The following is a 140,222-nucleotide window of genomic DNA, read 5'->3' as shown; positions in this document are numbered from 1 at the left end:
GTGGCTTCACAGAGTAGCTGTTTACCTGTTTATCTATCATGGGAAAAGTCCTGAGTTTGAGACTAGGAGGAGAAACAAATCCTCTTGGGGTTCCTTCAGTAAAGGCATCTGACATAAAAATCAAAGCATACATTAGTCTGTTTTACCTGGCAGGCTTTTTGTTTATTTGTTTATTCCATAAGTTACCAGATTTCGAATTTGCATCAATTTAAACTACATGGATGCAACAAACAGACACTTCCGAATTAGTGTCAAATAAATCTAGATTAATGAATAATAATAATAATAATAATGATAATACTACTAATAATAATAATTGATAATAATTGTTGTTGTTGTTATTGTCATTATTATTAGTATTATTATTATTATTATTATTATTAATCTTCAAAACTGTTTTATGTTCCAGGCTATGAACATTTAATGCTTTTTTTAGTCTGGCATTTTGAGTTGTGGGGATCACTGATGATTTCTCAGTGACTGCAGCTTGATCTAAATACACTCTTTACATTTCTCTGTTTTAGGTGACACCTGTGGCCTTAACAGCTAAGCTGCTGGAGAGGATGAAGAATAATATGATGGTCATAGAAGTGTGGCAGAAGACTAGAAGCTCAGGGCAGGATCGACTCCTTGGCCTAGTTAAATTACCTCTTCATCAGTTCTACATGTCATTCAGGTATGATAGGTAAACAGTAATACAGGATAATTATGAAATATTACAGTTGCTAGCTGGTCAGTTGGCCATTTATTTGTTTGCAAGAAGTATCTCTGAGTTTTGACTGAAGAAATTAGTTAAATGTAAATCCTACACTGTTTGTGCCTGGGAATTATATTTTGATATTTTGTCCAGTTTTTTTGAGTGTTTAAGTACCAGTGTTTTGAGAACATTATCCACTGATTAACAGTTGTAATTATTATTTAGCTGACAGTCCTATAAATTGGAATCACAATAATAATATCTGAGAGGGAAGAGCAGGGAAAACTTTTAGTATCTCCGGTTTACATACACCAAGAATGTATTGTAAAAGGCAGTGCCCCTACATTATACTCACTAAGTGAATTCCTAAAATATATGACAAAGTATAGTACATACTAACAAGTTTACTAAAATATGTCTGCCCCCTTCAGGGATCCAAAGATCACTCGCCTCCTCCTGCAGGCGCAGTACCCCGTTTTAGGGGTGGACTGCTACATGCCTGTCATTGATGTGTTCTCAGGGAGCTGTAAAGGAAACCTCAGGGTTGTTTTGGCTATGGGCCGATCAGAGCAGATAGTTTCCCTCCAGCGCACGAGAGATGAAGAATATGACTCGTTGCCTCATCTTGTGAGACCAGTTCATCTGCTTGATCACCATCCACATTCACAAACAAAGGTTGGTGTTACCATTGGCTGCATAATACTTGTCAAATAGGTTAGTGCTGGCAGTTTTTTTTTTAATAGAAAGTGTAGAGAAAATTCCACTTTAAATATGTGCTGGCACACAATATAGACCAAAATTTAAAAATAAATAAATCTGCATAATTTACATTTGTCAGTATTGAGTTTTTATGGAAACTCGCTGCAATGCTGTTTTTTTAATTTATTTAGATTCTTAAAACCTCACAACTCATGAATGTGATTTGGTAGAATAAATATTAATGAAAACATTATCACCAAGCTTCAACACAACTTGTTTGTTCCCTTTCTTTCTCTAATGTGTTGGTATGAACACAAACAAATATTAACTGCCCTGCTCCCTCAGGTGACTGCAGCACATGTAGAATCTATGAGAGAGCATGTTTTTGTGGTAAGGGTGGAGAGGGTCAGTGGGATGACTCCTCTGCAGTCCACAGTGTGGGGCGAGGCAGACTGCTACATCCAGTACAGCTTCCCCTGTCAGGAGGGCAACTCTGCTGCAGACATGGACCAAAACCTCATAGAGAGCAGTAAGGCCACCTAATCATTTCAAATCTTCATCATAATATGTTTCTATTCCCTCTTAATCATTCCAAGCTTAATCACATCCCAACAGCTGTGAACCTGAAACCATTTCGAACCACCACGACGCTCTGTGTTCCTGACCCGGTGTTTGGTCACACAGAGACTCATGTGCTCCTGGCTCCTGAAGGAACTCCTGTCCAGAGGCTGCTTCTCAGCTCTCTCTCAAGTCATGGTCTCAGCAGCGGTGGAGGCATCCAGTTTGAAGTGTGGTGCAGGTTTGTGGATGCTATTTTGTCATCATATTTAAACTTGAAATAAAATAATGAAATGATATGTACCACAGTTAAAATGCTGATTATAAGCCTAGTATTTTTACCCCAGGAATGGTAATGTCTTGGCTTCCTGTTTGAGCTGAAGGTGCACTCTGTAAAAATATGTTTTAAACTTTACTTAAAGTTTCATTAGGTACAAGGAGCACAGAAAACTTTATTTCCTTGGCAGCTTTTGTAAGTTTTGTTTCATTACATAAATCTAGTGCATTTTGTAAGTTTTTAATCAGTGAGTTTCACACTGTATCCTGTTAAGGAAAATACTTTATTCCTAAACGCTCAGTTGTGCATAATGATATACAGGTCTGCAGCATTACTCTTTAGTGTCTTTAGTGAAGTGATTCTCAAGCTGCAGGTATGTGTACAGACAACCAGGTGTAGTGGGGGCATGCCAGACAGAATTTTGAGATCCACTAACTTAAATCACCATTTATGTGAAAGTAATCAGTCTTGATTGCAACTGGCTCAACTTTTTTTCTTTTTGTGATCAATATAATGTCTCTCTGTAGATATTACTATCCAAATGTGAGAGATCAGCTCGTGGCCAGAGGAATGCTTCCGCTGTCCAAGCTGTGTGCCATGGTCACCATGCAGAGACAACATCCTGACGAGGCTCAGATGTTCTCTCTGCCCCTGATTCCCAGGACAGAGAGTCCCACAGTACACCAACCTCAGCCCTCAGGTATACACACATAATCATGCACGAATGCTAATAGGAATATATAGATACAGGCAATATCTGACTGTTATTGCTTTTGTTTTTGTAGGACTGTTAGATGTTTGCATTCGATACAAGCACAGGCCTGTGAGACCTGAAGGACACACTGGAAGAGGAGCTGCCTCTCGGGTTGTGACACTCATGGTTCAAGTGCACAGAGCATGTGGTCTGAAGGCTGCCGCAAGGTACATCACTAACACTGACCTCCAGAAAATTTGATGTTTTTTTATTTCATCCATCTATGATAAAGCTCATTAATTAGAACAGATTTTCTGGACACCTGCTCGCTCTGATAAAAACATTTGGGTTAGGATGTAGGATTAAGAGCTGATGATGTGCACCAAATCTACAGTTGTTGAGACTCTGCTGTTTTATTTTTGTTCATCCTGAGATTGGTGGCAAATTTCATCTGATCAAAATAAAAGTATTCGCTCATTTCTTCTTTATGTGTATTGAAATCATAATTCCCAAATTAGTACTTAGAAATACTGTCTCTGCTATTTCAGGATATTATCAGAACAAGATGAAAGGTTCAGCTACTTCGTCGGCGTTGGTTTGAACACTTTCATCACAGTCCAGCTTTCTTTCTTGCCCGAGAGTGAAAGGAGGTGCACCCGCACAGCAGCCAGGACTTTTTGCCCTGAGTTCGACCACCACATGGAGGTGTCCTGTGATCTGCTTGCTCAGACCAGTGGTGGAGAAACCTTCAGCCTTGCTGAGCAGCTGGAACAGGCTTCTGCTGTCTTCACTGTCTGGAACCGAGACAATCGTAAAAGTTTAAGTGAGCTCAGTGCACTCTTTGTGTAATTAAGTCACTCTTACACTTAACTTGCCTAAAGTATATTATGTTACAGTTTTCTGATTATGTTTAACTTGAGACCATTAATCATTTATTTTACTTTTCATTTATCTTTTCTTTACCCATCGATGCAGCCTTATAGAAATTGGCGTAGCCTTTTTTAAAAAATATTATATCGTATACACCTGTGTAATAACTGACTGATCTAGATATTAAAAATCGTCATGAATATTAGCCCTAGTTTATAAAGACTTTTCGTTATACACCATTTAACAGTGAGATAAACATTAATGCGTTGGAAAAGTCTGTAAAAGAGCTGATCCAGGACATTGAAGGATACCTTTGCTTTTTGGCAGCATAATGTCAAGTTTTTTTTTTAAAAAAACATGTATTTGAAATTTTTGAAACATTATTGTGTAAAAATGTTATTTGCAGTATTTGTTTCTAATATTTATTTTTTCCTTTTTTTTTTCTTTTGTAGGTGTGAACATTTCCAAACCTAAAGATTTAATGTTGGGGACTGTGAAAATACCTCTGTCTGAGCTCATCAACAAAAGAACAGGTATGTTGGGCTTAAAATAGTTAAAGCAGTTTTTTTTGTGAAGACTTTTGTCAGAGTGTTTCTTTTTCCACATGTAGGGATTTCTGGCTGGTTTGGAGTTTATGTAAGTCGGGAAACAAGTTCTTCTCAGCACCAGCACATCTTGGTCGGAGGCCTCGAGGTTTCCATCAGCTTTGCTCACCACTCTGATAGAGAAAGGGTCATTAAAGCTGCTCAGGGTTTAGGCTGGGAAAATACCCTGACTGACAGTTCCATGATGCAGGATGAAGAAGAACTGTTTGAAGAGAGCATGAAAAAACTCTCTCTGACCTTTACCATGCCTAGAGTGTGGCTACCCCTCCACTGTTTGCTGCTACCTGGCTACAGTGAGCTGCAGCGCTCCACCTACTGCTACATCAGGTACAAGTTCTATGACAGAGATGCCTTCTGTTCTCACCTAAAACACCCATCTGCTGATGAAGGCGCAGAGGAAGACCAGGCCACAGTGAGTTTTGAAGGAAGTAGGACTGTTGAACTGAGACGTACGCAGCCTTTAATGTGGTATCTACGGGAGGAGAAGCTGGAGGTGCAGGTGTGGGTTGCCTTTAAGAAAAATAAAACCAGAAGGCCCAGTGACACAGACCGACTGGTGGGCTCAGCATTCGTTGATCTGTCCTCGCTTGCAAAGACTTCCAAGCAGAAGCTGACACTAAGTGGTATGATAAACTACTCAGCATTGCTTTAGTAAAATCGTCTCTATATTTCAGAGTGTAATAAGTTTTGTATTTTCACAGGAGTGTACCCTCTGTTCAGGCGCTCAGCAGCAGATCTAGAAGGAGCAGCTCTCAGGGTACACATCACCCTGACAGGCGGTTCAGATCCAGGAGAAATACCTGCAGGAGCTGAGACTCAGGTGGACTCTGACAGTCAGGAAGAACTGTTATCAGAGGACATGGAAGAAAGAGATCAAGTCCCTTCTCCATCTACACTCAGAAAATCATCAGCACAGAGCAAACACAAGTATAAATCTTCCAGAGCCACTCCAGACATCTCATCTGTGCAGCACACTGAACAGAGTACAGATGAATCTTTCCCTGTGACAGTCACAGTGGATCGGGCCATGCACCTGAACCTGAAAGGTGTGACCTGATGTCTTGTGCCTTTTTTGTCTAAAAAAAAAATGCACAGTTCACTAACAACAACATGTTTGTCTTTTCCATCAGGCTGTCCTCTCGCAGAACGCAGTGAAGGGATGCCATGTTGCTGCGTTTCATACGCCACTGCTGACTCTGCTGAACCAGTGTCCACGGCTGTGATAGCTAACACCGACTCCCCCGTGTGGGACCATCAGCACGAGTGCAGGTTGAATAACTTCACAGACCTCAACTTAAATAACCTACTGATCAAACATCAGGCTAATGTGTTTGTTTCAAATTTCCAGGCTATCAAAGCAGCTCCTGGTTAATCCACAACAATCCCTTGTTTTTAAAGTCTGGCATAAAGGAGGTAAAGGAGCTGTTTCACCCCGTTATTTGTGTTGCTTTAATGTCTTTGATGGATTAATTTATTCATGGTTCATTTTGCTTCCATAGAGCTGGACAGGGTGATTGGATTTGCCTCTGTAGACCTGTCCCCTTTAGTCTGTGGCTTCCCATCAGTGTGCGGTTGGTACAACATCACAGACTTTGGTGGCCAGTGTCACGGCCAGCTTAAAGTGTCCATCACTCCACTGAAGGGGGTCCAAGATTTACGCTGGCAGAGACTATCTGTGAGTGAAGAAGCTGCCAAAAACTCATTGGTGAGAGAACTCAGACTGCTTGAACAGATTTTTTTTATACTTGATGGCTTTCTCAAAATTTGAAACAAACCAGATGGTGTTTGTCTGGCAGGGTTTGTTCCAGGCCTTTCCTCTCAGCTACCAGACTACAGCCACATACAGCAGCTTTCCCTCTCACATCAGCAGGTTCCCTGAGCAGAAGATCTCATCACCCGACCACACGGACAGGCTGTTCTCTGAGAGGTTTTTATTCACACCATGGTTGTGCCGATCATCTGTTAGAATATTTGCAGCCAGTAAGGCAATGGAAGATGTTCATCAGCTGTGTTTCATCATTTTTGTGGTCCTTATTCCTGAGATCCAGTCTCATAAATGTGTATCACTTAGTTTAGACACATTGAGGACTGAAAAACGTTAGGGCAGGTTTTTGTATATCTACAGTAAGTAAGTAAGCCTTAAGCCTCCCCTCATTTCTTTGTATTTTGCTATGAAAATCAGAAATATGTGCAGCAATTTGTTGAAACGTATAAACCTGGAAACAAACAATTAAGCATGTAGGCAAAAAAACAGTTTTAACATTGGTGACACAGTTTAGGGTGCTTTTGCATTAGTTTTGTCAAGATCCCCAACACCACTGAGTCCAAACCATGACAGAGCCTCCACCGCTGCAGATGTAGCTATTACCTGACCGCCTCTCTACTTATTGACAATCATTTGAAAACCAGAAACTTCAAATTTAGATTTTTTTATTCCGCTTCTTGTGTAATTTGGCATTAAGAATAGCAGAGGCAGATGATCCATTTTGATAACCCTTAAAAATAGCAGCAAAAAGAAGAAAACAATTAATAGGTCAGTGTTAAGTGGCTGGACAAATTTTAAAAAAAACCCCATTTCTCTGAAAATGAGTTTAAAGCAGCCAATGTCCTCCAAAAACCTTCAGAAAACCTGGAGAACTATTGCACAAGACCACTTCAAAATATTACAAGCCTGACCCCTTTGGAAACAAAATATAAATAAATGAGTGTGGCGTAAGTACCGTGTATAATACTGTGTTTGTGCAATGGGGATTAATTCGTTTTCCTGTCACAAAAAGTCAACAAACCAAAAGAACACAAGCATCTGCTATCAGATTATTTTAAACACTGGTATTGGCACAGAACTGGTGCTTTGCAGAACCGGTCCTTCATTTGCACAATTTTATTCATTCCCACATGCTACAATATAAAGTCTGCAACTGTATTCATCTGTTATTGTAATGACTGCTGCAGGTCCAGTGAGAGTGACCGTCATTCTGAGCACATGGACAATGTACGCCTGTACCATCAAAGTCTGCAGGAGCAAACAGCGTCTCAGTCCTTTCACAGCAGCAGTGCAGGTGACATCAATCCTTCCAGCTCGATCCTGTTCTCAGCACTCAGGTACCAGTTTATAAACACTGCGTTGTTTAACCATTTATATGACTGATGCAGAGCCTGAGCTTTGTTTCTTTTCTTACAGGAAAAAACTGAGTGAGCTCGACAACATTCAGAAATATTTCAGCCGCAAACTTTCAACTCCCACATTCCCACCTATGCCAGAGCAGGAAAGTCACAATAAACGTGAGAAACGGAGGGACTCGGAGTACAGCTCATCTCAGCTTCTACTAAAGTCAAACCAGTTAGTCGGAGAAGTCCACAACATCATCAGTGGTGAGTTCATCCATTTACTGCTAAGATCCTAGAGGAAGTTGTGGTCAAATAGTTAACTGCTGCTCTGGATCAGCACAGCATTCTTGACCACTTTCAGTCAGGTTTTCGTAGATTTCATTCAACTGAAATGGATCTTCTGAGAGTATCACATGACATTTTGAGGCCGAGCTCTTATCTCTGCTCTGCAGATGATAATTGGTTCTACACCCTGTTTCGCCCAAATGAAATGTCTAAACTTCGCAGTTTATTTAAGTGCCTAGACACTGTTAAACAGTGGATGGCAGGCAGTTCTCTTCAGGTAAATCAAGAGAAAAATGAAATAATTAGATAAATGCATGTCTGGGATAAAGGAGACACTTGGACCTCTTGGTTCTTTGGCAAACTTGGAGAGCTTTTCACAGACAGGCACCAGGTTATACCGGAGGGCTTCTACTAACATATGTCTATGGCAGGCCCCTGAGGTTCTGTGACCAGGGCCTGCTGATGGTGCCCAATACTAAGCTGAAAACAAAAGGAGACAGATCCTTTTGTTTAGTGGCCCACAGACTCTGGAACTCTCTTGCTTTGGACTTAAGATTGGTGGATTCTTTTTAAAAGCCAGTTAAAAACAAATCTTTTTAAATCTGCTTTTTATTCATTTCTCTTGTTTTGCTTTTTTATGCATAGTTGGCAGAGTTGGTAGAGCAGGTCACCTCCTAACCAGAAGGTTGGTGGTTTGATCCTAGTCTGCTCCAGTCTGCATGCCAAATATCCTTTTGCAAGATACTAACCCCAGGTTGCTCTCCAATGCATCCATCGGAGTGTGAATGTGTTTATGAATGTTAGTTAGACAGAACTAAAAAACTTAGAAAAGTGCTTGTGTGATTGGGTGAATGAACGAGTTGTGTAAAGCGCTTTGAGTGCTCAGAGTAGAAAAGCGCTATATAAGAACCACCCCATTTACCATTTACTTAGTTACTCATAAGCTACTTTTGCACCACATTAACTTTTCCCAGGGACTGCAGGGTTTCATTTAAGTCTCTGCTCAGAGAGGTACTGAATGTTTACCTTACATTTTAAACAATAAAAGAAATGTATATTTTGATGGTCCGGAGGACGACCCATGGTGCTGTAGTCTCCACAGTCTGAGTCTTCTGCTGCTTGTTATTTAAATGAGCTCATTGTACAGTTCTTCTCATATCCCATTATATTTATTTTATATCCAAATTACATTTATGTTAATAACTTCTTCTGTGTGAGCCACACAAAACTAAAAAGATTCAGCTCCGGGTTTAGACACATGTTGCATGCATGTGCATTTCTCAAACCCTTCAAACTTTGTCTGTCTCTTTACACAGGTCTACAACGACACCGCCTGGAAACAATTCCTTCAAACCCACAGAGTAGCTCAACAGTGTCACCTGTTGGAGACAGCAATACGCAAGCCATCACTGACAGATCGCCCAGTCCTCACAGAGTTTCACATTGTTCCCCAGAAGTCACGTCTCCTCTGCCATTTGCACCAGCAGAAGTGTCTGAGGACCTCACAGACTCTGAGCCTGAGGAAGAAAAGGACAGACGAAGTGGCAAGGCTAATATGACTGAGAGTGATGAAGAAGAAACAGGTTGCAGAGAGGAAGAGGACAATGATGTGGATGAGCAGACAGATGAGGATTATGAGGAGGTTGTAGTGAAGCTGAGGCCTTTAAATGAGGTGACCTCATTAACAGACAAAACCAGTCCCTGGACCAGCATCTTGTCAGATCCTGAATTGGCCTCTCTGGAGAGCCTGGAGGGACCAGAGCACCTGGACCTGAGTGAAGATGAGGGCAAAAAGAAACTGTTGGTAGATATGGAATCAGGTCACCCCAGCGGGAAGCACAGGGAAGAGGAAAGTGAAGACCACTGCAGCTTAAATGGTTCCACAGGAGATGCCTCAGACCTGGAGAGAGGTGATGAAACGTTGCAACATGCTGGAGATGAAAGACAACAACAAGAACTAAACAGCCCTAACAAGAGGTCACATGACACAGATTCATCACCAGCCAAACGGCACACCACAGACACCCACAGTGTTTCCGCCTCCTCAGACGAGCCACACCTCCAATGGTATCCTTAAACGTGTTTCATAATTCATTTGTGCCCGTTAGGTTATACTGTTTGTATTTGCTTTTCAGGGCCAGTTCAAATTAGTGATTCATTATAAAACTTGTTCTAGGTGTGTAAATGCTATATCTTGTGTGGAGTCTTTAGGGTTTTATTTCAACATTCATCTCAACAATCTAGAGATGAAGGAGACTGACAGGTGGAAGTGCGAAAACGTTCCTGCTGAGCAGGCTGAACATACACTCACACACACTAAATCCCATGTGGTTGCTCACAGTCTGTGTAGTTAGTTGGAATGTTGGCTAACTCGGACATATTCATAGGCCTAGCAGTCATTTTCACATGTCCACAAAAGTCAGTCATTCCCAATAAATACCTTAAAATTACTATTATGTACTTGAATTCATCTTTCAAAATGCTTTTAAAATGTCAACAAATGAGAGTTGTTTCATTTTAGAGTCACAGATTTGATTTGATTTTGTTTTGTTTTGCTTTTTATTTATTGTTTGGAGAGCGTATGTCAGAAGCAAGATTTAGGAAAAACGGTATGGGTATAAGAATAAAAACCCACCTTTTTGAAAGCAGTTAACTCACAGTCTTATAGACATCCAGAGTCTCAGTAAACACATCCATCAGTGTCTCATCGGGAAAGTTACCAAACTAACAAATACTAAAACTATGGATTTTTCCTCTATTCAGTATTTGTATTTTATGTTGTTTTATTTTCCAAATTCATGAGATCATTTAAATTTTTATCTTTGTTTTAGTTAACAATTTTTTTAAATTGTTAATTTAATTTATTGTTATTTTAGTTTTAGTTCACTATAAGAATCTTAACTCTTAATATAGTTTTCCTGTGGAGGTCAAACAGATATTGTTTTGTTTTTGTTTTTCTGAATATTTACTTTCATGTTTTTGGGGACTGTTTAAACACAGTTCCCCTCCTCTTCAGTTGTAACTGCCTCATAAAACACACTGAGAACATGTTTTCTTTAACTTTATCCATTAAGCTCTGTTCCTGCAGAGGTTCTAAACTTCTTCCTCCCCTCCCACCAACTGGAGGCATCGATGAGAGCTATACGTTTAGCACCCACGTTCTCCCAGGTGTCCAGCAACCCGGTGAGTGTTTGTCCACGGGCAGTGCTTTTGGCCATCACGCCTGCTTATATGTTCACTCTCTCCACTCCTGTTACTTTTACATTGGTGTTAGAGTGTCTGTGAAGGTTCTCAGTCATCCAGGTCATCGTAGTCAAAGGAGTTTGCAAAGAAAAGCGTCTGGACTTCGTTAAGTTGCTTGAAGACGTGTCTGCCATCTATAATCCAGTTTTGAGTTCCCTCCCCAGACGCCTTAACGCCCACTCACATCCTGGGCCATCTGACCTCAGGAATTCACATGACAAGGTGGGGCCAGGTTTCACAATGAGCTCACCCGAAACCTTGGCTGATTAGGTCCCACACCCGCTTTCACACCTTGGCTCATGTGATTAGAGGATCACCAGGGGGTCCTTTGTCCCTCTTTGGGGGGATACTCCCACTGGGTTTAAATCTGGGACTCTCGGCCATTTGACCTTAGAACTGAAGAAGCTTCTCGGATGAGAGGTGAAATGTCTTCAAGCAACTTAAAGAAGTCCAGACCCTTTTCTTTGCAAACTCCTTTGACCATTGGTGTTAGAGATTAACCTTTACCTTTGATGTATCTATTCATGTTTGCATAATTTAATGGTTTTGCAAATATACTTGCCCAACCTTCCTGTAAACACAGTGTTATGAATAATCTTTCACATGATGTGTGACGTATGTGACGCCAGACTGACATTCGGTGTAATTTAACACTCAGTTCTGCAGCACTAACAGGTTGACTTCCATTCTTATGTAATCTCATTTACAGTGTTTGCCCAGGATTTAAATGTTGGGGTTTTTTTTGTTGTTGTTTTTTAAACCAACAACACATTTTTGTATTTTTGCAAACTTTGGATGTGATTAAGTAAAAAGTATGAATTCTACAACCACTGATGGATCTCTCTTCTAATGTAATTGATCATTTTAATGCAATTTAAAACAAACAAAAATTATAAATCAAATGCAGCTTTATAGTCAAAACCCATATGTACATTCCATACACAGGAATTTGAAATTGAAACGGTCCCATGGCCCTCAGTGTACACTAAAACAATATAAAGATAAAAATAAAATAAAAGTCTTATGTACAATATAATATAATACGGCAGTACAATACAATAAGATGCTGTCACATGCAAAAAAAAAAAAAAGAATCAATGGAGATGACTGTCACTCCTGTTTATTAATTTTACAACTTTTTGAAGAGCACAATAAAACAGAAGTTGAGAGTTAGAACTTCTTTGGAGAGGTGGTGTGACTGTTGGCACCACCTCTCCTCCCTGCATGATGACGAGACCTTTCAAAGAACCTGTTCAGGCATGCCATTTGTTGCTGATACATGTAGCTGACAGTCTCACAACATGAAGGTTAACCAAACAAAGGTTTGTTGTGTATGAATTGTGAGTCATGTAACCACAAAGATTTCAGATTAATTAACTTGTTTGTCTTCAGCCTCGTATCGCAACTAAGCTGTCTTGGTACACTGTGTACTTGCAGTTCAGAACTTGTGGGGTTTTTTGGGTTTTTTTTTTTTTTACTTTAATGTTTTATGTTTTCAGGACCAGAACTCATCGGTTCACAGCGCCCCACCTCCCAGAGGCCCTCGGCAGCGTCCCAACATGTCACCGTCATCCATGAAGAAAGAGACGGAGAGAATAGCAAAAATTTTTGCAGCTCACTTTGATGAGACTAATTAGAGACGTTTGGTTTCAGCCTGCAACAATAATCATGTATATTAAATGTAACATTTTGTATTTTTATAAATAAATATTAACCATTTTCACTACTGAAGTTTTTTTTGTTGTTTTTTTTTTAATGTTTTATTGAAGCTGAATGTCTGCACGGCTGGTGGCCACAGGTTTTGGTGATGTAACTGTTTCAGGTTCTCTCCTGAGTAAGACAGCTGTGTATGTTAATTTCATGTTTTTGGGTTTCCCATCATGTTGATTTGTAAAGAAATAAAACATTGAAGTTCAGTTTAAAAATGCCATTGCTAGTCCACATCACCTCTTCAACTCATTATAGTAGCTGACATAACAGAAGGGCACCTGTACATATGTGTGGGTATTTATATGAGAAATGCGATACACATAATTGGCATCAAATAAAAAATATGCAAAAATGAGACACATAATAAGTCAGGATAACTGGGAATATTTATGGAAAATGTGGTGGCAGTTAAAGTTGAACATTTGAGTGTTATCAGAAGGGAAAAAACAACTGTGGTTTAGTTGATAATAACAACAACTATATAAAAGATAAACATATGGAAGAGTGGGGAGGTGTGATCTCCAGACTTTAAACTTTTCAGATAGTGGTCCTACTGAAATATTAACACACCTACAATTCCTGTAAATAGAGGGTTTAAATACATAATCCTAAAGATGTATGATAGCAGAAACATGAAACCTGAATTGATCTAAAAAAACAAACAAAAAAACAACAACAACCACATATCCATGATACAACACCCAAATGACACTGCGGGGTAGTTTTGGGGATGTAACATAACTCGGTTAAAGTTACTCCTGTACTGAGGATGTTGTGAGGCTCTGTTATACTTTGGGGGGCATTTTGTTGCCATGGGTTGAGTCTTCTTGTAACTCTTAGAGGAAAATGTCACTGCCAATCAAGAGAAAGTGCAATTTCTATAATAAAAGACTATCCTCATACCTGTGGTGTAGAAGAAAGGTGGTATATAAATTATTTCATATTATTTCCCATGGCCTTCACAGTTACCAGATATACACCCAAGTGAACTCCTGTGAGTCGGTGGTCGCCATTGCCATCATCAAAACACCAAAAGCAGGATTATTTCCCATAAGAATGGGAGGACATTATCCGTACTAAGATACATAAAACTTTACTGATGACGCCTCAGCTCTTCTCCGCTGACATTGAAATAGTTTTTTATTTGAAAGCAGGTGGATCATGACAGAGAACACCGATAAAGAACAATCTGGGTTATTCCGCGCATGTGTGTGATGAGTATCTGGAGTTCAGGCAGGGCGGTGCAGCAGGTCCGTTTAAAGTCAGTAAATGTGGGCCTGGCTTCACTCACCAGCTGCGCAGTCAGGTGTTTGTTGACATGCGAAGATACCGGCTTTATTCAGTTTGCTTTCGACTTCTTGTCGTGAGCGTTTCTGTGTAATGGCACGACGACGCTGTTCCCTTCAAACTCCAAACTTTCTTTTGCATGGAGCTTGACCTACATCGCTTTTATTCGTTTCCGGACACGAAGGATGAAATGATGATTAGTCCAGCCAAACGGCGGTGTGGGTTATAATCCTTCAAAGCGCACTTTGTTATTTAAGTTGTTTAAGTTTAAGTTGTTGGTGAGGCTTGCTGTTGAGCTCAGGCACTGATCATGGTTGAAGGGAGAGCGGCTGATTTGGCGCCCACAGCTGCTGTTAAAATCTTCTCAGCTGGAACAGCAGGCTGCGTAGCGGACCTGGTCACCTTCCCACTGGACACCGCCAAAGTCCGGCTGCAGGTGAGGCATCAGGAAGCCCCACCCGCCTCATGCTATTTGCAACTATAGCCACCTCAAAATATTATCGATAATTAAGAGCTTTATATTTTATAACAAAAATTGTAACAAAATTCAGAATGTAAAAAAAAAAAAAGTGAAAAATTGGTGCACAGTGGGACACCCCCTCCTCCCAACCCGGCCCAACTTATCGTGTAAGTGTTGTTTCCTGATTTCTTTCTTTTTTCTTTTTAAACATATTTGTCACACTCAAATGTTTCAGATCACCAAATTACCGAAACCCCAAAGTCCGTTTTTAACTGATGATTTGAGTTATTAAAGAAACAAGTGTAACGTGATGGTTTGGCATCTCCCTGAATAATTAGGACCAGCACGATGGAAACAGATAACTGTCTTAGCAGCCTCTTTACTCTCAGCACACAGCAACAACAAAAACCAACACTTCCTGTGTGTCGCGGTCATGAATACTTCACTGGGCTCTCAGAAGCCAGGAAATCTTATACTCAGATCAATGCAGCGAAAAACAGCTAGGTAGATAACATATTGTAACGGACTGGGTTACAAGTTAGTTGACTTTTGTGTTATCAGTGTTTTGTGTTCAGAATTGCCAGTTACTTATGGCATAGTTGGACCACACCCACAGCATGGTGATTTACTGAGTGTCCTTGAATGTGCAGTAGTCTAGAGGCGGTTGGCCTGTCAATCAGATCAGCTACCAATGACAGAGAGTCTGGAGGAGAGCATGTGTGTGGTTGGCTGAGAGTGTTCGGGGGGCGGGGGTCAGAGAATGGGGGTGTGTGTGGCGGAAGAAAGGAGGAGAGAGCGGGATTGTTTTTGTTGTTGGAGAGCGCGCTTTTTCCCTGTTGTTTTGGCGTTGGCTACGGCCCACAGTAGCCCGTGTTACTATTCTGAATAAACACCAGTAACCGGAACGCCAATCGTCTGTGTCTTCTGTCGGAGGGACGCTACACTGGTGTCAGAAGTGAAAGTGAAGCTTCGCCTCCGGAGTTATCTGTGCTCGTGCCGCCCCGACTCACGGCATCGGCTGTGGACACTGGAGATTTTTGCGGGACTTTGCGGAATGCTTCCGATGGATTACTCCAAGATCAAGCGTGAACCTACAGCAGAAGCTCACGGACACGACTACTCCACCGGGGACCGGAGGTTCGCGGAACACAGAGAGCGGGTGAGACAAACGACCGCGGATATGGCGAGAGAAGCCGGCTTTGCATCCTCTCACCGTTCGGGTGGCCAACGGAGCTCTTTGGGGACTTCTGCAGCGGCTGAGAGTGTGGAGAGAGACACGCCGACGCATAGAGGCACTTTCCACGCTTCCATGAAGACCCCCATATGATGGCAAGGCTGACTGGGAAGCTTTTCATGCACAATTTGAACTGTTGGCCAGGGCTGGTGGGTGGTCTGCTGAAGAGAAATCCCTGCAGCTAGCTATGTGCCTTACTGGCGATGCCCTGTCTAGCTTGCTGCTTTTGAGCCCAGAGGGCAGGGGGGATTATGATGCTTTGGTCGGGGGTCTGAAGAGGCGGTTTGGCTCTTGCTCTGCTCCGAGCCTGCTGCGCTCCGAACTGTGCAGCCGCCGCCGCTGACCAGGAGAATCCATTAGGGACCTAGCTAATGACATTGAGGGGCTGGTCCACCGCATCTATGCCCACATGCCCCCCACCATCCAGGGCGAATTAGCTTGTGACCACTTCCTCCAGGCCCTGCTTCCTGATGAGCTGCGGATCCAGACACTGTTAGCTCACCCTAAATCCCTTCAGGAGGCCCTGGAGCTGGCTACAGAGAGAGAGTTACTGTGCGCTGGGGCTGCTAAACCCCTGACTGAGCTGACCAGGCCACCGCAGATGGGGGCTACAGGAGGGACTGCACCGGGTGCCGCAGAACCCGCATGGGCGGAGGGATTGACCCACTTGGTGAGAGCTGTCACGCTACGTGGGGAACAAAGGCCGAGAAGAGGGCCGAGGGTCTGCTGGGGATGTGGACGGCCGGGTCACCTAGCCCAAGACTGTCCCCACGCCACCCGGATCAGGGAAACGACATGGGGTCTGCATAACCGGGACGATGCAGGACCCTGGGGCTGTGTCCCGACCTCCTGTTCCGGGAGGAACAACCCAGCTCAGGGCCCACGGGGGTGCACAGCGCCCCTGCGGAGCTGTGGATGGACCGATGGAGCGGCTTGTTCTGTTGGGCAGGACTTGGGTTGGCAGCTGCTGGTATGCCCCATTAGTTGTGAATGGACTATGCTGCTCAGCCCTGGTGGATACCGGGTCTTCAGCGACAGTTTTAAGACCTGATGTGGTGGGAAGGGGGGATCGCATCCTCCCTACCATGGTGAAGCTGCAGACTGTGACGGGAGAGCGGGCCCCCATGCTAGGGGAAGCACTGCTCACCCTGAGTGTGGGGAGGAAGTCAGTCCGCTGCTCTGTATGGGTTGCAGACCTGGAAGACTGTATACTGGGGCTGGATGTACTCAGGGCACTGAACGGCGTTATTGACACGAGGGGGGGGGACGCTCTCGTTCCCTGACGGTGGTGTTGTTCGGATGTTGAGGCTGCCACCCCAACCTGATCACCCTGCAGCCCATGCCCTTTCTGAGCGGGCAGCCGACTCCTCCCCAGACCTGACTGGTGGTCCGGCCGCCCCCAAGGACCCACTTACACTGACCTCAACTGCACCCCATGCTGCTTCATGCCCTCCCCTTCTCCCTAAGGAACCGCCGGACAAGGATGGGAGAGTTTCAGCTGTGAGGAGGGTGTGGGAGGAGAACTGCGATGGACTGACTGCTAGCGAGCAGGGCCTGCTCTGGCAGCTGCTGCTGGACTTCAAGGACTGCTTCTCCTTCTCAGAGGATGATATGGGCCGCACTGACCTCATTCAACATGACATCGATACTGGAGATGCACAGCCCATTCGGATGAGGCCTAGACGCCTCCCCCTGGCCAGACAGGCTGCAGCGGAGAGGGCTCTGCGAGAGATGCACCGTGCTGGACTCATTGAACCATCCACCAGCCCCTGGGCCTCCCCGGTTGTTATGGTTCCAAAGAAGGTGAAGGATGAATGGCGGTTCTGCGTAGATTTCCGGCCTTTGAATAAGGTGACAAAGAAGGACCCATATCCTTTACCGCGTATAGATGAGACCCTTGACACTGTGGCGGGATCCTCATGGTTCTCCTCCCTAGACCTACGCAGCGGGTACTGGCAGGTACCCCTTGCACCAGATGCCAGACCAAAGACTGCATTTATTACCAGCGGAGGTTTATGGCAATTTAAAGTTCTTCCTTTCGGCCTCTGCAATGCCCCTGCCACATTTGAGAGACTCGTGGATAAGGTGCTCACTGGAATTCCCCACGGAGAATGCGTGGTGTACCTGGACGACATCTTGGTCCATGGTGCTTCTTTCCACGCTGCCCTTGGGGCCCTCAGACGGGTCCTGGAGAGGGTATTGGCAGCAGGGTTAAAACTCAACCCAAGGAAATGCTGCTTAATGCGATGTGAGGTTGCGTTCCTGGGCCACCGACTGGGGGCCAAGGGGGTCGGAACCATGGATGATAAGATCCAAGCTGTGAAGGACTGGCCCACCCCAAGATCTGTGCAGGAGTTAAAGAGCTTCCTGGGCTTGGCGTCGTACTACAGACGGTTTGTAAGGGGTTTCTCCTGAATAGCCGCGCCACTGTTCCACCTGCTCCAAAAGGGTGTGACCTTCCAGTGGACAGCAGGCTGCCAGGTAGCTTTCACCTCACTGCAGGAAGCCCTAGTTGGGGCCCCAGTGCTCTCTCCGCCTGACCCCACTCTGCCCTTTGTCCTTGACACAGATGCCAGCAGTGTCGGATCTGGTGCAGTGCTAGCCCAGGTGACACCCGGCGGGGAGAAAGTGGTGGCATACCATAGTCGGGCCTTCAACAAAGCTGAACCCCGCTATTGTGTCACAAGGCGGGAGCTGCTCGCAGTGGTATGTGCCATACGCCACTTTAAGTACTACCTCGGGGGCCTCCACTTTACTGTCAGAACGGACCATGCTGCCTTGCAATGGCACATGTCTTTTAAGGAGCCAGAGGGGCAGCTAGCACGCTGGATTGAGGAGCTGCAGGCTTATGATTTCGAGGTTGTGCACAGACCTGGGGCCCAGCACAGGAACGCAGATGCGCTTTCCCACAGACCCTGTGCCCAGGACGGATGCCACTACTGTGAGAGGAAGGAAGCTCAGGAGGAGGACCAATTGGTGCCCGATGTAAAGTGTGCTGTGACAGGGGTGGAGGAACGGCCATCCTGTCAGAGGCTGGTTTCTGTGGATGCAACGGAGTGGAGACATCAACAGGAGGAGGATGCTGACATCAAGCCAGTGCTTGGGTGGATTGAGGAACAGCAACAACCCCAATGGGAGGAAATCCCCATGTTGTCACGGGCCACAAAGGGACTCTGGTCCATGTTTAATGCCTTGCGGCGGCACGATGGAGTGCTGCAAAGGGGCTGGAAGGAACCGGCTACGGGCGAGATGAGGTGGCAGTTGGTTGTCCCGCGGGCCCTGCAGGAGATGGTGCTTCACGCAGTGCATGGGGCCCCAGGGTCTGGCCACTTTGGTGTCACCAAAACACTCCGCCGCCTCCGACAGGGGTTCTATTGGGCCCGACATAGACGGGACGTAGAGGACTTTTGCCGCCGCTGTGACAGCTGTAAAGCACGGAAGGGACCCACAGCCAAATCCCATGCCCAACTGCAACAGTTTCCGGCAGGGTACCCTATGGAGAGGGTGGGGATGGACATCCTGGGTCCTTTTCCCCGCACAGAAAGGGGAAACCGCTATATCCTCACAGCTATGGATTATTTCACAAAGTAGCCAGAGGCATACAGTTTACCTGACCAAGATGCTGAGACAATTGTGGATGCTCTGGTGGAGGGGATGCTCAGCAGATTTGGGGTGCCTGAAGTAATCCACACGGACCAGGGCAGGAACTTTGAGTCTCGTGTGTTCGCGGCCATGTGCGAGAAACTAGGCTCCCATAAGACCCGTACAACACCCCTCCACCCACAGAGTGATGGACTCGTTGAGAGATTTAACCGTACACTGGCAGAGCAACTGGCACTAGTGACGGCTAAACACCAATGTGACGGGGATAGTCATGTTCCCCTGGTCCTCATGGCATATCGTTCGGCGGTCCAAGACTCCACTTCGTGCTCCCCTGCCCTCTTGATGTTGGCCAGGGAGATCAGGACTCCAGCGGAGATGATGATGGGCCGACCCCCCGATGCTGATGGGGATCAACCAGGTCCGGACTATGCGAGGAAGCTCCAGGATCGCATGGAGTCTGCTCATGACTTTGCTAGGAGGAAACTGATAAGTGCGGGGGCGCGGCAGAAGAGGAACTACGACGTCCATTCCAGAGGCCGACATTTTAACGTGGGGGAAGGGTCTGGGTGTACAACCCCCAGAGGAAAAAGGGCAGATGCCCTAAGCTGAGCAGTGACTGGGTTGGACCCTGTAAGGTTCTGGAACGTCTGGGGGAAGTGGTGTATAGGGTACAACTGCCCCCAAGGGGACGGAGGGTCGCCCTGCACCGGGACAGACTGTCCCCCTATCGGGGTGCGGCCACTGCACTGACACAACAGGGTGGGCCGCAGACAGACCTGGACTCCACCCCTGCAGATGCTCCCACCACCATTGTGACAGCCCCTACTATGAGCCCTGTGAGCCCTGGGCCCACAGCCACTTCGGACGTGGCCCCTCCCCCACCTCCATCCGGGCGCCTTCGCCCAAGGAGGCACCATAGACCACCAGGCCATCTGAGAGACTTTATCCGCCCTCGTTGGCGAGGGACTTTGAGGGGTTGGGGTAGTGTAACGGACTGGGTTACAAGTTAGTTGACTTTTGTGTTATCAGTGTTTTGTGTTCAGAATTGCCAGTTACTTATGGCATAGTTGGACCACACCCGCAGCATGGTGATTTACTGAGTGTCCTTGAATGTGCAGTAGTCTAGAGGCCGGTTGGCCTGTCAATCAGATCAGCTACCAATGACAGAGAGTCTGGAGGAGGGCATGTGTGTGGTTGGCTGAGAGTGTTTGGGGTGCGGGGGTTAGAGAATGGGTGTGTGTGGCGGAAGAAAGGAGGAGAGAGGGGGATTGTTTTTGTTGCTGGAGAGCGCACTTTTTCCCTGTTGTTTTGGCGTTGGCTACGGCCCACAGTAGCCCGTGTTACTATTCTGAATAAACACCAGTAACCGGAACACCGATCGTCTGTGTCTTCTGTCGGAGGGACGCTACACTGGTGTCAGAAGTGAAAGTGAAGCTTCGCCTCCGGAGTTAACTGCGCTCGTGCCGCCCCGACTCACGGCATCGGCTGTGGACGCTGGAGATTTTTGCGGGACTTTGCGGAATGCTTCCGATGGATTACTCCAAGATCAAGCGTGAACCTACAGCAGAAGCTCACGGACACGACTACTCCCCCAGGGACCGGAGGTTCGCGGAACACAGAGAGCGGGTGAGACAAACGACCGCGGATATGGCAAGAGAAGCCGGCTTTGCATCCTCTCACCATTCGGGTGGCCGACAGAGGTCTTTGGGGACTTCTGCAGCGGCTGAGAGTGTGGAGAGAGACACTCCGACGCATAGAGGCACTTTCCACGAGGGGCTGGTCCACCGCACCTATGCCCACATGCCCCCCACCATCCAGGGCGAATTAGCTTGTGACCACTTCCTCCAGGCCCTGCTTCCTGATGAGCTGCGGATCCAGACACTGTTAGCTCACCCTAAATCCCTTCAGGAGGCCCTGGAGCTGGCTACAGAGAGAGGGAGTTACTGTGCGCTGGGGCTGCTAAACCCCTGACTGAGCTGACCAGGCCACTGCAGATGGGGGCTACAGGAGGGACTGCACCGGGCGCCGCAGAACCCGCATGGGCGGAGGGATTGACCCACTTGGTGAGAGCTGTCACGCTACGTGGGGAACAAAGGCCGAGAAGAGGGCCGAGGGTCTGCTGGGGATGTGGACGGCCGGGTCACCTAGCCCGAGACTGTCCCCACGCCCACCCGGATCAGGGAAACGACATGGGGTCTGCATAACCGGGACGATGCAGGACCCTGGGGCTGTGTCCCGACCTCCTGTTCCGGGAGGAACAACCCAGCTCAGGGCCCACGGGGGTGCACAGCGCCCCTGCGGAGCTGTGGATGGACCGATGGAGCGGCTTGTTCTGTTGGGCAGGACTTGGGTTGGCAGCTGCTGGTATGCCCCATTAGTTGTGAATGGACTATGCTGCTCAGCCCTGGTGGATACCGGGTCTTCAGCGACAGTTTTAAGACCTGATGTGGTGGGAAGGGGGGATCGCATCCTCCCTACCATGGTGAAGCTGCAGACTGTGACGGGAGAGCGGGCCCCCATGCTAGGGGAAGCACTGCTCACCCTGAGTGTGGGGAGGAAGTCAGTCCGCTGCTCTGTATGGGTTGCAGACCTGGAAGACTGTATACTGGGGCTGGATGTACTCAGGGCACTGGACTGCGTTATTGACACGAGTGTCCTTGAATGTGCAGTAGTCTAGAGGCCGGTTGGCCTGTCAATCAGATCAGCTACCAATGACAGAGAGTCTGGAGGAGAGCATGTGTGTGGTTGGCTGAGAGTGTTCGGGGGCGGGGTTAGAGAATGGGGGTGTGTGTGGCGGAAGAAAGGAGGAGAGAGCGGGATTGTTTTTGTTGTTGGAGAGCGCGCTTTTTCCCTGTTGTTTTGGCGTTGGCTACGGCCCACAGTAGCCCGTGTTACTATTCTGAATAAACACCAGTAACCGGAACGCCGATTGTCTGTGTCTTCTGTCGGAGGGACGCTACAATATACTTATTACTTATTATATACTTATTACTGCTTTGAACATGCATGTGTAAACATTCAAATGTGTAAACATGTAAATACCAAAACACGTAACCACCAAATAGCTACATAATTAGCTCTATAACCCTTGTAAACACCTCTTTGTATATCAAATTACCTTTAAATTTACTTCCACACTTTAGACACGATATCCAAACCTACCTTGCCTTATGTGAAAATGTAAAATTTACTGTGACCACTCACATTTTTAAGAAAGCAAAGTTCAATTTCACTAGCCACACCCAGGTGTGATTACTGCCAGTCTAAAAAGTGAAGTAGGCTAAAATATGACACAATTCAAAGAAACAACAAAACAAAACAAAACATGTAAAACAAAAAGTCACTGAAAGCTATCAGTCTGAAAAGGGTTACAAAGTCTTTGGGACTCCAGTGAACCACAGAAAAGAACCCAGAACAACATCTGAAGAACTGCAGGCCTCACTTCAGCTAAGGTCAGAGGTATAGAGGTGATGGGAATGTGATGGTCTCGAGCTGCTTTGATGCTTCTGAACGACTTGCTGTAGTTAATGGAACCATGAATTCTGCTCTCTACCAGAACATCCTGAAGGAGAATGTCACCCAGTATGCCACCCAAGAAAGGCCCAACACCAGAGGAGGTCGAGGACATAAAAACCTCCCTCGGAGCGCTGTGCGGAGATGTGGCCGCAGTCAGGGCGCAGCAGGAGCTGCTTCTGGGGCTTCTGAAGGAGGTAAAACAGCTACGCCTCCAAAATGCCCAGAAGGACAGACGAATCATGGATCTCGAGCGGCGGGTGGATGAGCTGGAGCAGTACACCCGTACGAACGACGTGGTCATCAGCGGTATTAAAATCAAGCCGCGCTCGTATGCGCGCGCAGTGGCCGGGAACGTCGGGGAGCCAAGCGATGAGGAGAACCGCTCGGTGGAGCAACAGGTGGCGTCCTTCCTCCAAAGCAAAGGGATAGAGATGGACTTGGAGCACGTAGAAGCATGTCACCCACTGCCCAGGAGGAGCGACAGACCGCCGGCCGTCATTATGAGATTCGTCAATCGGAAAAACAAGGTCGCACTGCTGAAACAAGGACGCAAACTGAAAGGCACGGACGTTTTCATTAATGAGCATCTGACACGAAAAAACGCAGACATCGCGAGGAAGGCAAGGCAACTGAAGAAGAACGGTAAAATACAACATACATGGGTAACAAACTGCAAGATTTTCATCAAGCTAAACGGGACACCAGAAGAGGCAAAAGTACTGATAGTGAGGAACATGGAGGATCTGGACAAGTACAACTGACACTAATGTATCGAGGTAATATATAACTCTAATGACAATCAAAAATGATAAATACACCAACATCTCTAATTACACCAGGAAATGACATGGACACGTTGAAATCAATTCTCCAACAGAAAGTAATTGATCTAGATTGTGAATATAAGGAGCATAATATAATAGACCCAGAAATAGATTCTGAAAGTAATTTTCTCTCTTCTTTTGTTAAAAATTGTAATTATTTCACACAGGAACAATATGAAAAAAAAATCAACCTAGACGGGAAGCTCTCATTAATTCACTTTAACAGTAGAAGTATGTACTCTAATTTTGATTTCATTAAGGATTACTTGCAACAATTTTCTCGCCCCTTTAGTGTTATAGCCATGGTTCAATGTTGATAAAGGAATAGATTTTTGTTTGAATGGATATGATTTAAAATACATGAATAGATTAAATAAGGCGGGCGGTGGGGTTGCTATATATGTTCATAACTCTATAAAATATAATGTTGTAACAACTATGTCTATGGCTATTGATGGAATTTTGGAATGTTTGACTATTGAGATCATGAATGAAAAAAAGAGAAATGTTATAATAAGTTGTATATATCGGACACCCAGTTCAAGTATTGACATTTTTAATGAATGGATAGAAAAAGTGTTTTCTTCGGTGTACCAAAAATTACTATTCATCTGTGGTGATTTTAATATTGACTTGCTGAACCCAACAAGGTTAAAAGCCATTGATGACTTTTCTGACACGATGTACAGCTTATCACTATATCCAACAATAACAAAGCCAAGCAGAATAACATCACATAGCGCCACTATTATTGACAACATTTTTACTAATGTCATGGATTTCCAAATTAATAGTGGTCTGCTTGTCTGTGACATAACTGACCACTTACCAGTTTTTACTTTGTATGACTGTGATTTAAAAAAAATAATAGATACCAAGATTACGATAGCAAAGCGAACAATAAATGAAGAAGCAATTCATGCCTTCAATTTCGATTTAGCGCAACAAGATTGGAGTTCGGTGTATGAAGAGTCAGAGGTGGACAAGGCTTATGAAAATTTCCTAGATATTTACACTATGTTGTACAATAAACATTGTCCTGTAAAAGAATACAGGACAAAGAAAAAAAAGATAAAAAGTCCTTGGCTCACAAAAGGAATTATCAATGCATGCAAAAAGAAAAACAATCTGTATAAACGGTTCATCAAAGTAAAAACAAAAGAAGTGGAACAAAGATATAAAGCATATAGAAATAAATTGACTGATATTATAAGAACGAGTAAACAACTTTATTATAGAAGAAGATTATATGAAAATAAAAACAATATAAAAGGAACTTGGGATGTGTTAAATAACTTAATTAAACAAGGATCTTCTGGAACATCATATCCTGAATATTTCATTGATGCAAATGGTGTAAATTACAACATGAGTAACATTGTTGATGGGTTCAATAAATTTTTTATAAATGTTGGCCCTGAACTAGCAGCGGACATCCCATGTCAAAAAAATGAAAACATCAGTAATATAAAATCAAATCCCTTTTCACTGTTCCTTTCAGCTACAAATGAGCAAGAAGTAATAAATATCACATTAAAATGTAAAAGTAAGTCTTCAATGGATTATCATGACATAAATATGTCTGTAGTTAAACAGGTTATTCTGAACATTGCTAGTCCCTTAACATATATCTGTAATTTATCATTTCAGTCCGGTTGTTTTCCGAAAAAAATGAAAATTGCAAAAGTAATACCACTATACAAAAGTAATGACAAACACAGTTTTACCAATTATAGGCCTATTTCTCTACTGCCTCAATTCTCAAAAATTTTAGAAAAACTTTTTAATTCAAGATTAGAAAAATTCCTTGAAAAACATAAAATAATAAATGTTGGTCAGTATGGTTTCAGAACGCAAAGAACCACTTCTATGGCGATAATTGAGGCAGTAGAAGAAATTACCAATGCACTGGATAAAAATAAATATGCAGTTGGTATTTTTGTTGATCTCAAAAAGGCCTTCGACACAATCAATCACTCAATTTTATTGGACAAATTGGAAAGATATGGTGTTCGAGGGAAAGCTGGAAACTGGTTAAAAAGTTACCTAACGGGTCGGGAACAATATGTTAGCATAGGGCATTACCACTCAGAGAAACTTGGTATTACATGTGGTGTTCCCCAAGGGTCAGTGTTGGGACCAAAACTTTTCAATGTTTACATAAATGATATTTTTGATGTTTCTCAAGTACTTAAACTCATACTGTTCGCAGATGATACTAACATATTTTTCAGTAGCGATGATTATACTGATCTTGTAATGACCGTAAACAGGGAGTTAAAATTAATAAAAAAATGGATGGATATAAATAAATTATCATTAAATATAAATAAAACTAAAGCAATGTTTTTTGGTAATTTAAAATATAATATAGAATTACCAATTACTATAGAAGGTGTACCCATTGATAATGTGAGTGAAAACAAATTTTTGGGAGTCATAATTGATAACAAAATTTCATGGAAACCCCACGTCAGACACATAAAAACCAAAATTTCCAGAAGCCTCGCAGTTTTGAACAAAGTGAAACCATACCTTGATAAAGATGCACTTCGTACTCTGTACTGTACTCTGGTTCTTCCATATTTTACATATTGTGTGGAAGTGTGGGGAAACACATATAAAAACACAACTAATCCATTAGTCACAGTACAGAAACGAGCACTGCGTATTATTCACAAGGCTGGTTATCTAGATCATACTCACAAACTCTTTCTTCAGGCAAAGTTACTTAAATTCCAGGATCTGGTTAATTACAATACATCCATAATCTTATACAAAGCCTTTAATAAACTTCTACCTGCAAATTTACAATCTATATTTGAAATTCGAGAAAGGGCTTATAATGTGAGAGGCTTTGGACAATTCAAATTACCCAGAACTCGAACAACCCGTAAAGGTTTTTGTGTGTCTGTATGTGGTGTGAAAATCTGGAACAGTCTGAGTTTACAACTGAAACAATGCAAAAATATTCATAGATTTAAATTTCTCTACAAACAGTTGGTCTGGTCACAGTATAATCAATGATGGTTTTAGTGTGCTCTGAAATGTCTGTTCTCTTACCATTGCTGGTATGGATTCAAAAAAAAAAAAAAAAAAAAAAAAAAAAAAAAAAAGTTTGTGTATATGTATGTATATATATGTACATGTGTGTGTAGATATATAGGTATGTATGTATATGTATGTGTGTTTGTTACTTGTAATTATTATTGCCTGTTACCTGTGGTAACGCAATTTATAATTAATATATTCTGTATTCAGTTATGAAGGTTCTATTTGTTTTGCTTGGGCGTAGCTGCGGGAAGTTTATTGTTTTTGTTGATAAGTGAATATAGGGGTGGGATTTAATAAGTTTTCTTCATCCCACTCCTTTTCAGGTACATTTTGTTGTTTGTTTTTGTTTTTGTGCACTTTATGTTCAACTTTATTGTTGTGCCTGAAATGAACAAATTAAAAAAAAAAAAAAAAAAAAATGTCCAGCAATAGGTTTGTCCCTTCAAACCCAAAAACACTTGAGTTATGCAACAAACACACTAGTGTTTTGGATCCTTGTCCTGCTCCTAAATGGTAAACTGACTGGTTCTTATATAGTGCTTTTTTACTCTGAGCACTCAAAATGCTTTACACAACCTCATTCACCCATTCAAGCAAGCAATTTTTGCTATGCTTTTTCTATCTACAATTCACACACATTCATACTCCGATGGATGCATCGGAGAGCAACTTGGGGTTAGTATCTTGCTCAAGGATATTTGGCATGCAGACTAAAGCAGCGAGGGATAGAACCACCAATCTTCTGATTAGCAGATGACCTGCTCTAGCACCTGAGCTATAGCCACACCAAATGGCCTTGTCAAAGTAGGAACTGGCCTTATCAAACTCCAGGCTGAAACTCTATTGAGATGCTTGGGAGTTATTTGAAACGGGCTGTTAACGCCTGTTAAAAATAATGTGGGTTTTGTTTTTTTTTGTTTTTTTTACAGGCATAGCTAACAAAATTGCCAGTGAGTGTCAGTTTTCCCAAAATCATTGAAGTTGCCATATCCGTCTAAGAGCATAAAAAAATAACATTTATTCATAATGTTACCACATGAGCATTTTTAGGATACTGTAGATATAGATTGTTGTCAGCCAATACAAAGTTACCTGTGTTTTGGCTGACTAGAAGATAAACTGCTTTTCATGTTGTCTAAGCATATGTTCAAGCATATGCTCAGAAATATCTCAACACTGGTGCATGTTACACAAATGTAACCTAACAATTAAGAAAGCAGCCTGATCACAGACATATGTGCACATTTTCCCTCTAAGTGAGGCAGTGAGGCTGATGGCACATCTTGAACCTGTTATTATGTTTCTTCAGGTGCAAGGTGAATCCAAACCCTTACTGAAAGGCCAGAGGGCGGAATACCGAGGTGTGTTTGGCACCATCTTCACCATGGTGAAGACAGAGGGGCCGAGGAGTCTGTACAGCGGGCTGGTGGCAGGACTGCACAGACAGATGAGCTTCGCCTCGGTCCGCATCGGCATGTATGACACCATGAAGGAGCTCTACACCCAAGGCTCAGAAAGTACGTCTGCATCAAAACAGCCAGTGTACTCCACCTCAGGAGTTTCACAACCACCAAACAAATTTAGCCTGTTAAACCTATTGCTGTTCTTGAGCTGGACTTTGTATTATTGCCTTGTTTGGATGGATTTATTGTTTCTGTCCGATGTCTCTTTATGTTATAATTTAGTTTTTTTTTAATAAAAAAAAACCTTATAATGGTGAACTTTTAAAGCCAGGTTTCCATTGGTAAAAGAGATCTTAATTTACGGGACTTCCTGGTTAAAGTAAAAATAAACATAAAACCCCCCCAAAATGAGCTTCAAATACAATTATTTTATGAAGGACTCACTGTCTCATTGTTTTGATTAATAAAATTCTAGTTTAGACGGAGTCCATGTTTACATTTTAATATTAATACACAGTTTTCTCTTTGTTTATGTTTCTGCCTGGTGAGTCAACTGCACAAGTTTTCAGTCTTATCACAGCTAAAGATGGTGCAGATGGAAAACAGAAAAAATCCTTGCAGGTGATCCAGATGTGCAAAAATTCCTTTACTGTGAGTTTGATGTCAGTGTTTCACAGCTTTTAGGAAATACATGCCAGTCGACAGGTATAAACATGTAAGAAGTTATGTTCAAAAAGAGACGTTTAACTGATGTTTAGAGCAACTGGTTAGTTTAGATTTTTTTAAGATTTCTTAAGGGGCTAATGAGCTCATACACCCCCTTCCTAATATCTGAAAATAAACTTCAGAAATTGATAAGTCCTGATCATCTAACCGGAAATCAGACTCAGACTAAAATGAGTATAAGTCTAAACCTTAATCGCCTGAACTTGTTTTGCAGAAAACGCCTCCATGATGTAAGCCGTGGAGAAAAAATTTCCTCTTTCAAGGAATGTGTTTATGCTGGAGGCCTCACCTATTCTCACTATGTCGCTGTGGCATTATTAAGCAATCCAGATTTCCTCCCAGATCAACAAAACTTCAGAAGTTAGAGATACAACAACACACCCGCTTGTTCTCATTTCCATGTCCCACCCTCTCTTTCACTTTTTCTCTGGTTTTTAAACTCTCCCAAAGGCATAAGGACATGTGCCTGACCTTGATGAGGACATCTCCAAACTATAATTTCTGGCCTAGCTTGTTGCTTTATTTAGTGAAATTATCAATTAAACCAGTTTGAATGAATAATGTTCTACCAAAGAAAACAGTGTACGTCTACCCCAGTAGGAAATGATGCTTGAAACCTGAGAGAAGAGGATCTACCAAATAGAAAGTAAAATATTAACTCGCTTTATATTAAAAGCATAACTGAAAAATTTTGTGCATCCAGGTTTCACTATGATTATCCAAACTGCACCAAGTTTGATCTCTAATTGCTGTGTGTGTCTTTGTTTGAGGCACCAACATGTCATAAATCAATTGCTTGCATAACAGATGCTGGACTCGGGACTCGACTGCTGGCAGGTTCCACCACAGGAGCGATGGCCGTGGCTTTTGCTCAGCCCACTGACGTGGTGAAAGTCAGGTTCCAGGCTCAGGCCCAGCGGCCTGAGAGCGGCTCTGTCAAGAGATACAGCAGCACGATTGATGCCTACAGGACCATTGCCAGGGACGAAGGTTTTAAAGGCCTCTGGAAAGGTATATTGAAATACGTCTGTGAAGGTTCTCAGTCATCCAGGTCATCGTAGTCTAAGGAGCTTGGAAAGAAAAGCGTCTGGACTTCTTTAAGTTGCTTGAAGACGTTTCACCTCTCATCCGAGAAGCTTTTGACCCACCATTTGACCCTTGGGTTCCAGATTTAAACCCAGTGGGAGTTTCCCCCCAAAGAGGGACAAAGGACCCCCTGATGATCCTCTACCTAATCACATGAGCCAAGGTGTGAAAACGGATGTGGGTCACAATCAGCCAGGGTTTCGGGTGTGCTCATTGTGAAACCTGGCCCCACCCTATCATGTGATTTCCTGAGGTCAGATGGCCCAGGGTGTGAGTGGGCGTTAAGGCATCTGGGAAGGGTTCTCAAAACTAGATTATAGATGGCAGACAGTTGGTGTCGTAAACCACCACCTCTGTTCAAAGATGGTCGCTCACAGTGGACATAAATGGCTTCTTTCACTCCTCTTTCAAACCATCTGTCCTCTCTGTCCAAAATGTGAACACTGGCAGGTCAGTCTTTCGAGGATGCCAATGTTCACACATGTTCACACGTCTTCAAGCAACTTAAAGAAGTCCAGACGCTTTTCTTTGCAAGCTCCTTAGACTATATTAAAATACATTCCACAGGGTTTAGGTGTTATTATTGCACAACATGACATCCCTAACACCACTGAGCAGCGGTCATCTTGTAGCAGTTATGACTTATACCATTATATTTGTTATAGATTGCCACAGGGATGATTCATGTCAGCGTCTGAGCTGTAACATCATGGTCAACAAAAAGGAAAAAGCAAAGGTTTAGGGTCATGTTAAAAATATAAGCTCTGAGGGAAACAAAAGTAAAAATCATACTGACACATGTTAGTGGAGCTTTTATGGTTTCTGCAGCCTAACACTTATGTTAGGTCACAAATTAAACCACAGTTGACTGACTTCAACTGACTTGTCCCCAGAATTTTACGGAGTCTTCTGTTGGCCGAGCACCTTCTCAGAGAAACCTGCTGCCTTATGTGCAGATTTTATGTTGCAAAACAAAGATGTGAAGCTTGCGTTACTTCAGGCATTTGACAGAGAGCCCACAATGACCTCGGGATAAACCAGCACATTTTCAGATTAGTCTTCCTAAAGGGGAACTGCAGTGATTTTACATGTCAGTCTTTTTCAGGTGTTCATGAAACTACTGTATGTTTGGAAAAAATACTGTGTGGCTCCAGAAAAAAAGTGCTTCCTCTATTGACTGACAAAACCACAACAAGTGATTTGAATTTGTTTTGGTAAAGAAAATTAAGAATAAAAAAAAAATGGGCTTAAAACTACGTTAGCTGCTTGCAACACAACAGAACTGAACAAACTCCCTGGAATTGTTGGTAATCAAAGCACAAGGTTTTTCCCAAGGAAGACAAATCTGTAAAATTCCACAAATGACAATTATTTTTCCCATTTCTATTAGTGAATAAGACATACAGTAGAGTCTAGAAATCTTTGGACAGTGACGCATTTTTCATAACTCTGCATGCTTGAGTGCAGACTCTCAGCCTTAACTTTTAACCCTAAACCTTATTTGGTGGTGAAGTCATTGCATTTCTATGTGCTTTTTTTAATCAGTGTGGATTAATAGTTCATTATATGCATTTTTGTGTCCTTTAACCATTAAAACTAGAATTAATTTAGACAATGCTTCAAAACAACTGTCCAAATACAGCAAGTACCCAGAGATGTTACTACGATGGCTGTTGAATGGCAAGACTTGCTTCTAGAGGGACTTGTGGATATTTTTTTAAGTTAGCAGCCAGTGAGACTTCTGCATGATCATTGTTTTCTCCCCCTGAAAGCCATAAATAAATTCCACAATACATTTTTAAGGAATAAGCAAATATGCCACAAATTTAAACTTATATATCCAAAGTATTTCCTTTTATTTTTTATCTTCTCACTCCATTTTTCCAAATTTTTTTTTGCAAATTTCTGCTGATAATGACACGAGTGTGCTGCTGAAACTGATACAGGATTTAAAATGAGATGCTGTTAACTGTTGATATCTGAGGCCGGTATAAGAATTTCTTCTTTATAGCAAAGTGAAAATCATGACTGATTTTCATGACTGTTTGATGACAGCGCAGGATGTTTTTTAAGACTGAATTCACCAGAGAAAGAAAGGTGTTCCTATATTTTTGCTGTTCTTACAGGTTGTCTTCCAAATATAGCTCGTAACGCCATCGTAAACTGCTCTGAGCTTGTGACCTATGACATAATGAAAGAGCGCATCTTGAAGTATAACCTGATGACAGGTACAAATCTTTCTAACTCTCTCTCCAGCGTCATGTTTGTTTATTAGTTTAAATAACAAATCAGTTTTTCCTGCAGACAACATGCCGTGCCACTTCACCGCAGCATTTGCAGCCGGTTTCTGCACCACGATTGTAGCATCCCCTGTGGATGTGATAAAGACACGCTTCATGAACTCAGTGCCTGGGCAGTACAGCGGTGCTGTTAACTGTGCTATAACCATGCTGATTAAAGAAGGACCAACAGCTTTCTACAAGGGGTAAGGAATGCATTTTTGAAAATCAAGCATGACAGAGTGACTCCTACATGCATTCTTGTCTCATCTGATTTCTTTCACAGCTTTGTGCCCTCATTCCTTCGCTTGGGTTCCTGGAACATTGTGATGTTTGTGAGCTACGAGCAGATAAAGAGAGCCGTGATGAGGTTTCAGCAGTCCTGAAAGTCTTTGCTCAGACCTGTTTGCCTGTTGGTTTGATACTGAAGCTATGCAGCCATTGTAGCACAGTTATTGTTGTTGGTTTAGACCTTTTCATCCTCAGGAATAAAAGTGCACATCTAACAAGGTCAAACCCCCAAAAGAACCTGCAGTGATGATTGATTTTAAAAAACAAACAAACATTTATTTAAATATTTAATAATTCTTTTCTTATATCTCCACAAGCCCTCTTTTCACACGAGGCATGTTAATGTTTACTGGCACACTTGAACAGACGCACAAGACAAAATGCCCACAGTATATTCTTTAAGTTGTATCTTTCTTAGGCAAGTTTATGCATTCAGTGCATTTGCTTCCAAGTGTAGTAATACACACATGAATGGAGAAGCACAAAACTGAATTTAGATGTGTAAAGTAACAAATGACTGTTGGATATATACTGACAGAACAGGTCGAACATGTTTCTGAGGCTGTAAAAAAGAATACAGGAAGTGCAAATGTATGTAAATATGTAGCCCAGAGTAATTATCCCATTTCATACTGAATTTTTCCAAAACATACAAATAACCAGGTCATATGTCACCTTTTGGAATGAGCAGCTCCTATTTTTTATTTTATTTCATGGATAAAGTAGAAATGTTTGTTTTATGTTAGGCCATGATTGAAACTACTGAGATAACATGTATACTCTACTCACACTCTTCAGAAAGGCCTGTTCCTGGATACTAGAGAAAAGGGCAAATTGTTTATTATAACCGCAGATTCAGGAGGAACAACAGCTTTTATTCTGGTTGTGTAATGGTGGGCCAGCTCTTTATCATCCTGAGGTGCATGGACATTTGCCCAACCAGTCTACCTGTGTTTTGTAGGAGGTAAATCAGGAGTAAGGGTGTTGAGGAAACTGTTGTGGTTTGCTGCTTCACAATTCTAGCAATAAGTCGCTCATTCTCAGTGGGTGCTGGATAATGATGACCAAAACAAATAGGCCTCTTTTTAGTTACCATGTTCAATAACGTTTTGCTTGGTGGCTTTGAACCCACCATCTTCTCTGGTCATATGACAAGTTATGCTAAAGTGTTATTATTTCAATATCTGCTCAAAATGCATAGATATATAATTCTGACACATTTTTAGACCTTTATATAACTCAGATCAGTATTGTGACAGATGAGATTAAATGGGTTACATTAAATCCGGCATAATATTTGTTTTCTAACATTTCTCAGTCTTCATTGAAAACTTGAACACAGCACTCATAGCATATGTTTGCTCACTGGGTTTAAGCTACTGTGGGAAAACTCCCTGTAAGCCTCATATATTTTCTGTATTTTGGGTAAAATTATTGTTTTGTGACTTTTGTTGTTGTTGTTTTTTTTTAAGTGAATGTATTTCTGGGTCAGGGCATTTTTATCTCTTAACCTCTCTAACCTCATATACGAGGTTGACTGTGTGTGAGTTAGACTTTATGTATAAGTATACTGGTTCACTTGGTCTGTTGCACTTGTATGCCTTTCAGTTATGTCTAATGTATGGCTTATGCTTTGACCAACTGGACTGTCCTGTTTAAAGTTTTAAAAATATGCATAAAATGTAGATGAAATAAGAAGGCAGTAAAAAAAGGACAACATTTTCTATAGGGGGCCAAATGTTGACCCACACACATACACAGTGAACCTCATCATGTGTTACTATATACCTGCTGTACTACTGGATGCTGTTACAGATACTCTTCTGTATAATCCCCCATGAGACCTTTCAGGGAAACAATACAGAGATAAAACACCACCTAAGTGTGTGATTCAAGCCAGTAAAAGACTTTTGAAGCTAGAGGATGCAAGCTCCAACAAATATTTTATGATAGTTCATCTTTCTTATGCCATTTGTATCATTCTTGGTGTGTATACAAGCTTATTAACAAAAGTATCCACATATTCAAACATAATCGAGTTTCCTGCCAAACAATGCAGAGACACGCAGGTGAACAGCACAAAACAACCAGCTGACAGACAAGAAAATTGCCCAGTTTGAGTCTTGCAGGACAAAAGACGCTGCTGACAAAGATGAAACTGAAGTCTGTGCTGGAACAAAAGCCCGTATACATGGTCCACCTTGCTAATCATCTCCATGGCTGAACTGGTATGGCAAAGTGTGGTGGACCACATGGCACCCTGGCTAACCCTAATGTGTGTTCAGGCGAGTCCATGTTGAGCCAAAGCAGGACATGGACTCATTGGACTTTTATCAAAAGACTTTGAGCGTGGACATCATCATGAAGGAAGCGTTGCTTGTGCTCCTTCTCTGACCTTGGCAGGAGTCTCTGGGCATAAATGGCTGCAGGTATCGAGTGTCAGTGAGCAGTTCAAGTTCACCGCAGAGAAAACATTACTGTGTTCTAACCAGCTTATAATTACTGACGGCATTTACAGTAAAATCACCTTAAGTTAAAAATCCAAATGATCAAAGTTTGTTACCTGGAAACAAAAAAACAAACTTGCTGATGTGCTTTGCATTGATTTGGTTACATGCCGACATCCACCGCCTTCTTACTGAAACAGGCTAAAAGCTCAGAAGCATTTAGTTAAGGTATTTGCTCCTAGAGAGAAAATGAAACTGTGTTTGTGTATTATCTGCTATTGTAAATTACCATTTTTCCTCCTGTCATTGTTGGTGTGGTTTACTATGTTAAAATAGTATATCTGCAGTGTATGGCTCTATGGAAACTTGTTTCCAGCACTGAATGAATAAAACTTGAAATTTTTAATTATGAATGGCATTTTTTTTCAGCTGTGGAAACAACCTCCATATCGATCACCTGAAATCATGTATCATGTGCAAGAAAAGCAAAACTTTAGAAAAAAGTAAACGGGGCATGGTTCATATGCCTTTCTAATGACTTCAGATGCACACAGCCCCCTTTAAATGAGGAGAAAAGAAGTCAGCTAGATGAGTTGAATTTTGCCCACCAGACTTAGTCCTATACATCAATAACGACCTCAGGTGTATTTAGAAAACTAGGGAAATCAAGTTAGTTTCACCTTGTAATTTCATGCAGTGAAACTCCTGCAGCTACTATACTCAAGACACAGAACTGTCATCAACATCAGTTAAAAAGTGCTTCAATAGATACCTTTGCGTAAGGTCAGCAAGAGTGTTATCTCATAATATTCCACTAATGGCACTAGCATTGAAAGCTGAGAGGTATCCATTATATGCTGGCTGTGAGTTAAAGACACACAGATCTGGTGTGCAAAAGATTTTTTTTAAAAAAAGAAACACTACCTTTCGGGATTTCAAGGTCTCCATAGAGTTGTGAGGCTTCAAAAAATGTGTAACTCAGAGTACAGCAGCAGATTAAATACATTAGGAACTGTTTCTGTGGGGAGTTGGATGATCTAACATGGCTTCTTTAAAATGTCCATGTTAAGTTTGTTGAGGGTGATTTAAGTGGCTGGTCAGTCATCAGTCCAAACAAACTGAAAATTAACTAACTCTGGTTTATTGTTTATTCTGGAGAATAAACAATAAACCTGCTGAGTTTTTTCTGATATAACTGAATATATTCTTCTACCCATGCTTTACTGCTTTTCAATATTTATTTTATTTATTTATTACAACAAACACATTAATCCAGACTAAATTTGATTAAAAATCCATGACTTCAATGTGGTGCTTGTTGGTGCCTCCTCGGCTGCATGCTTAGTGGCTGAAGACGGGTGGGTTTGCGGCCTCGGCGGTGCATTTCCATTTGAAGGAGCTCATCCTCATCAGAGCAAAACACCGAAGGCTGGATACAGGGGACAGTGTTTATGTGGGCGCCAAGTGCCAGTAGGAACGGAGGTAAGACAACAGCTGTGGTCAAACTGACCTGCTCAGGAAGGCCCAGAGACAAATAGTGAGCCTCACTGAGCCTTTGTGCTGTTGTTGTTTCATTTCTGATTATCTCCTGCAGTTTCCTCACCAGGACCAACCTGATGTGGTGCAGTTTCTGGGAGCTGACAAAAAGCTCCAAAAAATCTTGTATTGCTGTCTTTCCATCTGTAAACCTCTGAAACAGTAGCTGTCAGACAGAAACACACACAGAAGGCGTTTTGCAGCACATTAGAGCATAACTTGGCTCCAGCATCATTCTGAAATGTTTGTGGGTATTAAAGTGGGAAAAATTTAGCTTGCTGTTCATATATATTTGGAAACTGACACAAGTTTTTTTTTTTTTTTTACCTGTTTAATGAAACATATTCCAATGGCAGTTATATAATGGACATGGGCATACTGTGTAGACTCTTAGGTTTCATTTGAGGGTATAGACATTCAAATTGGATGAAGGGTTTAGGAGTTTCAGCTCCTTAACATGTGCCACCCTCTTTTTAAAAGAACCAAAAGTAATTGGACAATTGACTCAAAGTCTATTTCAAGGGCAGGTGTGGGCAATTCCTTCATTATGTCATTATCAGTTAAGCAGATAAAAGGCCTGAAGTTGATTTGAGGTGTGGTGCTTGCATTTGGAAGATTTAGCTGTGGACAGACAAAATGGGTCAATGCAGCTCTCCATGCAGGTGAAACAAGCCATCCTTAAGTTGCAAAAATAGAAAAATTGTGGTATTGTACAAAACTTAAATTAGAAAAACATTGTCTCTGTCCAAATACTTTTGGACCTAACTCTATATATTTATTGTGTTTTTGGGATTGTTTTTATAACGGGATAATAGTTTGCCACAGCTTTGCCAGACAGAGTGAACATATTGAGCCAATGCAGGGATATTACTCCTGATTTAATATAAATGTGAAAAAAACAAAAGAATCCTAGGTTTTGTTCATTTTTTTTATTTACTTGGCAAACCTTTTATTCCTACAGATCTTGATCCTGCAGATCTTTCTGATGTAATCCAGTGAGATTTATTTACTATCGTCTTATTATCAACAAGGTATTTGAGTGTGTGACATACTGTGACAGAGTTGATTAAAGAAAATACTTCATTGATCACAGATCAACACAGTGGCTCTGCAAATTATAAAAAAAAACATTGTTTCCTCACCTCAGACTCCTCCTCTGCATGTCTGATCTTGTTCAGGAGACACCAGTGAGCATAATGAACACTGTATTTTTCTGCTATAGTGAGAAATGAAAGTGTTTCAGCATGTTGTCTAAATAGTTTTTGGACAGGCAAAAAAAATCAGACCAGAAGGGATTTCACTTACCGAGTTGATCTTGTTTGGCCTGAATGATGCTTCTGAGTTTCTTCAGCTCCTTGTACTTCACTGCAAGCAGCAGCTTTGCATCTCTAAATTTGGGTTTCTGGGTAAGATTGACTTTGGCCAGCTTTTGATTTGAAATCCGTATCTTTTGTGCAGCCTGCTGGAGCCTCTGAAACTAAAAAAGCACCACAACTTGTTTTAGAAACAAGAAATGAATTAGTGCTGTGCTTTTCCCCTATATGTGCAAAAGTAAACAACAGCAGACCCGAGATGTTTAATTGATTAATCAACTGGGAGGAATGTATTAGTCGCTATTATAATGTTTGTTTAAATCTTTCTTTGAACCAATAAATATTAAATACTTGATGGTCAGAGATTTTAAAATGGAAGAGGTTTTGCTGTGAATTTATAATGAAAACTATCATTAGTTCCAGCCCTGCATTAATGATTTTATAACACTGAGGAATAGCAGGACATTGACAGGGAACATTTTTATGTAACAAATATGAACACTTTTAATATTTCTTAGATTACTGTGTGTCATTAGTACTTCACAGAAGCAGAGTAACCCACTTAACACATTTACCACCCAATGCCCTCAATTAACGGTGTTGGTAATTACGAGAATAATTTTCTGTTTCTTTAATGGTTTAATCACATGTGTGCACATTATATTTGTAATGTTAACATATAATTATTTTTGCTATCCATTAAGTTTGGAATAAATTTGGAGTAACAAATTATAAAGCATATTAAAAAATTTAATTAAGATGCCAAATTACAGTTATTTACTTATTTACTTCTCAGAGAAATCCAGGGTGCAGGCTCAAATTTGGGAAACGTGAATGTAGTTCAGTGAATTCTATAATTCTTTTTAGTTTTAAAGATGATTTGACAGATTTATAAAATCTTTGTGTTTTCCTGTTTTTATGACAGGTGGTCTAATGAATTTGTTAAGCACTGCACTTTTAAAAGAATCCGAATATTTCTTATTTGTATTAGTTTAAACATCTTTTTCACTCACCTTTTCACTGCTCCTGGCCATGTGAGTTATTTTGTCCTCGTCTTCCAGCAGCTCTCGCAGCTCTCTGGTTCTTCGGACCCCGAAGTGAAACTGGACCGGCAGAGACATGCTGACCGTCCGTGCTCTGGATGCTCTCTGTCTCCTCAGTATAACGCCTGCTGGCTCCTGAAGCGTCCTTCCGGAGCTGTTGATGCTGCATTCAAAGACCGTCAGAGGTTATACTACTGCAGAGTTTGTGGAAAAACATGACTCTTCCTTTCAAAGTTTGACATCCTGGAGAAAGAGATGTTTTGTAAAAATGCTTCTCTAAGCTTGTTTGACCTCTTTAGGAGTGTCTTAAAACTGAGTTTGAATGTGTAAAAATACCTGAAACACATCATGTATTAATGAATCAAGGACTTGGGGAAAAGCCCTTGAAGATAATGCTGGAAGTTATTTATTCTTGTCAATAAATTACATAAATAGTTTCCTTGCCATGTTTAATATTTATTCAAGATGAGTTCTAGAGAATTTCAAAATAATTTAAAAGAATTTGTTTATTTTTGTAATGATTAAAGACCTTAGTATTTATATACTGCATACTTTTTATATAAATATGCCGTATTTATCACAGTAAAGGATGAAAAGAAAACGTCAGTGCGCAGCATATTGTGTGAGTGTGTGTTGTTGACATATTGTCGCTACCACTGTGGGATTATTCGTGGTTTTGTGTGTCTCTGTTGTCCAGCCTTGTCCTGTCTTGATCACCCTGTCAACATGACCACTGCTGCCCTCAGAATAACTGAGGCTATATGTAGCCTCAGTTAATCCTTAAGTCCAGCGCTGCCGTCCGTCAGTGAAAGTCCTGCACTGAGACTGAGAGGAGCTTCATGTCCAGACAACATTCAGATTTACCACCACAGCCCTGAACACAGGACATGTCCACTGGGTGAGGAAACGATTCTTCCTGTACTTAATTTTTTAAAATATTGCGTAGTGATGTATTTTAGTGTGTGTGTGGTATGCTGAAGACAGTTCTAATGAGGTTATAGGGTGTTATTTTAGGGTTTTTTGCATTTCATAGGTCTTTTTCTCCTTTTAAAAAATTTATTACAACATTACTTTTTAAATGTGCAAATTGTGTTGTCTTGAAATATTACAGATCTTCATAAAAAGCTTTGCAGTTCTCAGTACTGCATTATGGGCAACAGAAGTCTTGCTCATAAAGAGTTAATGGTTATCTGCACCTTCTGATTGTTAGGATTTCTCCTTTTCTGTGTCTTTGCCTTTGTTTCTGTTCACATCAGTTCTTATCTTATCTATGCTTGTGCTGGAGTTTGCAGAAGTCATTGTTTATATATCTCCAAACTCCTCAAAGGATTATTTCAACTTACAAAACACAAAAAGACCTTTCTCTTAACCAGATCTTCTATTTGCACAAAAAGCACAACACATTTTATTGTTTGAATAAGTGTGTAAAGAGTCCTGTGAGTCTGTGATTGCTGCATGTTGTGAGTAATTAGGGCATGGAGGGGATGAACAACAACTAACAAACAAGGTTAGGTTGATATTTCCAGTTACTTGGTACGTAAGTTTAAAAGTTAGTCCTCTGAAGTATGGCTTCAGAGCAATCAATTTAATTTTAATTTTGCTAGTTATTAAAACAAAATCACTGATGTGAAACTCTTATTTTGACACGATGTGCTAAATGCTGTCATTTCACTTTTCAGCACATCTCTTTTCATTTTTCTGCTCCTCCATGAAATTGTGATTTTTCTTTCTCAGTAGAGGAGCTGTAGTTTATTGTGATTATTCACTGTCTCATTAGTTATCACTGCACCGACCTCAAGTGAAAAGTCACTTGTTTTGATCCCGGGCAGTTTTTTGCTAAGACTGCAAAGACTCCTGAGAGAGTTAATGTTCATGTTAATGGTGCAGTCATGTTGTGCTTAGTGTTTGGCGTGATGTGGCTTTCAGTGTTACAGGGTGCAGGAAAAACATCATTTTCTGTTTCTGGGTTCTGGTTCCTGGTTGGATTTTATTCTTATTCCTTCTTGTGTTTGCAGTGTCCCAGTGTTTCTGTGTCTTTTCCTCTGTCTTACCTTATGTTGGTAGTTTCTCCTCCCTGTGTGTCATCTTCACTTTATCTCATCGTCTGATATTTTCCACGTGTGACTTGTCTTCTCCTGTCTGAGTGTCCTTGTTTGTGATTGCCCGCCCTGTCTTAGTTGTCTTGTTGTGTAATCAGTCCTCTGTATACAATTAGTCACGTCTTTCCTTTTGTCCTTTGTCAACAAGTCTGTTTTGGCTCCTGCTGACTCTTATGATCTGAAAACGTCACCCAGATCATAAGAGCCCATTTTAGTTTTACACCTTTGGACTTTTGAAACTTCCTTTTTTTCCTTTTGCTATTAAAGGCCATATTCACCACATTTTCATGTGACACTTTAACATCAAATTGCTTATGTTATCATCTTATGCAGAAACAGCATTGCCGGGCTTCTTCTTTATTCCACAAATTTGTCTTTAAAAAACTGGTGCCTACATTACCCACAATGCAACTCTAGCTCAGGCCTTGGTGCAGAAATTAAATCTAAAAATATCAAGGCATCCTGCTCTTTTAATAAAAGTAAGGAGAATTTGGGATCAATTCAAATGTATGTTTGTATATGTAATTTTTTTGTCAAAAAAGGTGAGAAATCTTGTGGTGACCTGGCTGCATTATGGTGTACTATATGATTAAATGTTTGCATATAAATAAAGACATATCCAAAGAAGGTACACAGGAAGGATTAAAACTGATAACATAATCTTCTTGTACTTTTGTCATCTTCAGATTTACTTTTAATAGCAAAAACCAGTCATTATTTCAGTTTATCTATCTTGGATTTAAAGCGAAAATATAACCAGATGCTCGGACACACCACATCATTATAGTTTTATCTAAACAAATACAAAGAAAGTCAGAAGGTCAGAGTTACAGCTACAGTGACAGTGTCACCCCGAGGCTTCAGCCAAAATCCCACAATCTGTCTGTACAGACTCTAACAAGGCTGGAAAACCTGCTCCTTTAATTTCTGTCTTAATGAGCAACATTGTACCGCATTGCCACAGCTGTTGATGCACTGACTCTTGTTGTGGTCACAACCAGCAATACTGTGTATTAACATGTAAATATTGCATTAAGATGCAGTGGAACCTTTTTGCACGAATCAGAGATAATGCAAGTGTAAACACAGAAGCATTGTTCAAAAAACAGAAGCAGCATATTTTGATAGAGGCTATGCAGTAGTACTTTCTTCCAAACTTCCAGCCAGCCAGGGTCTGGTGTAAAGACTGGTAACATTAGAGGCAGCATTTAAAAAGCACTACTTTGGAAGATCTCAATATCAAAATCTTGCCATGCCTCTGTTTCTGCTTCAACCTGTCAGCAGGATGATGCGTCCTCTAGCCCTTCAGCAAAACATCTCTGGGATGCTGAGCTGTGAGTGAGTCAGAGTTAACTACCATGAGCGCTGACACCATGAGCGCTGACACCATGAGCAGGCCAGAGCTGGAATCGGAGAACAACGGCGAGCTTGCCGAATTGGTGGCAGCCATGAACGTGGCCGCCAACCGTTTAACCCCTCCTAATGGCTACAGGTCGGGTGGTCCAAGGACCACCAACACCAACCGAGTTCGCCTCTCAGACAGGAAACTGTCTCTGCAGGAGAGAGGGAGCCGCATGGCCCGACAGCCAACCGTTGAGACCAAACGCGTGTCAATCACTGGCGTTGATGTGAGGAATTTTTAGATAATTTTCACATAAATTTTAAATAATTTGATATTTTACTTATCAGATAATGGAATTCTATCCTTCATTTATGTAGGACTGTATCCACCTCAACCAGTATAAACTAAAGGAAGAGATTGGAAAGGTAAATTAAAAATATGATACAACATATAGATATACAGAAGTGAGGAAATGCGATTTATGAACCCGTTTGCCTTTGGTGTTTCACTCCAGGGTTCATATGGAGTAGTGAAATTGGCTTATAATGAAGATTCAGAAGAGCACTATGTAAGTCAAAAGATTAAACTACACTTCAGTATTTACATGTCAGTTTGCCTTTATTACCACAATTTGCTTTATTTAATTCGTTTAGGCAATGAAAGTAGTTTCAAAGAAGAAGCTGATGAGGCAGTGTGGATTTTTGCGTGAGTGCAAAAGTATTCATAGTTATCAATCATTAATTTCCTCTTGGCATTTTTGCTGTGGTTGTAGTGGTGATGTGTATGTATGTGTACGCATTCCAGGCCGCCTGCCGACCTCAGGGTCAAAGTCACAGCAGGATCCGTTCCCTAAAGCCGTGTTGCCTCTGGAGAGCGTGTACAAGGAGATCGCCATCCTGAAGAAACTGGACCATCATAATATTGTCAAACTGGTCGAGGTTGGTACAAGGACTCAGTCTTACAATCTCATTGGAAGCTTAGAACAACAGAAATAAACACGACAAACATTTCAACTTTGAATGAAAGTTGTTTTTTAGTTTTACACCTTTGGACTTTTGAAACTTGCTTTTTTTCCTTTTGCTATTAAAGGCCATATTCACCACATTCACCACAAAATGTGATGAAGTGCACGCGGTATTGAATGCAATAAACACTTTATAACAGAAAAGTCTTTTTCTGCTTTTAATAAAGAGCAGAATGCAACTCGGAGGCCAGACAATGTTATGGTGATTGGATAATATGTTGGATTAAGGTTCAAGCAGAGGTACACGGAAATGGTGGCTTACACAGAGGAGTCACAGAGTGATTCCCCACAGAAGTGACGTCTTCAACATGCTTTGTATCATGAGCTGTTATTTGACCCAGGAAAAAGGCAGATATTAGATAGTATTGGTGGGTGGCTTAAGCCCCTTTGCAATGGAAAACATACACACTAATGTATGTTAATATCTGGCTTTTGTCTTGAATTCTCCCATGGATTCACTCTGTAGTAATCACTGATATTTATTCTTTCTAGCAGTGATGATAACATGACAAGCAACTTCTAAAGTTGTCCCTGCTGTTGACAGCTTCAAACTTCCAGCAATGGACTAAAACAATCTGCTCACATCTGTTTTTTGTCTTCAGTTGGGTACCATAAACATTAATTGCTGGGTGAAATGATTCTGCATTATCCACTGGTGTAAGGTCCAACTCCAGTATGCAGTGATGGAAACATCTCACGGCTGATTTAGACTTCGGCAATGAATCTTTGTAGAGCTTATGACGTAACCTATGTATGTGGTTGACACGGTTGCCAGCATTCATCCCTGTGTGTAGTGTTAATTACATTGTGGTCATGGCCCAGTATTTTATGTGGTGCCAGCCACAATAGAAACAAATAAAAAAACCTCTGATGTATTTCCCTGGTGGGTCCTTAATCTTTGCTGTGGTCAGGTTTTTGTTTTTTTTTTCTCTGGAGGAAAACATATCTATCGCTCAGGTTTTTCCACATTTTTGAACATTCCCTCACATTCACTTCAGTCGTTTTTCAAAATCTCCCTTCAAGAATTTGTGGAGATATTATGCTGAGGCAATGTTGTTATTTTCTTACTGATACACACAAAAAAATGAGGCTGGAAATGCACAGGAGGAGTAGAAAATAGGCCAATCACAATAGTTGCAGCCTGAATCAATGAGAGGTGTGGGTACATTTTCAGAGAGCTGCATGTCAGGTTACATCTTAAGATATCAGAGGGGTTTGGGGTTAAAATGTACCTACAGTGTAGATTTAACAGAGGTTAGCCACCATGTGAGGGCAGCACTGTTGCCTCACAGCAGTGGGTTCAAACCCGAGCACTGACTGCTCTTCTGTGTGGAGTTTGCATGTTCACCCTGTGCCTGAGCCCTGGTTGCTCTTGCCAGTGAAAAACATGCCAGATTAACTGTGCCTGTGTCATCCCATAATTAATCTCATAATTTACACTTCCTGGTTATATTAATGTAGAAAACCAAAAGCATCTATTTCTTATATCCCTGTTTGAATCAGTCTTTGTAAAAGATATTTAAAAACAAACAACCTCTGTAACTGTGTCACTGGCCTTTGTGCTGCTTAAAATGTGCTTGTGGTGTGCAGAATGATAGACTAGAAAAAGACTAAACTTTCTCCACTAGCAATGGGAAAGGAGCCAAAGACTTATTTAATAATAATAATAATAATTATAATTATAATTATAATTATAATTATAATTATAATTATAATTATAATTATAAACATCAGTTACTGTGTCTTCCAGGTGCTGGATGATCCTGATGAAGATGGACTTCACATGGGTTGGCAATAATTTATTTATTATTTATTATAATTCATTAATCTATTTTGCATCAATATTGTGTTTTCAATAAGAAGGCAAGAAGTCATTAAAATCTGATTTTAATCTGTCTTCAAGCCTTCGAATTGGTGACAAAAGGGTACGTTGCTGTGCTTTCATGTATTCTATTGAGCTCTGAATTGGGATTTTTTAAGTTGGGGATGCCACCATGATGATTAGATACAGCACGACTATTTAATGTACGTTTCTGCTTTTGTACACCTCTCATGTTGGTCAGACCGGTGATGGAGGTGCCTACTGATAACCCTTTAACGGAGGAGCAGGCTCGCTTTTACTTCAGAGACGTCGTCCTTGGAATAGAGTACTGTAAGTACACAGACTTTATGACACATTTTTGTTATCTGATTTCACATATCTTTTCAGTTGCATTCACTTCACTCATACGCCTCAAGGCAGGAATGGGTGAACACGTGTGTCTACAATTTGTTTCCATATGAAATTAAGCCCAAATGATCTTTCCCTGTCACAGCTACACATTTCAAAATGATTAGCAGCTTAACTAAGTTGACCTTACTAACTGCAAATATGTTCATCATGAGCTTTTACAATATCAAGCTGAGGTGTGTGTGGAGACCAAAAGCAGTCAGGATCTGTCTCATATCCAGGAAGACACCCTGGAGAGGAGGAGGTCCTCAATTATGTCTCTTCAGTAGCTTGGGAATGATTTGGTATCCTCCTGGAAAAGCTGGAGGATGTCTTTGGGGAAGTGAGGTCTGGCGTTTCTGCTTTGACAGCTGCCCCTGTGATCTGGGTCAGATAAGCTGTTGGATAACATTTTAATAGGTTTACTTTAAAAGAAAAATATTTGAGAAATGGTCTCTATTCAAAGAAAATTCACCTTTCAGTGACCAATGTCTTTATAGAGCCGATGTCTTCTTTACGTTAACCTTTAGCCATTAGTTGTGATTCTGTGATATTGACAGACGAGGTGTTAAATGGTTTAAGATTTCCATAATCAGAGAGAAAAAGTTCAAAGGTTATTTTTTTTTAAACTTTAGAATATAAAACTGTACATAAATAATAAACTTAACAGGAAAAATGTAAATGCAACATTTCATCATAATAACATTTTTTTCCATTCTAAAATATACCAGAGCTGATGCTTTTTGGCCGATTAATATTAAATCTATATATTTTTTTGTGCAGTACACTACCAAAGGATTATTCACAGGGACATTAAACCATCTAATCTGTTGCTGGGAGATGATGGCCACGTCAAAATAGCAGACTTTGGTGTGAGCAAAGAGTTTGAGGGGACAGACGCCCTTCTGTCAAGCACAGCGGGGACGCCGGCCTTCATGGCTCCGGAGACGATGACCGAACACGAGCAGAGCTTCAGTGGAAAAGTGAGAGGATCTTTTTCCCTACTGGTCATCAGTGATTTAACTATGCTTTGATTTTACATATCAGGCTCTGTTAATTGAGAGAAAGTATCAAGAAGTGATGCTCAGCGAACCTGCTGAGAGCCTTTCAGTGGTGTCACTGTGATTATTTGTGTTTATTTGCCAGGCATTAGACGTGTGGGCAATGGGAGTCACACTGTACTGCTTCGTCTTTGGGATGGTAAGCATGTTTGCAGCATGATGCTTGTAGATTAATATGCTTTTACATCAATCTTTTAGCATTTGAATCCTTTTCTTCTATTTTTCTTGCTTTAGTGTCCTTTTTATGATGAATACATAGTTTCTCTACACAACAAGATAAAGAACAAACCTGTGGAGTTTCCAGAGACGTAAGCAAACTGTAGGACTGTTCTGTAGACAAGCTCAGATTTTAACTTTCAAGGTTTGTGTAGATGTTCTATGTAGATACATAAGACTAAAATATAGTAGGACCAGTATGGGTTAAAATCGTAGTTTCTTATAGGTTCAATGAATAGATTTCTCCTGAGATCAGGCAAGAAATAGGAACAAATCAATTTGCTTTTGGTTTCTGATCATTTATTTGATTTTAATTTGTTGTTTTCTTCATTCATAAGTGTTTTATCAAATCTAGTTAAAGGTAGGGAAGTCAGTAATTTGTATTTTTACTTTAATTCATTTCTCTTCTGTCAGCTAGCTGTTTTTTCACTGGCGTTTTAAATCTTTTATAAACTTGTGATCACTTGTTTAGCATTTTGGAACTTACTAACATTCAGTCTATAATGATTTGATATTTAATATTATTATATAATACAATATTATTCATCAGTAGCTTCATGTCACATGTTAACATAACTAAATGTGTTTAATTCCTATCCACTTATTTTTCTGACTCTTTTATTTTGACAGGCCATTAATAAGTAATGAACTGAAGGAGCTCATTGAAAGGATGCTGGATAAAAACCCTGAAACAAGAATCACCATCCCAGAAATTAAGGTGAGAAGCAAAATCTATCACATCTACATCCTAGAATCACAGAAACAACATCAGTTATAATGAACATATGTGGTCCGGATGCAGCTCCATCCGTGGGTGACAGAGAACGGTGCAAATCCTCTCCCTCTGGAGGAGGAGCACTGCACGGTGGTGGAGGTCACTGAGGAGGAGGTGCAGAACAGCATTAAACTCATCCCCAGCCTCTCCACTGTGGTGAGTCGCACACATCTGATTGATCATGCAAAGATCACAGTACCTGCAGCTGGCTGCTGATTTAAAAAAAAAAAAAAAAAGTACTGTATTGCGTGGCTTTAATTTGAACATGTAAAAATAATACAACAACAACATTGAAAAGAAACAGAAACATCTCATCTGCATGTTTTAAATGTTCATCTGGTAGTACAGTTGAATGACTTCAGTCCTTTCTGCTTCAAAACCACTATTTTTGAATTGGGGTGGAATATGAGGGTCCAAGAACTACTCAGGAGGTGGGAAAAATCAGAGAGAAAGCACACAAAAGTAACTGAAAAATGGTTAAAAATCAGTGGGTTATTATAATTTTGAAGTGCTCAGACTTCCTGCCTCCAGAAACATGCATTAGAAGACATATTGCATGTTTAACAATAAGAATTGCAGTAATTGGGATAATTTTTTAAATTAATTTTTCATTATATAATAGAATTAAAAACTAAGATTTGCAGCTCAATAGTTTACCAAAAATGTAAACCAAATGGGAATTCACTGATACTCTCTCTGATGTCCCTCAGATTCTTGTGAAGTCCATGCTGAGGAAGCGGTCTTTCAGTAATCCCTTTGAGTGTCAGGGCAGACGGGCGGAGAGGTCCATGTCTGCCCCTGGAGGTCTTCTTACGTAAGTAGCCTACTCTGCAAATCCTGCCTGCGCCGCTCTGCCAGACTGCCAGCTCTGCGATTAGGCCGCTAACAAAGCAAAGCAGCGAGCAGATGCTTGGATAAAAATAGAGCAGTTCATATGTAGAGTCTCTTTCACATATTACACACAGGAGATCTACAGCTCCAGCATATCAAGAGCATTAATCTTCAAATACCGAGTAGCTCTTACACTGTATTTGTTGTGTCCTTAAACGAGCAGGAGGCAGATAAAAGCATTTGTCCTCTCCTGATAAGCTAAGTGGGAGCCCCTGTGGCAGCGGTAGTGGCTGCGCTGCTTTTGTTTTCCATTAACGGTCTGTGGGGGGCACAGCTAATTACACCTCCATGAGAAGAGATGAGAAGCTACATCCTCCTCCACACTTACCCAGCCACCAGCAGTACTACAGCACAGAGCTGCAGTCTCCCACTCAGCAAAATATGTGGAGCCCATCTGACACATGTGATGAGTAAATGCTGAAATCTTCTGATAATTTGAGCTAATAATGGCAATGCTGAATCGCTTTTTAAATTCAAATTAAAGGCAGAAATATTCCACACTCTTAAAGGTATTAATTAGCGCTCCAGCCAGCTTAAAGAAGATCAAAACTTTTTAGATTGATCTTCTTGGAGGGATGACGTAGTGCGGCACTGTGATCCAGGTCAGAATTAACTTCATGTTTAGCCTGAGCCAGGTTCATCTTCCAACTCATTATCATAGTATAATACTAACAAATGGGTTTTTTAAACATTTTTTTAAAATCCTGCACAAATGACAATTTATTATTAATATATTATTAATGGAAAATCACAGAAGTAGATTTATTCTGTTTCTTAGTCTATTGCTTGTATTTTATTTTGACTGCTTGTACGCTCAAGAGTTTTTCAGTCACTGGAAAAAAAATTGGTGGGAAAAAATAGCTAAAAAATCATCTTATTTTCTTTTGCACAGATTGAAAGAATTAAGATCAGCAGTTCCCCTACTTCTCTTGTATTTATGCTAAGCCAGTATCAGGCTGTAGCTTCATATTAAAAAATATAAACAGATATATAGCTATCATCAAATTTTTAATCTAACTCTCAAGCAAAAAAGCAATTTTCCCCCAAATTTCTGTCCACAACCAACTCCAGTGTTTCTAAAGTAAAATTTGTGTTTGTCATAAACTGCATTACAAACTTTAAATCCTGGCCTCTTACGTCACATCTCCTTCTTACAGTGGTTCTTGGGGCTTACTGGGGTCTTCGTCTCACCTTCATCCTTCCTTGAGGTAAATTTTAAGCATTTAGGCTGAGCTCAGATGCTTCATACTTAGTGCAGCTCATCAGTTGTTTGTTCAACCTTAAGAGGATTTAGGAGGAACAAGACAACACAAATCTCTCAGCAACGAGCTGTACCAAAAATAAAAGGACACATGACGTTGTTGACAACTGCTTTGTGTTGGCTTTTCCTCCCTCTTGCCTCCTATTGAGGTCGACGTTGGGGGGCAAGTGATGAGCTGTGCTGTGAAGGACGAGTACGCCATAACATTTCTAGTCTAGTGTGGCCCCTCCTCCCTCCTCTTCCTCACATGCAATCTCACATAGTGCTGCACCTTCAACGACATGACTGAGCATTTATCGCCTGCAGGAAAGTCAGCAGAGAGGGAAGCAGAGAAGGAGAGTTGGAGGACTTGTATGAAGATGAAGCTTTTACAGAGAGTGCTGATTAATCTGGCTCATGTGGATTTAAAACACAGAAAGTATGTTTTTGTACATTTCTTTGTGTCTTTTTCTCTTAATTCTTTTGTTTGTTGTTGCTTCTGACATTAGAGGAGAAGATTGTGGTCATTTTGTGATTTACTGAATATTCACGTAAAGATTTGTAGTGCATGAAAATACAGAAAAACATGATATTATCTTCCATCCAGGCTTAAAAAAGTAAATATACTCCATGAAGATGAAGATATTTTTACATTTTCCTACAGCTGTTGAAGATAACAAAATATATACTATTGAAACAATGACTGAATCACGTTTCTTCTGTCACATAGTTTTGTTGTGTTGAATATTAAACACTAGATGGCAGCCTTGAGAAAACCTATTACCTCATAATGACTTTTATTTGAATGTTTCTAGGAGGTTGACGCCATTTAACTATCAGTGGCTGCTACAGCTGTGCACGCGTAAATGCACACTTCTTCATTACCACCATTTCTAATGATTCTGAATATCGGCTGTTCTTCATGCTTTTGACCAGTAGAGGGAAGCATTATGCAGCAATTATACAGGCTCAAACTCAATAACCCGCCCTGCTGAAGGACCCTTAAGCTATAGACGATTTAGCACCATGGACACTGCTCTAACAATCAGCTACAGATCCACCTCACCATTACAGTAGTTCAAAAACAGCTTTCTAAAATTTTATACGGTTATATGAGCGTTGACACACAAACGTGAATACAGTAATTTCTTTGAGATCTATTTTATAAATTTGCTGTAAATTGATCATTTTTCTCTTTCAGGAGTAAGAAAAAATGATTCTCTCTATATTTTTCAGCTTAAGGATATTTTATATATTCTTAATTAAATTTACATCAATAAAGACAGTCCTTAGACTCATAACAGTACTGATCCTTGTGCATGTGATTGTAATGAAATTTGTAAAGACCTGGTTTGCCACTGTTAAGATGTTCTATCTGGAGTGTATTATATCACAACCCTCCTCTCTTCTTGTGCAGCAAAAATAGATGTTTCAGTAGTGAGGACGAGGCGTGATGCTGCAAAATTTAAAATCCCTGAGCAAGAGTGCCACTGCCCATCACCATCACAGCTTCACAGTAACAGCACAACGCCCTGATCAGCACAGATTTCAAGTTTATCGCACTGAGCTGGATTTAGAGAGGTAGGCTTCACTGTAGTACAGGTGGGCTGAAGGTTTTTCTGGGGTGCGTGTAGTAGGTGGAACAATATCTCTGATAGTCTGAACAGCAGAATATGGAAAAGATACAAAGGCAACAAGTAGAGAGTTTAAAAAAAAAAGGAAAAGGTAAAGACCAATAAAAGAGATTTAAGCTGGCACCATGTGACTGCGATGGAGAAGCTCGAACACAGAGCTCACATTGTTAAAGGAGCTCCAGATAAAGGTGTAGAGCTCGGGTTTGATGAGTTGTTTCTTGCTTCTAAGGTGACATAACTACATGATGAGATGTTAGACTGGCTCTATCAATAGATCATGAAGTCATCTGTCTCTCTCATCTTCATCTTCATCTATCTGACCATCTTAATCAGACAAAACATACTCTTCACATCTCTCTTCTCCCTCTACGCTGCTGTGGTAGCATACCTGATTTAGCACCCATGTTTCACAGGATGAGCTATTGAGCTATTGGTAATCTTTCAACATATTTTTTTTTTCAAATAAAAAAGATGTTCCTGCACATGTTTCTCAATAAAACCCCATTCATGTCCACCGATCAGCCAGAGGGCTTTTATTTTGAGTCAGACAAAGGAAATGTTAAATCAGACAGTGATATAATGCGATGACTTTAACACAGAGTGTCAAATCTAATTAACAGTTACACTTTCAAAACAGGAATAATTACATTAAATATCAGGATGAGTTTGTCATTGTCCATTAAAGAGGTTTGATTTCAACTGGATTAGGCTTAATCTAAATATTCTATTTCCTGGCTTGCAGAAAAAAAGTGGCACAGTTTAAAGTACAACATTATAAATATGAGTTAAATCTGAAAGAATAATGGAGAGAAATTATCACCAGAGCGTAACAGCTAAAGCTAATTAACCCCCTTTTCTTTCAATTAATAAATCTACTTTAATGCTCCAGAATCTTAGTAACTCTGTTTTAATATTACATAACAAAAAACAGCTTAATCTCAGTTTGTAACCAAAAGAAAGACTGGCCCGATTAATCATGTTAATCTTTTTGCTTACTTGTCGACAATTTATACTCCTTGTTATCACCTGTTACTCATAAAAATGTATGGTAGTCTTTATTTATTTATTTTTAGCTAACACTAATCTGTTACATTTTAAAAATGCAATAGCAGTGATATAAATTATGACACAGAGAGAGTGGTCCCATTACTGTCAAAAGTATTTTCTGAGTTTAGCTATGAGCTCACCATAGGACTCGACATATACAGCCATGTAAACGAGAGAATCTGCACAGCACCCTGTGTTAAAAAAAAATCCTTACTGCTACGAGAGGTATTAAGAGGGTAAGTAGCAACCAGGTGCTGATAATCAAATCCACTTGATTAATTAGTCTTCAGCAAGTGAGCATGAAAAGCCGAAATGTTGTCAGTTTGCTGGTCTGGGGCATTCAGGTGTGTTACACAATCCCACAATCTTTAAAGATGTGGATATTCCATCTCAGACTGTGCAATGCTCAGAGAAACTATTAATATCCAAACTTAGACTCTACAGGCCTCAGTTAGCAAGTTAAATGTTAAAGTTCATAAAACTGCAATTAGAAAAAAGACTGAGGAAGTATGGCTTCTCTATAAAAACAACATGGAAGCACACCTGAGATTTGCAAAGCTGCATTTGAACACACCACAAGACTTCTGGAATAATGTCCTTTGGACAGATAAGGCCAAAGTGTTTGGCCATATTGCACAATGCACAGAGACTGATAAAGTCATACAGAAACTGATTACTTCAAGATATCACTGCTAAAGGTGGTTCTACAACCTATTGAATCATTGGTGTACTTTGTTTTACACAGGATTGCATAAAGTCCTGTGGAAACTTTTTTTCACGTGATGGTGACTCCCTAAACACACGATAGAGAGTGGTCACTGACTGCACGATCTTTCTAAAACCACTGTTAGCAGTAAGTGCCAAGTTGGCAGCAAAGCTGAGCTCCTCCCAGGAATGCTTAGTGTTGAGAATATTATATCCAAGCTTTGATAGAAGTGGAATAGGAAAATTTCCTTAAGAGACAAGCCAGTCTTAAGAAAGAAGTTACACCAAATCAAGTCAGAGACAACAGGTCTTGGAAAATCCAGATTTTTAATTTCTGATTTAAACTGTAATCAGTACGGAGGAGGTCAGGATAAAATACAACAGTGTGTGTTTACAGCCATATGTAAAACACGGTGGAGGCTCTGTCATGGAGTGGAGCTGCATTTCAGTCAGTGGTGTTGGGGATCTTGTCAAAACTGATGGAATTATGATCACAGAAAAGTATCCCATTTTGATCCACCATGCAATACTATCTAAAAAACCATCTGATTGGCAACAGTTTCATTCTTCAGCGGGACAGTGATCTTAAACACACTAATAGTATAGATGGTAGAACAACAAACCACTTAATTGCATCTCCAGTTATGATTAAATATCTTTGAAATGAAGGTTTCCTAATATTTTAACAAACAATAGCTAAATCTAAAATCATAATGCAGACCAAAGAACAGTCTTCCTAAATGCTAGCTACCCTCACTTGAGAACAGCTTTAGTTGTTATTTCATTGTTGGATTACTGTCATCACTGTGGGCAGCTGTAATTTCCAGTTGGGCTTCAAGGTTTTGATTTTGCAGCAGGGGCCTCTTTCTTGGTCGGCACACTTTTAGTCCACAGAGAGGTAAAACTCGCTTCACTGTGTTGCTACAGCAGTTTCCAGTTCATGGCATGCTTGAGTCTTGGTGGTTCCTGGGTTGTTTCTAACCAATTTCCTCTCACCTGAGGATGAGAGATTGGCTCTTCTTCTAGATCTTAGCAAAGTGGTGACAGATCCAAATAACTTGTACTTTTACTTGTACTCGGTTGTTTACAAATGTTTCAGAGGTCTAAAACTCTTTTCCTTAAATCTCCCTCGGACTTTCCCATTGTTCTGAGTATCGGTCAATCCAGTGAGTGCTGTCGAACAAATCCTTTTTTGCTGGCGATGACAAACTACTAGTTGCGGTTAATCAGGATCACTAATGAGAGGTTAACAGGTCTTCAGTGAGTTTATACATATATTTGAGGCTGTATATATACTTTTGATCCAGCATGGCTAAGAGAAAAAATAAAATAAAATCTGTGTGCCAGAATCATGTTTTTTAAACTCACTAAAGATGCATGCTGTACAGTCATTCCACTCTGTAAAAGAACAGTTTCAAGACATCATTAAAACCCCCAGATCACCATAACATTCATCCTCATTATGAGTGTGTGCAAACTTCTGACCACAACTGTATATCTTCATGTCAGGTCAGTATACAAGGCATAAAATTAATGCTTTACAAATTCTCTGTCTGTTATGTAAGTTTATAACGAAGGGCCTTTAGTCTAGAAAGGTTTCATTTCTTTAATTATTGCCTTCATTGTAGAAACTGCACATTTTATTCTATGTCTGATGTGGACTGTATCCACTAATACAGTGCAGTCATGATACAGAAATGGTTGGGATGTGAAATACAACAGAAGGCTAGACTCCAGGTTACATCTTATCCTTTAGCTTCCCTGTAAAAGACATAACTCTTTAGCCCCTGCAAGCTAAAATGGTTCAGTTGTATTCCTGCAGTCAGCCCATTTTTCTGCTCGCTGCAGTTATGTGAAGACCAAAGAGGAGTGTTTCTGAGCAAAGATTTCTGTGGAAACTGTTGCCATGCAACGGCACAATACTGCTTTCATACAGAGTAGTAACTTCACTGTATGACTGCTCTTTTTCCTCAGCTCCCACTGCTGAGAAATAATGTATGTAATCTGTTTTTCTATTCTATTCTATTCTATTCTATTCTATTCTATTCTATTCTGTCTGTTTCAGAGTGTAATGGAGCCATTATTTTGGGTTGTAACTGTACAGTCATTGTTTCATTGCTGGTCAGGGGAAACTTTGCTTCACTGTCTACTTCCACACCCAGACTCCCTTCAGTTTCCACACTCAGAGCCAGCTGCATTTCAGCCTCAGAAACAACAACCCCTGGCTCTCCTCTCCCCATTAATCTCCTATTCCTATCGCCATGCTATGTTTCACCCCTTCAGACCCAGGCAGCTCCATGTCACCCTCTCTGCCTGTTATTCACCACAACTGACCCCACTGCCCTGCTGTCAGTGGAACTGTACATCCCCTTGAGGCTGCACCGTGAAGGAGGGGGTTTTCTTCTACTTCTCTCAGGGGAATCCCCTGAGCCCACATACATACTGACTCACTGGCTCAGACACCAGACAGACCCACAAACACTAAGGTATAATTTGGCACCAGGTATTTGGCACCTGGAGGGCTAATTGTAATAAAGCAGTGCTGAGTAGAACCTGTTATAATAAGCAGACATATCAGAAACAGATATTTAAAAAAAAACAACAACAAAAAAACAATCTAAATTACATAATAAAAGCATGCAGAAGGCAAAAGACTTTATGAAATGTAGCCAGCCATTTGTGCCTTCAGTCTTTTCTCTCCTCTGCAGGGTGGCAGTGAGCAATGCTCAACTTTTAATTAACCAGGAAGTTAAACTCTTGAGAATAAGAAGGGAGGGATCTCTTTTGTCCTAGGACAGACAGGCAACATTAACTTAGCATGCATTTTTCAGTGGCTTAGTCCACAAAACAGCCCCCACAAAGCACTGATCTATATTTTGTAGTTACTACCAACAACATTACAATGACATAAGCTGCCAAATATCTCCTGTCTTGGATAACATTGGTTTATTCATCCAAACTTCTGGGCTGACTGTTAAATTGCTTGCTTTTATTTAGATCAGCTAACAGCTAACTGCCAAATAACCCTAACCACATTTATTCATACATCGCTAAGATACAGCTAAATGGCTAATCTGCACATATTAGACCCCAGTCACACAAACTTAAAGACCGGTCAGTGGTTGATAGAGGATGATATCTACTCCCCAGTTGACAAGTGGTTGCTGGCAATCATTAGGTGAAATTGGTAATAAAGTGGGTGCTGCACTGAAGACCTCCTTGTGATTGCTTTGATGCCTAGCAAGCTGCCACATACTTGTTTGTAAATGCTCGCAAACCTCTCAGCTAGTGGTAGTGAAACTGAAAAGTGCTACTCAAACCAGAAACAGAGAACCTTTGCCTTTACAGAAAACGTTGCGTCTTATCAATGTAACTGATACTGTACATTTTAAAAGTCACACTTTTCACAGTGTGAAAAGTGCACAGCATGCAAACAGCATTCCAGCGTCACCTCCACATCAACTTGTCATTTTACTTATGCTCAGCATTATAGTAAATACACTCATGTCTGCTGTCGCCGTGGACCTATAACATACATGATTCACAGTACAGAGTGCAACATAACAATCTGGGACTGTTTTGTCATTCAAACCTCGTTTTCAAGAGTTTGTGAAAACTACAGTTTTGTAAAGGTTATGTTGAGCCTCATTAACAGGTGACTTGTCAAAATTAAAGTTGAATTTGTTCCTACAACTATAAATAAAAATTAGAAAAGAAATGATTCTTGTGTAGTTCCATCAGTCACTTCTTTGAATCCTGAGCTGACTTGAAGGGTCTTTTACTTTGCCATGATTCACTCGCTAAGTGCTGATCAAGCTTGTGGCTGTAAACTGGCTCTAAAATGCCAAAAGCTAAAAGCTGTTCCTTTAATGCCAACTTGAGGCAAATCACTGTCTCGCTAGCTAAGATATGGTCATGGACTTCTTGGGGATTAAAAGGGTTTATTTTTCTCTGGAGAACCAAACGTCTTTTAAACCAGACTTTACACATGGATGCACAGAGAGTTCAAAGGAAATGTTGTGCACCAGGAGTTTTGTTGGCTGTTTCAATGGCTGAGCAGCTCCTATAGGTGTAGGTGGTCCAGTATTTTTGTCCATGTAATGAATTTTACCAGCTTTTATTGGAAATGAAAATTTTATTTTAACTTCCCACAAATTTGTTTTCTGCTAACAAACAATGGATAAATCATTAGGTGGCAACAGACACCAGCACTGCTTTCACAAATACCAGATTGCTTTCTGTTTCACAACACTGATTGACCTAGTTAAGATAATGCAAACTGTCTTCCCAAGTCCCAAAAGGGCAATCACACAGGAATCAACTAGCACTGACGTGGCAACCAGAGTCCATAGAAAGTCAGCGATATTTAGTGGCATCAACCAAAGTTAAACTTTTCTTAACTTTGAGGTAATTGAATCAACTACTACTGAAAGCAAAAGATACCATTCACAAAGTGGTAAATACATTAGAGGTTACTTAGGCAACAGTAGCCTGGAATACCCACTAGTAACAAAGCATCATGCACAAGTGAATTGCTTCATGTGTAGATGCTCCTTAAAGCCCCTCATTGTTTTACTTTTGATTCCAATTGCTCTCTGCCTTCTTTGTCTCCTCCATCAGCAGGACTGTATTATTTTTGCCATAGTGCCAGCGCCAGCACACCATTTCACCAACCTGAGAAAGTCCAAATGGGAAAACTATCCATTGAAATTATAACTCTACCCTTTGTAGTTGAAGAGAATAAAATGTAAAGCTTAAATAAGGAAGTCTGAGCAAATTGTTATGTTAATGGCTATAATGTTCCTGAAATTTGAGCTCCTAACCAAACATGCAGACAGCAAATGGACTGGATTAATTTTACAAACTTTTGTTGATTATGCTATACTCTGTAGGTTGGAATATTCCCTTAGTATTAAAAGAAATTGCAGGAAAGCATCTGTAACCAAATAATTAAAAAAACAAAAAACAAACTCCAGACAGCAGAGGGCTGTGTACTGCAGCCAGATGGAGAGGTGCAATGTATCTTGGAATGTTTGGGGACGAGTGCTCCCTAAAATAGTCGCTTAAAACCTTCAGCTGAACACTGTGGCACTTTTTGATAAATAATACAAAGTCTAAATGTTAGCCTGAATAATTCATTTTGCAGCAGCCATGCATAACAGCTGTCTCTGTGCCCAAAAGAGTCTGCAGCCTTCTGTGACTTATCATAACTTAATGACACCAGAAAACATAATAGCACAGTGGAATGAACTTCAAGAAAACAGATCAGAGTCGATTGTTTGTATAATCTGTGTTATTTCCATGCCGTTTTTTAGTTTGCTCAGTTGGGGGTAAAACTGATGAATCAGAGTGTTTTAACCACGGATATGAACTCTTACCACTAAAACAGAGGCAGATAGTCTCTACAGTGGAGGGGCTGTCACATTGATGTCTCTGGTCTACTCACTGTCTATTCACAGGCTGCAGGGAGGCCTATTTATAGATCTGTCTCTGTTCTCTGCTTCAGTCCCCTCTTTCTCACTATCTCTCTTTTCTCCCTCCTTTTCTACCTCTAATGGGTTGGTATTTCTGGAGCTCTACAGCTATTATCTTCTTTGCATCTTTTGAGATGCAGATCACGTTGAGCTGGATCTTAAACTTTTCAAAATCTGACATGTCTGTGCGGTGAACTGCTCAGAAATATATTCTTACTGTGTCTGGCATCAGTGCTCGAGGAAAGTGATTCAATTCAGCATTAATCTAAGGTTTTATTTATTGGTGTTGGGCTGAGAGGTTTCAGCTATGGTCTTTCAGTCTCACATAACCCTTAGTCTTTCCCTATTATTTTAGAGAATGTCTTAAGTTTTAATTACATGTGTGTTGTGCTATTTGTTAGCATGGTGCTGCTGCTGCTGCTGCTGGTTCACAGAGCTGCCACTTCTGCTCCACAGTCCTCAAATGAGCCATGAAAGCTTTGGGGTTTGGCTGATGATGAATGAATGGGTCAACAATGACTGTGAGAAGCATGGACTACAGGAGGTTAACTGCCTTTTAGTGCAGGAATTTGTAGACAGCAGAAAATGCTGCCCTCAGTGTAGAGTGCAGCACTGTGAAAGGAAATCAATAGACTGCAACCAAGCTTAGACGACGATGACCTTTTGACTAAAGTCACTGAGAGATATGAGGCCTCAGATAATACAATGTTAAAACAATAGCTCTGTTTTCCTAACATCTACAAGCTAGCATGTGACAGTGCTAATACTCTACTGTTTAGCAAACTTTTTTTTCTAACCATGTTTAATATGTTAGATTAGGATTTGGTAGCTGGTATAAATTGCCTTCATAATTTGCTAATTCAGAGCACAGCAAACCAAATATGTCAACTCGTGAACTAGAAGGTCTCATCCTCTGGGGAGCAAGAATAACCAAATGTACCAATGTCATCGTAAACCATCCAATATTCATTCATTCAAAATAGTGGATGAAATGACAATGCCATTTGTGCAAGCATTTCTAGAAACTGGTGTTTTCTTGATGTTTAAGAAAAGTATTGTAAAACCTTACCTGAGCTAAGACAGACTGGAGTTTCCTGTCAACAAGAAAACCTGCCAATTAATCCCACTCATATTTTATTTGCATTAGTAACTAAAAATATAAAAGTCACGATTATTAGAAAAATCCTTCTGTGCATGTGTTTGCACTTGGCAGCCTCCAGGTACATGTTTAGCAGGTTATCTTTTAAATTAACTTAAGTTTCAGGATTTATATACAGACATAAAAACCTGAATCACCAGTCAAATCTGATAAAAATACAGCTTCACAAATTTCCTGACTTTTCTGGTCCTGTTAGATTGCTGGAATTATCAGAGCCTGGCTACAGCAGCCTGTGCCAGCACACCTGTCAATCAAAAGGGTCAACACCCCTACCTTTAAGCCTTAATTAATATCCAAATGGAAAAGGTTAAAAAAAAATGTTCATCACCAACATGCAATTTAGTGCTGGTTAATTTGGAATTTTCACACGAGTGTCTGTGTGGACTGAGTCTGTTTTAAAGCTGGCGTCAAAGGGTCTACGCCAAGAGCTGCCATTTTTGTCTCTTCTGTGTTTGTTAGCCCCTGAAGTTGCTGCTTTACACATTTAAGTCTAAAAATGGTTTTGTTCTTGTTCCCATCAAGCATTCTTATTATAATACACCAAATCTCCATCTGTCTGTCTGTCTGTATGTATGTTTCTTTGTCCACTAACTCCTATCAGGAATTAAGCAACCAGACTTGACACACAGGTAAGTCTTGGGCCACCCAAGGTTCTTTTCTATATCATATATATTATCAGGCTAAAGTGATGTTTAATATGTTTAATATGTGTGAGCATTTATTTACCTGCAAATTGTTACATACAAAAGAATTGCATTGTTTGTATTTCATGACAGTAACATTTGATTTACATCCACAAAACTTGCAATATAATGACATATTATAACGCCATCAGGTTGCCTGGCAACCACCTAGAGAAGGGCTAAAATCACCTGTTTAAAGCATTTACGTGCCTACTTTTATAAGGTCAAGCACCTTATAAAAGCATTGTATTGTGTTAACTTCATGGTCAACAGCACGAGCAGGGCAAACAATCATATACCACAAGGATGCACTAAAAATATCTAAGATACTGGACACACTGGGAGTGCAGTGCAGGAGGTTTTAGTTATTTTAAGATAGCGCTAGGCTAACTCTTTAATTTGCTGGAAAGAGATGAGAATGGTGAAATATCCTCATCTATCCATAAAACATATAAACATATTTATAAAATGTCTTTAAATTCAGTGTCTGTACTTTCAGTTTCCTCTTCTATGCATCACGTACATAATCTAAATAAGTGTGTAGACAGCTACTTCTCTACAACCTTGAAAGAGCTTGTGAAATTCAGAGAGGACAAAAATAACCTGCCCCTATCACTACAAGTATGACTTCCAAAGTTTATTTTTAATCCATCATCAAAGGTATACATTCTTTTGTATCACCAGAAGCGTCTCAGGAAATCTAATTGTGGCCCTCTGTTGATGATAACGATCCAGTGATTTAAAAGACATTTTGATGGCATAACGATGGCTCCATGATACCTAACTGCATCGTCATCCTGGCCTCATCAGGGAAATGATGCTTCCTGTAATGACAGAGCAGTTATTGTAGATGTGGAAGTGAGGCACAGTTAAACAAATGTTTCCCGTACATAGGGCCTTTATAACCTCATGTAAATAACTAATTTAAATGAACATAAATTTAAATGAACATATGCATGGATGTATGGATGTATGTATGGAAAACTTTATGTATATGTATGCATGTAAAACTATTGAGTTTTATTCAGATTTGAAAGAATTTGCCATAAGTGGTGCTAAATTGTATTTGTAGCTACTGGAGATTCAATTACATGTCCATCACTAGGCCCCAGAGTGTTTTGGGATGCATAATGTCAGCAGCATTTACCAACAACTGTGACACCGGTGTCCCTGAAAGCGTGGCAGTGAGTGCATTGAAGCACTAGCATGAAGATAGGTTGGTGCTGAATCCTAATGCCTCCTGTGTGCTCTGAGCTTTCATTTTTTACAGGATGCAATAGGTACTGGGCTGATAGTGGGGTACTTATTATAGCCCTAGCAACAGGAATGGGATTGGTGACTGCAGAGAGTAAGCTTGTCAGCTATTGGCTGGTGAAGAGGACCTTTCAAAGCAGAGAATTTCATCTCATGAAAGGTTCAGTGCAGCAAGCTGCAGCGAGAGGCTGCAGTCCGAGGGTGGGCGAGCCAGCAGCTTTATCAGCGACATTAATCAGCGTAAGGGTTGACTCTTGGTTTGAAATACACAGATGTGCATAAATGCTCAGATAAACTCGACCTTTGGGTGTCAAAAAATACAACAGGCAGGTGAATTTAAAAGCCTAAGGGATGGTGATTCTCCATCCTTGCCCAACATTAGATGCAGGGTTTTGTTTTATTGCTGCGGTCATAAAACCTCTAGTCTTTTCAAGAAATATTCTTTGATCTATGGCCTAATTTAGTTAATGATTAGCAAAGCGGCCTGAAAAAGAGCCTCATGTAAGACATACTGCAGTAAGCTGTATGTGCTGGCAGCATCTCTGCACTGCAGCTAATACAGACTCCATCTCATAAGTTCAGCACATGGAACAGCACAGTTGCATACAGTGCACGCATACTCACCGAGACATGGATGCAAACACTTGCACATACCACACACACGCGCACCAGTTATGTGACCCACAAAAGGTTATATAAGGTCAAACTGGTTTCCTGTATTAATGTGTGAGCAGAAATGTTGGGTATCAGAATGAAAAAGAATGAGCTGTGGTGGTTTTGGCATGAGTGTAACAGACAAAAATAAAAAATATAGAATAATACTGATAAACAAATAACTTTAATGGGCAACAGATGGCAACCAAAAATTCCTCAGAGGATACAGTTTGTACTGTTTTCAGTAATCAACCCCTGACCCCCAACTCGGACTAATTTGCAGCAGCTCAGCTCTTTTATTTTTAATCAAATTTGTAATTTATCTGTAATTTCTGCATGTTTTCATGTCACAAAAACAAAGATCAACTGCCAAATAATGAAAACTTAAAAAGAAAAACACAAAGCACTGGGAAAATAAAACAAATTAAAAAAAGGGAACACAATGCATGTTTTCTTGACAATGAGTGAGTCTTTCAAAAATATCCAAACAAAAATAAGTGACAAAATTCCCTTTCTACTCGTTTCCACACACAACACTTAAAAATTAAAGCAAAGGACTGAACTCCTTTTTAATATCGGTGACATACGTGAGCAGTTGTGCCGATTAGGATTTCATGCTTTTCGAGTGGCGAGCCTTTCAGCGCCGTCAACTTTTAAACTGCGTTAAAAATAAATCAAAGCAGCTGTGACATAAAGTGTGAGCTCATGGAGGCTGACTCATGATGGTGACATAACTGGCATACATGAACAAGGTTGTATGACTGACCTTAAGGCTTTAGGTTTCTCTCTCAAGCCATCACATCTGAAATAAAAAAGGTGTCCCAACCTGCCATGCATTAAGGAAAAACTAAACTTCCATCTGTGTGAATATATTAATACTCTAAAGAACTAGCAGCATTGTGACTGTAAACCTGTTCAGCAGCTTTCTGTCCTCTTAAGCAGCTTCTAAGTGTTTATTTAAAGTTTGTTCTGAAGACGTGTAGTCGCTAATCGATAACCAACACTAGCGAACTGACTGTGCTCTCCCTGTGACTGTTGGTGATGATTATTCATACCCATGTGCTGTACAGACAGCAGAAACATGTGAAAATGAGAAAAACACTGAAGGGAAAATATTATCTTTCACACATCCTTGCAGGAAAGTAAAATACTGGCAGAAAAATCCTTTTTTTTCCCCATTAAAGGTCAACTTGCAAATGAGGCATCTTAAACAATACAGGCACGCACAAAAAGAAGCCAGTACTGTACTCAGGCCACAAAACAATAGTGAAACATTTTTTTCCTATGAAATGGTTTTCCTTAAGAACAAATTTACTTATGGGTGACGATACAACAATACACTAGACCACCACGGAAATGGTGCATGTATAATTTAGTCATATTTTTTTTATTATCATAGCTATTATTTCGATTCTTGTGCAACTGCTACATAATGACTCACATTCAAGATATTTTGTCACTCAGGAACAGCTAAAAAGTATAAAAACAAACAAACAAAAAAAATGTATACTGTCAGAAATAAAATATGGTCCATGTCTGTGAATTCATAACAGAAACATTGAGCTTGGAAACTTCACCATTATTAAAACTGGATAGCATGACAGAAAAAAGTACTTAAATACTGTTCAAAGAACAAAATATATCATAATCATACTTCAATGTGACAAACACCAGCTGATAAGATTAGGTGATCACTGGTGGGTTTTTAGCTTCCTTTTTTTTTCTTTCATTAACAAATTAAAATACACATATTGCATGTCACTATAGCAACGCCCATTACAGGTCAATTTTTACGATCAGCATTTTGGTATAGCAAATCAAAAACCATAACAAAATGAAATAAATTAGAAATCAACATCAGACAAAGCCTGTTTTTCTCAATCATATGAATACTTAACACCCACAGTATAAGTTAATAAAGTCAAGCTACTGTATATAAATACATCACCGGCATGCACAATATTGAATAATCGATATTATTGTTGTCATCATCTTACACTGAAGAAACAGTATAGTAGGCAAGTGCATTTAATAAAACAAACACAGAAGTAAACCACAAACTCTGAAGCTGCTTTTATTTTGTATTTTTTGTCATTTTTTTCATTTTATTTTGTTAAGTCTCTGCCTTTTAGTAATCTTCACCTCCAAAAGAATCGATGGTTCCAGCGACAAAACGGACTAATAGGACGAGGGGAATTAAATTTAACTAACCAATCCTCAGATATTTTCACTCCCGTCTAATTTAACCTCTAAAATTTGGGGGACTTGACTGGTTTAAAACTTTCTCTTTGTTTGCTAGTGTTTAAAGCATCAGTGGCTTTCAGGGTTCTTTCTCTTACGTAGACTACTACTGGAACCAATGCAAACTAGTTTTGTGAGGCATTCCCATTCAAGCATTTTCTCTCTCAAGTGACTCAAATGCATCTCTATCACGCAAAAACCTAACTAAGCAGCTTATCTTGACAGAACAAGTTCAGTTCCTACGCCAGTGTGAGGCTGCCATTTCAATCCAACAACAACCACTTCAGGCTGATTGACTGACATATCAGTGGTTTTGGCAAATGTCAAAGAGAAAATCAAGAAGACGGAGGCCCCTTTCAACTGTATATATATTTCTATATATATTTAAACTAAGATTTAACCTCCACTCTCACCTCTCTTTTGATTCTTTTCTTTTAACACATGGAAAAATAAAGAACTGCTGCTGCGGTAGTATCATCGGCAAAAGCGGCTGCCAAAGTCCACCGGCCCTTCATATTTTTTTTTTTCGAAGTGCGGTTTCTTTTTAATTGTTGCCCTCCCCTCCCTCGTCATCCTGCTGGTCACTTGTCCACAGTGTCAAGTTGTCTCGGAGCAGCTGCATGATGAGAGTGGAGTCTTTGTAGGAGTCCTCGTTGAGGGTGTCGAGCTCAGCGATGGCGTCGTCGAAGGCGGTCTTGGCCAGATGACAGGCCTGCTCGGGGGCGTTTTGAATCTCGTAGTAAAACACAGAGTAGTTGAGAGCTAAGCCCAGGCGGATGGGGTGGGTGGGCTGCATGTGCTCTTTGCTGATCTCGTGAGCCTCGTTGTAGGCCTTCTCCGAAGACTCCACCACGGTGGCCCTCTTCTCTCCTGTGGCCACCTCAGCCAGGTATCGGTAGTAGTCGCCCTTCATCTTCAGGTAGAACACTTTGCTCTCGTGCTGCGTGTCGCTGCAGTTCTTGATCAGGAAGTTGTCCAGGAGGTTGAGCACGTCCTGGCACACGGCCTCCAGCTCCTTCTCAATCTTCTCCCGGTAGGCCCGCACCATCTCAATCTTTTTCTCATTGCCGTCAGCCGAGGTCTTCTGCTCAATGCTGGAGATCACCCTCCAGGAGGAGCGACGGGCGCCCACCACGTTCTTGTAGGCCACAGACAGCAGGTTCCTCTCCTCATTGGACAGGGCTTCGTTCAGCTCTGTTACCTGGAAGAACAAGAGAAAGAAGAAGAAGCAGATGGACTGTTTAATAACAGCACCAGACTACATTCACTTTGTGGGGAAAAAAAAAGTGAAAACGAGAAAATTTCATCCAAGAAACAATTCTCAAGAAATCAGTAATATGATTTGGTAAAAATGACAAGGCTGTTGCTGTTTAATGGTAGCATCTTCTCAAAACAGGGTTATTTTGTGCTCTTTACTGGTTTGTAATGAAAGCATAGAACTCAATGAAATTTTTAATTTTACAGACTAAACCAATCTAGAGATCAACCAATAACAAAAACAGCTGTTAGTCGCATTCCTAATTGCCACAACTCAAGCTTCTTTTGCATGAAATGACCTGGGTTAACGGGGCCGTCCGCAGCAAAGAAGATGAGCAATATTTCACATGTCATGTGCAATTCCAGTTTCCATGGCAATCCATTCATTTAGTGCACCAGTAGCTTCAGCTGCCACGTGGACAGCTAATGCTAGTTAGTGAGAAATGATATTCAAGATAGTTGGCAGCAGTGGGGGGTTGGGAGAGGAAAGGAGGACTGGAGATGGCTAAAATGTTCCCACGAGCACTCGGGGGCAGCTGCACTGTAAATGAAAACCATCACCGCTCAGGCGGTTCACATGTCCCAGTGACCTTCTCCCCGACTGAAACTGACCTTTTTACCTGTCTAAAACGCCACACGGTGACATCACTCTGAGTTAGGCTGTTAAATTGAGATTTTGATGAATCCGAATGCTGGCCGGTCAGTCCTCAAAGACACTGGGTTATGTAACTCGAAGCTTTTGTATTGCAAACATAGTTTGTGCTGGAACATGGCCTCTTGCAGATCAATAATCGGTATGAAACATGGTGCTTAGGCTTATCATAACCTTTCACCAAGAAAAGAAGAAAGAGCTTATTGCAATTGTTTTGCAGGTTTTACTCAAAAATCTTTTCGTTTTGTGCAAACATTTCTTCTGAGCAGGTCTGACATTCTCTGCTCAGGCAGAGGAGCACAAACATGGCGCAGACTCGCTGATGTCACAGCGATGGAGAGCAAAGCTCTCAACTCATAGGGATTGAGTGGCCTTTGCTCTGCTTGTTCAAAACTGTCACACAAACCCAGTGATACCATCAGACTGCAGATGAAAAACACACAACACAGTCAAATGAGGTAGATTACTGCTAATCTAATGACTCAACCTATGTGGGGGGGTTTTGTTGTAAAAAGAAAGGAAACAGGTCACTGCTCTAATTATTGTGATGCTTCCAACTGGAACTACACTAGTACACTATATAGAAGTATAGTTATACTATTATATATGTACAAAATAAAACAAATACCTCATTGCTGATGACATGGTCATAAAACAAGACAAGAACAACCGAGGTTGATACAGAGTTATCAATCAGTCGTTTAAATGTTTTATTAGGCAAAAATGAGATCAGCTGTGAAAAGAGTTCTGTGCCAGTTCTGTCTTTTGGGCTGTCGATCAGCACTGGTTCGGGAAACTTTTGAAGGGCATTTCTTGTAATTATTCACATTTCCGCCTACATTTTTCATGAGGAACACAACGGTGACAGCCTATCATTTGTCTTCTCTGGCTGCAATGGCGAGGGATTCCCTTCGATTAGAGAGGGAGAGTACACACCCCTGCAAAAGGGCCCACTTTGGACCGCACTGACATGGCAGATTGCTTAAAGAGAAAGGAATCCCTCCCCTGCACGCACATCATCCCACCTCCGGCAACCAGAAACCCTCGATGACAAGCGCTCCACGGGGGCTCAACCCATCTCGCATAAGGCAAAATGTTCCTCATTTAAAAAGTGTGGGATGATTTTAATCCGTGTGTGAGCTCACGGACGCTGTGCTTAGACTCCCGGGATGCTGCTGGTTCCAGTATGAGCTGGTGTGACACAGCAGTTTTTTTTTTTAAACCTGCAACTGAATCCACTTCCCAGAATTTCTTAAGGGGCCAGAGAGACAAAAAAAAAAGAAAAAGGCAGACAAAGGCTCTGTCCTCAGCACCATCCAATAAGAGCTGAGAAAGCTACAGTGAGGCAGGCCAGCATGTCATCTTCTTCACATCAAATATTACACCATTAACCAGGGTCATTAACCCAAAATGGCATTAAAATGCTACCAGATATCAGCCCTTGACACACAAGCAGCATGCACAGAAGGTGATATGTGACAAATAAAGTAATAAAAGGGAAGGAAATTCCTGTAATCAAATGTGACCACACTGACTCACTGCAATATGACAAAGAATATTCTAGAGAGATTCTGCTGCCTCCTACGTTTGTTTGGAGGAGAGCGTTTAGTTTTTGGAAGCTTTTTCTTTGTCCAAAGCAATCATGCTCCAATTTATCCTCCAAGCCTCGAGTAGAAACATTAAAATGATCGCCATAATTCTTATTGTTTTAATTTATGTGACAAAGAGAGAGGAGAGGAGAGGAGGCGGCGGAGGAGGAGTGGGAGGAGGAGAAGAGGACGAGGAGGAGGAGAAGGGGGGGCAAGAGCAGTTGATAGGCTTTTTCCGAGCAACCTCACATGGTTCCCAGCAGCAGAAGCTCTTAGAAATTCAGCATAATGGAGGAAGGGGAGGTGTGGTGGTGAAAGAAGGGGAGAAAAAAGGAAGGAAAAAAGGAAATCAGCAAATGTATCAGAGTAGAGCCGTTCCACGAGTGAAAGCTCGGGCCTGCATGCGTTTCATTGTAATGCGCCCTCAATGAGCGGCACGGCCGATAGAAAGGCACCGCCCAAGGAGGAGCCGATTTGAACTGGAATCAGAAAAAAAAAAAGCCTCTGAGCTGTCAGTGAACTGGCGACAGGACAATAAACACACTGAACGTTATTTCAGAATGACCCCCAGATGTAGTGCTGTAATATCGAGAGCCAGTTGTAACCGCAGCTTTACAGCTGACGAGATTTCAGGGCGAGCCTTTACGCAAACGCAGCAGCTTTACAACGATATCCACGCACATGTAAGCCACACTTATCATCTTTCTTTTTTTGTATTTTACTGTTATTTTGAATTGACTTACCGATTTCATAGCAGCTGCCATGTCATCATATCTCTCAGCCTGTTCAGCCAGCCTGGCTTTCTGCACCAGCTGCTCGCGATCGACCATTTTTTAGATGATATTTGGTTGCTTTGTCGAGCTGCTCTACTTGAAGTTTGGGGAAAGAAATGACTGAAATTTTAAATCGCAATGCAGTGAAATCCTACGCGAACCTAATGCTGCAGCTGTTCCCTGCTGTCTGTCTGAGCTCCGTGCAGACGGGACACCCTCTCCTCTCTCCTCGCTCCCTCCCTCCCTGCCTTTCCTCCTCCTTCTCCCCCTCCTCCTCACACACACACACACACACACACACACACTCCACTCTTCCCGGGCTGCGTCATCACTGGGAAAGGTGGGTGTCTGTGCCAATGATGTAACACTCCATACATGGGAAGTAGAGGGCCAGGCCTGTGGGGATGGATGGATGGGAGCAAAGGTGAGCTATAGATGAATTATGGGAAATGGGGTCCCCAGCAGAGCGACAAAAAGGCCTACCTAAAGCATAGACTGTATAAATGATGGACATACGGCGGTGACATCACCCACCGGTTTTGGACTGTGTATTTTCCGTGCTGTTATGCTAATGTTTCGGATCCAGTATAGTGACCATACTTGGATGAGAGGGTGGAGTGCAGCTGTATTTTGCATCTTGACATCACACAGCTGAGGCCATTGTATTGCATTGACAATATAAAAGATGGGTGTAGCTTCTGGGACTGAAAAGTGAAGTCATTGCAGTGCCTTAAACTGCATTCTTTTTAGAGGCCTCTAGGGTGAGAGAGCTTTGGCTGCAAAACAGAAGCCTACAAAAAAACCCAGCCCTTTGCCCTAAACTAAGCAAAGAAAACACTTTTCCAGCGAGTTTATTGGCACAGTCACTTGTTTTGGGTCATACTTATAAAAAATTAAGTCCATTTTGAAAATTCTGGTCATTCTTAGTGTCAGAAAGGTGGGGCATCCAGGTTACATTTATTGACAAGCCATTAACCAATGAGTACACAGGTTCACAGCCTTGCTTGTTAGCCTTAATTTCAGCAAACATGACTTTAACATTATTATGTAGACATTATTTTTTAAGTCAGTTTTACAACTCCAAAGGTTTGTGATGTATACACTGCATCCACACTTCGCCATCTCTGCACTAAATGCTTGATCCAAACACAGACTGTCTATAAAGATGGATTTATCCACTATAATCACATGACCCTATTATTTTCAACTTTACATTTTAAAACCTTAAAGTTAGCATTTTGGCCTCCTTTATTTGCCAGCTGTTTAAGATGGTCAGAGCCTGAAGTTACCATATTTGGACAAGATTTCGAGTTGTCAGCCAAAGTTAACCAGCTTGGTTAGAAAGTGCTGTTATTTAACCAGTAACTTCCAAGAAAGCTACACTATATATCAAATAATCACATTTCAAAGCTCCAAACACAGTAAGGAGATCTTTCAAAGAAAAGGGTATTTTAACATGAAAGACACCATATAGAACAAAGCAGGCATCACTGATAACAGATTGCTTTTATTCAGTCAGACACAACATGAAAACAAGGAGATGGGGTGGAGGTGGGTTGCAAAGCAGCTTGTAGATGCACAATAGGCAACTGTAGGCAAGATAAATCAGTAAAGCTATCACTGTAGGTAGGTGTAATTACATTTGTGGTCTGGCAGGGAGGGCGGTCACCATGACACAGCATCGTAATGACTGATGACATTGCTCACTGGCCAATTCTTCCCCCAAGGAGAGGAAATACCTTAACAAAGTCTAGTATGAGTGAGATTCAAGCATAAAAAAGCTCTGTAAAGTTCCAATCAAAGGAAAAAGCATATCAAGCTCTCCAGTATTCATCTTCTTTATGTTTAATACAGGATCAAATGCCCTCATGACCGCACTCACCCTGGTAGAATATGGACAGTAACTACACTCAACTACAAGGCAGCATGATAAAGTGCCTTTAAATAAAGGAGGTGTAATGCAGTGTCATTTGAGCTGCTGTTGTAATTAAGGGGAGGTATGAAGAAGAAGTGGAAAAGATGTGGTCCATTGTGCCTCTAACATGCCCAAGTGCAGAACTGGGTGCTATTTCAAGTAAGTAAAAACACGATTAGTGCTTATTAGGGAGCTGTCACGTGTGAGAGAACATGATGCCATGATGAGTGCTCTTGCAGTGAACAAACACAAGGTGAACGGCCCTTCTGATGAAAAACAAGAAATGCCGTGCCCTTTACAATGCCCTTATGTTGGACTGGTTTGACCATTATGGTAACAATTACACCCTTAAAACATTTTTTGTTGTTGTAGTTGGCATTTATTAATGTAGATGATTTTAAAACCACACCAGTACAACTAGTGGTGGTTTGCCTTTATATGTCTCTCTTCTCTTTTGGTCTATGCAGCTTTTTTCCAAATTAAAACAAATATATGACTTTAATAATATTCACCTGATAGTATTTTTTTCGACAATATAGAAAAGATGCAACATCTCTGTACTACAAGCATAGCAGTTTAACAGCATTCTCTTAACCTACTAGTTTTTGGTAGTTTTATTTGTAAAAGTGTTTTAAAATTTTTACACATTCTTTTCTGTTGGACATCCTTCTCTCAAAATGCTGTTACAACTTTTCATCTTGAATTAATCTGTACTTGTAAAGATGGAGATTAGGTCTGAGTTAGCCAGTGGTGCTAGATATATAGAAAAATGATAATAATACAAACAGATTTGCAGAATCTAACAAGAGACAGGCTTTTTTTGTCCAAAGGTTGAATCAAAAGCTGCAAAAGCAAGGGCTTAATGAGAAAGCTAAAGGTCAAGTTCAAGGTTTTATAACCTTCATCCATACATTTACTTAACAACTTAACCAAATTAGGATTGGAGTCTCTCCCAGCTCTCAGGCCAAGAGGCAAGGAACCTTGCCACCCCACACAGGGCAAACATAGAAAAACAGACATAATTTACAGTCACATCCAACCCTTCTGCAAATTTATAGTCAGTCACTAACTAACCTAACCATATATCTTTGGTCGGTGGCACAGGGAAAATACCGGGAGGCCCAAGCCAGGGGGCAAGTTCAAACCAAGAACCTTCTTGCTCTGAGATGATAATACTAACCCCCGTTAACTATGCCACCTCCTTTGGTTGTTTCTGTTTTATGGTTATAAGGTACTGACTTATTATAACAGGATAAGCAATTCCATTTTATTTCATTTGTGAGTTAAATCCAAAACTTCTGACAGAATATCGCAGAAAGGTGATTTTGCTCTTTTACACAAACAGGAAAACCATGTTCACATTAGACATAATCAAACTTTTCTCTCAATGAATCAATGTTGACCCTAAAGCTCTCCTAGCTTATGTGCTGACCCTACCATTTGCTAATGACCTAACTCAGCAGCTAGCCTACTAACCTTTACTTGCTTTGCAGCAAACATCAATATCAGATTCCAATCAAGGAGACTGGGTCACACCTGAAATGACTGGAGCACACAGCTAAGATGTCCACGCCTAAAGGAGTATTGTGAACACACACTCAGTTTTCATATAAAATGCACTAAATTGTTGTATTTTGCTACACTGGTAAAAGTATTAACAAAATAAAGAGTGACTTGCCAAAATTATAATTTTAATTACAGCAAGCTCTCCACACTTGAAGAAAAGAATAGTTCTCTTGATATTGTACTCAAGTATAAGTTTTTTATACAAAAATTATTAGAATAATTATAAAGAAGTGTAATAAATAAATGGCCCAAATTGTATGTAAGCAAGTATGAGGTGAAACATTTTTGAAAGACTTAAAACATATACAACTGTAGTGAGGGCTTTTCAATTACTGAATTACAAGAGTTATTAAAGGATATACATGAATACCAGAGGGGGAAAAAAAATCTGACTCTCAATAGTTATTCAGATGCTTTAAGTACATTTATATGCAATTTAGAGTGATATGCATTTATAAGGACAGCAGTTCTTAGTATAGGTGTCTGTGTATGTACCTATAAATCAATATGTATCTAAAACTTTGATGTCACATGAATTTGTTAAACAGAGTAATTTTACGGCAGACTCTTTATTAGACTTTGCAACATGCAACAGCTCCCTCTTCTGGGCAAACATAAAAAATGATAAGAGAACAAGTGAGAAAGAGAAATGTTTTCAATTTGTTGCTCATTGAAACCAAGAGTAATTTTTGGAACCTTCTTTATTAAATCCTTTAAGAGGTCTCAAGCCTGTAACTTTGGAGCCACATATGGACCCATGTGCCCCCCTCCAGGGGTGAGTGGTCAGTTTGGCTAAATGAACTAAATGATGTTAGCAAGTTGGGGTTTTTTTCTTTTACATTTTTATTCAATAGTAGATATTTTTTTTGTTATACAAACAATGAGCTTCAATCAAAATTTAATACAAAACTGACCTAATCTTGGGCTTCCATATATTTTCCTTCCTTCCTTCCTTCCTTATTTATTTATTTATATCTTTAGAGCTACACCAACTTGGCCCATATAGATATTTTTCCATCTATTAGGATGTCTAATGAGAAAAAAAGCAAACAAATTTCATTATTATAGTTACATGATTTCATAAATGCAAGAAAAATAGTAGTATTCTAGTGAAAATGCAAAAATAATCCAAACCAAATCAAAAATGAAACCTACTAATCATACATACCCTCTGCAGAGTAGTGGGGTGTGGTAAAGGTTTAATCATTTAAACTTTAAATGTTGATATGCTGATTTATACTGAATAGACTGCACCAACTCCCTGAACCTGCTTTACACCTCCATCTAGATTTTTCTGATTAATAATTATTAAAAATGGTTCTTTTGTTAGTTAAGAAAACAAGATTCTGCCACATATCACCAATAGTCAACCCGGTCCCTGGGTCCAGATTTGTTTTTGATGATTTCTTGATAACAAGAAGGTGATGTCTACCAGCATTTCTTATTTCAGTTTCATGTGTATTTGTCAAGTTATGATCTATTTCTTATGGGGGAAAGAATCTATGTTAGGGCTAGCTTTATCTCTGGTAAAGATTTAATCTAAAACTGTCTGTGGCTTTTCCTTAGCTGATCATGCTAGCAAAAAGATAAACAGACAAACTAATTACATAATCTTCTGGAAGCAAGTAACAGAACCTGAATCATTTAACTCAAAATAATCAAAGATGCTAATTGGAAAGCCTGCTTGGCTCATAATTTAAGAACAAAATGATCCAAAAGAGCAAAATAATAATGAGGGCATGTGAGAACAAATAACTGCTTGAATGAAAACTGACTTTTGAAAAGCCTAACTAACAACTGAAGAGAACAAAAAGCAGTGAGTGCACATGTTCACTTGTTCTTCTTTTAATCATCAACATTAAAACACAGATTTTATCTCTCAGCAGTAAAATTGAAACATAACTGGGCACCAGTTTAGCTCATCTGGTTGAGCTGCAAACCCAAATGCTGAGGTTTGAGTCCATCCGAGACCATTTCTTGCGTTTCTCCCTTTCTCTCGCTTCATTCCTGTTTACTTTCTACACTGTCCTGTCAAATAAAGATGAGACAAAGTAAATCAGATGGGGAATAATGGGAAAATGAGGGCTGAGTAAGCTAAAGTAATGAATAGTGGCAGTTAATACATAAAGAAAGATAATATTCTTCAGTCTTTACAGAAAAACATTTCACAAAGTCCAAAATATACACAAACAAAAAAACAAAAACTGAGCAAAATTAATGAAGTGAATAAAATCAACAACACCTGAAGCTACTCAGCCTCAACTTCCTCAGATAGAACTTTCAGTTATTCAGACAGCATAGCGCCAGTTAATGGTTGGAAGAGTAAACAGCAGCAATGGCTCAGATGTGTTTTCAGTTTGTGCCTTACCATTTTTCAACAAACGCACAGATGATTGATAATCTCCTCTGATGGAGGAGATTATCACCTGCTGACTTGGCCACAGGTGAAGACAGGAAGTGTCGACTTTCAGTGATGTAAAACTGGGTCATGTCAGGAGGAGGAGGAGCAATAAGACGAAACAAGAAAACAAGACTACTTCCTTAATTGAGCAAGGCTTGATAGTTTAAGGAAGCAGAGCCTCATGTACACTATACACTCTACACTGTACACAACCAGCCACACTGAAGTATTCACACTGACACTGATAAAGGGCTTTGTTCTCCAACCAGAACCATTGTTTTACTTAAATAAAATAAGTTGCAACACTTCAGAAGAAAACCAGAGCAACCAGATAAAACACACCAGTACCTCTGGCGAGGCCTATGAGACGAGGACCAATGCGAAAGAAAGTGTATAAAAGAAAATAAATATTACGAACAGAGCTACAGTTAAACGTATCTATGTCATTGAGAAATATTTTTTAAAAAGGTCAGTTTTCTCTACTTTTCTATTTCTCCTTTCAAGTATATTTGGAAGCATTTTTGCTTTTCAAATATCTGCATTAAAACTAGTTATTTCATCTTGTGCTCCCATTACTTTGCACACAGTGCAGTTTGGCAGTGCTGAACTAATGAATCTATCTACTTGCTTCAAAGAGGATTACTGTTCCTTGTGCTTAGCTTAGTTACCTCACATTAGGTTGAGGCTAAGGAGAGGTCTGCTGTCTACAGTGGCCATCTGTCTGCCAGGTGGACAGTCGAGCACTCACTTTGCTGTAAATGGAGACAAGGCTCGAGTTGGATGTTTTGATATACCCAGATGAAGTAAGGATCGCTACTCCGGAGGATCTCAGGGACTGGGAGCTGGAAACTGCGAGCCAGGTGTCCATACCCACCGTCCGGCTCTTTGTTGCACTTTACCCGTACAACCCGGCTGCCATGTCTCCAAACCACGAGACAGCTGCAGAAGAGCTGCCCTTTGTGCCAGGCCAGATCATCAAGGTAAGATTCAGTGTAATTTCATGCACTTTGTACAGTGGTACACCGAAGCGCTTCTCTGTGTTTGAGTTGCGTTTCATCTCTTCATCAGTTCAAAATGTTCTTTGAAAGAACCTATAGTGTTTCCTGTTTGTGCTGGAGTCATGACAGTTAAATGTGTAAGAAGACAGGAGCTTTTTTTTCTTCATTTCCTGTCACCTTTTTCATCTGATTGATGTGATTTACCGCCTTTTTTCTCTGAATCTGTCTGCTGCTGCATCATATAAATACAGACAAATACATGTATGCAATAAATACAGGCTTTTATTCAGAAACCAAGCCTAAAGTTATAAAAGTAACTGCTGGTGCTGGGTCTTTTTTAGGTTACTGGAGACAAAGACGCAGATGGGTTTTATCATGGTGAGTCTGGCGGGCTTTCTGGATATGTGCCAAGTAATATGGTGGCTGAGATCCCAGTGGATGATGAGTATCTGAAGCATCTACTCATGCAGCAGGGATTCCTCCCCGTGGACCACACAGGTATTAGCCTGTTTACTGTAACACGCTGGCAAAACTGATTGAAAAAATTGAAAAACAATTATTGTAGCATAATTTGGAATGAGGCCGAACAAATGAGTCTCCGATTGTTCAGAGATTATCTGTGAGAGGATGTTTGCAATGAGCTCCTCCCTACAGGAAGTTTACAACAGATATTAGGACAACAGTGAATAAAATGATCACGCATGTCGCTTAGAAATGTGAATGCAAAATTTACTAATTGTAAAAATATGACACTACCACTGTCACTACGTGGAGTGTTTATTTATCCCCCATGTCAGCATGAAAGCTTCATTGGGATGTTTGCTTTCTGTACTGCAGGCATGTCTCTAACACCAGACCTGAGCGATGTCACCAGTATCCCTGACAGTGGAGTTGTTCGACGAATGGTAGCCTTATTTGACTATGATCCATGGGAAAGCTCACCCAACATGGACAGTGAAGTAAGCACCGTGAAGTAACATTACCATATATTATATATTTAAAATATCAAGATTAATCTACTGTTTAAGTCTACTGTTAATCTACTGTTTTACACAAACTGGTTTTGACTTTCTCTGTCTTACAGGCCGAACTCGGCTTTCGTTCGGGAGATATCATATATGTTTTAGGTGACATGGATCAAGATGGGTTTTACTATGTAAGCATCATCCCTGCATTTACAACGCAGTGACTGGTGTTTAGTTTCCATACTGATGTCTGTACAGAAGCTAAACTTTCATTTCAACTTCAGGGAGATCTTCACGGACAACGAGGTTTGGTTCCATCAAACTTTCTGCAGCTGTTACCCTGGGATTAGAAGAAAATGCACGCTAAGCTGTTTGCTACAAATGCCAAGTCACAGACGCAGTGAGAAACCAGAAGTTTTTATGTAAAATATGGCTAAAAGAACACTTCATATATCAAAAAATAGTTTATTTTATTTTTATATTCTACTAACTGCATCTGTTTTAGACTGAAAGTAAGCAGCTAATGAACCCCTCTGTTAGTATCAATAAGAAAAACGAAACTAAAAAGAGTTCAGGCCTTTGTTTAAATGTTTCTTTATTGAAATAACAGATACTTACAAACCCTTTGATGCAAAAAAAAACAACAAAAAACACAAGAACAACAAAAACACAGAATAGTTACATTAATGCATATTTTGAAAATTACAGGTAAAATACAATTTTTTTTTGTCTGGCAATTTTTGCTTTAGGCGCTTTCACAAAAACACAAAAACTGACTTGCTAAATAAATTACCTGATGGGAATGGATAACTTATTTTAGCCTTAATAATACACAATTTACAGATTTCTTTCTTCCCAGTGTTTTGATATAGTATTTCCATTTTTTGCCTTATGCCCTGTGTATATATTTTCTATCACTGGCTTATTTCATACAAGTTATTAAAAACAAAAAAACCTCTTTGAATTTTGCAGCAATTGTTTTGTAAAAAAATAAAGAGACTCTTGTTATAAATGAAAAAAAGTTTTAATCATGTTACAAATGTAAGAGCTGTAGTTAAACTGAAAATAAACTGTCCTAATTCTTACTTTCCTTCTTACTTTCCTTACCTGGTTTTTCTTTTTAACTATGGACCTTGTTTTAAAAATTGACATTCAGTTCTTTTCTTGTCTGGTTAATACATTTGTTATAATAAAAAGAAATACAAAATGTATTGGTTAAAATAACAGAGAAGTTCAGCAGGTTTTCAAATGTTCACACAGTCGGTCTGGTTTCTTCTTTTACTTTCCTCTGCAGCAAACAGTATACTCATCCATAAAGTAGGAAACACTACACTGTGTAGTAAAGTTTAGTAGTGCTTTCTACTTTATGGGTGACAACACTGTACATCAAGTAGCTTCTGGTCGATCCACCGCAAATACTGAAAACTGAAGATTAATCAAAGGCAAGGCTTCACAAACTGAACTGAACACATGAGCAAAATCCACGTTATCATTCTTTAAAAAAAGAAAGAAAAACATTCAAAAGACTTGACATTTTCCTCAAAATTAGACTGAAATTAAGAAGTAATGTCTTAGTATGTTAGTGTGTTTAAAAAACGTTGATCATCAGATTTTCAAGTTGTCATCAGGGTCTTACCAGCGTTTGGAGTCCAAAGAAGAAAGAAAACCCAGAAGTGAGCGTGATCTTTTTATTAACCCTGTCTGAGCCACGTGGTTTACACAGGAAAAGCCCCAACAGTTTCTCACACACACAAACTATATATGCATGCAAGTGTATGCAGATGTGCACACACACACATGCACACCCACAAAGACACACGTACGCACACACACCACACAGTGGTTGAAATAGTATTTGTACATTTCCTTAAGATAAAGCAGGAATTATTTGTCATATTAACAGCTTTTTGTAGAGATTTTTAAAATTTGATGTGCATGTAACCTTATGAACCTGTAGCTGCTGTTAGTCCAACTACCTCGTACACACGTACACATGTACACATGTACTTGTACTATACTTCATATTTCTTTTTTGTGTTCACACTAAGTAAAAATATCCAATCAATATACTTTCACAACCTAAAAGTACCTCTGAATTTAACGTAGTTTATCTTAGGAGGTCTAATTTAAGTGTTTATTTGCACATCTGCACACACAGACACAACCACAAGCGCGCACACACACATGCACACATGCAAATTCAGAGTGTACACCCAGGTCCTGGCCGACTGCACCGCTGCTGCCAAGCGTGATCTCATCCCTTTTAAGGACATACTTTTACGAGGTGGCAACTGCTTTTAAAACAAAGTCAGTCTCTGAAGCAGATAGATATTGATCTCGATAATAATTTATGTGGATGTGTACCAATGATCTCGGAGCTCTTTGCCAATGCAGCACTGAGGATTGACTGAAATAGCAATGTAATGATAAAAGATCAAAGTGAGTCAAAGTAGACTTATTGATTGAGGGAGCTCACTTTGGAGATGCTGAAGCTCTTAAAGGTTTATGTTGGCAAAAGGAGAGCGGTGCTCCTCAGCACAGTCCTCAAAAGTCAGACATTACTGTCTTGCAAGTCTAAAACATTGCGTATAAATTACAGGAAACACTTTTGTATCTCATTTATAATTCTGAGAACTCATTCACGCCTGCATGTTTGTGACAAGGTGTGGGTGGGGGGATGGTGGTGCAAGGCTCTTCCCCTATCCCAGCAGCAAATGTGCAATATGCTTGCAACAACAGAAACTTTGCAAACAGAATAGAGATGGGCCTGTGTCCTCTGTTGTCACGACAACCCAAACCTCAGAGTCACACCAAGTGAAATAAGAGGAAGTGGGGGATGGGTGGCGTGCACAAACCGAGAAAAGATGTCCTCGTTAGAAGAAAAGGGAGCCAGAAACAAGCAGAAAGAGAGTAATGGAGAAGATAATCAAATTGCAACACCAGACAATAAGTTTCTTTTTATGCAAGTCATCAGATATTAAGAGCCAGGCAGCATACACATACACACTCACACATACAGACACACACACACATACATAGGTTGTACATTTGTGAAGGCTGAAAAAAACAGCAGTGAGTCTTTGCAGCAGGCCAGCATGACTGTGCATCTCTCTGATTATCTCAGCACTGTTGCACCAAAGGCTGTGCTTTCATCAGCCATCTATTCCTGTGCAACATGGGATTATATCCTAAGTGAGTCCTCAAAGTACTTAGGGTGATATAGATAGCGTCAAGGGGCCAAAAACGAGCACAGCATCTAATGACACCGGTAGGTATTATCCTCCCAGCAGGGCTATAATTGAATTATGTTTTACCTTTGACCATTGAGCTCATGAGAGAATAAATCGAATTTAGGCAGCTGTAAATAAAATATAAACAACTCAGAAGGCATTAGAATGAGCAACAGGGCAGCAGATATAATCTGAATCTGTCAAGAAAAGTTCACCTTTCCTGTTTCTCTCTCATTTTAGGCATCTAGATTTCTTATTATCATCATCACTGCGGGTTTGATAAAGCATTTAATAAAATATTGGACTTCGCCAAGGATGGAAGAAATGAACTGTCTGAGAATCCTTTTACACTTCCTTAAACTCAGTATGTACCTTGTGTTGCTGCTGCTAGCCATTCACCTGATCAGTGCTGCCATACAGTCAAGAGATTTTGATGAGAAAAAGATTCCAGTCACTTTCATGTACTTGCTCTGTATTTAGTTATTCAGTATCTCAAAAGAAAAAAAGAAACAAGGATTTAGGACTACATAGATCAGTAAAACAACATCTTATTCAATTCAGTTGTATATATCTAGCACCAAATCACAACAACAGTTGCCTCAAGGCGGGGAAAAGGCCCTACAATAATACAAAGAAAACAGAGAAAATCCTAACAGTTAAATGCTCCCCTGTGAGCAAGGCGAGAGGTGTATGAACACATAGTGAGTGAAAAAGGTGAATGAAGAAGGAACACTCAATGCATCATGGAAATCCCCCTGCAGCCTAGACCTATTGCACTGTAACCAAGGGAGAATTCAGGGTCACCTGATCCAGCCCTGAGACAGGATGTTTCTAATTTGAGAGATATTGCGCAAAACGAAGAAAGCACAGATACATATTAAAACATAGTTTAATATGTACATTGAAGGACATATCCTGGTCAAAAATGACTCCAAGATTCCTCACAGTGTTTCTGGAGGCCAAGGAATATCATGCAGTGTAAAAATCTGGTTAGATACCATATTTCTGAGATATTTCAGTTTTAGCTGAATTTAGAAGCAAAACATTAGAGGTAATCCAGGTTTTTATGTCCTCAAGACATTCCTGCAGTTTAAGTAGTTGGTGTGTGTGTGATCTGGCTTCATGGATAGATAAAGTTGGGTGTCATCTGCATAGCAGTGAAATGTATGCTATATCTTCTAATGATAATGGCTAAGTAAAGCATGTATAATGAATAGAAATTGTTCCTAGCACAGAACTCTGCGGAAATCCATAATTAAGTGTGTGAAGAGGACTCTCCATTTACATCTATTAGATCTACTAGATAGATATGATTCAAACCACTGCAGTGCAAGTACCTTCTACCTTCAATATTTAAAGCTGATGGTTTGGGAAAAGTAATTACTGAAGTCAACCAAGAAAGGTTAATTTGGGGTAAAAAGAGTAGAAATAGTAAAATTATTAATACGATAATCTGCCTCTGTGGAAGTAGCCTTCAGGTAGCTAGTCTGCACCGTGTTGGCACAAGGCATTAGACAAGATGTCAGTGGATGAATAATACCCTTAATCTTAGTTACAGCACTTTCAGAAAGACTTCCACTGCTGTGCAATCCATCATTGTAAATCTAAATGCTATTAGGAAATGATCAGGCAAAAGAGGGTTTTAAATGTTCAGTTTCTAACAAGATCTAGAGTGTGATTAAAAAGGCAATTGAGTCTAATGATAGACTAAATGCTATCTTGACGCTGGTATTTTTAGTATCTACAATAATTGTTTTATCTGAGCTGTGCACTAAATCAGATAAAAAGTCTGAGAAATCAGACAGAAACTCTCAGTAAGGCCCAGTCAGGTGAACAATAGATGATAACAAATGAGATTGGCTTATGGGTTTTCCAACTAGGAACAAGGGTAAGCATCAGGCTTTCAAGTGAATTAAAACCCTGTCTGGGTCTTTGGTTGATTAACAATCTGGAGTGGAAGACTGTAACTCTAGTTACTGGTCCCAACTCTGGATAGTCACATTTTAAAAACTTTCCCACGTGTGGGACTAATAAATGTTTATGTTATCTCTTATCTTATTCTGGGCAGTTTAATGAATTTGGCCAGATTTCTACAAATGAGAGGTGCTGGGATGGATGCCATCTCTCCTAACAAGTTTATCAATTATCTATAAAGCCCACATAGACAGCGAGCAATTTAAGGGAAACATGTGGCTAAATATGTCACTCCTGGTCTGATTGGAGAGGGGACCAGAGAAAACTAGACAGTCCAACAGTGTTATGGTTACAATATTGTTACAATATTAATTTTAGTGACCTCTGATTGACTTAACCAGATGTTATTACATCTTATTATCTTATCTTTCTAATGTGTGCAGGGAATGTCAAAAGTTCCAGAAATGATTGCTCATCATACAACTTGTAATAGCTGTGCTGTGGAAGCAAAGTGTACTAAAATGTCTGATAAACTGACCATAAATCTTGTGTGTATTTATTATCTTTTATCAAGCAGTTTGATTGGCCTCCTATGCTGGGATGGTGTTTTACCAGTTGAGATCATGAGATCATTACTGGAAAAGGACATTTGAAAAGAAAAATTGATGATGATTTATAAAAATTAATTCTAATTCATTCTTGAGTGTTTTGGTAAAATATTGATGCTTTTCACCTCTTCCTCTTCCACCTCTTTTTCACCTCCTGTTCATTGCTCTTGTGAAGCAGCACGTTGAAATGTTGGTCTGTTCTGACACAAGGTCTGCTCTCATTCAAAATGGTTTATTTGTCGTGTGTGGTTAAATTGGTTTATTAAGAAGTAATCATTTGATAAGTAGTACTTTGTATATTGGAAAGCATGAATGGTTTGGATTGAAAGTGTATGATCCAGGAAAAAAATACATATAACATTATGCCATGAAATCTGATGAGAACAGCAAGTCTTCACAAGATGTCTTCACAAAGCATTAATCAAGACTTTATTTGATCATTAATAACATTACAAATGACAAAGAACTGATAGGTAAAACATACCTTAATAGTATACATTATAGTGTTAACACGTCTGTATTTTAAATAAATGTGACACTTTTAAGTCAGAGTTTAGATGTTTCCAGAACAGTAGGATAGCATGTAATAGAATGCATCATGATATTTACCAGAAATATTATATCAGTACAAGTGAATATATGTGAATCAGAATCAGAATTCTTTATTGCTATTCTTCTGAAAGCACAATGAAGTCATATGTTGTCCCATTCAGTGCAAAGAAAGCAACTAACTATCCTTAAACATTTAGTCTATGTCCCCCCAAAAATGTGTGTAAATTGTAATGAGATCATCAATGTGAAACATTTACTACCAAAAGTAACTCATTTACTTATTTGTCAATAACATATTTTGTCGTATATAAAATCTTACATATCATTCAGATATGCATGTCGTGTTTGATACATGTTGTTTTGAAGCATCCAGTGAATTTACACCCTTTACTTTTAAATATACACTACATTATTTTTTCCTATTTTTTCCTTCTTGTATTTGAAAATCAGCAGATGTAACAAACAAGTGTATTTGTGCATAAAATTTGATTAAATTAAACAAAGCTTGCACTAGATAGCAGCACTGAATTGGTGAATTACACAGAGCTAACCAAAGCAAGTTGGCCACTGGAGTAATACACCTGTCTTCCATTCAAAGGCTGAACCGGTCTGTAGTTGTTGACCATTTTCTGTCCATCATAAAACCGAAGTTGGTTGAAAGCAGCGAGCTGTAACAAAGAAAAAATTAAAACAGGCAGTTAAAAATGTACTTTTATTAGAAATAGTATGCAAGGGGCATACTATGATAGAACGCTTTGCTAATAAATACAGCTATTATCAATGACAGCTAGGCAACAGGGTGAGCGAAAAATGTGTCTGACTAAAGTTAAATTGCTGCTTTACAATTCTGGTTCTACTATAACTACAGTTTTTTTTTTTTTTCATATAACTGGTTGAGATCAGAACAGAAATAAACAAAGAAGTGCTCTTGTTTTACATTAGATAGGTTGTTGAATGTGTAATATTTCAATAATGTATGAGTAATATAAATTAACATTAACAAAACTTTCATATAGACAGCATAATTTCAAGGTTTGTCAATTCTGAAATATATTTTTGGGTAATTTGGTAGCAGTGGAAACAGCTGTAATTTCTTAGCAAACAACTTAAAGAGCCACATTAGCACAGGCTTGTGTTACGTATTACATATAAGCCCTGTATTCTTTTTCTCTGATCTCTTTTTATGTCCATATATTTTCTTGAGTAAAGTATATGCCCCATTAGCACCTAAATACACTGCATTTCTTTTACCCATAAGGTATGTGTGAAATTATTCTTGTTATTTTTAACATTACGTTTCCATTGTAACAAATTTACAATGACCAACTACTGCCATCTAGTGGCTATAGTTATTGTAGCAAATACCTCGGGTTTCCATAACGTTTAATATTGGTCTAATATTTGTCTTTGATTCTGGTTATACCTTTATTAGTGTTAAATGTAGCCAGTTTAAATACATTTATTCAGAAACTATTTACAATTATCATTTGGGGGTTATAAAAAGTTTCCCAGAAAAAGTTAATAAAAATTGCCTTAGTGTTACACTAAATTAAATTTCAAGGATAAACTCATAACGTTCCGCTTCTTCATAGATTAATTAAAGTGTAGGGAATGGTACCTGATTCCTGCTGAGAGGAATAGTGCTTTCAAACAGGGTCCAGACCACAGCTTCAGCACAGTCAGGTGTGGTGAGGGAGCCGTTGTAGCGAAAGTACTTGGTCCTGTTAATTTCAGAAGGAATGAACATGTCCAGGGAGACACCCAGCAGCGTCACATTCGTTTCTGGTTTGATGAAATATTAACAAGAACGGAAAGTCAGAAAGTCTAAAAAGACTTCAGTCATCACTAATCCTCAAAAAAATCTTCAAAAAAGTTTTATTGTGTTGTTGTGGATGTTATATAACATTGTGTTATCTTGTAATAGATGCCCTTTAGCCTAGTGTAATCAGCTACATATTTAGGACTCTATATGGAGGGTGAAAAGAAGATTATTATCATTTTTCAGCAGATATAACTTACTAGGTTGAGATATGTATTTCAGTGCACTGATAAGATGATCATACTTCTCATTTGCAGACTCAGACTCCTAAAACGAAAGAATAAAATGTTAACCGTCATACCAAAAGCAATTTATAATTAAGAAAACAAAGTTAGTACAACATACAGTAGCTAATTTGGTTCAAAGACACACTAAAGCTCATATTGTACAGGACGTGATCATTCAGCAGCTGGAAGGTTTTTCAGTCTGATGGCAAAGGTAGTCCTCTGGAATGTTTTCTGATGGATCCACATTTATTTAATAAATAATCAGATACAGCAGATTATTTGAAATTGGGAGCAGTATACTTAGAAAAGCTTAAACTCTTGCTGTTATCCTTTTTGTTGTTTTTAATCTGCCAATTTTTTTTAATGGTTAGTCTATTTTTCCTTAATATTATACCTGTATGCTGTTTTAAAATGTGCCTTTTGCAAATTTGGATGTTTTTGTGGCTCTTTAAAATGGGAAAAATAACAGTTTGACCAAAAAAATTACATTCAAATTTTCATTCATCAAAGATGTTGGAGTTTAACAGCTCTGATGCTCTGAAACACGGATAACATTCCCCATTTTTTTTTCCTTTTATTCCAGTTGTAGTCCAGATTTGAAATACGTTGGTGATACCAGGTGATCTAAACTACTGGTTTTGTGTTTGTGTTATCAAACTTGTACTGGATGTTGGACATTTGAAATTGTGTTTTCCAAGTACCTGAAAGAAAAATCCCAAAACAGCCACACCCGTACTGTCTTTTGAAGCCTCAGCTAACGAGTCATACCCTTCTTTTATATGGACGATATGCATCTGCAGATGAAATAAAGCACTGCATTAGGATCTATTTGAATACAATACATAAAATCCCTAAACACATATAGTGTCAATTACAAAATATTTCTACTGATTTATGACATACTGTACCTCCATTGGAAACTTTTCTCCATCAATTGTGTGCTCAGAACCACGTCCTCCATCTTTGCCCCAGTGCAGGTGAAACTGAATTGCCTTGTATTCATCATCCAGATTTCCTCCTTTGATTTGTATACTGGAAGGCAAATTTAGCTGAACTGAAATTCAGAATTAAAAAATAAAAATAAAAACCATTAGACAGTCTTCCATGGACGCTCCCATTATTTCAATTACAAATGACCACACATGACACACATGACACATGCTTTTGCACATGAACTATTTTAAGAGGTATTTTTGTTACATGAGAAGCTTGGTTGCTATTATTGTCCATTTTAACATCTCCTCCTCCCTATACTGTTATCTATGTTATCTACAGATGGGGTTATTGCATTTTTACAGCCAAAATCAAAATCATAGTGTCAAACTATCTTTCTCAAACAAACTTGGATTAATAATTAAGACATACCACTGTGGCCAGTGTTTATGAGGCTCCCATAAAAAGTCTCTTTATAACCGGTGAAGTGAAAAGGAGTCAGGCGTTCATCTGGTAGCACTTTACTTGTGACAATATTAACTGGAGACTGAGATCTGCCATTGCAGGTTTGTGAAACCAGCCCCCATAACACTGGAGCTGTGAGGAGAAGAACATAAACAGCTCCACTAATATGCCTCCTTTGGTTAACCATTCATTTGGCTTGTTTTATTTTTATTATTTTTTTAATATATTTTTTTGAAATGTACCTGTGCAGGTGTGGTTCCATTGAAGTTGGGAATAGTAGCACCAATCTAAAAGATCAGGTTTGCAATATTTTAAAAGAGAAAAGAATTATTCATCTGTAGGTTATGAGGTATTAATTTTTTGAGCATTTGCGATCACAATCATGTGTGAGATAAACTAATGTAATTACATCTAAACTTTCGATACAATTGTATTACAAAGGTACAATGTAAAATGTTACATTTAATGATATCTGGTTGAATTAAATTGACCTGACTGGTCACAAGACCATTTATATTAATGATTAGTTATTTCAATTAATACACTTTTGATTTTATATATTTCAGCTGTACTCAACATCGATACTTCATGTTCACCAAGGGTAAATGACATACATCTCTTTTTTTTGCGTGCAGTATCTGATATCATGCAACTGATACACAAATGAAAAAACAAAGAAACAAAGACACATAAAACTCATACCTGCCCCTGAGACGAGACTCACATAACATGTGAAGAGAAATAAAACAGATCTGAGCACCATTGTGAATCCAGTTATAGTGTAGATTCTTCCAGCACTGATTGTTTTCAAAGATGATGCCAGAATCAGAGTTCAACCAGACTATCATACAACTGGGAGCCCCACCTATCAACCCCGTTTTATAATGCACGCTTTAGATTTATGACACCTAATTTGTGAGGACAGTGACACACAGCAAGAGATATCTCGAGTTTCATATTCTTGAGATAATGAATGGACCCTAATGCTGAAGGTGTCTTCCTCCAGAAATGAGCCCACAGGTCATTTGTCCAAACTGCGAGCTACAGTTACATTTTTGAAGTTAGGGGGCCTCTAGTGGTGATGTGAAGAAATGCAAGTGACATGTGTGCTGGTGTCGTTACCTTTGAGAAAAACTGCAACGTAGACTTATTTTCCATGAGAAGTGTCATTGTTTGGGATTAGATTTGTGATACTATTTATGAGTTAGGATTTTTTAATCACTCTTCAGTGATATAATATTTTTGCAAAATTACAAAGAAGCTGAGCTAAGTTATTGGCATTTAAAATAGTAAGGTGATTTGTCCCTTAGGGAAAGCTCATGAAGATGTGCTGTATATACGCAAAAGAAACAAAGAAAAAATACATGTGGCATTATATAATACAGATCATATGATATTTAGTATCATAGAGTAATAATACAGAGGTCACAATCAAAGTTTATGTTCAGTGAACACCTTCACCTCCACGCCTCTCTGCTGTCAGAGTTACATAAGAAAGAGATTTGTTGTGCAGTCAGTTTCTCATTGTTAACAAAAGAAAAAAACAGCTAGTTTTAAAATAAATCCATTGTAAAACTTAAAATCAGACTACATACAAATGAAATAACAGTTGGTACACAAAGTTACAGAAAGGATATAAAAAGCTTTGAAACCTAATACAAGTCTTATTTGGTGAAGTATTGCAAAATATCAACTTACTCCCGTGTTTTAGTTAGTAAGACAACATTTTGAGATATTAATTTTTATTCAGTGGCACAAAAAGGTCAAAAAGCTAATCTGTTTTTAGATGTACAAAAGCAGCCAAAGCACTTTGTTCCCATTGTGTTAGACATATTTTTCTTGTTAGGTTGTTGTTCACCAAGAAGAGCAATCTCAAGCTAAAGTGGGCAAAGGCTTACCAGAACGAAAGTAAAAAGAAGAGGCTGTAGGCTGGTGGGTTAATAGTTTGTCATGGTTTGGTTTCCATGCTTTATATTATAGGAATAAATTTGTAGCTGATCTGCAGAAATGATGCGATTTCTATGGTGTTAATGCTTCAGTGAATGTAATATGCTCTGTCTCAGAGTATACATATGACGAATTACAAATGTTGGGGAAAAAACACACTATTTATACAGCTTTCACGGTAGGCTGAGCAATTAAAGTTTGAGACTGAAAATCTCTGTTGGCCAAATATGATCACAAACAGAGAAGAGTGGAAAGACATCAGACAGTATGAGACAGAAATAGTCTGCCATAAAACTGGTATGTTTTTTAAAGTGATATAAAAGAGTCATATCACAGTATCAGTCATACATAGTCAACAATTAGATCAGAGTATCAGCCTGAAATGACAATTTAGTACACAAAAGAAGAGCTAATTCAACATTCTCTAGCACACAATACTTTGTGAAATATGCCAAGATGATTGTTTCCTATAAAGAAGGAAACAACAAACCTTTTTCACCACTTGAGGCAAAAACACACTGTTGAACACAACCAGACTATAAAGGAGGCGATACTAGCAGCTGGTGTAAAACAAAAGGAAATGAGTGTTTCTGGGCCACTCGCTAGTTTCACTCCATATGACTGAAAGAGGAAATGGTGGATGGAAATTACTAATGTGTACATGGTGGTAGAGAAGGGTCTTAAAAAAGCTCAAAAATGCAAAAGCTGAGGAAGAAAATATTTTCCAGTTTGATTCTTATTGTGTGACAAGATTGTGTAGCTCCTGCAGAGTTACAAGGTAAGTTTGTAAAGAAGTTACAGGGGGTAAAATAAACAATGATCAGGTTACCAATGTTCTAAGCAAATATATTTCTAAAGGTCCGGTTGACATAAAATTCTCACCATATGTCATCCAATCTTTCCAATCTGCCAAAATCATACCTGAGTAATGAATGCAACTAGTTTCTCCATATAGGAGTCTTGAAGCTGTCATCATTGCTTCAAGCCTCTCCAATAGCATCTTTAGAAATATATTTACTTAGAAAAGTGGTGACGTGTTTAATACTGTATACCCACTGTATATTTCTGTATATTTCGATTTCAAATCTCAATGGAAAAACCCTGCCTAGGCTACTTTCGTCTTACATTTCATTTATGATTTTTGTTTTCTTTTTCTATGTTTTCATATTCGTATTGCAAATTTGCTTGAAATGTCAAGATATACTTTTCAGGTTATATCACACCACAGTAAAGGGACTAGTCTAACAAGTTCTCTAGGTTTTATAGTTGTAGTGCCTGATGCAAAGAAGTGTGCAGGGATAACAAACAGAAAATTGTTTGAAATGGTACTTTAAGATGAAATAAAATAAGTTTTCGTTTAAGAAATGCGAGTATGGGCACTGAAGTTAGCACTTTACCAGTTTATGAAGTGTTTAATCTATGTTTAATCTATAAACAACAGAAATTATGTAAACGGTTTCCTATGTTTTGGAGCTAACGTGAACGTAGCCCAGAGACGTATGACGCGTTTTTAGAACGTGAGACGTTCACGGTCATGTTCAATCATGTGTTATATTCAAATATGATTTGTGGTTTGTCTCACTGGCGTCACTCTGCTTGAGTCCATCTCTGCATGTTTACAGTGCTTTCGTGTGTGTAGCCGTGTAGCAGGTTACCGGTGTTCTGGCTGTGATGGAGCGCTGGCGCGGCAGCGTGGCTCTGGTGACGGAAGCCTCGGCAGGGATTGGGGCGGCCCAGCTGGCTCCGTATGAAAGCGGAGGGCTGCTCCAAGGATGTATGAAAAATCCAGGTTTGCTAATAAGTGGAATAACGTAGTTTCTGCGAAGAGTATGTTAGTATTACCTGACTCTATGGCAAAATAAATTTTGATGTTAAACTTCCTGCTGGCTAACATCATATAGGCAGGTTATTATTGTAAATAAACTGGTATAACCACTCAGTAACAACAAAATATCTATTATAAAACAGACCTATACTACATGTAAAAGCTAGTATTTAATAGGTTTTCTGACTTTAGTCCCATACAGAAATTTGATAGCTGGACATAGATTAACTTTTTTTACGACTCTTATCAAAGTTACACTAACTTTATTTAATTTGTAAAACTTGTTTTTTGAACTCCAGAGTTTTCATTTGAAAGTAATTTATTAGTGGCTGCTATGCTTCACACTGATTTTAATGAAGGCCAGCATACTGTTATAAAAACAGGGATCATGCCTAAATTAAAAGTCATGTAAAATTGGAATGCAATGATTTGGATTTCAGTGGATTTTTTTTCTTTATTTTTTTTTCTTTATTTCTTTATTTATTTTTTTGTTAAGGCAAGTAAAAACGTTGTGACACTAATGGAGGCATGATGAGATAAATGCATGGAAATTACCCTGACTGTCTTTAAATATTCAAACAGATCCCATTTGTAGGATAGGAACAAAAATAAACAAACAAACAAATAAATAAATAAATAAATAAATAAATAAATAAACAAACAAACAAACAAACAAATAAATAAATAAATAAATAAATAAATAAATAAAATAAAAATTTGTAGGATAGGAACAGGTTTAACCAGCAGAGGGCAGAATATGTACATCCAGGAGCTGGGGTCTATTGACAAGAATTTTTAGAGATGAGCCAGAGAACCATATTTGACATCCAGTGTTGAACTTCCCAAAGAGACTCACTAAGAGAACTGTGTATATTCAGTGTCAGATGAAATACCAAATACGTAGGTAGATATATCTGAGTGCCATCAACAAAAATAATGAATAGATACACTGTCTCTGAATTATATACTCAATAGGGAGCAAGCATAAAGAAAATTAAATTGAGGATTGAGTTAGAAGTTCTTTAGAGACAGAGAACCTCCAATTTGAAAAATAAGAGTTTCACTCAAATTTGTTAAATACTGCATCAAAGCTGCAGCAGAAATTCCTACACACAGCTGAAATTGCTTGGTTGTATCTCATGTGGATTCTGATCACAGCCTCTCTGATGAAAAGGCACAGAGGCTGCTCTGCTCTATGACGACACTGAGGAAAGCCATCCTGTCCGAAAAGCTGCTGGTGTCCTTCTACTGTAGCTCAGTGGAAATACTCGGCTATGGCATTCTGGTTTGGTATGCCAGCTGCACTGAAGCTGCACAAGGAGACTCTGGAGAGAGTCGTAATATCATCACAGAGGACTGCCAACATTCAGATGATGTTTGGGCCACAAACATCATCAAGTACTCTTCTCATCTTAACCACCACCTTTTCACACTGGTTCCCTCTGGAAGGCAAGTCTTTATATAGCTCACAAAAAGGTTTTACTTTATGTGTCTGAATTGCATTTACCTGTGCCTGTGACATGTGCAATGACAATAAAGTTGAATTCTATTCTATTCTATTCTATTTGAGACTAATGCAGACCTGACTAGAACCCTCAAAGATAATATTACTGTCTAGTGCACGGAGTAGTTGTGGTATTTTTTTAATGAAATTTCTGCTATAAAAAGGTTATTTAGAAATTGGTCTAAATTGTCTAAAGGTATTTTCAAGTGGGACTTGACCAACGAGGAGGAGATTCTGGGATTTCTTCCCAGCAGAACATTGCGTTGAAAACAGATGATCACTTTAGTTTAGTGATCCTTAGTTGTTGTTATTTATTTCAGAAGGTTGGCAAATGAATGTGTTAAAACAGCCAAAACATGAACAACAACCTAGCTCATTAAAATAAATAAGACATCACAAACACAATAGACGAGAAAGATCAACTGTGACACAAAAGTGGCCAAAAATGGTTTCGTCTTCATTGTTCCCATGGACACATGAAGCTACAAGTACATGTGCCAATGTAGAGGGTGTTGATTACAGACAGTTTTTTCTTTTTTTCTACTCAGTCTCTTGCAGGTGAGCATTCTTGCACTGTGCATCTGTGCACGTGAAGCATATCAGTCAATGAAAGTGAGAAATGTGGACGATGGGCACATCATAAACATAAACAGGTGCAGTTTTATTTACTAATGGACAGTAGCAGACATGGTTGTGAAGCCTGTAGATATAATCATCAGGTAAATATCTTTTTATAGAATCTTTATCATGATTCAGATAGCGATTATGAAGATAATAATAATAATAATGGATTGCATTTACATAGTGCTTTTCGAGACCCTCAAAGCGCTATACAATTCCACTATTCATTCACTCTCACATTCACACACTGCTGGAGGCAAGCTACAGTTGTAGCCACAGCTGCCCTGGGACAGACTGACCTTTGCAAACACTGTACAAAGACATTTTTCACAGCAGCAGCAACTGGCTGTGTGATCATAGAATGTCACAGGGTCCTGTGGGGTATGCTTGATGAATATGCGATATCAGGCTTATTATTGCAGACTATCCAGTCCCTGTACAACTGCACTGAAAGCTTTTTTGGAATTGGGGGTATTTGATTCTAACAGGGCTCCCTTTTGTCGCTGCTTCTGTTCATAAGTTTTATGGACAGAACTTGTAGGTGCATCTAAGGTGTGGAGCGTGTCGAGTTTGTGGTGTTGTCTTTGTTTTTTGGCTGATAAAGGTGTTTTGTTGGCTTCATTGAGCAATGACCTCCAACTTGTGCTGGGGCAGTTTGCAGTCGAGTGTGAAGTGACATGTGATGTGTGTTGACAATTAGCACTTCAAAGACTGAGGCCATGCCTCTTAGCTGGAAGGTTGAATCAGGTTAAGCAGGGATTATACTTTCTTGCATCCGTGAGTCCGCTAGGGTCCGCTGCATTCAGAGTCACATGAATTTCATCAGACAGCGTGAGGGTCCTTGTAGGTGTCCATGCACCTGTTGGTTTTTTTGGGGCCTTACAGGCTTTGGAGAATTTATGTTACAGTGCACCAAATATTCATGTTCCATACTTCATGTTTAAGACTTAAAGAAATAAGTGATGATAAATTATATACAAATTTTTGAGACTTTATATCTGATACAGATGTTCTTGCATCATTCACCCAAATAGTATATGACTGCAATATCAAATTATCAATTAATTTCATTTTGATCAGTTAGGCTTTTGTATTAAGTTCTGAGATCTGATCAGAATATGTTGATGAGTTCTGATCTTCTTCTGTGGCAGCTTAAGTGGTCATAAAGTCTTTCCTACTGCTGATATCCATTTCTACAATGCCACCAAGTATGCTGTAACTGCTCTGACTGAGGGCAAGGGGCAGGAGCTGCATGCAGAAAACAGCCATATCCGAGCCACAGTAGGCTTTAAAAGACACTCTAACCAGCATTTAACACCAATATCAGCCGTTACAAGACCCATATACAGCACTTTATTATTATCTCTTTTGTGAAGAGCATTTCTCTGGCTTTGTAGAGACAGAATTTGTATCTGTATACACTGAAAAAAAGGTAAAACCATTATTCCCAAATGCATGTTACTATTAAGATTATTACTAACATACAAAATATTTGTATTTTATACAAATACTTTTCACTTCTCAGACAGCCTATGAAAGCAATAGATATTGCCAGTGCTGTTATATACGTGCTCAGTGGCCCTCTTCATGTTCAGGTTTGTCATTTTCTCTTACTGTTAACCTTTTTTATTGTGACTAATTTTATGTCTTTTATGTTTACTCATAATTCATCTAATTTTTCTTTCAGCTTGGAGACATTCTGTTTGAAGGTGTGTAGCAGGTGAAGCAGAGTTTGTTACCCTGGCAACTACAGCACAGGAACCCATAATAGCTTTACATTAAAGTGGTGTGATTGATTTGCCTCACTACACAACTCTGCCAGATTGTAGTCAATTCACAGAAGACTGAAAAGAAAGAAACTCATCCAGCTGTTAATTCTTCTTCTCAAAGCCTCACCTGCTATCTGCTCAGAAGTGCTATTGACCAACCACAGGAATACCCAGGAAAACACTTTAATTAATGACAACTTCCTTCTTATTATATTAAATCTTACTTGTTGGATAGTTTTAAACCAGTAAAAGTTTTTTTTGTTTTTGTTTTTTTGTTTTTTACAGTTAAATCGATGTTAACTGGTTAAAATCTTAGATAAGGATGTTGGTTAGACACACATAGTGTGCCTTTTTACATCACTAAGAAGAGGCTACTGGTATGTTAAAGAAACCATTGAGTCAAACCTAAAAAATACAAAAGTGTTTTACTCTGCTGTTCCTCTGGAATATGATGTACCTTATTCATTGCATCCTTTATTTGTAACAGTCTGTGATCTCTGTGACGGGTTGCATCATGTGACCCTCTCATATAATACTAATAGATTTGACTAACTTAACGTATGTAATCATGAAACAACACTAGGATATTTGTACTGAAACATTTCACTAGTTCCTGAAATAAAATGATTTTTAAGGGAAATCTGTTGCATTATAGTGTTCTTATAGCATTATTTGATTTAAGAAACGGCAAATGCTGGAAAACATTCAACCTTAAGTACAAAAAAACATTGCAACATTCTGAAAATCTGAATAAAATTCAATACTGTATTAAAGGTAATACAGTACATAACTGGGAAATAATACAAAAACATAAGTAAGGTAGCTTAAATATATTTCATTACAATAAGCAATAACTAAATGCTACATTCAAAGACAGACTAAGAATATGATTAAAACGCAAATGATATCTAAGAATAAAATATTTATTCCTTCCTGTATCTTTGGCTGGATATATATCAACCAAACTGCATTATTTCCTTCAGACTCTGCTCATTTACAAACGTTATCATGCTACTACCCAAAACAGATTATGACATAGGGGGTGGGAATCATTGAGTAACTCACAAAGTAAGGCTAATATACTGACAATACCAGAGGTATGATGACACTGTGACTGTGATACTTAATGCACTGCAACAGTCAGGCTACAACAGGTAGGCTTACCTGTCAGCTCCCTTCCACACTGCATGCTTTGTATGTATGAGTCTTGAGTTGTGTGTTATACAGCAGACAGTGATATCTCAAGTCTGGTATTCGTCAGATAACGGATATATGGAATATCCTCCATCAGAAAACATTTTCATAGTTTGTTTGTGCAAACTATTAACAAGAGCTACTGTTGTAAAGACCCACCTTTTAGCACATCCCAGCACACCCACTCACTTCACCAGATGCACCTTGTTTAGTTCTCTCACCTTTGATTGGGTGTGGTGCTTGTCCTTAATTGCACTCACCTGTCACACGTTATATAAGGACTGCATTCACTTTTGGCTCACTCTTTCTTCACTCCCACACGGGGCGGCAGCAGAGGTGAGGTTCTGTTTGGGTTTTTGATTTTATCTATTGTTTAAGGTAATGAGTAACTTAAATCTAGTGATGGGTAGATGAGGCCTCGTGAAGCGTTTCAGCACATTCCCCAAACTGTATCGATACTGTGTCGACACAGTGTTGCTGTTTTGCTCCATACTGACACCTGCTGGACATTAAGTATCATTGCAGGCAACTTACTTGAGACTCACAACAGACACTGATTCAATGACCTAGTCATACGTGTATACACTGTAAGGTATTGTATTTTCCATGGAATCATTTTATATCTTTTACATTTCAAATATTTTAGACATCTTTAAAATATATTGTGAATGACATTAAGTGAAAATTAAAATGAAAGTATTGTGAATATATGTCTGTGAAGATTCTCAGTCATCCAGGTCATCGTAGTCGAAGGAGTTTGCAAAGAAAAAAGCGATATAGGACCCTACACCACCGGGCAGAACATGTTCCCTCTAAGCCTGAGGGAAAAAAGAAGGAACACACACATGTAAAGGAAGCACTGAAAACATGTGGTTATCCTAACTGGGCATTCATAAAGTCAGCAAAGAGCCACAGAAAAGAAGATCAGACACCAGCGAGGGAGGATAAGAAAGACAGACGCAACAACGTTGTCATCCCCTATGTAGCCGGTGTATCAGAGAAACTCAGGAGAGTTTTCTCCAAGCACGACATCCCAGTGTACTTCAGACCCAGCAACACACTCAGACAGAAACTGGTTCACCCGAAAGACAAAACTCCTAAACACAGACTGAACAACGTGGTGTATGCTGTACAGTGCAGCGAGGAATGCCCAGACCTCTACATTGGCGAGACCAAACAGCCACTTCACAAGCGCATGGCACAACATAGAAGAGCCACCTCCACAGGACAAGACTCAGCAGCCCACCTGCATCTTAAGGATAAAGGCCACTCTTTCGAGGATGCCAATGTTCACATATTGGACAGAGAGGACAGATGGTTTGAAAGAGGAGTGAAAGAGGCCATCTATGTCCACTGTGAGCGACCATCTTTGAACAGAGGCGGTGGTTTACGACACCAACTGTCTGCCATCTATAATCCAGTTTTGAGTTCCCTCCCCAGACGCCTTAACACCCACTCACATCCTGGGCCATCTGACCTCAGGAATTCACATGACAAGGTGGGGCCAGGTTTCACAATGGGCTCACCCGAAACCCTGGCTGATTAGGTCCCACACCTGCTTTCACACCTTGGCGCATGTGATTAGAGGATCACCAGGGGGTCCTTTGTCCCTCCTTGGGGGGATACTCCCACTGGGTTTAAATCTGGGACTCTCGGTCATTTGACCTTAGAACTGAAGAAGCTTCTCGGATGAGAGGTGAAACGTCTTCAAGCAACTTAAAGAAGTCCAGACGCTTTTTTCTTTGCAAACTCCTTCGACTATTGTGAATATAATATTACCCATTTAAATGTAATTGACTCAGAGTTTATTATAAATTTCTATCCAGAAAAATAAGTTTATCCAATGTTTTTGCATTCAGTCTATTGCGGGTTTTTTTTTTTTTTTTTTTTTTTTGTGGCACCATTTCCCCAGCTTTGGAAAACTCACAGGCACAGATGAAGGTGGGGTACACAAAAACTGTAAAGCCAGGTGGAAAAGGTTCTGATAAGATGTCTTCCTATTCCCCCAGTACGTTAAAGGATCCTCTGATCTTGGAATGTTTCTCTCCGACATTCTCCACAATACTAAGGGGTTGGCAGTCCCTTATAATGAAATTCAGGACTGCCTGGTCCAGAACAGTCTTCCTAGATGCTTGATTTCAAAATAATAAAACACATAATAAAAAAAAAAAGATGATAAAGCTGTTCAGTGTCTATATAGGCCGACCTGTGTTCATTCTCGGTGTGTTTGTCTCCTCATTTTCATGTTTGGCTCTGTAATGCCTAAACACTGAGGAGGTGTTCTGATAGATTACACTGAAACAAAGACAGACAAACTATTACCTTATTTCCAGTGAAAAGATCAAAATGATCCCACACAGCAGAAACAATTCTTTTTCTTTCGGGCTCCATTTTGTTATGGAGAGATGTGTATTTTTTTTTTTTTTTTTTTTTTTTTTAAATCTTTGCGAGAGTAATTTTGTGGGGGTTTTTTGGGTGGCGACTCATTCCGTTGGTAGATGCGGATGCGGTACTTTTTAAACACAGCTTGGCGCGTTGGCAATGAGCGATACAGCAGCTGTATCGATCACGTGACTTTTTCTTAAAGCGACGCACGCACCGATACAGGCTTCACTCTGTGAGGTTGATACAAGCGTCGGTGCGTCAGTGTTGCTGGACCCATCACTACTTAAATCTGTTTTCTTTCAGCATTGGCAGTCCATGTGTCTTTCCTTCTTTGCTTTATTGATTTGAGAATAAAAGGAGAACCCTGTGAATGATTAGAGGACTGCTTATTCTCATTCTAATCGGATGAGCCCATGATGCTGATTACTTAAACCCTGAGCCGTCCTTCCTTCATAACAGCTACAGTCACATTTTGAAGTTGTAGTTTTAAATTGCAAACTGTAGTAGGTGTGTGAAAAGTAAATTTAAACTGTGTAGTTGGTTAGACATTTTTCTCATGCCTTTGTGTATTTTACACAACTGTACTATGACCTCTAAGTTAATATTGTAATAGAAGTAAAAGCAGAGCTGTGAAATGCCAAGTGGTGATGACCTTCTGTGGTATGTTTTCTTGGGACACTTTGTGTTCTTCATTAACAATCAGCCATGGTTTAAATTCCATACATCAGTATTGCCATGTTTATACCGGTGTTAGGTTATTATGAGTAAACTGCTTTTAAAATGCAATTAAAAGGAAAGTTCAATAAGTCACAGTAAAAACCATGAAACAAGAGAAAATCACAAATCTGAAAATGCAGAGAGGTGCTGAGCACATTGTGATGGCACTGACAACATCTATTTCTTCCAGAGGCAATCAGAGAAGAGGAAGCATGTGTCGGTCTACAAACTCAACATGTCTTTTCTCCACCAGTGTTCCTCAAAGAGAAATCCTATTTAAAATACTCCAACTGCTGCAACTAATACTACTACCACAAATAATAAAAATAAAATTAATAATAACTTTTCGTCTGCTGTGTCATGCTGACATGAGATGGAGAAACTGGGTGGGCAGCCAGTTTATCTTACTGTAAATACAATAATAAAACCGGTGAGATGTAATCTGTTTAAAAGTCCATTTTTAACACTTGGTGCACAAAAAAATGCTTCTGCCCATTTAAAACTACAGTTTTATGTTAAAAAAAAAGGTTTCAGTATTCAATATAACAATGTTTGGTGTAGTTTTTTCTATTTTTATTTTACATGGGTTATTTATGGAACAAGGCATTGGACAAGATGTCAGTGGATGAATTATACCCTTAATCTTAGTTACAGCACTTTCAGAAAGACATCCACTGCTGTGTAATCCATTATTGTAAATCTAAATGCTATTAGGAAATGATCAGACAAAAGAGGGTTTTCAGAAAACACTTTTAAATGTTTAGATTCTAACAAGATCTAGACTGTGATTAAAAAGGCAATTGAGTCTAATAGACTAAATGCCAACTTGACGCTGATATTTTTAGTATCTACAATAATTGTTTTATCTGAGCTGAGCACTAAATCAGATAAAAAGTCTGAGAAATCAGACACTCTCAGTAAGGCCCAGTCAGGTGAACAATAGATGATAACAAATAAGATTGGCTTATGGGTTTTCCAACTAGGAACAAGGGTAAGCATCAGGCTTTCAAATGAATTAAAACCCTGTCTGGGTCTTTGGTTGATTAACAATCTGGGGTGGAAGACTGTAACTCTAGTTACTGGTCCCAACTCTGGATAGTCACATTTTAAAAACTTTGCCACGTGTGGGACTAATGTTTCTTATCTCTCATCTTATTCTGGGCAGTTTAATGAATTTGGCCAGATTTCTACAAATGAGAGGTGCTGGGATGGATGCCATCTCTCCTAACAAGTTTATCAATTATCTATAAAGCCCACATAGACAGCGAGCAATTTAAGGGAAACATGTGGCTAAATATGTCACTCCTGGTCTGATTGGAGAGGGGACCAGAGAAAACTAGACAGTCCAACAGTGTTATGGTTACAATATTTTAGTGACCTCTGACTTAACCAGATGTTATTACATCTTATTATCTTATCTGTCTAATGTGTGCAGGGAATGTCAAAAGTTCCAGAAATGATTGCTCATCATACAACTTGTAATAGCTGTGCTGTGGAAGCAAAGTGTACTAAAATGTCTGATAAACTGACCATAAATCTTGTGTATTTATTATCTTTTATCAAGCAGTTTGATTGGCCTCCTATGCTGGGAGGCTGTTTTACCAGTTGAGATCATGAGATCATTACTGGAAAAGGACATTTGAAAAGAGAAAATTATGATTTATAAAAATTAATTCTAATTCTCGTGGGTTTTTTTTTTTTTGGTAAAATATTGATGCTTTTCACCTCTTCAAATGGTTTTTAATTTTTAGAAATTAAAAAGCTAAACATTCATGTGGATGTGTGGCACGTAGCCACATTGTTCAGCTCTCTTGGCTCAGTCTTTATCTCCTGCAAACAATCTAATAAAGACCATAAATAAGCAAGCATACTGAATATTTTTACAGCGACTGCTGCTGTTCGTTGCTCTTGTGAAGCAGCTGTCATGGTCCGCTGCCCGGTGTCGGAGGAGCTGATGGGATGCCCACGCTCACGGGTGTGGCTGTCAACTCCACACCTGCATCCCATCCCAGGCAATCTTCAAGTGGACTATTTAATCCAGCTCAACCAGCTGCTCCACGCCAGTCCGTTAGTCGCCTCTCAGCGGTAACGTGCTCACACGTGAAGGCAGTTGCGAAATTCTGTTTGCTGGAATAAACGCTAACCCTTTCCTTGTGCGCTTAGGTAACCGCTCGGCGTGTTTGGAGCCCTCTCCTGCCTGTCTTCCTGCCCGCCTGGAGTTTTGGATAACTACCGGCACTCGTCTCCTCTATTTCACCTGGAGCTCCCCCGCGGACCCTCACCCCTCCCTCTGGTTCCCACAGCCCCGTCTAGACCGTAAGATTAATTCTCTACCCATGTATGCTGTTATTTCTCCGTTCCCCCAGTAACCCTCTTCCTCTTTCTGTTGCAGCCTCCCACAGTCCCGATTACGGCGTCCCCGAGTTATTTCCCGGTCCCTTGGTTTTCTAGTTACCTGGCGTGTTTTCCCTTTGACCCTTCCGGACACCCTTAGTTAAAATAAAGTTTATTCTGCGTGCACCTTGGCGTATTGTCTCTGCTTCTGGGTCCAGCTTGTGTACTGAGCTACGGTTCATGACAGCAGCACGTTGAAATGTTGGTCTGTTCTGACACAAGGTCTGCTCTCATTCAAAATGGTTTATTTGTCGTGTGTGGTTAAATTGGTTTATTAAGAAGTTATCATTTGATGAGTAGTATTTTGTATATTGGAACGCATGACTTGTTCAGATTAAAAGTGTATGATCCAGGAAAAAAAACATGAATATGCCATGACCAGTGGCGGTCCTAGCCTGTTTGGCGCCCTGGGCGAACACTCCCTCCCTCACTCGCATCATGTCGGGGCAGCATGAGTACGAGCATTTTTTAAAAAAAAATTTTTTTTTTGCCGATGCCCGTGATGCCGCCCCCATCACGATGCCGCCCTGGGCAACCGCCCGTATCTAAAACCGCTACTGGCCATGACATCTGATGAGAACAGCAAGTCTTCACAAGATGTCTTCACAAAGCATTAATCAAGACTTTATTTGATCATTAATGACATTACAAATGACAAAGAACTGATAGGTAAAACATACCTTAATAGTATACATTATAGTGTTAACACGTCTGTATTTTAAATAAATGTGACACTTTTAAGTCAGAGTTTAGATGTTTCCAGAACAGTAGGATAGCATGTAATAGAATGCATCATGATATTGTCCCCAAAAATGTGTGTAAGATGGGAGATCATCAATGTGAAATATTTACTAGCAAAAGTAACTCATTTACTTATTTGTCAATAACATATTTTGTTGTAAACAAAATCTTACATATGATTTAAATATACATGTCATGTTTGATACATATTGTTTTGAAGCATCCAGTGAATTTATACCCTTTACTTTTAAATATACAGTAATTTTTTTTCTTCTTGTATTTGAAAATCAGCAGATGTCACAAACAAGGGTATTTGTGCATAAAAATTTATTAAATTAAACAAAGCTTGCACTAGATAGCAGCACTGACATGGTAAATAACACAGAGCTAACCAAAGCAAGTTGGCCACTGGAGTAATACACCTGTCTTCCATTCAAAGGCTGAACCGGTCTGTAGTTGTTGACCATTTTCTGTCCATCATAAAACTGAAGTTGGCTGAAAGCAGCGAGCTGTAACAAAGAAAAAATTAAAACAGGCAGTTAAAAATGTACTTTTATTAGAAATAGTATGCAAGGGGCATACTATGATAGAACGCTTTGCTAATAAATACAGCTATTATCAATGACAGCTAGGCAACAGGGTGTGTCTCACTAAAATTAACTTGCTGCTTTACTATTGTGGTTCTACTGTAATTACAGATTTTTTTTTTTTTTGTCATATAGCTGCTTGAGATCAGAACAGAAATAAAGAAGTGTGCTTGTTTTACATTAGATAGGTTGTTGAATGTTTAATATTTCAATAATGTATCAGTAATATAAATTGTGATTAACAAAAGTTTCATATAGACAGCATCATTTCAAGTGAAGGTTTATCCATTTTGAAATATATTTTTGGGTAATGTGGGAGCAGTGGAAACAGTTGTAAACAGCTGCTCATCAAAGAGGCTCATTAGCACAGCCTTGTGTTTGTATTACATATAAGCCCTTCTTTTTCTCTGATGTCTATTTATGTCCCTATATTTTCTCGGGTAAAACATATGCAACATTAGCACCTAAACCCACTGCATTTTTTTTTTTTTTTTTTTACCCATGAGGTATGTGTGAAATCAGTGAATTATTCTTGTTATTTTTAACATTACATAACCCATAGTCACAAGTTTACAATGACCAACTACTGCCATCTAGTGGTTGTAGTTATTGTAGCAGATACCTCGGGTTGCCTAAACATTTAATATTGGTTTGTGTTTGTCTTTCATTCTGGTTATAAACGAGTAGTTCATGTTGCTTACTTTAGCCTTTAATTTCCTGTTTATTGTTGTGACTGTGGTCTAACATTAACCAAACACCAGCAATTCCCCCTACTCACCTCCAATCTCCTATAGGTCTCACGTTAGCATGAACACTTTCCCCCCTAAAAACAGCTCACTACTGCTATCAAAAATTATGCAGTTTGGCATGAAAGTGAACAAGCACGTTAAATGTGTGAAGCTGGGAGCTAAATATTGAGCTGAATTGGGTGATACCGTTATTAGTGTCAAATGTGGCTGTTTAAAAAAAAAAAAAAAATTATTCAGAAACTATTTGCTTTTTATAATTTGGGGGTTAAAAAGGTTTCCCAGAAAAATTATGAAAAATTGCCTTAGTGTTACACTAAATTAAATTTCAAGGATAAACTCATAACGTTCCGCTTCTTCATAGATTAATTAAAGTGTAGGGAATGGTACCTGATTCCTGCTGAGAGGAATAGTGCTTTCAAACAAGGTCCAGACCACAGCTTCAGCACAGTCAGGTGTGGTGAGGGAGCCCTTGTAGCGAAAGTACTTGGTCCTGTTAATTTCAGAAGGAATGAACATGTCCAGGGAGACACCCAGCAGCGTCACATTCGTTTCTGGTTTGATGAAATATTAACAAGAATGGAAAGTCAGAAAGTCGGTAAGAAAATCATCACTAATCTTCGAAAAAAATTTTGGTTAGCTTTTCTAGTTGATTTATTGTGTTGTTGTGGATGTTATATAACATTGTGTTATCTTATAATAGATGCCCTTTAGCCTAGTGTAATCAGTTACATATGTAGGACTCTATATGGAGGGTGAAAAGAAGATTATTATCATTTTTCAGCAGATATAACTTACTAGGTTGAGATATGTATTTCAGTGCACTGATAAGATGATCATACTTCTCATTTGCAGACTCAGACTCCTAAAACGAAAGAATAAAATGTTAATCGTCATACCAAAAGCAATTTATAATTAAGAAAACAAAGTTAGTACAACATACAGTAGCTAATTTGGTTCAAAGACACACTAAAGTTCATAAAAGTTTGACCAAAAGAAGGTAAATTCAGATTTCCATTCATCAAAGACGTTGGCGGTCAACAGCTCTGATACTGTGAAACACTGACAATATTCCTCATCTTTTTTTTTCTTTTTTGTTCTGTTGTAGTACGGATTTGAAATACAATTGCTGGACAATTTTTTGAAATTATGTTTTCCAAGTACCTGAAAGAAAAATCCCAAAACAGCCACACCCGTACTGTCTTTTGAAGCCTCAGCTAACGAGTCATACTCTTCTTTTATATGGACGATATGCATCTGCAGATGAAATAAAGCACTGCATTAGGATCTATTTGAATACAATACATTAATTACTTAAACACATATAGTGCGAATTACAAAATATTTCTACTGATTTATGACATACTGTACCTCCATTGGAAACTTTTCTCCATCAATTGTGTGCTCAGAACCACGTCCTCCATCTTTGCCCCAGTGCAGGTGAAACTGAATTGCCTTGTATTCATCATCCAGATTTCCTCCTTTGATTTGTATACTGGAAGGCAAATTTAGCTGAACTGAAATTCAGAATTAAAAAATAAAAATAAAAACCATTAGACAGTCTTCCATGGACGCTCCCATTATTTCAATTACAAATGACCACACATGACACACATGACACATGCTTTTGCACATGAACTATTTTAAGAGGTATTTTTGTTACATGAGAAGCTTGGTTGCTATTATTGTCCATTTTACCACCTCCTCCTCCCTATACTGTTATCTATGTTATCTACAGATGGGGTAACTGCATTTTTATTGCCAGAATTGAAATCATAGTGTTAAACTGTCTTCCTCAAACAAACTTGCAATTATAATTAAGACATACCACTGTGGCCAGTGTTTATGAGGCTCCCATAAAAAGTCTCTTTATAACCGGTGAAGTGAAAAGGAGTCAGGCGTTCATCTGGTAGCACTTTCCTTGTGACAATATTAACTGGAGACTGAGATCTGCCATTGCAGGTTTGTGAAACCAGCCCCCATAACACTGGAGCTGTGAGGAGAAGAACATAAACAGCTCCACTAATATGCCTCCTTTGGTTAACCATTCATTTGGCTTGTTTTAAAGTTTACCTGTGCAGGTGTGGTTGCATTGAACTTGGGAATAGTAGCACCAATCTAAAAGATCAGGTTTGCAATATTTTAAAAGAGAAAAGAATTATTCATCTGTAGGTTATGAGGTATTAATTTTTGAGCATTTGCGATCACAATCACATGTGACTTTATCTAATCTATCTAATTTTTATCTAAACTTTCAATCAAACTTTCAATATCTGGTTGAATTAAATTGACCCTATTGGTCACAAGCACATTTATATTAATGATTAATTATTTCAATAAATACACTTTTGATTTTATATATTTCAGTTGTATTGTAGTCAACATTGTTTACTGAAGGCAAATAAAATCTATCATTTTTTGCGTGCAGTATCTGATATCATGCAACTTATTCACAAATGAAAAAACAAAGACACATAAAACTCATACCTGCCCCTGAGACGAGACTCACATAACATGTGAAGAGAAATAAAACAGATCTGAGCAGCATTGTGAATCCAGTTATAGTGTAGATTCTTCCAGCACTGACTGTTTTCAAAGATGATGCCAGAATCAGAGTTCAACCAGACTATCATACAACTGGGAGCCCCACCTATCAACCCCATTTTATAATGCACGCTTTAGATTTATGACACCTAATTTGTGAGGACAGTGACACACAGCAAGAGATATCTCGAGTTTCATATTCTTGAGATAATGAATGGACCCTAACGCTGAAGGTGTCTTCCTCCAGAAATGAGCCCACAGGTCATTTGTCCAAACTGCGAGCTACAGTTACATTTTTGAAGTTAGGGGACCTCTAGTGGTGATGTGAAGAAAATGCAAGTGACATGTGTGCTGGTGTCGTTACCTTTGAGGAAAACTGCAACGTAGACTTATTTTCCATGAGAAGCATCAGGCAGTTAAAAACAGAGTCATAAGTTATTGGCATTTAAAAGAGTAAAGTGATTTGTCCCTCATCAAGCTCATGAAGATGTACTGTATATAAGAAAAAGAAAATATATATATATATATATATATACATATATATTATGTAAAGTTTATGTTCACTGAACACTAGAACACCTTCACCTCCACGCCTCTCTCCTTTCTGCTGTGTCAGAGTGACATAAAAAAGACTTGTGCAGTCAGTTTCTTATTGTTAATGAAAAAATAATCCATTGTAACACTAAAAATCAGACTACTTAAAAATTAATTAACAGTTGGTACAAAAAGTTACAGAATGGTACAAAACGTTTAAAAAAAAAACATTTGAAGTCTTATTTGGTGTTTTTTGTAATTTATTATTATGATATATGGGTTATATATGCACGCTTGTTCTCTCCACTGAAGAAAAAAATCACAATTTCAGGTTCTCTTGAAAACATTTTGGGTTAGCCATTGCAAAATATCAACTTACTCCAGTGTTTTAGTTAGTAAGACAACATTTTGAGATATTAATTTTTATTCAGTGGCACAAAAAGGTCAAAAAGCTAATCTGTTTTTAGTTATCCAAAAGCAGCCAAAGCACTTTGTTCCCCTTGTGTTAGATATATTTTATGTAAATACGCAAAACTGGACTTCAGGAAATTACACCCTGATTCACAAAATATTTCCATATTCTGCTAAATATGTTTGGTAGACCTCAAAATGTATAAACATAAACAAACAAGCACACCACATATACCACGTATATTGTGTATAATACTGTAAATTGATGTAAAAGCAAAAAACTCAATCTATAATTATAATACAGAGACACAGATAAGGTTGAGACACATGAATGAATGTGCCAAATATTTCCTTAACCCCTTTAGAAAACCAGCACACCTCCTTTAATCAGGCAGTAATTATAACAGAGTTTGAAAAAAGCTTCCCCCTTTAAATGAAACTTCTACCAATCTCTTTGCTGCTACATGGATTCTCTGAGTGTCACGTCTCTCTTTCTTTTCTGCTATGTCAGGGTAACATGAGACAGTGAGAGACTGTGGGAGCAGTTCATTGTTCGTTCAGCAGTTGGCACACAAAATTTAGTTCATTCACGTTCATTCCAGTTTTTGCAATAATTAGCCAATTAAAAAAACTCTATTTCATGTACCATGTTGAATCACTCTTTAGAGCTCTGCTGTGCTGGGAATGGACAAATCAACCAACAAATCAATGATGGGCCAGAGCAGAAGAATTTATTGGGTTCCTGCTCAGCAAGAATAGCAATATCAATCTAAAGTGGGCAAAGGCTTACCAGAAAGAAAGTAAAAAGATAAGGCTGCAGATGGTAGGTTCATAATTTGGCAGCAGGAGTCCATGTACCAAATCTACCTTGTATACTAATTGCTGATGATGATGGTTTAATGTTTTTTGAGTTCCTTAATATCACCCAATCATAGTTTGAATTCCAAGCTTTATATTATAGGAATGAATTTGTAGCTGATCTGCAGAAATTATGTGATTTCTATGGTGCTAATGTTTTAGTGAATGTAATGTGCTCCGTCTCAGAGTATAAATATAACAAATTACAAATGTTGGGGAAAAACAAACAAACAAAAAAAAACAATTTATATGGTGTTACGTCCCCACGATGAAGGTCCAGGGCTGTGTGTGGGGACTGGTAACAAATGGGTCCAGAACGGAATGAAAGGAAAACAGACAGAGGTGTTTAATAAATAAAATAGTTTTTATTATAGATAATCTTAACATAAAGAGCCGGCAATGCCATTTTTCCAGTAACACTAGAAAAAGAAAACGGTCTCAACAACAAAGAACACAACAACTCCACACCACGAGGAGGCACTTCCAGGGGCCCACAAGCCCTCCCTGTCACTAGCAGCAGCAAGTTCCACAGCTGCTGCTTTTGAGGCCCACAAGCCCACACTACTCACATGAAGTGGCTACTCTTCCCACTGCTCCTACAACTCCACGCCACAGGCAGGACAATCACACAATAGGACCTCTTTTGACACCTAAAACACAATCAAGAAACACCAGAGAAATCTGCCTCCCCTCATCCAGTTCATCCCCAGCTTATATGACCTCAGAGAGGTGAGAGCTGACTGGGCTCAGGTGGTAAACAAGGCCAACAAACAGCAGCTGTGTCCTGGGGAGAGAGGAGAGTGAGAGAGAGACAGAGGGGTGGAGCAAGAGAGGAGGAGGTGGAGAGAGAACACCACACCCACACAAGAGTAGTTTCAGGAGGCCCTGCTAGGGCCGTAACATATGGCTTTCACAGTAGGCTGAGCAATTAAAGTTTGAGAATGAAAATCTCTGTTGGCCAAATATGATCACAAACAGAGAAGAGTGGAAAGGCATAAGACAGAAATGGTCACTTATGTTTTTTAAGTGATATAAAAGAGTAGAAGGAAAAGGAGGTAAAGGAGGAAAAAACAAACCTTTTTCACCACTTGAGGCAAAAACACACTGTTGAACACAGCCAGGCTATAAAGGAGGCGATACTAGCAGCTGGTGTAACACAAAAGGAAATGAGTGTTTCCGGACCACTCACTAGTTTCACTCCATATGACCGAAAGAGGAAATGGTGGATGAAAATTACTAATGTGTACATGGTGGTAGAGAAGGGTCTTAAAAAAGCTCAAAAATACAAAAGCAGCTGAAGCCGTGAAGTTGGCCGAGCTGGCTGGGTATGAAAGTGGAGGGCTCGGCAAGGGACGTATGAAAAATCCAGGTTTGCTCACAAGTGGAAAAACGTAGTTTCTGCGAAGAGTATGGTAACATCACCTGACTCTATGAAAAAATAAATTTTGATGTTAAACTTGCTGTTGGCTAACATCATATAGGCAGGTTATTTTTGTAAATAAATTGGTATAACCACTTAGTAACAACACAATATCATTATAAAACAGACCTATACTACATGTAAAAGCTAGCGGTTAATAGGTTTTTCTCACTTTAGTCCCATGCAGAAATTTGAAAGCTGGACATAGATGAACTTTTTTATTTACAATAAGTTTATTTAATTTGTAAAACTTGTTTTTTGAACTCCAGAGTTTTCATTTGAAAATAATTTATTAGAAAAGGCAGATCATTGTGGTTGTTATAAATTGCTTCACATTGGTTTTAATGAAGGCCAGTATACTGTTGTAAAAACAGGGATCAGTCCCAAGTTAAAAGTCATGTAAAATTGGAAAAGGCTTTTCTCTGGAAATATGTTTTTAAGCTATAACTTAAAGGAAATGATTTGGATTTCAGTGGATTTTTTTGTTTGTTTTTTGTTTTTGTTTTTGTTAAGGCCAGTAAAAAAGTTGTGACACTAATTGAGGCGTGATGAGATAAAAGTATGGAAATTACCCTGAGTGTCTTTAAATATTAAAACAGATCCTATTTGTAAGATAGAAAAAAGTTTAACCAGCAGAGGGCAGAATGTGTACATCCAGGAGCTCGGGCTCAATGACAAGAATTTTATTTTTAGAGATGAGCCAGAGAACCATATCTGACATCCAGTGTTGGACTTCCCAAAGAAACCCATTAAGAGAACTGTGTAAATACAGTGTCGGATGAAATACCAAATAGGTAGGTAGATATATCTGAGTGCCGTCAACAAAAAAATGAACTGATACGCTGTGTCTCTGAATTATATACTCAATGGGGAGCAATATCAGAACAGAGGACTGCCAACATTCAGATGATGTTTGGGCCACAAACATCATCAAGTACTCTTCTCATCTTAACCACCACCTTTTCACACTGGTTCCCTCTGGAAGGCAAGTCTTTATAGAGCTTACAAAAAGGTTTTACTTTATGTGTCTGAATTGCATTTGAGACTAATGCAGCCCTGACTAGAACCTCTCAGACATAATATTACTGTCTAGCGCACGGAGTAATTGCTGTATTTTTTTAAATGAAATTTCTGCTATAAAAAGGTTATTTAGAAATTGGTCTAAATGGTCTAAAGCAGTGGTTCCCAAACTTTTTTTTGCCAGGCCCCCCTTTTTTACAAGAAAAATGTTCGCGCCCCCCCCGCACAAACACATCCTCCAAACACACACACCCATATTTTCTTTACAAACTCCATTGCGGTTTATTTCACACCTCAAACATTTAGTAAACAATTAAGCAAATACAAGTAAACGGCAATAAATTACAGGTAGTAATAAAATACACTACTAACTCTTTTACGCTACGTCCACACCTACATTGGTATTTTTGAAAACTCAGCTGTTTCTATGCGTTTGGGCTTTTCGTCAACACGTAAACGGCGTTGCGATTCACCGAAAACGGAGATTATTTAAAACTCCTTTTTTGCGTTTACGTGTGGACGAGGATTAGAGTTCGTCACGCAACGTCAATGTGCCTCTTTTCACGTCACGCTGTGCGCCACGTTATTGTTTACATGAGATGAATTGCAGAATGGCAGATAGAGACAAAATACTGTTAATCTGACTATCTTCAGGTTTTACACGCTTACATATACACACGCAGTTACTGTCCCTCCATTTAGAAAGGCAGAGGCGTCACGGCGTAATTATTTTACGTGTAGTTGTTTTTTTTCCTGTGTAATAATATTCAACATTGCTATCAATACATTTTTCAAAAACTGCCTCTCTGTGCAAAATGGGTTTAAACACATAAACAGCTGTGGGATACTGTTTGTCCGTGATTTGAACCGGGGGAACAAATTAGGGCAGGATCAGCCTGATATTATTTGTATCTTGATTTTTAGTTGAACAAATATGACATTTAATGTCAGGAGTAGTTAGTTATTACAAGAAGTGTTTGTGAACTAAATATCAAGAATGTGGGATACTGTTTGTCCGTGATTTGGAGAGCACAGCGCGTGCTCCCGACGCAGGGAAACTAATTTTGCAGGGGAGACCTACCTTGGCACTTGTGCAGGTGAAGCCAAAGGGAAGATATGCTTCACCATATTTTCCTGTCTTTGGCTTGGAAGGAAGTTGGTTTGGAAACATATTTGGCGATGCTTCATCTCCTGCTTTGCGTTTGTGTGGGAGCCCCGTCAAAAACCTGTCCACAATGTCCAAGCGCTCTTTTTTTTTTTTTCCCTTTTCATACCGCGCCCCCCCTGCAATGGCTCTGCGCCCCCCCTAGGGGCGGGCCCCACACTTTGGAAACCTCTGGTCTAAAGGTATTTTCAAGTGGGACTTGACCAACGAGAAGGAGATTCTGGGATTTCTTCCCAGCAGAACATTGCGTTGAAAACAGATGATCACTTTAGTTTAGTGATCCTTAGTTGTTGTTATTTATTTCAGAAGGTTGGCAAATGAATGTGTTAAAACAGCCAAAACATGAACAACAACCTAGCTCATTAAAATAAATAAGACATCACAAACACAATAGACGAGAAAGATCAACTGTGACACAAAAGTGGCCAAAAATGGTTTCGTCTTCATTGTTCCCATGGACACATGAAGCTACAAGTACATGTGCCAATGTAGAGGGTGTTGATTACAGACAGTTTTTTCTTTTTTTCTACTCAGTCTCTTGCAGGTGAGCATTCTTGCACTGTGCATCTGTGCACGTGAAGCATATCAGTCAATGAAAGTGAGAAATGTGGACGATGGGCACATCATAAACATAAACAGGTGCAGTTTTATTTACTAATGGACAGTAGCAGACATGGTTGTGAAGCCTGTAGATATAATCATCAAGTAAATATCTTTTTATAGAATCTTTATTACGATTTAGATAGCGATTCTGAAGATAACCTTTGCAAACATTGCACAAAGACGTTTCAAAGACTGAGGCCATGCCTCTTAGCTGGAAGGCTGAATCGGGTTAAGCAGGGATGATACTTTCTTGCATCCGTGAGTCCGCTAGGGTCCGCTGCAGTCACAATCTCATGAATTTCATCAGACAGCATGAGGGTCCTTGTAGATGTCCATGTGCCTGCCTGTTTTTTGTGGCTTTACAGGCTGTGGAGAATTGACATTACAGTGCACCAAATATGCATTTTCCATCCTTTATGTTTAAGACTTAAATAAATAATTGATGATAAATTATATACAAATTTTTGAGACTTTATACCTGATACAGATTTTCTTGAAACATTCAGCCAGATACTATATGACTGCAATATTAAATAATCAATTTCAGTCAATTAGGCTTTTGTATTAAGTTCTGAGATCTGATCAGAATATGTTGATGAGTTCTGATCTTCTTCTGTGGCAGCTTAAGTGGTCATAAAGTCTTTCCTGCTGCTGATATCCATTTCTACAATGCCACCAAGTATGCTGTAACTGCTCTGAGGGCCTGGGGCAGGAGCTGCATGCAGAAAACAGTCATATCCGAGCCACAGTAGGCTTTAAAAGACACTCTAACCAGCATTTAACCCCAATATCAGCCGTTACAAGACCCATATACAGCACTTTATGAATTTCCTTCATTATTATCTCTTTTGTGAAGAGCATTTCTCTGGCTTTGTAGAGAAAGAATTTGAACACAGCTCTACCAGGGAATATCCTGATAAAGCAGCATAAGGTAAAAGTATTATTCCTACATGTCAGGTACTGTTAAGATGATTATTCACATACAAAGTATTTGTATTTTATACAAATACTTTTCACTTCTCAGACAGCCTATGAAAGCAATAGATATTGCCAGTGCTGTTATATACGTGCTCAGTGGCCCTCTTCATGTTCAGGTTTGTCATTTTCTCTTACTGTTAACCTTTTTTATTGTGACTAATTTTATGTCTATTATATTTACTCATAATGAATTCATCTAATTTTTCTTTCAGCTTGGAGACATTCTGTTTGAAGGTGTGTAGCAGGTGAAGCAGAGTTTGTTACCCTGGCAGCTACAGTGCAGGAACCCATAATAGCTTTACATTAAAGTGGTGTGATTGATTTGCCTCACTACACAACTCTGCCAGATTGTAGTCAATTCACAGAAGACTGAAAAGAAAGAAACTCATCCAGCTGTTAACTCTTCTTCTCAAAGCCTCACCTGCTATCTGCTCAGAAGTGCTATTGACCAACCACAGGAATACCCAGGAAAACACTTTAATTAATGACAACTTCCTTCTTATTATATTAAATCTTACTTGTTGGATAGTTTTAAACCAGTAAAAGTTGTTTTTGTTTTTTTTGTTTTTTTTACTGTTAAATCAATGTTAACTGGTTAAAACTTTAGATAAGGATGTTGGTTAGACACACACAGTATGCATTTTTACATCACTAAGAAGAGGCTACTGGTATGTTAAAGAAACCTTTCAGTCAAACCTAAAAAGTACTGTCTTGATTTGTGTGTTATACAGCAGACAGTGATATCTCAAGTCTGGTATTCGTCAGATAACGGATATATGGAATATCCTCCATCAGAAAACATTTTCATAGTTTGTTTGTGCAAACTATTAACAAGAGCTACTGTTACGTTTTGGAGTTGTAGTTTTAAATTGCAAACTGTAGTAGGTGTGTGAAAAGTAAATTTACATTGTGTAGCTGGTTAGATATTTTTGTTTTTATATTTTTCCTTTGTCTTTTTTACACAACTGTACTACGACCTCTAGTGGTTAACATTATAATGGAAGTTAAAGCAGAGCTGGTTTGGTTTCAAAAACTGGCAGCAGACTGTCAAAGTGCCACCCTGGTGTTTTGGTTCCTTTCAAGTGTGACTTGACCAAAGAGCAGGGAATTCTGTCCACGACTGTACTACGACCTCTAGTGGTTAACATTGTAATGGAAGGAAAAGCAGAGCTGTGAAATGCAAAATGATGATGATCTTCAGACGTATGTTTTCTCGGGACATTTGTGCTCTTCATTAACAACCAGCCATGGTTTAATTTCCATACATCAGTACTGCCATGTTTATATCAGTGTTATCTTATTAAGAGTAAACTGCTTGTTTAAAATGCAATTAAAAGGAAAGCTCAATAAGTGACAGTAAAAAACATGAAATAAGAGAAAATCACAAATCTGAACATGCAGAGAGGCATCAGAGAAGAGAAAGAGCTTAGCCGTCTTTGTATGATGTGTGTCGGTCTACCAGTCTACAGACAAACTCGACATGTCTTTTCTCCACAAGTGTTCCTCAAAGAGAAATCCTATTTAAAATAAACCAACTGCTGCTACTAATACTACTGCCACAAATAATAATAATGATGATAATGAGGTTTTCTTCTGCTGTGTCATGCTGACATGAGACCAAGAAACTGGGCGGGCAGCCATTTTATCTTACTGTAAATACATTAATAAAACCGGTCAGTTGCAATTCATCTTCCATTATAACACATTACAACAAACAACAACAAAAAAAAACTTCATGGTCAAAAATTCAACTTCCTCAGATGTTTGGATTTATTGGAGTCACAATTCTGGTATAAAGTAATACCAAATAATGCATTCTTTCCTCCTTTGTTGTTGAGCTGTGAAATGTGAAATGCTTATGACCTTCACAAGTTTTCCATTTCTGCAAATTCACTCACTTCAGTCTTTTGTGGCAGTCACAGTGTATGGTGCATAGAAGGAGAGCGTGCTGACACAACTATGATATGTTAGTTTGAGATAAGAACTTTTGTTTGATAAAGAATTTGCTTTGTAGCCAGTGATTCAGCTGAAATGAAATGGTTAATCAGTCAATGCGTTCCATTCATTGGCGTCTCGTGAAGTCTGCACCAAGACTTAAGACGTTCCAATATATATATCTATAGATGGATGGCTAACAGGCACAAGACAGTTGGAGCTGACTGTCACTGAGACTCCTCATCGCTCTCTTCATACTTTTGGTGCTTTTGTGCGTGTAGCAGGTTACCGGTGTCGGTGATGGAGCGCTGGCGGGGCAGGGTGGCTCTGGTGACCGGAGCCTCGGTCGGGATCGGGGCGGCTATAGCCGTGGAGCTGGTCCGGCTCGGCATGAAAGTGGTGGGCTGTGCCAGGGACATCGGAAAAATCCAGGTTTGTTCTGAAATAACAAACTGGATTTCAACAGAGAATCATTTAATGTAAAACTCTAATGCAAAGGAATTTTTAATGTTATGCCGATATGCAGTTATGTAGCTCTGTCAGGCGAACGTCATACTGGGGCTGTTGAGCAGCCAGACCCTTTGTTTTACTGTGAATAAATATAAATACTTTAATTCTCAAAACAGGTGCATTCGTTTACGATAAAGACATTTGAGGGGAGTTATTATTTCCATCTATGCACAAATTGCATAGGGGAATCCTATTGATATACGCTTCAAAGATGAAGAGTTGAGACAAGTAAAAAACAAAGAAACAAATAAAGAAAAACAATTTATGCTGTATATATTGGTCTATATGCATGGGTTAAAATGAGCTGCTTTATACCAGATTTAAGCTGTGTACTATACAAAAGTAAAGGAGACGGAAGTCAGGCATGATAGCTTGTATCTTGATGAATGGAGTTGTGTAAATCCACAAAGAGCAGTAAACTTTGGGTCAACAGCCACAGCACAGGTCAGCTGATCACAGCCTGTACACAAAGAAATCTGCTGGAGCTCTAAATAGAGCTTATTATGATTAATCTCCTCACACTGCTTTGATAATTATATATATACATATATATCCTGTTTGGTTTCAGAAACTGGCAGCAGAGTGTCAGAGCGCCGGCCACCCTGGTATTTTGGTGCCTTTCAAGTGCGACTTGACCAAAGAGGAGGAGATTCTGGCCATGTTTGCAGCGATCAAAGAGCAGCACAAAGGCGTGGACGTGTGCATCAACAACGCTGGCTTGGCTCACCCAGAGTTGCTGCTAAACGGCAAAACAAGTGCCTGGAAAAACATGTTGGATGTAAGCACTCAGAGTTATTTTAGAAAAACAAAACTGTCCTGGTTGGTATGCAGTAATATATGAAAACATTGACAGGAATGGTTTCAAAGCAGAATGCTGTATTCTAATGAAATGATGAATTGAGTCATCATTAATTTTTAGAATGAGATAGTTGTCCTTTATTTATACAAAAAGTTGGATAATTAGTGTGTTAAAAATGCCAAAATATGAAAAAAACCCCATCTCATTAAAATAAAAACAAAATCACAAAACACATTATATGAGTGAAATAAAATATTATGCAAAAGTGGCTAAAACAATTTATTTTTCTTAAGCGCAAGAAGCAACAAGTAAAAGTATAATTTTGATGCGTCAATTCCATATATTTTTTAACCATTTATGTCGCTGCCTTGGTTTCTTGCAGGTGAACGTTCTTGCACTGAGCATCTGCGCACGTGAAGCTTATCAATCAATGAAAGAGCGAAATGTGGATGACGGACACATCATAAACATAAACAGGTGCAGTTTTATTTTACTTAAGGACAGTGATGGGTATGCTTGTGGAGTTTATTGATTTAATCATAACACAAATACCTTTTAGTTGAACTGTGTCTGTGTCTCTGTGTTAGTCCTGTGACAGACTTGGGACCTGTCCAGGGTGTACCCGAGGCTCCAGAACCCTGAATTAGATAAGCAGAAGAAAACAGATGGATAGTAAATGCTGATTTGATTAGCAGCTTGTAAATCTCCGTCTGTTACAGCCAGTGCGGCCATCAAGTGTTTCCTAATGCTGATGTACATTTCTACACCTGCACCAAGTATGCTGTAACTGCGCTGACTGAGGGCCTGAGGCAGGAGCTGCGTGCAGAAAACACTCATATCCGGGCCACAGTAAGCCTTTGAAAGACACTGTAACCAGTTGCAAAGTACCTTTAACACTAATGTCAGCTGTTATAAGTTGCACACACAGTACTTCTTGAAGGATCCTCATTAATAATGTCATTTTGCAGAGCATTTCTCCTGGTGTAGTGGAGACAGAATTTGCATCACGCCTCTACAGAGATGATTCAGATAAAGCAGCTGCTGTATACACTAAATATAAGGTAAAATTATTATCCCTTTATTTCCTACAATTCCTACAATATTGTTGATATGATTACTCAGCTAAAATTTCATTAAGCACTTTTCAATTCTTTGATAGTCGCTGGAAGCAAAAGACCTCGTCAGTGCCGTCACATACGTGCTCAGTGCCCCTCCTCATGTTCAGGTTTTAGATTTTCTCCTTTTTTCATCTTTTTGGTGACCTTTTGAGTTTTTGTCTTTTGCATTTTAAATATCAGCAGTTTAGTCATAAGATAACATTTCTCTATCTTTTCTTTCAGATTGGGGAGATTTTGCTTGAAGGTCTGTAGCAGGTGTCATGCAACTTGGCCGTGAGACCCATCCCAATCTTTACATCAGTAGTGTGACTGGCTCTCCTTACTTCTCAACACTGTCAGATTGTAATCAATTCACAGAAGAATAAAATGGAGGAAACTCGTCCAGCTGTTAGCTCTCTACTGTCTAACTGTCTTCTTATCAAAGGCCCCCGTGGTACCTTTTTACAAGCGTCCTACTGGCCAGCAAGGAATGCCAATAAAAACACTTTGATGAATGACATCTTCCTTCTTATTGTAACAGATCTCAGTTGCTGGACAGTATTTAAGCTTTAAGAGTGTTTTTACTGTTAAGCAGGTGTTTATTTCATCTGGTTAGAACCTTCGATGAGGATGTCAGTTAGACATACACAGAGTGTATTTTCTCGTCCCTGAGGAGAAACTGTTGCATCTTTAATTTGTAGCCTCCTTAAAACAGACTGTGAGACGTTTTTTTCCATCTCAGTGAGAAGTTGCAGCATGTCACCTTAATGTACCTTAATGTAAATTTTACTGACTTTATGTACTCATGAAAACACTCTACAACATTTTACTGATAATTTTCACTAAGGAATAAAATAAAAGGATTTTCAGGGAAATTTCTTTCATTGCAGTGTTCTTTTTGTGGTAAAGGATATTTAATGTGCTGTTTGTAATAGGACATTTAAATAAAAATGTCCTGTGGAGAATATCCAGTACACAAAAATATATATAAGAATAAAAAGAAAGAATATATTTAAGGTAAAAGCAAAATGTTTGAAAAAATTACAAAAATCTCAATAAAATTACTTAAATATATTGTAATTAACGTAAGTATAATACCTTTTTTTATATCTACAGAGACATAAATCTCTAAGATTTTGATAAAAGCACCCAGAAGAAATTACTATAACTAACTAGATAGCCAAGGAAATTCCATCCTCTGTCTTTGGTTGAATACATTTCAGAAAAACTGTGTCATTTCTCTCAGACACGGCTTAAACTGTTAAGGGGGGGGTGGGTGGGGTGGAAATCATGGATCAACTGGGTAACTGGGAGGTATCCTGGGGGAACTCCCAGATCTGGACCATTGCATTACTGAGCTCCTGGACAGCCTGAGGTGCAACCGGATGGCATCACATGCACAGAAATATAATGTCCCCGAGGTGTTCTGTTGGTTTTATGTCAGGTGAATGTGGGCTCATTCAGTGGTATCAATTCCTCCAAGAACTGTAGGTCATTTGGTGGGACTTTGGTAATGCTCTTTATGTTCCTCCTTGCACAAAGGAGCAGATACTTGTCCTGCTGATGTTTTAAGGACCTACGGCGTTGTCCATGTCTCCTAGAGTAACTGCCTAACCTTTGGAATTTCCTTCATGCTCTTGAAACTGTGCTGTGAGCAAAGCAACTTTTCTGGTAATGGTGCATTTGGATGTACCATCCTGGAGGAGTTGGACTACCTATACAACCTCTGTATGGTCCAGGTATAACCTCCTGCTACCAGTAGTGACACAGAACCTCAACAAATGTAAAACTAGTGAAAAAACAGTCAGAAAGGTTTCCCTGAACAGAAACCCCATAATTCACGGGTTGTTTCATCATTGCCGCTCTAGTGCACCTGTTGTTAATTTACACCAAATGAGATTAACTTACCAGATCTTATCACAGAGCGGTGTAGTTACAAACTCAGCTGCAGGAAGCAATACCAGATGAAATGACTAACACACCTATTGTTTATTAGTTATTAACCTTTCCCCCTTTATGTACTAGGTGAAGGGGCAGTTATGCTGACACAAACAGACCAAAGATGAAGAGCTGTTGTCAGCCTGTCAAGTGTTCAGGCACTAGACCTTGAGTTATTTTGGAAAATTTACCTACTTAGCAGTCTTTATGGAGAACACAGTATCAAGTTTATGTAGTGTGCGTGGCAAATTCTGTCGGTGGGCTGTTTTGTATAGTGAGATGAACCCACAGGTAGAGCAAATAACTGCTACAGTTATGTATGACGCCAAAGGTCTTGAAGAAGTGACTTTCACAACTTGGCATCCATTCTTGCAATACTTCTGGTTACTTATTTGGGCAATTATTTTGAAGCAGTATCTAAATTAACTTTAATTGTACTGGTCATGGGAGCTGCATGTATAGAATCACCAGTGAAATCTGATTGAAGAGGAAAAAATGGTTGACTATGCTCCAAAATAAAAAATAAACTTCTACCACCATCTTTGCTGTTGAATAGATATCAATTCAGAAATCCTTTAGTACCTCATCTCTCTCTCATTTTGTGCTGATTTAAGCAATAGATATGCATGGATGACCAAATTAAACAGAGACTGATTTGTCACAAGCATATTAAAAAGTAACATGAAGTTTTTCTGAATTTAAGAGCATAAATAATGTGTGTTTGAATTATGTGTGTCTGTTTACCAGTCTACTCTTAAACTCTACATGTCTTTGTGTATTCAAAAAGAGATCTCGTTCTCAAAGACAATATATTTAAAAAATGGATTAAATATTGCTACTACTTGTACTACTACTAATGCAATCATGATTCTGCTGTGTCATGCTGACATGAGAGAGAGACTGGGCGGGCAATTAGTTTATCTTGCTGTAAAGAGATGAATAAACTTAAAATTATTTGCAATTCATCATCTATTACTGTAAATAAGACTCTGTGCAAAAGTTCATTGTTCACAATTGGTTTATAAATGACCAGATTTATTCCAGTTTAAAACTATGGTGTTATGTTAAAGCAGCATTTATGTGTTCAACTTTACAATGCAAGTCTTGTTTGATGTAGTTATTTATTTTTGTTTACATAAAAACAAAACAAAGCTTAGAAACTTGAATAAGAAACTAAACAATACTCAAAGCTCTTTCCCCTTAAACTTAAACTTCTACCACATTCTTTGTTGCAGCATAGATTTTGATTCAGGATTCTTTTAGTGACACTTTCTCAGTCAATGGTGTTAGAGAGGAAACACCGATGATGGTCACAAACACATTATTATCCATTTATTGCACATTAAAGTGAAGCAACAGGTCTAACTTACTCTGTAGATTTTATTGTGACAGTGCATGGTGCAAAGAACTGTGCAGGGAGTGCTAAAACAAATATGATATGGAAGCTTGACGTAAGAGCTTTTGTTTGGTATAGCTTGGGAGTGTAACCAGTAACAAGTGTTTAATCAATCACTGCTTTCCATTCATTGGCGTGAAGGCTGCACCAAGACTTGTAACCTCTTTCTGTAAGATATATATAGAGAGAGAGATGGCTCACTTTAAAGCACAGCTGGAGCTGAAGGGTGACTATCCTGGAGACCCAGCGTCCCTCTCTTCATACTTGTGGTCCTTTCTTGTGTGTAGCAGGTGTCCAAGCTGTGATGGAGCGCTGGCGAGGCAGAGTGGCTCTGGTGACCGGAGCCTCGGTCGGGATTGGGGCGGCTCTAGCCGTAGAGCTGGTCCGACTCGGTATGAAAGTGGTGGGCTGCGCCAGGGATGTCGGAAAAATACAGGTTTGTTCTGAAGTGAAAGACTCATGTAATTTTTGATATGCAAATCATTTTTAATTGTGTCAGGCTGGAATGAAAACTCGCTGGAATGCGAGTATATTTTATACAAAATCTTCCAGCTGTGTCAGGCTTACGTAAGTCGTTTTCTTTAACTGTAATTAAACCTGTTTTACAGACTGTGTGTAAAAGTTCATCATTGATAGATGTGGCACAACGCTTTCAATTTCAATTTACTCCATTGCACAAAAAGAAGGCTGGACACAACTGAACTGATGACAAACATCTGAATTTCAGTTTTACTTTTTTTTTTCTTGTCTCTACAGTTTTCACTAGAAAATAAGAAATTAATAAAAATGCAGATTTTAATCTTAATTAGGGCCCGAGCACTTCGAGTGCGAAGGCCCTATTGTATCTGCTCTGTTTCTTATTATTATTATTATTATTATTATTATTATTTCGGCAAATGAACCGGCCTTTTGAGGGCCTAAACATGCTCAAAAACTCATGAAATTTTGCACACGCGTCAGGTCTGGTGAAAATTTACGTATTTTAATGTCCGTACACATGTCCAGGGAAAATTGGCTCAGTAGCGCCACCTAGAAAAATGAGAAACGCGAGCCCCCGAGATGGGTATGACCTACATGTATAAAACTCGGAACACATATCTAACGTTCGGAGACGCACAAAAAAGTCTATTATGGCCATGTCCTAAACCCAACAGGAAGTCCGCCATTTGGAAGTGAAGGTGACATTTTGGCTCTAATTTTGCCATTTCCATGCCTCGAACTTTTGCGAACTCCTCATTGGAATTTCATCGTACAAGCTTCATATTTGGTCAGTGTCAACTACACACCTGGGCCATGTTAAATTGCGGAGCTTTTGAGTTTTCGGGTTACTGTGAGGCCGTGGCGCCACGGCGAATTTCGATGACTCGCCATGAAAATCTTATTGCCTCTCGTTCTGTCATACATTGTCCGACCTTGACCAAAGTGGACACATATGATAAGGCTCCACCTCTGAACATATTTCAACTGCCATATTTGACACCAGGGACAGCGCCACCTAGTGGGAACAGGAAATGTCATGTTTTACACTTTGGGGTACAGTATTGTAATGGGTGACATCTGCAGCCTCAAATTTCTCCAGGAAAGCCTTAAGGAGTTGGTCTTGGGTTACAGAGAAAACTGTGAGTTTTCGCTGAAGGGTGTGACCCCAGCAGCATGGCGAACATTGAGGTCTCGCCATGAAGAAACAAATTAGTGTAACTCAATGAAATCCAATCTGATCAGTACCAGATTTTACAGGGATGATGTCAGACCCGCCCTGAACAGATTGATATGCCCATTGTCAGGAATACGTAGAGCGCCACCTAGTGGCACCAGGAAATGTCATGTCTTTCATTTTGTTGTACTGATTTTCACAGGTTCATCGTGGCCACCTCAAAAGCGGTGAATATCACCATCAGTCCCTCTTGATGCTTCAGTGAGAAAATTGTGACTATAAACTGAACGGCGCACCCTGGTGGCAGCGCAGTTCACCATGAAAGATGAAGTGGCTTTTGAGGGGCTTGAAAAGTTTAAAAAGTCTTGAAATTTGGCGCACACCTCTAATGTGATGAGGGATTTCTTTTTATATGTTCATTTTCCTTGAAGAGCGCAAAATGGCTCCACAGCGCCCCCTACAAAATTTCAAAACAACAGCCCCTGCTCTGTGTTTTATGTATGAGTTTGAAACCTGGCAAGCTTATTGGAGATATCAAGATGTACAAAAAAGTCTCTTGGAGCAATATCCCAAATCCAACAGGAAGTCAGCCATTTTAAAATTAATGTGTAAATTTGGCGACATTTTCCCCTCTTTTCAGGCCTCATACTTTGACGAACTCCTCCAAGGGATTTCATGAGATTTACGCGATCTCCTGTGTGTGGAATCTAAAGACCTTTGTGATGTTAAATTGCGAAGCTTTTTACGTTCAGGGAAACGGGGTGGTCATGGCGGCACGTGGAGTTTCAATCACTCGCCAAAAAGCAGTAACCTGCTGTCGCTCAAAAACACAATGTCCAATCTCTCCCAAAGGTCGCAGGCGTGATGAGACTCGAGCTCGGAAATGTTTGTTATGCCATTTGTCAGTAATGGTTAGAGCGCCACCTAGTGGGACGACTATAATAATGGTTGAATGAGATGAAATTTTAGCTGGTGGTTAAATGCATGAATTCCATCAATGTGACATCAGATCGGAAGCGCTGGTTTTAGGTGTTGGGCTTGGCTCGACGCGCCGGGGGTGCGAGGGCCCTCATATCGCTGCTTGCAGCTTTAATTCTTACCATTGTAATCTTAAAGCTTATCATCTGTCATTTCCTTTTGTTTTCAGAAACTGGCAGCAGAGTGTCAGAGCGCCGGCCATCCTGGTGTTTTGGTGCCTTTCAAGTGCGACTTGACCAAAGAGGAGGAGATTCTGGCCATGTTTGCAGCGATCAAAAAGCAGCACAAAGGCGTGGATGTGTGCATCAATAATGCTGGTCTGGGACAGCCAGAGCCGCTGCTAAATGGCAAAAGCAGCGGATGGAAGAACATGATGGATGTAAGAGCTCAGATATTTTAGAAAACATAATTATCTTGATTTAAACTTCAATAATATTTATATATATTTCAATAATATATATATTTCAGTAATATTTAATATAATATATATGGTGTGCGGTATGTGGAAAAACATTCACTGGAATGTTTTCTTTGCAGAATATTGAATGAACTAAAATGATCACTTTTATGTAGCTCTAAAAGTTGGGGAATTACTCTGTTATGGCAGCAAAACATCAAAAACAATTTAGCCCATTAAAATAATCATAATAATAATAATAATTTTTACTGTTTATTTTTCTGCACGGTTTCTTGCAGGTGAATGTTCTTGCACTGAGCATCTGTGCACGTGAAGCTTATCAGTCAATGAAAGAGAGAAATGTGGATGATGGGCACATCATAAACATAAACAGGTGCAGTTTTATTTTCTGATGATCAACGACGGCCATGCTTGTGAAGTCTGATGATTTAAACGTCTTTCAAATATCTTTGAATATAATTATGCTCAGATTCAGATTGAGATTATGAGCTTCTGTTGGTAACACTATGCATTAGACACTTTTCACAGTCGACATGTAGTTAAGAGAAAAAGAACACATGGCCAATGGTTTTCCTAAAACCTACAGTGGTGTTTTCATATTGCTTTCACTGGTAATCAAAATGCTAGTTTTTTTAGCTCAAGACTTGAAGTTACAATGTGTAAAGTTTTTCACTAGTAGAGTCAACTGTGTGCTGTCCAGAGAAAGGATGTTGGAGGTTCACATGCCTGCTGACAATAAGCAATTGCAACAATATCGGGAATAAGTAATAATAATAAATTTTATAAAAAAGTGCCTTTCAAGATACCCAAGGACACTTAACAATAGAATAAACCACATAGTAGAACAATGACAAAACCAAGAAAAATCAAAAGAACAAGATAAAATAAACAATAAGTTCACAGCGAATATGCAGACTTGAACAGATAGGTTTTGAGTTGAGATTTAAACTAGGGAGAGAACCAATGTTTCTTTTATCTGGGGGTAGAGAGTTCCACAGCCTGGGAGCAGAGCAACTGAAAGCTCTGCTTCCCATGGTGCTGAGGGGGAAAGAAGGCACAGCAAGCTGGATAGAAGAAGAAGATCGAAGTGAGCAGGCAGAAGAGGTAGTGCTTGACAGGTCAGAAAGGTAAGGAGGAACAAGGTTATGAAGGGTCTTGAAGGTGATCAGAAGAAGCTTGTATACTATTCGGAATTTCACAGTGAGCCAGTGACATTGCTGAAGGATAGGGATGATGTACTGGTATGCGGGCAAGGATTTTTGAACCAGTTGAAGCTTGTGGAGGGATTTTGGGGGGAGACCATGCAAGAGAGAATTACAATAGTCAATTCAGGAGGTAACGATACTATGATCAAGAATGGACACAGACTGGGTGGAAAGAGAAGGACGTAATCGGTCAGTGTTGCGTAGATGGAAATAGGCAGAACAGGTGAGATCATTAATGTGAGATTTATAGGATAGTGGGCTGTCTGGGATGACGCCAAGACTCTTAAACTGAGGTGAAGGGAAAACTGTGTTTTCAATAGTGAGAGTGAAATGATTTGCATCTATTCCCGACACGGGAATAAATTGGCATGTTTATGCACATTTTTGTATATTCAATCTCAGACTTCAGTTCAGTAGATGAGATTTGATGTGAGGAGGAAGAGGGTGACATTTTATTAAGATGCCAGTGGTGCTGGCTCTTTTCATTTCTTTGGTAAAAAGGACTCCTCCTCCAAGGATAAAACACAGGTGTGATCCTTAATACATTGAGTTCAAAGGTACAGGCATGAATATAAATGTCGCTCCACCTTAAATGAATGCATATAGGACTTCTCCTCTAGCTTTGGAGTGCTATGTATGTCTTTAGCAACATACATAAAACGAGATTATTTGGAAGGGAGATATCCTTACCAGCCACTCTATTCAAATATGGTGGGGGCTTACCCAAGCTGCAAGCCTGCTCCTATGTGTTTTTAATACATTAGCTATAAGTTTACTGAGAATTCAGTTTGTTGGAACATGTGACACATGAGCACAATATTCTTTTTTGTTTAAATAACCAAAAAAAATAGTGACTGTACTTTTAAGAAACTAATTGTTTATAAAGTATAAAGTATTCTCTGCAGCCTTAGTGCTTCTTGCATCATTTAGTTAAGTATGTCTTTAAAAGGATAAATTGCAATACATTAGGATTTCTTGTACTAACGTCTGAGATCAGATCAGAATATGTTGGTACTGTGAATGCTGTCCTACTTAAACTTTCTTCTGTTGTAGTGTGGGTGGACATCATGTCTATCCCTTTCCTTATTTACATTTCTACATGGCGACCAAGTTCGCTGTAACCGCGCTGACTGAGGGCCTGAGGCAGGAGCTGCGTGCAGAAAAAACTCATATCAGAGCCACGGTAAGGTTTTAAAGATCACTGATAAGCTCCAAAAGTGCCTTTAAAACCAATATTAGCTGCTATGAGACACATTTACAATACTTTCTGAAGTTCCCACACAAACACACTTCTTTTTCTTTTGTTTTTGGGGGGTGTTTTTTTACAGAGCATCTCTCCTGGTTTAGTGGACACAGAATTTGCATCACGGCTCCACAGCGATGAACCTGAAAAAGTAGCTGCTTTGTACAGTGCACTTAGGGTATAATTATTAATCCCACAGTTTACAGATTGTTGATATGATTACTCTGATAAAAGTTATTAAACATTTTTCACTTCTCTGACAGCCTTTGAAACCAAAAGACATTGCCAGTGCTGTCACATACGTCCTCAGTGCCCCGCCTCATGTTCAGGTTTGTGGTTTTCTCTTATTTTCAACTTTTTTAAAATTTTCACTTATTGAATTTAGCTCGTTAATATTCTAAATCCACCAGGTTTCTCACCATAAGATAATCTCCCTATAACTGTCCTTTCAGGTTGGCGACATTATCTTTGAAGCTGTGTAGCTGGTGTCACAGTGCAGGCACCCAATCCAGCCTTCACAACAAAGTGGTGTGACTCTACTGACTGCTCAACACTGCTCTCTAACCTTATCCTCTGCTAAGAAGAAAAAAATAAAAACCACCAACCATTACCGGGCATACTCCTACGTGACCTTCAAATGATAAAAAGCCAAGTCAAAGTTGATTTTTTCATCAAACAGAACTGTCAAAATGACTGTGAGAAAATGACAAAATAAATTTTTCAAATGCGAATGAAGAAAGACTCGAGAATGTTTTTGTTCGGTTCAGATGCACATTGAACTAAACTGAACACAACAGAATTAACAATAAACTGTTCTTATTGGCTATGAAGTTCCCCAAGTTTAGATCTTTCTTTTCTTTACTTTTGTGTTTTCTTCTTTTGGTTCCTTTTTGTGTTTTCTCTTGGGTTTTTTCCTCTTTTTGAGGAAGATTATCTGGCCTTTTTTTCTAATCCATCTATAAATCAGTCAGTCATCAGTCCCTATGCCTAATTAAAACTGGTGAACCATTTATACCACACAAGTCATAAAGGCCTAGAGACTGGTAAGTGGCCTTTGTTCATTAATCTATGTTCTCCAACCAGTTGGTGAATGGTTGCTGGAAGTTGTTGGCAGTCACTAGGTAAAATTCATGGCAAGGAGGTATATGTTGCTGTACTAAAAACTCCCTTGTGGTTCCTTTGTATGGTAGCAGAACTGTTTGCTAGTGTTAATTTTTGGTGTAATAAATAAATGCAGGTATCTGAGAGAGTAAAGCTTTTAAAGGAGCTATCATGTCAATACAAAACTTTGACTACCAAGAAAACATAAGTTTGGTTTAAAAAACCGGCAGCAGACTGTCAAAGTGCCACCCTGGTGTTTTGGTCCCTTTCAAGTGTGACTTGACCAAAGAGCAGCAGATTCTGGCCACGACTGTACTACGACCTCTAGTGGTTAAAATTGTAATGGAAGTAAAAGCAGAGCTGTGAAATGCAGAATGATGATGATCTTCAGACGTATGTTTTCTTGGGACATTTTGTGCTCTTCATTAACAATCAGCCATGGTTTAAATTCCATACATCAGTTTTGCCATGTTTATACCGGTGTTAGGTTATTATGAGTAAAATGCTTGTGTTTAAAATGCAATAAAAAAATGTTCAATAAGTCACAGTAAAAAGCAGAAACAAGAGAAAATCACAAATCTGAACATGCAGAGAGGCGCTGAGCAAATATTGTGATGGCACTGACAACATCCAATTCTTCCAGAGGCAATCAGAGAAGACAAAGCATGTGTGTCGGTCTACAAACAAACCCAGCATGTCTTTTCTTTCTGAGTGTTCCTCAAAAAGAAATCCTATTTAAAATACTGCCAATAATAATAATAATAATAATAATGGAGTTTTTTCTTTTGTGTCATGCTGACGTGAGACCAAGAAACTGGGACGGCAGCCAGTTTATTGTTTGTTGGTTGGAATGGAGGCGGAGTCAACTGGATCCGTAATTTTGTGGGGGATACCTACCTTGGCACGTCCCTTTCTTCATACTTTTGGTGCGTGAGCTGGTTACGGCTGTCTGTGATGGAGCGCTGGCGGGGTAGAGTGGCTCTGGTGACCGGAGCCTCGGTCGGCATTGGGGCGGCTGTAGCCGTGGAGCTGGTCCGGCTCGGAATGAAAGTGGTGGGCTGCGCCAGGGACGTCGGAAAAATACAGGTTTGTTCTGAAGTCATTTCGGAAGAGAAACACTTAATGTAAAACTCTAATGCAAAGGACTTTTTAATGTTATGCCGATATGCAGTTATGTAACTCTGTTACATGTAACTCTGTTACATAACTGCGGACATGAGATAATGGCTGTCGAGCAGACAAACTTTTCGTTTTACAGTAATTTTTATGCTGTATATATTGGTCTATATGCATGGGTTAAAATGAGCTGCACAATACCAGATCCAAGTTGTTTACTATGCAGTATAATAAAAAAAAAAATGTATAAACAGTATGTTGGCAGTGTAGGAGACGGAAGTCAGACATGATATCTTACATACTGATGAGTTGTGTAAATCCACAAAGAGCAGTAAACCTCGGGTCAACAGCCAGCACAGGTCAGCTGATCACAGCCTGTAGACAAAAAAATCTGCTGGAGCTCTTAATAGAGCCTATTGTGACTCCTGATTCATTTCCTCACACTCCTATAACCACTACAATGATCTTAGGGTTCTCACATCTGCAAATCCCATTTTAGCCCCTGACTATACTTAATAATAATTAAGTATATTAAGTATTAATAATAATACTAATAATAATAACAATAATAATACATTTTATGTAAGAAAGCGCATTTCAAAACACTCAAGGACACTGTACACAAGCAATAACAACAACAAACATAACAATTTACAAAATAATAAGGATAAAACGCAGAGCAAATAAATAAAATAAATTTAAGTAGCATGGTGGAAAAGTTTATGTGGAATAGGCTTTTGTGAACAGGTGAGTTTTGAGTCTGGACTTAAAAAGATTGAGGGAAGTGATGTTTCTTATCTCAGGAGGAAGGGAGTTCCAAAGTCAAGGAGCAGAGCAGCAGAAAGCCCTGCGCCCCATGGTGGCTAGCCGGGGGCAAGGGACGGAAAGGGAAAGAGAGGAGGAGGATCTGAGACACGGAGAAGGAATGGTGATCCAGGTCAGAGAGGTATGAAGGCGAGAGATGATGGATAGCCTTGAATGTATACAAAAGTATCTTGAAATTGATGCGGTATTTAACTGGAAGCCAATGAAGGTGCAGCAGAACAGAGGTGATGCGGTGAATAGAAGCGGTCCTGGTGATAATACGGGCAGCAGAGTTCTGGACACCTTGAAGCTTATGAATAGATTTTTCACTAAGACCAAAAAGAAGAGAGTTGCAGTAATCGATCCGGGAAGTGACCAGGCTATGAACAAGAATGGCAGTGGCATGTGGGGAGAGAAAAGGACGGAGACGATTAGTGTTGTGGAGTTGGAAATATGCAGACCGAGTGATGTTATTGATGTGTGAGTTAAACGATAGAGTACTGTCAAGGATGACACCCAGACTTTTCACACATGGGGAAACGGAGACCGGCCAGTTATTGATTGTAATAGAAAAGCTATTAGTTCTGGATAGTGTTTGTTTAGTGCCTACGAGAAGAAGCTCAGATTTGTTACTAATATTATATTAATAATAATTAATAATCATTATAAAATGATGTATTGTATTAATATTATTACATTAATAAATGTATATTCTGTTTAGATGTAGAGGCAGACTCATCCATCTACAATGTAGGCTGCAGCAAATAGAGCTATGTTTTAAAGTTCTTTTGTTTGTCTATGCTTGTGTTTTCACTATCATTCACATTTCAGGCGTTCAGTAGAGTTTAGGTTTAAATTAAGTTTTCATTCCCATGTCTAATTTTGCTATTATGTTAAAATTGTACAAGGTTGAGTTTCCTTTGCAAAATTAAAATGTCTTCATCTTCTTACTTTTTGCTTTGAATTCATTTCAGAGCCTGGAATTTTTCTCTTTTATCTTAGTAAAGAAGTTTATTCGATAATTCAACTTTTACCAGAGTATTTTTACCACAAGAATCTGAGTGCGATGGTGATTATAAAGGTATCATCTTTTCCTTCTTGGTTTCAGAAACTGGCAGCAGAGTGTCAGAGCGCCGGCCACCCTGGTGTTTTGGTCCCTTTCAAGTGCGACTTGACCAAAGAGGAGGAGATTCTGGCCATGTTCGCCGCGATCAAAGAGCAGCACAAAGGCGTGGACGTGTGCATCAATAACGCTGGCTTAGCTCATCCAGAGGTGCTGCTAAATGGCAAAACCAGTGCCTGGAAAAACATGTGGGATGTAAGAACTCAGAGTTATTTTAGAAAGAAAATTGTCCTGGTTGGTATGCAGTAATATGTTGTTGTGTAGTACATATGAAAGCATTCACAGGAATGTTTTCCTAGCAGAATACTGTATTCTAATGAAATGATAAATTGAGTCATCAGTATTTTTTAGAATGAGATAGATGTCTTTTATTTATACAAAAAGTTGGATAATTAGTGTGTTAAAATTTCAAACTATGAAAATCCCCATCTCATTAAAATAAACACAATCACAATAGATGAGAGAGATAAAATATTATGCAAAACTGGCTTAAGGCTGTCACTTGATGTTCGCTCTCTCTGCGGTAGAGTATCACTTCGTGTTCCAACACACAGTGGTGTTTTTGTGTAGCATATCTGTTGTAATAAAAACTGTATTTACTCGCTAATTTATAGTCACAGTATTCACTCACTGTGTCTTTAGGGATTCACTAGCTTAGCTTAGTTTTTTTTTGTTTTGTTTTGTTTTTTGTTTTTTTAAATTTTAATGATACTGAATTGGAGACTCGGTTTTGCACCCTTGAAAACTCTCTAGCTAGCCAGCCTCCTGTAGTCAATGCAGCCGAAGGTAGCGCAGGCCCCATTAGGTGTCCCCCAGCAGACTGTCGAGTAGCTGGGGAAACAGGATGGCTGGATGACGGGGAGCAGGAATCATAGCCCCCGGTACAATACCAACCTGTTCATGTGGCCAACTGCTTTTCCCCACTCAACGACACACTCGCAGGAGATCAGACTCTGGCAATTGCCGATTCTGTTTTAAGACATGTTGGCTAAGGGTAAATGCAAATTCAGCAAAATAATAAAATCAACAAAAATCGACCTAAACATTAAAAAAAAAAAATCACAAAGAAAGAACAATACAGTATCCTCATCAGCACCAAAGAGTAAAACATAAACGTTAGGTCTCTCTCTTCCAAGTCTCTGTTAGTACATGAATTAATAATTGATCAACAAATCGATTTGCTCTGCCTTACAGAAACCTGGTTACAGCAGGATGATTATGTTAGTTTAAATGAATCAACACTCCAGAGTCTCCTTTACCATCAGAGTCCTCGAGGCACAGGCTGGGGGGAGGTGTGCCTGCAATTTTCCACACCAGCTTATTAATCAACCAAAGACCAAGACAGACTTTTAACTCATTTGAAAGCGTGATGCTTAGCCTTGTCCACCCCAGCTGGAAAACTCAAAAACCAGTCTCATTTGTTATCATCTATCATCCACCTGGGCCTTACACAGAGTTTCTGTGATTTAGTGCTCTGTTCAAATAAAATAATTATTATGGGTGATATCCATGTAGATGTTAAAAATGACAGTGTCAATCACCGTGGTATTTAATATTTTATTAGATTCAATTGGCTTCCCTCAAAAGGTGAAAAAACTGACAAAAAGTCAGAGCACTCTGGAGCAAACTATCCCTTTAACATCAACTAGGAATGACTTAATGAATTTATTCACAAATCAAATTCTAACCATTAGAGAAAAAATTACTCATAATCATCTCACAGATCTAACATTATCTACACCTACTTTCAGTACCATTTGTATTTATTAATCTTTTTTTCCAATTGACCTTTCTGAGTTAACGTAAGTAATTACTTCCTCCAAACCATCAACGTGTCTTTTAGACCCCATTCTTACAAGACTGCTAAAAGACTGTTGCCTATGTACCGCAGGCCTTCAAGCTGGCAGTAGTTAAACGGCTGCGGTGGCAGACGTGTGGTGAGTGTGAGAGAGGACCCAGACGCTGGCACTGGCTTGGACGTGAGCGAGCTTTATTTACACACTGGTGGCACAAACAGAAACACGGCAAGCAAAACAAAACCTAAAGGTGACCTAAACTGGGAATGACTAACAAAACTAAGCTGAACGGACGACTCTTGGAGAAAATGCAGGGAAGAAACACAGACGGACTAGCGGCAAACACGAGAGAACACACACTATAAATACACAGATGGGAACGAGGAAACTACACACAGGAGGGAGGCAGAGCTGATTCTGACTGACAAGACGAGACAGGGGCAATGCAAACTGAACACACTGGCATAAGACACAGACTTTCACAATAAAACAGGAAACTCAAAACACATGCAAAGACACAGACTCAGAGACGCTGGCTTTACACAGAGACCTGACTACACGATACACAGGCAGGGAAGACAAAGAACAGAGGGAGCACAGAATTAACACTGGGAAGCCAAATAACAAAACCTAAAAATCAAAACTCAGGAAGTACCACAAAACAAGGAAGCTAGAAATACTAGGACAGAAACCAAAACACAAACAGTCACATTCCATGATGAAATCAAAAGTAAAAGTACAAAAACCAAAAACACTGGGCCACCGACCCAGGACCATAACAAATCCATCTCTTGACCCAGCGGTTTTAGATATTTATAGGCCAATCTCTAACCTTTCGTTTAAAAAATTGTCAAACAGCTAATAGATCATCTGCAGACAAATGGCTTATTTGAAGAGTTTCAGTCAGGTTTCAGAGCTCATCAAAATACAGAAACACCTTTAGATAAGTCCCAAAAAATTTATTCTGTTCATCGGGACGTAGCATCTCAGTGGGAGAAACGTTTCGTCACTCATCCAAGTGACATCTTCCGTTTCAGTTGACTGCAGGTTTCCCCAACCTCATAAACAGTACCTTTGCACAATGACTGAAACCAGCCCACTGAATGGAAAAAATGGGCTGTGAGGTCAGTTCCTGGATTATTAGTATCCAAACTGTCATGATCAAAGATCAACAACCGCTGATCAAAGACCATCGCTGAACCAATTTTACAATGCTGTGATTGCAGCCATTTCCTAACTCACTCTTAGTGAATGTTACAAATGATCTTCTTATGGCCTCTGACAGTGGTCTCATCTCTGTGCTTATCCTGCTAGACCTCAGTGTTCAATAATGTTGACCATAATATTCTATTAGAGCGATTAGAACATGCTGTAGGTATTACAGGTACTGCACTGAAGTGGTTTGTATCATATCTATCTAACAGCCTCCAATTGTTCTGTAGTTTCTGTGCCAGGACCAGTTCCGTTTACATGCTTCCCTTAGGCAGTATCATCAGAAGGCATAGGATGAATTTTCACTGCTATGCAGATGACACCCAATTTTATCTATCCATGAAGCTAGACAACACACATCAATTAGTTAAAACTGCAGAAATGTCTTAAAGGCATAAAGACCTGGATGACCTCTAATTTTCTGTTTCTAAATTCACAAAAAACTGAGGTTATTGTATTCGGCCCTAAAATTCCTAGAAATATGGTATCTAACCAGATACTTACTCTGGATGGCATTACCTTGGCCTCCAGTAACACTGTGGGGAACCGTGGAGTCATTTTTAACTAGGATATTTCCCTGAATGTACATTTTAAACAAATATGTAGGACTGCTTTTTTCCATTTGCGCACCATCTCTAAAATTAGAAATATCCTGTCTCAGAGTGATGCTGAAAAACTAGTTCATGCATTTATTACTTTTAGGCTGGACTACTGTAATTCATTATTATCAGGATGTCCTAAAAACTCCCTGAAAAGCCTTCAGCTGATCCAAAATGCTGCAGCAAGAGTACTGACAGGGACTAGAAAGAGAGAGCATATTTCTCCTATACTGGCTTCCCTTCATTGGCTTCCTGTTAAATCCTGAATTGAATTCAAAATCCTGCTGCTCACATACAAGGTCTTAAATAATCAGGCCCCATCTTATCTTAATGATGCCATAGTATTGTATTACCCCATTAGAGCGCTTCGCTCTCAGACCGCAGACTTACTTGTGGTTCCTAGAGTATTTAAAAGGTGAATGGGAGCCTTCAGTTTTCAGGCCCGTCTTCTGTGGAATATGGGAAACAGACAATATCTCTACTTTTAAGATTAGGCTTAAAACTCCTTTTTGCTAAAGTGTATAGTTAGGGCTGGATCAGGTGACTCTGAATCCTCGCTTAGCTATTCTGCATCAGGTGTAAGCTGCTCTCTTCCACAGCATGTCTTTTATCCTGTTTTCCTTCTCTCACCCCAACCGGTCGCAGTCCCTGAGCCTGGATCTGCCGGAGGTTTCTTCCTGTTAGAAGGGAGTTTTTCCTTCCCACTGTCACGACAGAGCTTGCTCATAGGGGGTCATATAATTTTTTCTCTGTATGTATTATTGTAGGGTCTACCTTACAATATAAACCGCCTTAAGGCAACTGTTGTTGTGATTTGGTGCTGTATAAATAAAATTGAATTGAATTAAAAGAATTTGTTCATCTTGAGTGCAAATAGCAACAAGGAAAAGTATAATTTTAATGCATTGATTCCAAATATTTTTTTACCGTTTTTTTCACTGCTTGGTTTCTTACAGGTGAATGTTCTTGCACTGTGTATCTGCGCACGTGAAGCTTATCAGTCAATGAAAGAGAGAAATGTGGACGATGGACACATCATAAACATAAACAGGTGCAGTTTTATTTTACTGATGGACAGTGATGGGTATGCTTGTGAAGTTTATTGATTTAATCATAACACAAATATCTTATGATTCAGTCATTCTTTTGACAACTCTGCACAATGGACTTTTTTCACAGCACACATTGTATCTCCCCATTTAAGAACCTCACTATAACCAATGAGTGTTTTTTATTACTGGTAGGTCCAATAAACATAAATGCCAGACTGCTGTGTCAATAACACTATATTAAAATCAAAAGGGACATCTTCATATTGCTAACAGAACTAAAAGATTTTGAGTTTACTATGAAAATCATCAAGAAAAATGAAACCAAATCTAACTGCCAGAACCGAGAAACATTTTGCTTTTTTTAAAATCTCGAAACACAAATACCTTCCTGGTTATACATTATATAAAAATTTTTAAATTACAGCACAACAACATAGTGATGCAGTGGTTAACACCGTTATCTCACAACTTATCTCACAAATCCAGCATATGGCCAGTGTCTTTCTCTGTGTAGTTTGCATCTTCTCCCTGTGTCTGCAGGAGTTCTCACCTTTCCACATAGTCCAAAGACATGCAGTTAGTTGGGTTAGTTTAGTTGAACTGTGTCTGTGTCTCTGTGTCCTGTGACAGACTTGAGATCTGTCCAGGGTGTACCTGAGGCTCCAGGACCCTGAATTAGATCAGCATAAGAAAACAGATGGATGTTAAACTATATAGTAACTGTTGCCATAGTTGTTGTAACACCAAGGCCTGAGATCAGATCAGAATATGTTGGTAAATGCTGATTTGATTAGCAGCTTGTAAATATCCTTCTGTTGCAGTGTGTGCGGTCATCAAGTGTTTCCTAATCCTGACGGACATTTCTACACCGCCACCAAGTATGCTGTAACTGCGCTGACTGAGGGCCTGAGGCAGGAGCTGCGTGCAGAAAACACTCATATCCGGGCCACAGTAAGCCTTTGAAAGACACTGTAACCAGCTGCAAAGTACCTTTAACACTAATGTCAGCTGTTATAAGTTGCACACACAGTACTTCTTGAAGAATCCTCATTAATAATGTCATTTTGCAGAGCATTTCTCCTGGCTTTGTGAAGACAGAATTTGCATACCGCCTCTACAGAGATGATTCTGAAAAAGCAGCTGCTGTATACACTGAACATAAGGTAAAATCATTATTCCTTTATTTCCTACAATCGCTACAGTATTGTTGATATGATTATTAAATGATTGCTATTAAAATTTCATTCAGCACTTTTAACTTCTTTGATAGTCTCTGGAAGCAAAAGACCTCATCAGTGTTGTCACATACGTGCTCAGTGCCCCTCCTCATGTTCAGGTTTGAGATTTCTCTCATTTTCATCTTTTTTGTGACCTTTTGAGTTTTTCTCTTTTGCATTTTAAATATGAGCAGTTTAGTCATAAGATAAAATCCCTCTATCTTTTCTTTCAGATTGGGGAGATTTTGCTTGAAAGTGTGTAGCAGGTGTCATGCAACTTGGCCGTGAGACCCATCCCAATCTTTACATCAAAGTAGTGTGACTGGCTCTCCTTACTTCTCAACACTGTCAGATTGTAATCAATTCACAGAAGAATAAAATGGAGGAAACTCCTCCAGCTGTTAGCTCTCTACTGTCTAACTATCTTCTTATCAAAGGCCCCCGTGGTACCTTTTTACAAGCGTCCTACTGGCCAGCAAGGAATGCCCATAAAAACACTTTGATGAATGACATCTTCCTTCTTATTGTAACAGACCTCAGTTGCTGGACAGTATTTAGGCTCTAAGAGTGTTTTTACTGTTAAGCAGGTGTTCATTTCATCTGGTTAGAACCTTCGATGAGGATGTCAGTTAGACATACACAGAGTGTATTTTCTCATCCCTGAGAAGAAACTGTTGCATTTTTAATTTGTAGCCTCCTTCTTAAAACAGCCAGTGAAAAGTTTACCATCTCTGTGTTTTTTCCATCTCAGTGAAAAGTTGCAGGATGTGACCCTAATGCCCTGGCAAATTTTACTGACTTTATGTACTCATGAAAACACTCGATAACATTTTACTGATAATTTTGACTAATTAATAAAACTTTCTGGAAAATTTGTTTCGTTGCAGTTTTCTTGTTGTGCTAAAGGATATATATGTGCTGTGGAGAATATCCAGTACACAAATATGTATATAAATAAAAACAAAGAATATATTTAAGGTTTAGACAAAATATCCGAACTTTATTTTTTAAATCAATAAAATTGCTCAAATATACTGTAATTAAAGTAAGTATAGTACATTTTTTTCAAATATCTGCAGAGACATAAATCTCTAAGATTTTGATAAAAACACCCAGAAGAAATTACTATAACTAACTAGATAGCCAAGGAAATTCCATCCTGTCTTTGGTTGAATACATATCAGAAAAACTGTCATTTCTCTCAGACACTGCTTATGCTAATTGGCAAATATAACAAAAAGTATTAAACAGGGTGGAAATCATGGATCAACTGGGTAACTGGGAGGTATCCTGGGGGAACTCCCAGATCTGGACCATTGCATCACCGAGCTCCTGGACAGCCTGAGGTGCAACCTGATGGCATCACATGCACAGAAATATAATGTCTTTTGAATGTGGGGCCATTTAATGGTATTAATTCTTCCAGGAACTGTAGGTCATTTGGTGGGACTCTGGCAATGTTTTTTATGGTCCTCCTTGCAAAAAGTAGCAGATACTTGTCCTGCTGATGTTTTAAGGACCTGTAGCATAGTCCAGTTCTTCTAGAGTAACTACCTAACCTTTGGAGTCTTCTCTATGCTCTTGAAACTGTGCTGTGAGCACAGCAATCTTTCTGGCAATGGTGCCTATTGCTGTACCATGCTGGAGGAGTTGGACTACCTATACAACCTCTGTATTTCCAGGTATAGCCTCCTGCTACCAGTAGTGACACAGAAATTTGCTAAATGTAAAACTAGTGAAAAAACAGTCAGAAGGGTTTCCATGAACAGAAACCCCATAATTCACGGGTTGTTTTGTCATTGCTGCTCTAGTGCACCTGTTGTTAATTAACACCAAATGAGATTAACTTACCAGATCTTATCACAGAGCGGTGTAGTTACAAACTCAGCTGCAGGGAGCAATACCAGATGAAATGACTAACACACCTATTGTTTATTACCTTTCCCTTTTTATGTACTAGGTGATGGGACAGTTATGCTGACACAAACAGACCAAAGATGAAGAGCTGTTGGCAGCCTATGAAGTGTTCAGGCACTAGACTTTGAGTTACACTTCTGGCTACTTATTTGGACAATTATTTTGAAGCAGTATCCAAATTATCTTTCATTTTATTGGTCATGGGAGCTGCATGTATAGAATCACCAATGAAATCTGATTAAAGGAAAAGAAAAGGTTGACTATGCTCCAAAATAAAACTTACGCGTCTACCACCATCTTTGCTGTTGCATAGATATTATTTCAGGGTTCTTTCAGTGCCTCATCTCAATCTTATAATGTGCTGATTTAAGCAGGAGATACTGTGCAGGGCGTGCTTACAGAAATATGATATGTGACTTTGACATAAGAATTTTTGTTTTATATAGCTTTCCATTCATTGGCTGGAAGGCGGCACCAAGCGTTATTAAGTTGGTTTGTTTTGACAGTGTGTAGCAGGTGTCCAAGCTGTGATGGAGCGCTGGCAGGGCAGAGTGGCTCTGGTGACCGGATCCTCGGTCGGGATTGGGGCAGCTCTAGCAGTAGAGCTGGTCCGACTCGGTATGAAAGTGGTGGGCTGCGCCAGGGACGTCGGAAAAATACAAGTTTGCTCTGAAGTGAAAGACTCATGTAATTTTTGATATGCAAATCATTTTTAATTGTGTCAGGCTGGAATGAAAACTCAGACTTTCTGCGAGAGTGCAAAGTATATTTTACACAAGATCTTCCAGCTTTATCAGGCTTACGTAAGTCGTTTTCTTTAACTGTAATTGAACCTGTTTTACAGACTGTGTGTAAAAGTTCATCATTGATAGATGTGGCACAACACTTTCAATTTCAATTTACTCCATTGCAGAAAAAGAAGGCTGGACACAACTGAACTGATGACAAACATCTGAATTTCAGTTTTACTTTTTTTTTTCTTGACTCTACAGTTTTCACTAGAAAATAAGAAATTAATAAAAACTCAGATCTTAATTCTTACGATTCTAATCTTAAAGCTTATCATCTGTCATTTCCTTTTGTTTTCAGAAACTGGCAGCAGAGTGTCAGAGCGCTGTCTATCCTGGTGTTTTGGTGCCTTTCAAGTGCGACTTGACCAAAGAGGAGGAGATTCTTGCCATGTTTGCAGCGATCAAAAAGCAGCACAAAGGCGTGGATGTGTGCATCAACAATCCTGGTCTGGGACAGCATTTGTGTGGGGTGGTTCGGAATTTCACAGTGAGCCAGTGACATTCCTGAAGGATAGGGATGATGTACTGGTATGCGGGCAAGGATTTTTGAACCAGTTGAAGCTTGTGGAGGGATTTTGGGGGGAGACCATGCAAGAGAGAATTACAATAGTCAATTCAGGAGGTAACGATACTATGATCAAGAATGGACACAGACTGGGTGGAAAGAGAAGGACGTAATCGGTCAGTGTTGCGTAGATGGAAATAGGCAGAACAGGTGAGATCATTAATGTGAGATTTATAGGATAGTGAGATGACGCCAAGACTCTTAAACTGAGGTGAAGGGAAAACTGTGTTTTCAATAGTGAGAGTGAAATGATTTGCATCTATTCCCGACACGGGAATAAATTGGCATGTTTATGCACATTTTTGTATATTCAATCTCAGACTTCAGTTCAGTAGATGAGATTTGATGTGAGGAGGAAGAGGGTGACATTTTATTAAGATGCCAGTGGTGCTGGCTCTTTTCATTTCTTTGGTAAAAAGGACTCCTCCTCCAAGGATAAAACACAGGTGTGATCCTTAATACATTGAGTTCAAAGGTACAGGCATGAATATAAATGTCGCTCCACCTTAAATGAATGCATATAGGACTTCTCCTCTAGCTTTGGAGTGCTATGTCTTTAGCAACATACATAAAACGAGATTATTTGGAAGGGAGATATCCTTACCAGCCACTCTATTCAAATATGGTGGGGGCTTACCCAAGCTGCAAACCTGCTCCTATGTGTTTTTAATACATTAGCTATAAGTTTACTGAGAATTCAGTTTGTTGGAACATGTGACACATGTGATACATATTATTCTATGTATATTTATGAGCACAATATCCTTTTTTGTTTAAATAACCAAAAAAATAGTGACTGTACTTTTAAGAAACTAATTGTTTATAAAGTATAAAGTATTCTCTGCAGCCTTAGTGCTTCTTGCATCATTTAGTTAAGTATGTCTTTAAAAGGATAAATTGCAATACATTATTAGGATTTCTTGTACTAACGTCTGAGATCAGATCAGAATATGTTGGTACCATGAATGCTGTCCTACTTAAACTTTCTTCTGTTGTAGTGTGGGTGGACATCATGTCTATCCCTTTCCTTATTTACATTTCTACATGGCGACCAAGTTCGCTGTAACCGCGCTGACTGAGGGCCTGAGGCAGGAGCTGCGTGCAGAAAAAACTCATATCAGAGCCACGGTAAGGTTTTGAAAGACACTGTAACCAGCTGCAAAGTACCTTTAATACTAATCTCAGCTGTTATAAGATACACGCACAGTACTTCTTGAAGAATCCTCATTAATAATGTCATTTTGCAGAACATTTCTCCTGGCTTTGTGAAGACAGAATTTGCATCACGGCTCTACAGAGACAATTCTGATAAAGCAGCTGCTATATACACTAAATATAAGGTCAAATTATTATCCCTTTATTTCCTACAATTC

The 140,222-nt window shown here is 39.4% G+C and overlaps 12 protein-coding genes and 2 long non-coding RNA genes across 20 annotated transcripts in view; 10 read left to right on the top strand and 4 right to left on the bottom strand.

Annotated features, from left to right (window-relative positions):
* Positions 1-12,767, top strand: part of c2cd3 (C2 domain containing 3 centriole elongation regulator) — an 18,408-nt gene extending 5,641 nt beyond the window's left edge. The window contains exons 15-33 of the mRNA XM_005474789.4: positions 525-676; positions 1,129-1,372; positions 1,742-1,925; positions 2,012-2,195; positions 2,759-2,931; positions 3,017-3,152; positions 3,474-3,748; positions 4,248-4,328; positions 4,406-5,023; positions 5,102-5,446; positions 5,531-5,669; positions 5,749-5,813; positions 5,900-6,105; positions 6,197-6,327; positions 7,353-7,502; positions 7,582-7,772; positions 9,110-9,860; positions 10,868-10,976; positions 12,536-12,767. Of these exons, the coding sequence (XP_005474846.1) occupies positions 525-676; positions 1,129-1,372; positions 1,742-1,925; positions 2,012-2,195; positions 2,759-2,931; positions 3,017-3,152; positions 3,474-3,748; positions 4,248-4,328; positions 4,406-5,023; positions 5,102-5,446; positions 5,531-5,669; positions 5,749-5,813; positions 5,900-6,105; positions 6,197-6,327; positions 7,353-7,502; positions 7,582-7,772; positions 9,110-9,860; positions 10,868-10,976; positions 12,536-12,673 (4,272 nt within the window). The 3' untranslated portion in view covers positions 12,674-12,767. The remainder of the gene's footprint in view (positions 1-524; positions 677-1,128; positions 1,373-1,741; positions 1,926-2,011; positions 2,196-2,758; positions 2,932-3,016; positions 3,153-3,473; positions 3,749-4,247; positions 4,329-4,405; positions 5,024-5,101; positions 5,447-5,530; positions 5,670-5,748; positions 5,814-5,899; positions 6,106-6,196; positions 6,328-7,352; positions 7,503-7,581; positions 7,773-9,109; positions 9,861-10,867; positions 10,977-12,535) is intronic.
* A 1,045-nt stretch (positions 12,768-13,812) lies between these two features.
* On the top strand, positions 13,813-35,362 carry LOC100701072 (mitochondrial uncoupling protein 2). The gene is made up of 6 exons (XM_003440144.4): positions 13,813-14,469; positions 28,034-28,241; positions 29,661-29,864; positions 32,066-32,167; positions 32,244-32,424; positions 32,505-35,362. The coding sequence occupies exons 1-6, from the start codon at positions 14,344-14,346 to the stop codon at positions 32,602-32,604; spliced, it is 921 nt and encodes a 306-aa protein (XP_003440192.1). The 5' UTR covers positions 13,813-14,343; the 3' UTR covers positions 32,605-35,362.
* On the top strand, positions 15,527-16,801 carry LOC112842116 (uncharacterized). Its single transcript, XM_025898065.1, has 2 exons — positions 15,527-15,802; positions 16,137-16,801. Exons 1-2 carry the CDS (start codon positions 15,548-15,550, stop codon positions 16,776-16,778), a joined length of 897 nt encoding a protein of 298 aa, XP_025753850.1. The 5' UTR covers positions 15,527-15,547; the 3' UTR covers positions 16,779-16,801.
* A 707-nt stretch (positions 35,363-36,069) lies between the features above and the next one.
* Positions 36,070-38,938, bottom strand: LOC102080564 (vacuolar protein sorting-associated protein 37B). Of its 2 annotated transcripts, none has more exons than XM_005474788.4 (4): positions 38,819-38,938; positions 37,798-37,969; positions 37,635-37,708; positions 36,070-36,658 (listed from the first exon to the last, which is right to left on the bottom strand). In XM_005474788.4, exons 1-4 carry the CDS (start codon positions 38,924-38,926, stop codon positions 36,260-36,262), a joined length of 753 nt encoding a protein of 250 aa, XP_005474845.1. In that variant the 5' UTR covers positions 38,927-38,938; the 3' UTR covers positions 36,070-36,259. The 2 variants fall into 2 exon arrangements, with proteins under 2 accessions (XP_005474845.1, XP_025753641.1); XM_025897856.1 differs by having other exon boundaries at positions 37,635-37,705.
* Positions 38,939-38,949: 11 nt separating this feature from the next.
* On the top strand, positions 38,950-50,485 carry camkk1b (calcium/calmodulin-dependent protein kinase kinase 1, alpha b). Its single transcript, XM_005474787.3, has 18 exons — positions 38,950-39,033; positions 39,546-39,746; positions 42,229-42,575; positions 42,667-42,714; positions 42,804-42,857; positions 42,943-42,994; positions 43,094-43,227; positions 45,064-45,100; positions 45,217-45,238; positions 45,377-45,465; positions 46,306-46,505; positions 46,669-46,722; positions 46,818-46,891; positions 47,430-47,517; positions 47,602-47,730; positions 48,285-48,388; positions 49,623-49,673; positions 50,033-50,485. The coding sequence occupies exons 3-18, from the start codon at positions 42,306-42,308 to the stop codon at positions 50,112-50,114; spliced, it is 1,488 nt and encodes a 495-aa protein (XP_005474844.1). The 5' UTR covers positions 38,950-39,033; positions 39,546-39,746; positions 42,229-42,305; the 3' UTR covers positions 50,115-50,485.
* Positions 50,486-62,480: 11,995 nt separating this feature from the next.
* ywhag2 (3-monooxygenase/tryptophan 5-monooxygenase activation protein, gamma polypeptide 2) lies at positions 62,481-69,067 on the bottom strand. The gene is made up of 2 exons (XM_003440142.5): positions 68,798-69,067; positions 62,481-65,757 (listed from the first exon to the last, which is right to left on the bottom strand). The coding sequence occupies exons 1-2, from the start codon at positions 68,882-68,884 to the stop codon at positions 65,101-65,103; spliced, it is 744 nt and encodes a 247-aa protein (XP_003440190.1). The 5' UTR covers positions 68,885-69,067; the 3' UTR covers positions 62,481-65,100.
* On the top strand, positions 65,799-77,667 carry LOC102080198 (RIMS-binding protein 2). 2 transcript variants are annotated; one of them, XM_005474786.3, is made up of 6 exons: positions 65,799-68,737; positions 75,420-75,689; positions 76,049-76,205; positions 76,545-76,666; positions 76,792-76,863; positions 76,957-77,667. In XM_005474786.3, the coding sequence occupies exons 2-6, from the start codon at positions 75,468-75,470 to the stop codon at positions 77,020-77,022; spliced, it is 639 nt and encodes a 212-aa protein (XP_005474843.1). In that variant the 5' UTR covers positions 65,799-68,737; positions 75,420-75,467; the 3' UTR covers positions 77,023-77,667. The 2 variants fall into 2 exon arrangements, with proteins under 2 accessions (XP_005474843.1, XP_019200810.1); XM_019345265.2 differs by having other exon boundaries at positions 65,803-68,737; positions 75,508-75,689.
* Positions 77,668-82,883: 5,216 nt separating this feature from the next.
* On the bottom strand, positions 82,884-95,669 carry LOC100696861 (carbonic anhydrase 4). Of its 3 annotated transcripts, none has more exons than XM_019367177.2 (8): positions 95,251-95,667; positions 86,663-86,707; positions 86,388-86,552; positions 85,931-86,076; positions 85,724-85,816; positions 84,996-85,062; positions 84,595-84,758; positions 82,884-83,644 (listed from the first exon to the last, which is right to left on the bottom strand). In XM_019367177.2, the coding sequence occupies exons 1-8, from the start codon at positions 95,273-95,275 to the stop codon at positions 83,513-83,515; spliced, it is 837 nt and encodes a 278-aa protein (XP_019222722.1). In that variant the 5' UTR covers positions 95,276-95,667; the 3' UTR covers positions 82,884-83,512. The 3 variants fall into 3 exon arrangements, with proteins under 3 accessions (XP_019222722.1, XP_019222721.1, XP_019222723.1); XM_019367176.2 differs by lacking the exon at positions 95,251-95,667 and adding an exon at positions 87,123-87,251; XM_019367178.2 differs by lacking the exons at positions 86,388-86,552; positions 86,663-86,707 and having other exon boundaries at positions 95,251-95,669.
* A 4,610-nt stretch (positions 95,670-100,279) lies between these two features.
* On the top strand, positions 100,280-101,118 carry LOC106097860 (uncharacterized). The gene is made up of 3 exons (XR_001223910.3): positions 100,280-100,467; positions 100,546-100,698; positions 100,775-101,118. It is a non-coding gene; the product is annotated as an uncharacterized LOC106097860 (long non-coding RNA).
* Positions 101,119-101,852: 734 nt separating this feature from the next.
* LOC109204971 (carbonic anhydrase 4-like) lies at positions 101,853-104,943 on the bottom strand. The gene is made up of 7 exons (XM_019367236.1): positions 104,924-104,943; positions 104,679-104,800; positions 104,222-104,367; positions 104,015-104,107; positions 103,649-103,715; positions 103,241-103,404; positions 101,853-102,026 (listed from the first exon to the last, which is right to left on the bottom strand). Exons 1-7 carry the CDS (start codon positions 104,941-104,943, stop codon positions 101,853-101,855), a joined length of 786 nt encoding a protein of 261 aa, XP_019222781.1.
* Positions 104,944-114,459: 9,516 nt separating this feature from the next.
* LOC112841634 (dehydrogenase/reductase SDR family member 11-like) lies at positions 114,460-117,132 on the top strand. Its single transcript, XM_003440141.5, has 7 exons — positions 114,460-114,750; positions 115,397-115,606; positions 116,010-116,104; positions 116,347-116,476; positions 116,596-116,688; positions 116,787-116,852; positions 116,968-117,132. Exons 1-7 carry the CDS (start codon positions 114,619-114,621, stop codon positions 116,995-116,997), a joined length of 756 nt encoding a protein of 251 aa, XP_003440189.1. The 5' UTR covers positions 114,460-114,618; the 3' UTR covers positions 116,998-117,132.
* A 3,120-nt stretch (positions 117,133-120,252) lies between these two features.
* LOC100696595 (dehydrogenase/reductase SDR family member 11) lies at positions 120,253-126,291 on the top strand. Of its 2 annotated transcripts, none has more exons than XM_019367512.2 (7): positions 120,253-120,494; positions 122,860-123,069; positions 123,387-123,481; positions 125,367-125,496; positions 125,642-125,707; positions 125,820-125,885; positions 126,009-126,291. In XM_019367512.2, the coding sequence occupies exons 1-7, from the start codon at positions 120,363-120,365 to the stop codon at positions 126,036-126,038; spliced, it is 729 nt and encodes a 242-aa protein (XP_019223057.1). In that variant the 5' UTR covers positions 120,253-120,362; the 3' UTR covers positions 126,039-126,291. The 2 variants fall into 2 exon arrangements, with proteins under 2 accessions (XP_019223057.1, XP_013123946.2); XM_013268492.3 differs by having other exon boundaries at positions 125,642-125,734.
* Positions 126,292-127,520: 1,229 nt separating this feature from the next.
* On the top strand, positions 127,521-136,452 carry LOC100701254 (dehydrogenase/reductase SDR family member 11). 2 transcript variants are annotated; one of them, XM_019367511.2, is made up of 8 exons: positions 127,607-127,743; positions 128,577-128,719; positions 129,686-129,895; positions 134,264-134,358; positions 135,181-135,310; positions 135,430-135,522; positions 135,630-135,695; positions 135,810-136,452. In XM_019367511.2, exons 2-8 carry the CDS (start codon positions 128,630-128,632, stop codon positions 135,837-135,839), a joined length of 714 nt encoding a protein of 237 aa, XP_019223056.1. In that variant the 5' UTR covers positions 127,607-127,743; positions 128,577-128,629; the 3' UTR covers positions 135,840-136,452. The 2 variants fall into 2 exon arrangements, with proteins under 2 accessions (XP_019223053.1, XP_019223056.1); XM_019367508.2 differs by lacking the exon at positions 128,577-128,719 and having other exon boundaries at positions 127,521-127,743.
* Positions 136,453-140,057: 3,605 nt separating this feature from the next.
* The window catches only part of LOC112842147 (uncharacterized), a 580-nt gene continuing 415 nt past the window's right edge, over positions 140,058-140,222 (top strand). Inside the window, exon 1 of the long non-coding RNA XR_003213824.1 lies at positions 140,058-140,189. This is a non-coding gene — a long non-coding RNA (uncharacterized LOC112842147). The remainder of the gene's footprint in view (positions 140,190-140,222) is intronic.

The sequence above is a fragment of the Oreochromis niloticus genome, linkage group LG14, assembly GCF_001858045.2.
Source record: "Oreochromis niloticus isolate F11D_XX linkage group LG14, O_niloticus_UMD_NMBU, whole genome shotgun sequence".
In the NCBI taxonomy this organism is placed as follows: domain Eukaryota; kingdom Metazoa; phylum Chordata; class Actinopteri; order Cichliformes; family Cichlidae; genus Oreochromis; species Oreochromis niloticus.
Note: the sequence above shows the minus strand (reverse complement) of the source record. Positions and strands in the feature narration are given on the sequence as shown.

What these genes read in the sequence shown, in the direction of transcription:
- camkk1b (XM_005474787.3), top strand. Translation starts at nt 42,306, where the DNA reads ATGAGCGCTGACACCATGAGCGCTGACACCATGAGCAGGCCAGAGCTG. An exon ending in TAAAGGAAGAGATTGGAAAG is followed by an intron (nt 42,715 to 42,803) that starts GTAAATTAAAAA and finishes GTTTCACTCCAG; the next exon opens with GGTTCATATGGAGTAGTGAA. An exon ending in ATATTGTCAAACTGGTCGAG is followed by an intron (nt 43,228 to 45,063) that starts GTTGGTACAAGG and finishes TGTGTCTTCCAG; the next exon opens with GTGCTGGATGATCCTGATGA.
- LOC100701072 (XM_003440144.4), top strand. Translation starts at nt 14,344, where the DNA reads ATGGTTGAAGGGAGAGCGGCTGATTTGGCGCCCACAGCTGCTGTTAAA. An exon ending in CTACACCCAAGGCTCAGAAA is followed by an intron (nt 28,242 to 29,660) that starts GTACGTCTGCAT and finishes CTTGCATAACAG; the next exon opens with ATGCTGGACTCGGGACTCGA. An exon ending in TTTTAAAGGCCTCTGGAAAG is followed by an intron (nt 29,865 to 32,065) that starts GTATATTGAAAT and finishes CTGTTCTTACAG; the next exon opens with GTTGTCTTCCAAATATAGCT.
- LOC102080198 (XM_005474786.3), top strand. Translation starts at nt 75,468, where the DNA reads ATGGAGACAAGGCTCGAGTTGGATGTTTTGATATACCCAGATGAAGTA. An exon ending in TGCCAGGCCAGATCATCAAG is followed by an intron (nt 75,690 to 76,048) that starts GTAAGATTCAGT and finishes GGTCTTTTTTAG; the next exon opens with GTTACTGGAGACAAAGACGC. An exon ending in ATCAAGATGGGTTTTACTAT is followed by an intron (nt 76,864 to 76,956) that starts GTAAGCATCATC and finishes TTTCAACTTCAG; the next exon opens with GGAGATCTTCACGGACAACG.
- LOC100701254 (XM_019367508.2), top strand. Translation starts at nt 127,612, where the DNA reads ATGGAGCGCTGGCGGGGTAGAGTGGCTCTGGTGACCGGAGCCTCGGTC. An exon ending in ACACTCATATCCGGGCCACA is followed by an intron (nt 135,311 to 135,429) that starts GTAAGCCTTTGA and finishes GTCATTTTGCAG; the next exon opens with AGCATTTCTCCTGGCTTTGT. An exon ending in GTGCCCCTCCTCATGTTCAG is followed by an intron (nt 135,696 to 135,809) that starts GTTTGAGATTTC and finishes CTTTTCTTTCAG; the next exon opens with ATTGGGGAGATTTTGCTTGA.
- LOC102080564 (XM_005474788.4), bottom strand. Translation starts at nt 38,926, where the DNA reads ATGTCTCTGCCGGTCCAGTTTCACTTCGGGGTCCGAAGAACCAGAGAG. An exon ending in TGGCCAGGAGCAGTGAAAAG is followed by an intron (nt 37,970 to 38,818) that starts GTGAGTGAAAAA and finishes GTGCTTTTTTAG; the next exon opens with TTTCAGAGGCTCCAGCAGGC. An exon ending in GGCCAAACAAGATCAACTCG is followed by an intron (nt 37,709 to 37,797) that starts GTAAGTGAAATC and finishes TTCTCACTATAG; the next exon opens with CAGAAAAATACAGTGTTCAT.
- LOC100696595 (XM_013268492.3), top strand. Translation starts at nt 120,363, where the DNA reads ATGGAGCGCTGGCGAGGCAGAGTGGCTCTGGTGACCGGAGCCTCGGTC. An exon ending in GGGATGTCGGAAAAATACAG is followed by an intron (nt 120,495 to 122,859) that starts GTTTGTTCTGAA and finishes TTTTGTTTTCAG; the next exon opens with AAACTGGCAGCAGAGTGTCA. An exon ending in CTTTGTACAGTGCACTTAGG is followed by an intron (nt 125,735 to 125,819) that starts GTATAATTATTA and finishes CTTCTCTGACAG; the next exon opens with CCTTTGAAACCAAAAGACAT.
- ywhag2 (XM_003440142.5), bottom strand. Translation starts at nt 68,884, where the DNA reads ATGGTCGATCGCGAGCAGCTGGTGCAGAAAGCCAGGCTGGCTGAACAG. An exon ending in TGGCAGCTGCTATGAAATCG is followed by an intron (nt 65,758 to 68,797) that starts GTAAGTCAATTC and finishes TTGTTCTTCCAG; the next exon opens with GTAACAGAGCTGAACGAAGC.
- LOC112842116 (XM_025898065.1), top strand. Translation starts at nt 15,548, where the DNA reads ATGCTTCCGATGGATTACTCCAAGATCAAGCGTGAACCTACAGCAGAA. An exon ending in GAGGCACTTTCCACGCTTCC is followed by an intron (nt 15,803 to 16,136) that starts ATGAAGACCCCC and finishes ATCTATGCCCAC; the next exon opens with ATGCCCCCCACCATCCAGGG.
- LOC109204971 (XM_019367236.1), bottom strand. Translation starts at nt 104,943, where the DNA reads ATGCAACCACACCTGCACAG. An exon ending in TTTTGGGATTTTTCTTTCAG is followed by an intron (nt 103,716 to 104,014) that starts GTACTTGGAAAA and finishes CTTTCGTTTTAG; the next exon opens with GAGTCTGAGTCTGCAAATGA. An exon ending in TTCCTCTCAGCAGGAATCAG is followed by an intron (nt 102,027 to 103,240) that starts GTACCATTCCCT and finishes TCTTTGTTACAG; the next exon opens with CTCGCTGCTTTCAGCCAACT.
- LOC112841634 (XM_003440141.5), top strand. Translation starts at nt 114,619, where the DNA reads ATGGAGCGCTGGCGGGGCAGGGTGGCTCTGGTGACCGGAGCCTCGGTC. An exon ending in GGGACATCGGAAAAATCCAG is followed by an intron (nt 114,751 to 115,396) that starts GTTTGTTCTGAA and finishes GTTTGGTTTCAG; the next exon opens with AAACTGGCAGCAGAGTGTCA. An exon ending in GTGCCCCTCCTCATGTTCAG is followed by an intron (nt 116,853 to 116,967) that starts GTTTTAGATTTT and finishes CTTTTCTTTCAG; the next exon opens with ATTGGGGAGATTTTGCTTGA.
- LOC100696861 (XM_019367176.2), bottom strand. Translation starts at nt 87,183, where the DNA reads ATGGTGCTCAGATCTGTTTTATTTCTCTTCACATGTTATGTGAGTCTC. An exon ending in CATAAACACTGGCCACAGTG is followed by an intron (nt 86,077 to 86,387) that starts GTATGTCTTAAT and finishes TCTGAATTTCAG; the next exon opens with TTCAGCTAAATTTGCCTTCC. An exon ending in GAGAAAAGTTTCCAATGGAG is followed by an intron (nt 85,817 to 85,930) that starts GTACAGTATGTC and finishes TTTCATCTGCAG; the next exon opens with ATGCATATCGTCCATATAAA.